Below are 144179 nucleotides of genomic sequence, written 5' to 3'. Positions count from 1 at the left end.
GAAGCAAGATCTGTGACATTTTTGGGGTCACATTTGCATAGGCTAAGATTTTTTACACATTCCAAGATATCTTTCATAGCTTTGGGGGGTTACTTTCACACTATTTTGGCTCAAATAATATCAAATGTGGCACTATGAAACACTTTAGAGACAAATGCAACAGGGGTAGTAATAGTCCATAAGCCCAATATCACAAAAGCTCAACTCAACTAAAGTAAGAATGTCTCAATACATGTGGAGTACAAGGTGAAAGGAATTCAATCACATTTAGTTCAGGGTAGACACACAATGAATGACTTCAAGGTCAGACAAAAATGTTAATGATGACTTTTAATTATGGTGCTTCCCACCACATATTGGTTGTGTCTAGGGACAGTAAATCAGATGTCAGTCAGTGGCAAGCAATTAACTCACTAAGCCATCTTATAGATCATTGACATTTTGAATGTATTGTATATGTACTGTGTAGCAAATGCTGTAAGCAAAGTTAGGTTCCACTAAACAAGATAATACATAGGTACACATTACATAAAGCTCAATTATTAACAAAGTAAACATCAATAGAGCCTCAATGTTGCAAATCATTCACCTGACAGAGTTCATAGAGAAAGTCATAACCAGTTCTATGCCTTAAAGGCCTAATGGTCTATAGCTTTAATATATGGTTATACAGTGCATAAGTCAGGCACACTGCCTTTATTGTACCTTTTCATAATAAACTGATCATAGCTATGACAGTTGGCTTAACGCTTCCCGATTCACCAATCAGACCTATAGCCTTAATCAATGACTGTTCACTATAACCAGCTCAGGCCTACTGTGTTGAGTATAAGCTTGCCACAAGGCAAAACATGCACTCTTTTTCGGTGGAAGCATACACCCTCTGCCCATTCAAAAGAATGCATTGTAAAAGATCATCATGTGGGTGTAGTCTTTTTCTCAGCGCTGCTTTTTTAAGCTTTTCTTCTTATCTTTTATGGATACTTGCATCTATTATGGATGCAGTTCATAGATTGGAATCCTGGCGTGGCAACCAGCCTTCCAACCCTATATGGCTGGTACGCTGAGTAACATTAAACATGGCTTACAATAACACCTGCTAGTCACAGCCCTGACAGACAACAAACTGCGTTATGAAGCTCTTTATTATAATTATCAGGCAAATCTCAGTGGGAGGGTTGAAGATGTTCCATGGGTTTGGTGCAGTGTTTCAAAGGAATGTTTAAAGAAAGCAGAACACTCGTTACCAAGTGTTCTGGACATCTGCTAACTTGGCCAGGTTCACTCTGTCCCCATTGACGCACTTTGGAATTGCATAGAAAGTAAAGGCAACCTTAAACATGTTTGCTATGCACTGTCTCCAAGACTCCAACTCATACTGTAAAAACACATTAACCTTGATTTTAACAGGGCATGACTTGGATTATGCGCTGCCCCTGCAGTCAGAATCACCCAGCGTGTACATTCCAATATACTTGTTGGATGTGGCTCAGACCCCTAAGAAGTATGAAACACCTAGCACATATCTGGGAAAAGCTGGGTGATTAACTGTGTAGGCTGCTATCACCTTCTTCCCCTTAGATTACCAGTATGATTAACACATAATACCGCTAGCCAGCATCATCCACTTTCACCACATCACTGTCCTCTCCTAAGCTGATGACAAACAAGTCATTCTCTCCCTCACAGACAAGACGGCCAGTATACTAATCAAGTTCAATGCCTACAAATTCATGAAACAAAGATTACAGGGCTGTTATAGTTAGGAAATAGGATTAAAAATTCTTAGATATTCACGGAAAGAACCAAAGGTTACAGGGATGTTATAGTTAGGCTGACATTTCACTCATACAAAACCAGAGAAATTCAGCAGTTAGTTAGCTGAGCTAACTATAACTTGTGCCTCTGCAAGTGAGTGTTGATGATGTCAGCATTTTAGGGGCGTAAATTATAGTTATAAGTTATAGTTAGCTGAGCTAACTATAACTTAATGTCAATGAATGCTATGTACATGTTCAGAAAAGTGAGATCTTGAAAGCCAATCATGACTATATTGATAAGTTAAATGACTGAAGAGACAATGGTTGAATAGAATGAGAGTAATACAAATTTTTAGTTTGCAAACATCCCAAGATTCTGATCCTGTACCTATTTCCCAAAATCCACAAAAGTGTGACCAATCCCCGGGGGACCCATTTTGCCCTCTGTGGGGAGCCTTTTCACTAGTATTGACAATGATGCAGGGAAGCTGGCCTGTAGAAACACTCTAAATCCCAATCTATCTGATTCTTCTTTCATACTGAGATGATCTTGGAAATGATTGGAATATGTCTCAGGAAAGACTATTTTGAATTTAACAACACATACTTCAACAAAAGCAAGGCACCACCATGAGTACTTGTTTTGCCCTGAGTTTTGCTAATCTGTTTTAGGATGGTGGGAAAAAAAGATAGTTGGCTTCCTTGACATGTTCAACTCTGATGTGGTCTTGTGGTCTTGTGGATCAGGTTAGTCAATGACATCTTCATGATATGCAAGGGTGGAATCAATGAAGCTGAGGACTTCATTAGCTAACTTAACATCAGTGACCTCAATCTCAAGTTCTCAGGTGAAATGAGCAGAATATCTATTGGCGTTCTGAACATTAATGTCAGTTGTTTTATACAACATAGCAACTAGTCTACACAGGAGGGCCACCGCAGGAAACACATTATTGCACACACAGAGTAGTCATCCCAAACCTTTCATCCACAGCATTCTCTATGCTGAGTTGTTGGGAGCCCGGCGCAATTGCAGCACTGAGGAAGGCTTCATACACGAAAGTAAGATCATGTTGAGAAGATTCAGGACAAGGGCATATTCTGATTCTGTACTACAAGTAGCAGTATAAAAAGCCAGTAAGACTACCAGACAGGAATAATTAATCCCCAAAATGCCCCATGACAGTGACATGAGAGGTGGGAAAATAAGATTTATCATGACATAGAACAACAAGTCAAAGAATGTATGACAAATCTTGGTAAAGCATTGGCAGATCCTACAGAGTGAGTAATGTATCAATGAGGTAACCACTGACTGCGCAATAATTACATACAGGGGGGTAAGCCTGAAGGACAGATTTAGTACCAGCAGCATCCAGAGTAACACATCATGGATTTCTACGCATTGGAAGGGCTTCTATGCAATAAGTGCAAGGCCTACAAGAACAGCCAAGATATCAGTAAGTTCCATTTACCCCTTTTAGGTCAAGATCACAACATCGAGAAATACCTCACTTCCAATTCTGATTTCAATCTATATTTTCTCACCTAATCTTGTCAGAAATGGTATCTAGGAAGTACTATCCATCCAGTCAAGAAGAGAGTTTTGGAACAGCTGAGAGTCATCACACATCGGCACAGATACTACCTCATAGCTAGACACTTCACCCAATTCCACAATAGTGATACCAAACTTCTGAGCTTCTTTTCTATAGACAGGATCATCCTACAGCTTGGGGTGGGGATGGCAGAGTACTGGCTCTGGGGAAACTACAGTCTAAATACATCTTGGAACTAAAAGTTATGATACCTGAGGATCTCAACACAGATGAGGAGATGAATGTACATCTGGGTTAATGAGTGGCACCCTATAATGTACATATGATTTTGCTTTATTAATGATTTTATTATCACCTGAAACTGCGTGAATGTTAACCGTTTTAATACAGACATATACCTTGAACATTTCTTTTTTGTTTTCTTCTCACTATCCGTTTCCCTCTTTTGTTCTTTTCACACTTTTCTTCACTGTTTGCTGCATGGCATTTGAAATGGGGCTACGAGATATGAGCTGCAGCACTAAGGCGCACTCATCTCATGAAGGGTTGTACTCATGGGGTACTCATTGTAGGACCAGGTTGTAGTTGTGGGGTCTTATGTGTAATGGACTGTTGGAAACGGGTAGCGTGGTGCAGAGCGGGTGGGCAAAACTCTGGAGGAAATGTGCAAAGCATTCACGCAGTACACACAGGCGACACACAAGGCACACTACAAAAAGAGACACTACACCAGTTTAGGTAAAAATAACTTTTGTATTGTCAGAACACAGTATATTTGGTAATCTCTACACTGCGCCAACTGGCGCTCGGTTAACATTTACAGGGGGGGAATTATATACAGGGCAGGGCCAATCGGGCCCCTGCCGGAATCATTGCGACATAGAAGACAATAAAAATAAGTCCATCAGCCTCAGACCTGCAAGGAAATCATCATGGCATAACATTAAGCAATAGTCCGGAACACCTGTAATAAAAACATCATGGCATTCCCCTATGCATCACCAATATGAGTGACCCCTGAGCCTGAGGCAGAAATTAGGGTAGGCAGTTCATTGACACATCAAACTCTGGCATCGCAACACAGCGCTGCACATAGCAAGTTACTAGCACTTCAAGTAGAGCCTTTTAACATAGCACTGCACATAGCAAATTATTAGCGCTTCACATATGGCATTCTAACATAGCGCTGCACATAGCAAGGCAATAGCGCTTTAAAACAGGCATATAAACATAGCGCTGCACATAGCAAGGCAAAAGCGCTTTAAAATATGGCATATAAACATAGCGCTGCACATAGCAACTCAATAGCCCTCAGAACCTGGCATATAAACATAGCGCTGCACGTAGCAATGCATTAGCGCTTCAAAGCATAGCCTTTAACATAGCAGTTGACACAGCGCTGCATATAGCAAATCCTTAACGCTCCCAATAGAGCATGTCAACCTAACGCTGCACGTTACCAATCATGAGCGCTTCAATTATGGCAGTTCAACATAGCGCTTTAGAACATGGCATCTGCACCTAGCGCTGTACCTGGGGGATCAATAGCGCATAGCCACTCAATAGGGCCTCGACATATGGCCTCTGAGCAAAGCGCTACCCCCTTTCAAGTATACTAGGCCTTAGACAGGGCACTCAGTCTGGGGCGAGGTCCCACACTCTGGGGCTCCAAAGTCAGGCCGGCCCCTTCGTTGCAGCTGCCGCTGTCAGGTGGGGCAGCTGTGCAGGGAACCAATGCAGCACTCCTGATACTGGGGGCGGGCACCGGCAATGTGCCCCGACAAACCCCCACCAAGCAAGCCCAGGCCCTACTCACCAGGGCTCCTCCGGTGGCCGGCACTGAACTTCACCCGGGCCCCCTCCTGGGACCCGGGACTTCGAGAAGGCTCCCGCTTCCCCACGGGCTTCGGCCTGGCAGCGGGGGCGCTCTCTGCACTTCCTGCGTGCTTCACCGGCCAGAGCCTCACTCACCGGGACTCTCCTGACATGCGGCCGTCTCCGCTTCACCCGGTCCCCCTTCCCAGGACCGGGACTTTGGCTGGGGACCCGCGAGGCTCCTCTCGACTTCGGCTGCACTCGGGTCTTCACCCGGGCCCCCTCCTGGGACCCGGGACTCTTAGGCACCACCGCGGGGCTCTCCCAGACTCCCCTGGGAGCCCCGCTCGATCACGCGTCCACTTCCTGCTTCAGCTCCGCCCACGCCAGGCAGTCTTCAACCCTTCCGGGTCGCCACAGGCAGCGCGGCGGCTCTCAACGGCACCTCGGGTCACGGCGGTGATTTGGCACAATCTTCTCCTTGCGGGGCCAATACGGGGTAGGCTCCCGTGGAATCAGCATCATAACCATGGGGTGGGCTCCCGCTGGGATAAATAAAAAAACACAGCGTGGCAGCACACACACAGGGTGGGCTCCCGATGTTGTAAATATGCGGCGGCGCCACAAATGCGGGGTGGGCACCCGCTTTGACTAAGGCAGTTCTCCCCGCCTCCCAGCGCTACGGGGGCCGGGGATATAGCACTTCCCAGGCGCTAGGTAGCAGGCAGCTGGGATTCCCACGCTCTCCTTCCACAGGCAGCTTGTAAATAGCGCTCTCTTTCCACAGGCAGCTTGTAAATAGCGCTCTCTCTCTGCAGGGACTGCAGTCCGGGTCCCACGAGGCGCTTGCTGGTTCCTGCCCCTTGGTTAAGGGTTTCTTGAGGGGGGGAAGTTGTGTTGGTGGCTGACGGTAGACTAACTAGTCTCTGCCGGTCGCCCCTGGGTTCTCCTCTCGCCGGGCCAGATCAGTGGGTTAGTTCAGGATCCCTCACTCACTTAAAAGGCAGCACCTAAGCCCTGTCACTTTCAGAGGCATAGGTCCCTGACTAAACCCTACCGTCTAAAACTCCTGCGTAGGCTTCTCCAGGTCTGCGTTGCCCCAACTATAGCTTTCCCTCACCCTGGGGACAGTAGAGGGGGGTAGGTAGGCTCAGGGCCCAGCACACAGGCTCATGTGGCGGTAACCCCTGGCAGCAGGTCCCCTCTCTCTCAGGTCCACCCTCTGACTGAGCACATGGCAGCCCAGCTCCGCCCTTTATACGCCCCTCACCCCACCTTCCAGACAGTGCCAGAAGCTTCTAGAAGCGTCTGGGGAGACTGGCTTTAACTGGCCTAGGGGGAGGGGTAGAGCACCCTGGGTGCCAGGCTTCCCTCCAAAAGCTGGGGTTGCTGGGAAATAATAACTAGAATGTTAACCCAGCTCAGTCAATTGGCACAACCACACAGCCATGGCATCCATTTTAAAAGTTATATGTTTAAAATGGGGAAACTCAGTCTGCGTACTTTATCGCACAGCATTCAATCTTCGCATTTACACATCATGCGATTTCCCAGAAAAGCGAAAAAATGTAGGGAAAAAGGGCCAAGTCCAACATGGACACATCCATGAACCATGTCATTGGGACTGGTGAGAGAAAGCTTAACTTCACAGCAGTTGGCTGTATACAGCGTACAAGTCCATGCCCAATTAGGTGCTAGTCATTACCATTAACACTTGTGGTTTGGGCACATTCATAGTGGACTGCCCACTTGTCAGAGAATTATTATAAATGTTCTTATTGAATTCTTATTTTGAGTTCTGTCCTTATTTGGCAATTTACACCATTGGGTGGATAGAATTATACAGGCAATTGAACCCATTCCGCAGCGCAGCTGTGGTGGGTGAAACCCTTGCTAGCAAGGGTATGCCCACTGGGGCTTTTTTTTCAGCCTGCTTTAGAATGATATTTCCTGCAAACTATTATGAGTATGTTCTTTTATATGTAATGTGTAGACCACTTCCTCCCTTTTACATGACATGTGCATGTTGGATTTATTATCAGGGTTGAGTCAGTAGTTTTCTGCATATCAGTGCCTTGGAAGCAATTGCTTGATATCTCCAGAAGACAGAATGGTGTTGTACTCAATCGCATATGCTTCTTTTGCCATGCCTATTATTTTGCAGTTGACACGTATATACTGACAGGCCCACTAAGTCTTCATCCAGTCAATATTGTACTGTTTTCAGTAAGTCAAGTGACTATACATATACACACAATGTGCAGGTAATCTCTACCTTTATTATGACCTTTCAACATGGCTGCTCCTTTATGGCTACATTTACTAAGACCTCTTCTGCCACATATGTTTCTTGTTCAGTCTTTTTCGGCACTAAGAAATTGAGATGTTTGAATTTGTGTTCATAACACTTTTTATTTTGAATTTATGTGGACACAGTACCTCTTATTTTAACATGCACCGTGGGCTCAATTAGTTGATGTCTGAATTGCACCAAATCTTGGCATTAACTGTGTATTTTATACGCTATGCTATGTGGTTGAATATAGTAACATATGAATGCTTTGAACCATGTTAAAAATAGCTGCATTATTATGTTTATTAAAAGGCCTCTTTTTAAGTCCATTTTTGATTTCTACATACAGCTGCAATCTATGATTGTCACGAGTCTTTAAAACCACGTAAGTAGGCCGCAACTACCCACCTGTGACAAAGGTGATCAGTTCGCCAAAACGTGTTAGGGTTGTCTGCACTTCATGTGCACTTTTCCATGGTGTTTATCAGGAAATAAACTGTTGGTGAGCATCTTGGAGTGTGAGTCTTTCTTTGCCAGATGGAATTTTTGATGTTTTTGCATATGGGACCTCATGCCAATAGCGCACACTGCAAATATATATATATATATATATCTATATATATCCAATATACCAAAAGTTCAGTGCGCTCTCAGGCAAGTAAACAGCACATCCAACGAGTGATGGTGACCAGGTTTATTTCATGACGCGTTTCGACTGCATCCGCAGCCTTGCTCACATGAAAACCGTGCATCAAAGCACACATTGCGACTATATACAACAGGTACGTCACTAAAGAAAATTCAAAATAGAAACAGGACTGTGTAACGGAAAGTGGCCGCCATCTTGCAAAGGTCATAGAATGAAAACGTATTGCAAATAACAGAATCGAGTGATAAATATGACCCAAGAGAAAATACACGCTCAGACCAGCATATTGTTACCGCTAAGATCATTACATATATATATATTCACTGAAAAAAAACAAAATATTTGCATGGGCGTTATAGCTAGGAAATAACATTTTAAATACATTAGAAATTAACTGTAAAAAACTGTTACAGGGATGTTATAGTTAGGAAATAGAATTAAAAGAACCATAGCAATTGACTGCAAAAACCAAGGGTTACATGGATGTTATAGTTTTGCTCAGATCTAACTCATACAAAACCATAGAAATTCCGCGGTTATATTTACCTGAGCTAACTATAACGTAGCCCCCGCAATGCACTGCTTATTACCTTCAATATATTATATCGCTCATGACATGGTCAGTGATATCACTGATGACATCTCAAATGACATAACTAATGACATCATCCACAGAACCATGCACATACCTACTCACACCCCCATACAGCCTCTCATACACCTACTCACATACCCACACAACCGCTCATCTACCCATTCACAGACACATATAGTACTCACACAACCACTCACTCATTCATAGAACCACTTACATACTTACCCACTCACACAGCTACTCACACAATCAATCACACACTCATACTGCCACTCACCCACTTATGCACCCACACAGCAACTTACACGGCCACTCACTCATCCCTACAGATACCCAACACAGCTACTCACTCACCCATACAACCACTCACATACCCACACAACCACCTGCATACCCATTCAGGTGACGTGCGGCCCACTCCCAACTTGAGCCTGATTCACAAAGGTAAACTGAGATGAAAGTGCACCTTTACGACTTTTGATATTCACTAAGGGCATTTACAAGTAATAAAGTTAGACTTTAACCTCAGTTTAACTTAATTTTTGGTCTTAAGTTTAACTGAGACTAGACTTTTGGTCTTAGTTACACTTAAGACCAAAACTTGAGTTAAACTGAGACAAAGGTCTATATTTACTACTCATAAATGCCCTTTGTGAATACCGAATTTCCTAAAGTTAGACCTTCGTCTCAGTTTACCTTTGTTAATTGGGCCCATAGCCCCCAGGAGGCTAATCTTTAAACAAGCGTGAGAGACCGCGCTTGTTTTTGTAAAACTTTTTGCAATGGATTTGCAGTTCCTCCCATGATTTCACACCAAAATGTTTTACAAAAATGCTTTTTTGCCCTGGAAGAATCACTGGGAGACCCGAGCACCAGGGCTTGGCAGTCAGAGTATTTCTACCCTTCCCTCGTCTATTCTTGTTTACATTTTTCTTTGGTACTCGGCTGAGTCCGTATTCCAAGATGGCTGCCATTACTTCCTGGTTGAAGTTTTGGCAGCCAATCGTATCTCTGCGCAAAATCGTTAGAGTTCACATAGGGTCTGGATCCCTTGATATACAAATTTATGTTTCCTTTAATTACTTAAAAACTACTGAATGGATATATTCCAAATCAAAAGAACTAGCTAACTGCCAAATCTGGGGTAATTATGCCAAGATGTTCGGGCTGTAGTTATGTTCAAATTCCCTAGAGAAAATGCATGGGTAAAATATGTTTTCAGACCTTCTTTTTCACGGTCCCCGTTCTTCAAATCACCCTGAAACATTCAAGACAGTGGCTGAAGTGAGGTGTGTACTAATTTTGAAAGTTTTGTGAAGATTCATCAAACTCCACTTAAGTTTTTGCAAAACAAAACTGCTTTTCCTATGGAAACTAGGTCCTAACAATGACTACCTACTGAGGATCGCCAGTAGGTAATTATAGTTAGGACCCTGTTTCTATTCTAAAGTGTTTTTTTTTTTTGCCAATATCTTTGGCGCCGTTTGATGAATCTTCGCAAAATTTTCAAAACTAATGACCAGGTCAGGTCAGCTCCTGTCTTGAAAGTTTGGGGGTGGTTTGTCAAGCGGGGGAAGAGGAAAAAGGGGGGTTTGAAAATGCATTTTCCCCATGTAAATTTTAATAAGAATTTTGGAACAGGCTACAGCCAGAACTGCTAAATGGAATTACACCAAATTTGACAAAAAGGTAACTCTTGGTTCAGAAAGCACTCTTTATTTTAAATGGTGTAAATCCGTTCAGAAGTTCCTGAGAAATTCAAAAAATAACAATATCGATATCTGAGCAACGAGGAGGAGTCGTGACTCCCCCCGAGTATGAGCTTCATTGTGATTGCCTACCAACACTGCAAACCAGGAAATGTTGGCAGCCATCTTGGAAAAAAGGTGAAACAGAAGATGAAAAACAAGAAAAGGGGGCAGGATAAAAACACCCTGACCTCCTAGGCCTGCTCAGGGGGTACCACATGGACCCAAAGGGCCAAAAAAGGCATTTTTTATAAAAACATCACCCAATACACACTGGGTGCGTGAATCCAGCCAAGAAAATAAAAAACAAATGAAGCGCGGTCTCCCGTGCTTTGTTTTCTACAAGGCCCCGGGTGGGCCAGATCCGGGGGCAATATGCAATTATGTAGCGGGGGTCCCACGGACTGCCACCTCCCTGGGACTTAGTTAATTGTATGCAGGGGACATGTGGTTCCACCTGCAGGCCCGGGGATCGCCACCTCCCCGGGGCTTGAATAAAAAATGCGTTGGGGGCTCCTACACCCCCATGCTGCCCCGGGGACAGCCACCTCCCAGGGGCTTTTTAATTAATGGGGGGGCCGAGGCCCCCATGCCCCAGGTACCACCACCTCCCCAGGGCTTTCTTCTTTAATGAGGGGGGACTCAGAGGCACCCCAAGCTCCCCAATCCCCGGGGACCACCACCTTCCTGGGACTTTGTACTGATAGGGAGGTGGCCCGCATGCCCCCCTGGAGCCCTCGATGGCCCTGGGGACCGCCACCACCCAGGACCGGATCCAGCAACGTCCCGGGGTGCCCACCCCGGGACATTGCAGTTTGAAAAGACAGGGCGGGAGCAGTGCGGCTCCCGATCTTTCATTGCAAACACTGCTTTGCTTGTTGGAAGCAAGAGCAAGAAACCTACTCTCGCTTCCAACAAGCAAAGCAGAATTGCTTTTGGACAAGGGGAGCTGTATGTCATCCGCTCCCCATGTCCAAAAGCAATGCCAGCTCCCGCAGGAGGCGGAGAGCTGGCAGGGACTGCTGGGGCATTGGGGCTCCCCCTGTGATTCCCAAAGTGAGGGCCAGCCCCAGGGAATGGGATAATTGGGGCCAGAAGTGGCCCGGGAGGGGGGCCACTCAGCAAGCCTCCCGTTTGATATTTAAAAATAAAAATAAGGCAGGGCCCCTGGGGATGGGGTCCCTGGGGCTATAACTGGCCTCAGGAAGGGGGCCACATGGCCCCCCTCTTCTCCCAAAAAAAGAGGCTGGCTAGGCCCCGGGGGTGGGTACCCCGGGGCCAGAAGTGGCCCAGGGGAGGGGGACCATGTATCCCCCATCCCTTGAAATTTTTTAAAAACAAGGCCAGGCCCTGGAGGATGGGGTCCCTGGGGCCAGAAATGGCCCAGGGGAGGGAAGCCACGCGGCCCCCTCCCAGGATTAAAATAAATATAAATATATTTATATATCTATCTATATATATATATTATCTACTGGCGGTCGCCAGTAGATAGTTATAGTTAGGACCATGTTTCCATAGGAAATCCGCAACATTCTATTTGGAATAACTTTGGCACCGGTTGACGAATCCTCGCAAAATTTTCAAAACTAATGGGGCGCTACGCTCCGCTCCTACCCTGAAAGTCTCGGGGAGATTCGTCAAGCGGGGGCTGAGAAAAAAGGGGGGTCCCAAAACGCGTTTTCCCCATGCATTTTTCCATAGGACCTTTAGACACAGCTACAGCCCGAACGGCTGAACAGAGTTACTTGAAATTTGGCAGAGAGGTAGTCTACAGGTCAAGGATGTGCCTTTTGTAGGTTTGGAGTAAATCTGTTCAGTATTTCCTAAGAAAATAGCATTTAAATGAATATATATATCTGTAAGCGCGGTCCGAGCGCGCACCGTAAGCTTACCGTACGCGTACGGTGCCGTGCGCGAGCGCGAATCTGATTGGCTGTTAGATCTTAATAAACATTCGAATCGGTCGAAACCAGGAAGTGTCGGCCGCCATTTTCTCTCTCGCACTCTGAGGGGGGGTGGAAAAACAAAGTTGGATAACATGAAAAGGGGCAGGCTAGACAGCTCCTGACCCCCTAGCCTTGGTCATGGTGTCCCTGAAGGCCCCCCCAGGCCAAAAAAGACATTTTTTTTTTTTTTTTTAAATCGCCGAAAGCGCTTACCGTACGCGTACGGCAATAAATGAACTCCAAAAAAAAAAAACTCCACACATTCCCCCCCCCCGTGTGCAAAAGGTGCCCGCAGGGCACCTTTTTTTTGCATGGCATATCAGACGTGAGCATTTATTAGAAAATCTTTCACAACGATGCGCACAATATGTCCTCCGTGTGCGGACGGTGCGCGAAGCGCATCGTGCGTACATGGCCCATCCAGCATAACGTGGGCACGCGGTGCGCGTAGCGCACCGCGTGCCCACCGTGCGTGGACGGCACTAACTGCGTGAAGTGGGCGCGCGGTGCGCATAGCGCACCGCGTGCCCACCGTGCGTGCACGGCACTAACTGCGTAAAGTGGGCGCGCGGTGCGCGAAGCGCACCGCGTGCTCACTGTGCGTGCACAGTGTACGAAGCGCACCGTGCGCGCACGGAACGAACCGCGTGAAGTGGGCGCGCACGGCACGAACGGCGTAAAGTAACTTAGCATTTAAAAAACCGTACAAATTCACTGAAAAAAACATAGGTTTCACACACGTTATAGTTAGGAATTAGCATTTAAAAAACCTTGCAAATTCACTGAAAAAACCATAGGTTTCACACAAGTTATAGATAGCTGTACATTTCACTCGTAAAAAACCAATGAAATTCCACGTTATAGTTAGTGCAGGCAAATATAACTCACGCGACCGGAATCCTCTGCTGATGACATATGTGTCTTTATGAAAAAAAAATATTTGTAATATATGTATAGCTAAAATTTAATGGAAGAAGACATGGGCAAATAAGTGTCTAAATACAGTATTAGCATCAGCAGAGGATTGCGGTCGCGTGAGTTATAGTTGCCTGCACTAACTATAACGTGGAATTTCATTGGTTTTTTATGAGTGAAATGTACAGCTAACTATAACTTGTGTGAAACCTATGGTTTTTTCAGTGAATTTGCAAGGTTTTTTAAATGCTAATTCCTAACTATAACGTGTGTGAAACCTATGGTTTTTTCAGTGAATTATATATATATATATACATATATAAAAACAAGGCCAGGCCCAGGGTTATGGGGTCCCTAGGGCCAATAGTTGCCAAGGGAAGGGGGCCCACGTGGCCCCTTCCTGTTTTTTTTTAATAAGTAGAAGAAAAATGCTCAGGCCATGGGGGATGGGGTCCCAAGAAATACTAAAAAAAGGGGGGCCACAGTCCCGCTTCTTAAAATATTTGTTTTAAAGAAAAGCCGGCATCTCACCTCCTGGCACAGTAAGTCCGCTTTACTCCTAAGGTAGTTTGGGGGCCAAGAAGCCCTCCCGGTACCTCCTGTAAGTCTTACGCAGTGCAATTCCTGAGCGCTAGTTGGAGGCCCAGCCCCCTTTCTCCACCACTCTGCAAACGCGACTACTAGTTAAAGAAGCATTTGTAATGTAATATGTCTCGTACTTGCAAGAGTTAGCGCTATTGGCGTTGTAAATCGAAAAGTTTTTTACTAATGTTTTTGGGAGGGGAGTGGATGTACTTTGTATGTAGTGGAATTATGTGGTATGTTGTGCAGTGAAATTATGTGGATAGAAAGTATGTGGTATTTAGTGTATAGGGATTATGTAGAGTGGGATTATATGTTATGGAGAGTAATGGTAATAGTAGTCTGTGTTGTGGAGTGGTAACCTCAGGTTTAGACTTCCTCATTTCCATAGAAGCTAAATTATGAACTCTAAGAGACAAAAAAAAGAAGGAATCACTGAGGAGCACTTCTGGACCTTGTCAGAGGTATGAGCAGGGCCACTGGAATTTTGCGACTGTTTGGCTGCACCGACTTTTGCACAATTATACATTTTCTGCATTAGCACATCATCTATCATCTCCTGCCTAATCTGCAGATTTGAACAAAGAAAGCCTTGTTTCTAGCTCAAATGGCTCAAACGTTACCAAAAATGCAGCAACAAGTGTTACAGCATGGTGGAAGGCCCTTTGCAAACCTAGAATGGTCACCTGTTACATATTGCTAAATGTGAGTGTTAAATTGGTACTAATGGTGCTTCTTTCTGTGCCTCTCTTGCCACTTTCTGCATTTCTGACCCTTCTTTCTGCAGCTTTCTTTTTTCTGCACTTGTTTTGCCTCTTTCTGCTCATCTCTTCCACTTTCTGCACCTCTCTTGCCTCTTTCCGTACCTTTTTTGCCTCTTTCTGCAACTCTGTTGCCTCTTTCTCCACCTCACTTGTTTCTTCCTGTACCCTCTCTTGCCTCTTTCTGCACCCCTGTTCCCTCTTTATGTACCTCTCCTGTCTGTCTCTGCATCTCGCTTGCCTCTTTCTACTCTTCTCTTGCCTCTTTCCTCACCTCTGTTGTTTCTTTCTACACTTCTCTTGCTCTTTCTGCCCCCCTTGTGCCTCTTTCTGCACCTCTTTTGCTTCTTTCTGCACTTCTCTTTCTTGTTTCTGCACCTCTGTTGCCTCTTTCTGTACCCCTCTTGCCTCTTTGTGAACCTCTCCTAACCATTTCTGCACCCTGCATTCCTCTTTTTGCACCTCTGTTGGTACTTTCTGTACCACTTTTGCTTCGTTCTGCACTTCACTTGCCTCTTTCTGCACCTCTCTTGCCTCTTTCTGCACCTCTGATGGTTCTTTCTGCACTGCTCTTGCTTCTTTCTGTACCTCTGTTCCAAATATCTGCATCCCTCTCGCCTTTTTCTTCACCCCTCTTCCCTCTTTCTGCAACCCTTTTCCCTCTTTCTGCACCGATTTTGCATGATTCTGCATCTCTGCCACCAAAGGACACCCCCTTCAGTCTTAAATGCATGCTCCTAAACTGCAGATCAGCTGTTAAACACACTGCGGATATTGCCCATCTCATTCTGGTCCAGGATCTTGACCTTGTAATGCTGACGTAAACGTGACTCACAAAGTCATCCACTTCAAGACGCCGTTGTACCTTGCGCAGAAACTGGAGATCTCCAGTGATTCTAGAGCCTCCAGAAGCGCCAGCTCTCTTTTGCTTAAACCGCAAAAATTCAACAAAAAAAGACCTATAATTAAGCCTTCCCAGGGATTGCTCTGAGGATCTGGAACTCCCTTCCCTCTGAAGTCAAGGTGAACCCGTCTACTGTCTTCTTAAAAAAATAAGTCAAAGGGCTACTGATGAAGACATTTTTGCCTTAGCCTGGCACCTTCCTTTGATTCTGGGTTCATTTCCGTTGTCTGTTACCCAGCCACCCTGTTCATGAGTCGGGCGGACAATTCTAGACTGCGACCTTTTTGCTCCCTCTGTTTTTTATGATGTGTTTTGCTGTGCCTCACGAAATTGCTGGATAATTTTGACTTTGAATTTTGTCTTTTTGTCTATTCTGTCTGTATGCCTTTTTACCTTATGATGCATAATCTGTAAAGCGCTCTGATACCCTCAGTGGTCAAGTTCACACTATATAAAACTTTCAAAATAAATAAATAAATAAATCTCTCTTGCCTCTTTCTGCAGTTCTCTTGCCTGCTGGTTCTTTTGCATTGCTCTTGCTTTTTTTCTGCACCTCTCTTACAAATGTCTGCACCCCTCTTACATGTTTCTGCACCTCTCAAGCCTCTTCACCCCTGTTCACTCTTTCTATTACTGGACCTCTTTTGCCTGTTTCTGCAACTCTCTTGCCTCTTTCTGCCACTCTCTTGCCTCCTTCTACAACTCTGTCGCTTCTTTCTGAACTTATCTTGTTTCTTTCTGCACCCATGTTGGTTCATTCTGCACTTCCCATGCTTCTTTCTGCACCTGTCTTGCTTCTTTCAGGACCCCTGTTATCTATTTCTGCACTCTTGCCTCTTTCTGCATCTCAATTGCCTCTTTCTGCACTTCTCTTGCCTCCTGCACCTTTGGTGCTTCTGTTTTGCACTTCTCTTCCTCTTTTTGCACCTCTCTTGCCTGTTTCTGTAACTCTCTTGCCTCTTTCTACAATTCTCTTGTCTCTTTCAGCACCTCTTTTGCTTCTTTCTGCACTTCTCTTGCCTCTTTCTCCACCCCTCTTGCCTCTTTCTGCACCTCTCCTGGATGTCTCTGTACTGCTCTTGTTTCTTTCTGCACCTGTCTTGCAAATTTCTGCACCTCTTGTGCTTCTTTCTTCACCCCTCTTCCCCCTTTCTGCACCTCGCTTGCCTCTGTCTGCACCCCTCTTGTGTCTTTTCACACCTCTGTTCCTTCGTTCTGCACTTCTCTTGCTTCTCTCTGCACCCCTTTTGTCTCTTTCAGTACCTCTGTTGCATCTTTCTGCACTTCTCTTGCTTCTTTCTGCACCTCTCTTGTACATTGCTGCATCCCTCATGCCTCTGTGTACACCTCTCTTGCCTCTTTCTGCTCCTCTATTGCCTCTTTCTGAACCCTCTTGCCTCTTTCTGTCCCTGTTTTTTATTTTTCTGCACTTCCCTTGCCTCTTTCTGCACCCACTTTGTCTTTCTGCACCTCTGTTGGTTCTATCTGCACTGCTCTTGCTTTTATCTGCTACTCTCTTGCACATTTCTGTACCCCTCTTGCCTATGTCTACACCTCTGTTGGCTCTTTCTTTACCTCTCTTGCCTCTGTCTGCACCCCTGTTCCTTCTTTGTGCACCTCTTTTGCCTGTTTCTGCAACTCTCTTGCCTCTTTCTGCACTTTTCTTGCCTCTTTCTGCACCTTTGTTGCTTCCTTCTGTACTTCTCTTGCCTCTTACTGCACCCCTTTTGCCTCTTACTGCACCTCTGTTGCTTCTTTCTGCACTTCTCTTGTGTCTTTCTGCACGCTTCTTTCATTTTCCTGCACGTCTCTTGGTTCTTTTTGCACGTCTCTTTCTTCTTTCTGCATCCCTCTTGCCTATTTCTGTACCTCTTTTGCTTCTTTCTGCAGTTCTCTTTCCTCTTTTGTATCCCTCTTGTCTCTTTCTGAACCTCTGTTGGTTCTTTCTGCACTGCTCTTGCTTCTTTCTGCACCTCTGTTTTCTTTCTGCACCCCACATGCCTCTTTCTGCATCCTTCGTCCCTCTTTGTGCACCTATCTTCCCTCTTTGTGCACCTATCTTGCCTCTTTCTGGACCCCTCTAGCCTCTTTCCGCATCTCTTTTGCTTTTTTCTGCTCTTCTTTTGCCTCTTTCTGTACCCCTCTTGCCTCCTTATGCACCTCAATTGATTCTTACTGCACTGCTCTTGCTTCTTTCTGCACCTCTCTTGTAAATTTCTGCACCCCTCTTGCCTCTTTCAGCATCCCTCTTCTCTCTTTCTGCACGTCTTCTGCCTGCTTCTGCACCTCAGCTGCCTCTTTCTGAATTTCTATTGCCTCTCTCTGCACCTCTGTTGCTTCTTTCTGCACTTCTCTTGCATCTTTCTGCACCTCTCTTGCAAATTTCTGCACTGCTCTTGCTTCTTTCTGCACCTCTGTTCCAATGTTCTGCATCCCTCCTCCCTTTTTCTGCACCCCTCTTCCTTTTTTCTTCGACCCTTTTCCCTCTTTCTGCGCCTCTTTTACCTGTGTCTGCAACTCTCTTGACTCTTTCTGCAGTTCGCTTGCCTCCTTCTGTAACTCACTTGTCTCTTTTTGCACCTCTTTGTAGTTAGCCTCCACAAACCTTTCATCTTGTGTTGATTACAGGACTCAGGTGCCTGTAGGGCCACCTAGTGATATCGGTGAGCAGGGGAAGATACCTCCACAATACAGGGGAGTGATTCACACCCAGAAAACCCTTGGAGTGTGCTCACTTTTAGTCCCTCCATGTTTAACTGACTCCAATATGAGCTGCATGACCCATCGACCATTATAACATGAATGCAGCCTAGAGTGCTGCAAACTGCTAGACCTGCGGGACTCTCCCTTTAGCAATAACCAACCCTCTGTACATTTCAGCTTCACCATCGACAATTGTCTATATGCCACCAAAGAAAGTCTAAGCAAACAGGGTGTCTACTTCACCCCTCAGAATCAAGTGCACCCAGTACAGACTACTCCCCAGAGGCAACCATAGCTTTAACTAAGAGCTCCTCTCATCCCTACAAGAACTTAAAATGGAGCTTAGTGAAGAGTGAAAAGCGGACATTGCTGCTACCTTTGAATCTTTCAAAACCAATGTAAACTTACACCTAGTCCCTCTACAAGCTGTTATTGACTCTGTCAGAACACATACACTAGAGCTGGAAACAAAACACCAAGACCTAGCTCAACATTTCAACCACTTAGAGTGTACTATAGACCATGTTTAATCCCAATTGAAAACATCACTTCTTAAATGTGAAGATTTAGAAACCTTCTCCAGACAGGATAATATGAGAGTGAAAGGTCTGGAAGAGGGTGCTGAGGGCTCTGACTAAGAAGCTTTCATGATCGTCTTGTTCTCTGACTTACTGGGCATTGACCACCCAGAGGTCCGACTGGAAAAAGTGCACAGAGTGGACCCTCCTTCCTTGGGAGGAGGGGAGAGACCCAGAGATATCCCGGCTAAATTGAACTCCTTCAAAACCAAAGAACTGATTCTCCAGTCAGTTCGAAAGCACACCACTTTCTCCTTCCAAGGTGCAACATGTACTTTATACCAAGACATTTCTCCCGCAACTCTGGCAAGACGGCTGCAATTTGACCCAGTAACGGAAGCTCTACACTGGTATCGTGTCAATTATTGCTGGACTTATCCATTTGGCATCACTTTTGATTTTCACAATAAACAACACCACTTCACAGAGCTTGAAGATGCAGTTTCTTTATTAGGTCTCACAGTATCCTCCCCAACTATACCGGAGGGACATGCAGAAGGGACGTTGCAGCATCTCATCGATAAGACTGAAACCAGAGCAAGGTTCTCGCAGAGGAAAGGAAGACGTGATGCCAAGAGATGACCTTTAGTTTGGGCTCCAGCATACTTGGCGCTACAATTGGCGACTGCACACCCTGAGATTTGTGAAATTACCTTAGTGATGCGTTTTGATTTCCCCTTCCTCTTAATATGCAACGCTTCGGAGTTTGTGAGTATGCATACTATGTAACTGCCTGTTGGGTATTGTCCCTCATGATAATTCCTTTTGCCTCCACCCTATCTAATATCACAGAAGATGGAAATCCTAAAACAAAGCGTCAGATACCACTTCATCATCTGGCGCAATCAGTGGGGTGTTCTGGCAGGGATGTGTCCAATATGCCTGTAAGATTTGAATTTCAGATAAAACCATAAGTTCAATGGGAGTGTGGACTCCCTAGGTTATTTTGTTCGTATTTTTTATTCCTTGTTTTTCTGCATGACTGGAACTGTGACTGCCGAATGAGGGGAAGGCGGGGAGAAGTGAAATTAATTGGGGAACGGGGGTATTTTGATTGGAGATGGGGGGGTCGGTGGATTCCCTCTTTTTTCTTGTGTGTGGAGACCCGTAGAACACACACTAAAAAACACCCTTGCATGGTACTTAACACCTTGACTTGGAACCTGAAGTTTTTTTTAATTTATGTTTTTATTCATATTCAAACATAAAGATCATGATTTAAGCACATACTCATGGAAAAATCAAATACAAGACGTGCAATTGTAGTCCATGTATAATACATGGACAACACAATGAAGAGGGTGTCATTTCAGCCAAAATATGTCATCCAGTTATATCAAGTCAACACACATAACATAAAAAAGGCCAGAAAAAAATGAATAATACATGACTCAATCATCAGTATATAAAAAGTAAGGTTCCTAGAGCTGCTTGGTCCGTAATCGTAAACGGAAAATATTATAACTCCCACATTCCCATGAGTGTTGTTCAATAGTGTGAAAGGAGCAGTAGGGGAGGAGGCGTAATCTGGACAAGGGTAATAGAAGGAGGAGGATCAAGAAGTCAGAGGGAATCTGCTTTCCCATATGTCAAAGATAAGGGAAATACCTGAGGTAGCTATAAGTGTGGGGGAACATATAGGGGAACCCAGATTGTTTGTGTATTACCTAGGGAATCATGGAGGGCATGGAGGTTTGTCCTGAGGCATGTGAGAAAGAGTCACAAGACTGATTTGTAAGTGTCAATATAGAGGCACGTAATGGTTGACAAATGTCTTTCATTCTAAGGTCGTGGTTGAAGAGATGTGTATAGCTCACTGGTTGTGTCGCATTAGGTGATACTAGTGAGCCAGTAGGAAGCGGTAGGGGGTAGCCATGTACCCCAGTGAATTTCAACTTCTTGTTTGGCCAATCGAAGGGGAATTGATGAGAAGCGCCTAATGGTTTTTTGGAGATCCAATACATATCCCAGTAGAGCCCACAAAGGGTCTGGAGCTAGATCTGTTCCCATTATTCGGGGTAACTTACCAAACATCTCATTGTAGTGTTCTACACTGCTGCAAGACCAGGCCATGTGGAGGACATTCCCGTCTGAAGTGTGACATTTCAGGCAGACAAAAGAGTGAGTCTGGTCATATCGCTGTTGATCAGTGGTCGTCACGTAGGCGCGCCACAAAAATTTAAATGCAGGAGTTTGTGGTGGTGGTTGGCTGATACCTGTCTGGTTTGGCCGCAACATGCAGCCCATATTTTATCTGTTATGGGACTTCCCAGGTCATGCTCCTAATGGGATCTGAGCTTCTCATCGTATGCAGGGAGCAGTATCATGCTAGCATGATATATTTTTGATACCAAGCGTATCCCATCTGTATCATTAAGGATATGTGAGAGGGGATAATTTATCCAGAGCAAGTGGTTAGGTAGATATGATGGAACTCAGTGCAGTGTGCATGCAGTGCATAATAAAACAGTTGATAAGTGGTGCCACTCTAAAACGTGGATCTGTTGAATGGGTGTTAGCATGTCCCTTGGGAAACAGATTGGCAAATGTATGGAGGTCATAGCATAATAACGTGCTCTTCACTAAAGATTTGCATGTGATTGGAAGCTAAAGGTTATCAGCCAGGACAGGACTAGGAAATATAGACGGGTACCTCCATAAATGCACTGGAGTTTCCTCCACACCCTGTGGGTAGTAGACAGGGTTTGATTGTCCATAGGGTCTAAGGGTATTCTCTTCAGAAGGAGAGATGCAAGAGGGTGGGGGAAGCGAGATCTACCTCTGGGTTCACATAGAGCAATCAGGCGTCAGAATGGTACCAGTGATGAGTGTACTGGCATTGTGCAGCCAAATAATAAGGCTGGAAATGGAGCACTCCAAACACCCTTTTTTCATAGGGGAGCACTAAAGTGTCCCAGCTGACATGAGGCCACCGACCTGCCCCAATTAGTTTATGGAGTACAATACGCATGGTGGAGAAAAATGTGTTGGTAGGAGGTGTAGGAATATTGAGAAACAGTTATAGGGAATGAGATAGTATCACCATCTTTATGTTCACAATTCTTCCGGCCATTGAGAGAGGCAACCGGATCCACTTATTGATTTGCGACGACTGTGTGTCAATGGCGGGACCATAGTAGAACCTGATAAACTGCTCTCTATATGGATGAATCACTACTCCAAAGTATTTAACTGGGCCATCACACCAGGTGAGGGGGTAGTCACATAGGAACCACCTTTTGGCTAGTGTTACCAGAAAAAGGTAAGATTTGGACCAGTTAATTTGAAGACAGGATAGATTCCCAAAATTCATCAGTTCAGTCACTATGGAGGTAAAGTTCTCCTCTGGGTGCCTGACAAATAGTAAGATGCCATCATAAAGGGAAATGAGTAATAGCCCAGGTTTAAATTGGAGGCTACAGTGTATGTGGCTCATATGAAGGTGTCTTACTGTAGGGTCCAGAACAAGAATGAATAATAAAGGTGCGAAAGGACACCCCTGACACGTGCCTCGAGTTATAGTGAATGGTGCAGTGAGTGAGCCATCCACTTTGGAATGAGCAGTTGATTTGTGTATGGCAGGTCAATCAAGGAGGAGAAACCAATGGGAACAGCCAATTTACAGATAACGCACGTAGAAGAGGCCACCCCAAGGAGTCGTACTCCTTCTCCGTGTCTATGAGTGCAATTGCAGCAGGTGTTTCCAGCAAGATTCTATGGAGAACTGAGAACACTGCCGTTATGTTTAAAGAGGTAGAGCGATGGGGGACAAAGCCCGACTGTGCGGGTAAGTTGATCTGGACCATTAGTAATGAAAGCCAATTAGAGAGAATTTTTGCCAAAATTATATTATCTAGATTGAGAAGTGACAACAATCTGTAAGTTCGGCTGTGTAAGGAGTCTTTACCGGGTTTGAGGAGGAGGGTTATGATGGCTTCCTGCATGGATGGGGCTAGAGCGCCCGTTATAAGTGACTCCTCATAGAACATGAGTAATCTCAGCACCAGGAGATGTTTATAACCATCTAGCCCGGTGAGGAAATTCGATTTTCGATCACGATCGCATTGACCCGCCATTTTGTAAACCGCCGCCATTTTGTGTTGCCCTCACTCAGGCAGCACAACAGACGAAGTCTTTTCTGCTTTTCCTGCAATATTGTGTCAAATAGCCTTCTGCCTCTGTTTACGAAGCTGGTGTTAGAGACTGGCCGATTACACTAATCCCTGTCTGGTTCTTCTAATCCCCGTCTCAACTATCTGTTGGTTCACACTATTCTCTCCTGACTTTATCTTATCTTCTGGCCTTCGCTGTCCTCTGCTCGTATTCTCTCGTTTCACAACTATCCTCCAAAACACACAAACGTATCTCGCCACCTGCGAGTCAGTTGTGGACACGTTAATACATTAACCCGTAAGGAGGGGTGGCAAACACAGTTGAAGGAGAGGCTTCTTCGAGTTACACGATACTTTGTTTTCCAATCTTCTCTATTGGCTCTGTCCTATCTAAAACTTCCCTTGTTGGCTCTCGTTGTGTGTAAGAGGTGTGTATTCTGGTTAATGTATATGTCTTCTACACCAATATAAGATTATACGCCACGGAGTGAAGTGGCAGTCTCCTGAGAACATAGCGTGTGTACTTCTAGAACAACTGTACTAGCTGCAGCTAATAAAATCTGATCTTTTACGCCGACAGAGTGTCCCCGTGTCTCTGTTAGCTGAAGCAGGAGAACCCAGAAGATTAAGGCGTACCCTGCGCCGCCGGACCCAAAAGGTTCTGGTTCTTCAACTGGCGCCCAATGTGGGGCAGTTTCAGAGGTAGTGGTTCTGCCTGAAGGTCGTGAGGAACCCCGCAAGAAAATTCTGGAGGAATCGCGAGCCACGTAAAGCGACCCCTGTATGTCGAAAGTGGTCCGAAGGACTTTTGCAGCACGGTTACTCCTTCCTGACGGCTACAGACGACTGCTGCCCCGACTACCACCCATCCTTGGCCCTCTTTCGATGATGTATGGTAAGGCGAGATGATTGACGGGGCCTCTGTTGGTGTAAGAAGACATCTTAGTTAAGTATTGGTAAGTCGCTCCCATATTTGGTTCTTTGGTCCTTTGGTTCTTTGGTTCTTTGCTCCATTGGTTCTTTGGTTCTTTGGTTCATTGGTTCTTTGGTTCTTTGGTGCTTAGGTTCTTAGGTTCTTTGATTCGGGTATTGCAATAACCGAAGCCGAGGGGTAAGTACATTTGTGCTGTGTTAATATTAATTTTGACCCCCTTGATGTTTGTGAACAGTCCAGTGAAATGACGATGCCTGGTCTGACTAAGTTTGAGAAACTTTGTTGCTTTGGTTGTAATAGGGATTCCCGGCTGGAGGACTCTTGTCCGATTCCTTCGGTTGGAACTCCCACTTATGAGCTCTATTCTAAACATGGTGTTGGCCCCATTGCCTTTAACGAGGCATGGATCCAATACACGAAGAATGATGGTGTTTTAAAATGGCCAGAAAATGGTAGCTTTGAGCCTGACATACTAAATAATTTGGAAGCTATTTTATTTAAAAGAAAAGCCCGGCCAGCAATGTTTGAATCTTTTCGCCTCTGGCGTAAGGAAGCCAAACAGAGAAAAATTAAGCAAGAAAAACGAGATAGGAAAACACAGGGTATGACAATTGTCTAGGCTGCTCAACAGTTTAAAGATGATGAAGTCGATAATGCGATGGAAATCTCAGAGAGACAGCATCATATGGCGATAGATAAATGCTATCCGATGTTGCCAGCTTCCCCCTCTAATAAAAGAAAGGATTCAGAGGAAGATCCCTTGATGTCTCACTTATTGAGATTGCCTCCGCCGTATGTACAAGGTGCTAATGCACCCCCGTTGTTACAGCCTGCTCAGCCGCCAGCTGCGCCTCCGCTTGCTCCGGCTCTTCCACATTTGCCCCCTCAAGTATTGCCGCCTCTGCCGGCTTTGCCTTCGACTCCTTTGCCTTCATCTTCTTTGCCTTCTGCTCCTCCGGTAATTACTGATTTCCCTTCCGTTAGTTCGCCTAATACTTTGTCCCCTATCCTTATGTCCAATTCTCCGTCTATGCGTAAACGACTTACAGAAACGGTTTCTGGTCTTTTATCACCTTTCTTAGAGGCATTAAATGTGTCTCCGGCTTTTTCTCGAAGACAGTCTCGTAGTCAGTTCCCAGCTTCTGAAAAACGGGAAATGTTGGACTCTCTCGCTCGTAAATGGATTGAAAAGGGTCCTCGATATAGTGTGCTCGACATTATGCCTACCTTCTGACAGTGGAATGCGCCTACACAAAGATATGTTTTCAATGCTATGTGTGATACTCTTATTAAAGGATGGGAGGATATGGACTTGGGTTCGGTTCCTCAGGGTCTGTTAGATATTCAGGCTGATTTTGATAAGGGTCTCATTGTGGGTTCTAAGGTTGAGGATGCTGTAAAGACACTTGTTTCCTTTAGAACCTTATTTACCTCACAGACTTTTCTAGATTCCGATCCTTCATTTAGGTTGACACTGAAAAATTATCCAATGACAGAGGTTCCTCCGGTATGTAGAGAAGAGGTTCCAGCAGCAGGTAACATTCCACTTATTCCTGCTCACTTCCAGCGTATATGGGTACATGTCCCCTGGAAAAGATCTGAGGTTTTGGCTCTTAAATAGTCTTTACCGGATCCTCGTAAGAATCCTGCAGGTTGTTATAAAGAATTGTCACAGACTGTTGATGCCTGTATCATGAATTTAGCAGACATTGATATGTTGATGGGGAATGTAGTCCCAAAAGCATTATGGGCTAAAATTCGTAAAGAGAATCATGCCCAAGAATTAGGTGGAAATTGGGATGCTATCACTGCCGCAGATAGAAACCAAGTGGGTGGTGCGAAGCCTGATGCTTTGATTTCAGAACTCCCTGGTAGGATTATTACATTAATGAAAACGATGATGCCTGCCTTGAGACTTAACTGGGATAAACTAGCCGCGTGCAAACAGAAGAAAGATGAGAGTGTCTCCGATTTCTTCACTCATTTCGAAGAGAAATTCATTGATCACAGTGGTCAGGATATGACTACAGAGGGTGGACAGCGACTATTTGTGGATAAGTTCGTATTTAATCTACTTCCCGAGCTGTCACATAAGTTGAAAGACTCCGAAAGTTCATGGGCTGTTTCTTCTTCAGCCCAGATATTGGCTACTGCTCAATATTATGAAAATAGAGATAAGGAAGAAAAAGATAAGCAAGAGAAAAAGACTAAAGATTTAAAAACTAAGGTTTTCTTGCAACAGGCTTATCCACCTTGTTATGCTCAGCCCCAGTTTCAACAGCTTCCACAGTTTCAGAGAGTGTATCAAAAGCCTGAGCCATATATTCCGCGACCTTTGTTAGGTCCTAATCAATGTGCCTATTGTAGAGAGGAAGGTCATTTTAAGAATAGTTGTCCGGTTTTATTGCAGCGTAATGGCACACCATCTGCTCCACGAGGTCGTGCTGGCCTCCAGTCAGCAAACAGAGGTAGAGGTCGAGGTATGTTGACTCAAGAACAGCGTTCCCTTCCTCCTCCCAATTCCGTGAACTACTTTGATCAGCAAAACGTTCGGTCTACACAGTACTACAATGAGGATTGTTATGTTGAAAGCGAGAATGAAAGTCTTCATGCTAACTAGGACAGCCATGGACAAAGTAAGGGAGTTGTGTCGATTCCAGTAGATCAGAGTGGACCTTATGTTAATGTCACTACAATGGGTGTTTCAGAGCCATTTCTTTTAGATACTGGTGCGATGAGAAGTTCTATCATTCATTCAAAACTCCCTGGGGCACCTATGTCTGGCTTAACAAATGTATCTGTAGGTTTTTCTGGCGCCCCAGTTCGTAATCCGGTTTCTTGCCCTTTGCCTATTTCAATTGGCCCTTATGATTTAGAAGCTCCGCTTCTTTTAACTAATGGTTGTGGTGAGAATCTATTGGGCTTGGATCTATTGAAAAGATTGCATGCAACAATATCTTGTTCTCCTTCTGGTGTATATCTTACTTTAGGACAGAAACTGACTTCTCCAATGTACTTGTCGAAAGATCAATTTCCTCCTGAATTGCTCTCTCTTCCTGTAACGCTTTGGGCTACGGGTTCAAATGATGTTGGTTGTCTTGAAATCCCACCGTATGTCGTTACTCTCAAGCCCAATGCTGAATTGCCACGTGTTCCTCAATATAGAATTTCCACTGAAGGTGAAAAAGCGCTTTTGGAAATCATTCATGATTTGATTCAGAAGGGAGTGGTTGAGGAAACGAGAGGAAATATATGTAATAGCCCTATGCTTCCCATTCTTAAACGCACTGATCCTTCTCAGCCTCCTGTTTATCTCTTTGTGATTGATCTTCCGGAGGTAAACAAAATTGTTGTACCACAGTTTCCAGTTGTCCCAGATATCACTGCACTGTTGACGATGATACCTTCCACAGCAGTTTGGTTTTCTGTTATCGATCTGAAAAATGCTTTCTTTAGTATTCCCATTGCCGAAGAAAGTAGAGATATTTTTGGCTTCTCTCTTGGAGGCCGAAGCTTCCGGTTTAAGCGCGCACCCCAAGGCTATTGTGAAAGTCCTTCTATTTATAGTCAAGCTTTGAAATGTCATCTTGATGCTTTTTCTTTGCCGTCTGGTGCTGCTCTTATTCAATACATGGATGACTTGTTGATCGCAGCTGATTCAGAGGACATATGCAAGAATATGACGGTCGCATTGTTGCGACACTTGTCCGACCTTAATCATCAGGTTTCACCTTCTAAGCTACAATATGTTTGTCGAGAGGTTACCTACTTGGGTCATATATTGTCAAAGGAGGGAAGACGGTTAACCCCAGAACGTATCCAAGCTATTGCGCAAATGTCTGTGCCATCCACACAAAGAGAAGTACGTGCCTTCCTGAGCATTACTTCCTATTGTAGGCAGTGGATCCCTAACTTCTCTCTGTTGGCCAAACCTTTGTTGGCACTTACTTTGAACGATACGCCTCAGCCCCTTCCGTGGACTGACGAGTGTCAGAGGAGTTTTACTGACTTACGTGCTGCTCTGTGTTCCGCTCCTGTGCTAGGAACTCCTGATTACAGTAAGCCTTTTACGCTCTACGTTCATGAAAGAGAAGGTTGTGCGTTGTCAGTTTTAACGCAGCGATTTGGAGACAAACAGCGGCCATGTGCCTATTTCTCGGCTACGTTAGTTCCAGTAGCTAAAGCATTACCTAGTTGTCTTAAAGCGACAGCAGCAGCAGCAATTTCTATTCGACAGTCTGCTGGAGTGGTGCTAGATAATACTCTTATTGTTATGGTGCCACATGCAGTAGATACTTTGCTTAACAGAACAAAAACGCAGCATCTTACAAGTGCTCATTTGACTGGATACGAGCTGACACTTTTGGCTAGTCACGTACACATCAAACGATGTAACACTTTAAATCCAGCTACTTTGTTGCCCCTTCCAGAAGAGAAAGGTGTTCAGGAACAACATGATTGTTTGGCCCGTACTGAGGAAGAGACAAAAGGTAGAATTGATCTGACAGATATGCCATTAGTGAATCCGGATGGAACGCTATGGGTAGATGGTTCCTGTTTTAAGCTTTCGAATGGAAAAGCAACTTCAGCCTATGCAGTTACTACCTTGCATACAGTCGTGGAAACAGCACGCATCAGACATAACTCAGCTCAGGCAGCTGAACTGATAGCCTTAACCAGAGCGTGTGTGTTATCCAAGGGAAAAAGCGTGAACGTGTACAGCGATAGCCAATATGCTTTTGGTGTAGCGTTCAATTTCGGACGTTTGTGGAAAGAAAGGGGATTCCTTACTTCCCACGGCACTAAGATACAACATGGTCAGTTGGTGACTGACCTTCTTGAGTCACTTGCTTTACCTACCCAGATAGCAATTGTGAAGTGTAGTGCGCACAAGAAAGTTACCGACGATATTGGTCGAGGAAATGCAGTTGCGGACGAGGTAGCGAAAAAGACAGCCAGAGATGCTACAAGTCGCATGTCTGTTGCGGGCTCTGCAAATTGGGTCAGAGAAAGAGGAATGTACGAAGATACAGTAGAAAGTGTGAGATCAATTCAAGAAGAGGCTACAGAGAAAGAATTGAGTAAGTGGAAAGAAAGTACAGGAATGTTAGATGAGATGGGTTGTTGGGTGGAATTGTCCGAGCACCAACGTTGGCTGTTACCAGACGCCTATGTACGACCTGTAGTTACTATGGCGCATGGTCCAGCCCACCTAAGTGCGAAAGGAATATGCAAGCTTTTTGCTCCAGTATGGCAGAATGAGGGAATACCGAAGTGTGCAAAAAATGTAGTAAAACATTGTATCATTTGCTTAATGTACAATCCGGGAAAGGGAACCCCAACTCCAGCAGGTCATTTTGCTCCTCTGACTTATCCATTTGAGGTGTTGCAAATCGATTACATTCACATGGAATGATGCAACAATCTCAAATATGTGCCTTTTCCAGATGGATAGAGGCATATCCCCTGAAAGACAATACTGCTCTATCCACAGCCAAAATACTTGTAAAGGAATTTTTTCCTAGATTCGGTTTGCCGCGCATTGTCTGGAGTGACAATGGAAGCGAATTTGTGGGCCAAGTCATGCAAAAGGTTTGTGCAGGTCTTGGTATAAGACAGAAGTTCCATGCGGCAAACCATCCACAATCAGCGGGTCTAGTGGAGTGCTATAATGGCACCCTTAAGCTCAAGCTGGCTAAAGTACAGGCCAGTACAGGCCTTAGTTGGCTCGATGCCCTACCTTTGGCTCTCTTATCCACCAGAACGGCTGTGCATTCTCGTTTGGGACTTAGCCCTTATGAGGTTGTTTTCGGACGCCCAGCTAATATATGGGGAGTCCCTCGCCCTAAAAAGTATTCAGACTTGCCATACCCAATGTTGATTGATTACTTGCATGACCTCACAACTAAATTGCATATTCTTCATCAACAGGTTCAGAGCGCTCTGCCAGAGACCTCCACAGACTCAGGTCATTCCATCCGACCAGGTGACTGGGTCTGCGTGAAGAATTTTCACAGGACGAAGAATTTGGAGCCTCGCTGGGGAAAACCTCGTCAGGTGCTCCTCACAACCCATACGGCAGTGAAGGTTGAAGGAAAGAAGAACTGGATCCACGGTGTACACTGCAAGAAGGTTCCTTTGCCTTTGCCCTTTGATCAGTGGGTCCGCAAGGGTATAAGAGACTCTGAAAGCGAGAAGGTCCCTCGTTTTGTACCCTTTAGTGATGCACGCTTGAATGGAACATTGTCGGAGAAAGAAAATGATGACATTCTCCAGGAAGCTGTACCAACGCATCTTCGCCTGAACACCACAGATCCACGAACATTGTTTCAGGATCAGACCCATTACGATTTAAGACCCAGACTGAAGAAGGAAACTTGAAATTCTCTCTTCTATGTAGTTTCTATCCCGCTTGCAGGGTCACGGTAGGAGTCTTGGTTGTGACCTGAGTAGTGGCAATAGGCCTGCAGGACTTGCAGTGTCATAGGACGGCAGATAATCGTAATCAAGTGATTGAGGAAGATTGCCGTGAGCATCCATTTAGAAGATGGAAACTACATTAGGCTAAAGAGAGAAAATGAATAAAATGAAGAACAATCCCTGTAAAATAATATACAGTCGTTGTGGTATATAACCTTATGTATTTTCATATTATTGTGTATTTTAATGGCGTGTATAGGTTGGATTGTTTATGCTATGCAGCAGAAAGGTGTCCCTTCTTCTATTACTGTACCTTCTTATTCTACTATCTCTCCGCATATCTTTCATACACTTCCTCAACATGAACTCGTAAGAAGAATCGAATATTACAATAACGCCTTTATCCAGTTATTACACCAACACCAATTAGTGATTAATACAACTGACTGTTGGGTGTGTGGACTAATGACTCATACCACAGAAAAAGGGATGCCATATTTAGTCCTTCCGTTCACTTATGAAGGTTCTGCTTGGGCTTATTTTGTAATTTTCTCCAACGCCTATCAAAGCCGATTCAAACGACCTGTCAGTTCCTATATTGGTGGACGAGATTTCAGTCATAGTTCATTGATAAAGGGAATGGTAGCTATGGCTAAAATCATGGAAAATAGTAAAATTTCTATTGATGAGAGAAAAGCATACACTAATTGGAACGTCACTCATTACATCACAAGTCTTAGTGATAAGGTCAAACAAGGCGAATCTCCACCAATTTGGACTGTACCTCATAAAGACAATTTCTGCTTACAAATCAATGGTCAGACTGCTATCCCCGAACAAAGTAAACGTTTTTGTTCCCATACTTACATTCACTCCTCTCAGAATTCGCCGCCGTTAGTGCCATCTCAGGGCACGCATTTCATCTGTCATGATAGAGCCTATATGTGGTTACCGACTGGTTTTTCTGGAACCTGCTATATAGCATTTCTTCTTCCCCCTACATACACTGCTTCTTCGAATTTTCATAAGAACAGATATGGCCGAGGAATTATTGATTCCAAAGACACAGCAGGACAAGAGGGAGGAGACTTCCTTAAGGGATTTCTTCCTTTTTGGGGTCCCATGGCAAACGGCAGGAATATGAGGCAACTGGTTCGTGTCGTAGAGACTACCATAGACATCACTGTAGGAGCTTTAAGTAATATTACAGCGGAACTACAGGCGAATCGTCTTATGACTTTGCAGAATCGAGTTGCCCTAGATGTTATTCTTGCCGATCGTGGTGGAGTCTGCAAATTGATCAAATCAAGTTGCTGTATTTATATATCTGATGACGCTCCGACAGTATACCAGGCCATCCCTAAATTACACATAATCTCCGATTTGATTCATCAGGACGAAGGAGATTGGTCGTTATTGGGATGGTTTTGGGGACTACTGTCCAAATGGGGTTGGAAAGTGCTAACATTCCTTGGTATGGTTTTAGCCATCGTATTCTCTTGTTGTCTTTGTATGCACTGTGGTCCCGCCATCTGCGACCTTTGTGCTACCATGTGCATCCCAAATCCCAAGGCACAAAGAGCAGAGAATATTAGAATGATGTTACAGCAACAGCTTGATGACCTCATGAACATTGACATCGACTCAGATTAACATGAGTCCATATACTATTGCCGGAGTTCTGGCAAAAGGAGGGTCTGAGGAAATTCGATTTTCGATCACGATCGCATTGACCCGCCATTTTGTAAACGCCGCCATTTTGTGTTGCCCTCACTCAGGCAGCACAATGGACGAAGTCTTTTCTGCTTTTCCTGCAATATTGTGTCAAATAGCCTTCTGCCTCTGTTTACGAAGCTGGTGTTAGAGACTGGCCGAGTACACTAATCCTTGTCTGGTTCTTCTAATCCCCGTCTCAACTATCTGTTGGTTCACACTATTCTCTCCTGACTTTATCTTATCTTCTGGCCTTCGCTGTCCTCTGCTCGTATTCTCTCATTTCACAACTATCCTCCAAAACACACAAACGTATCTCGCCACCTGCGAGTCAGTTGCGGACACGTTAATACATTAACCCGTAAGGAGGGGTGGCAAACACAGTTGAAGGAGAGGCTTCTTCGAGTTACACGATACTTTGTTTTCCAATCTTCTCTATTGGCTCTGTCCTATCTAAAACTTCCCTTATTGGTTCTCGTTGTGTGTAAGAGGTGTGTATTCTGGTTAATGTATATGTCTTCTACACCACTATAAGATTGTACACCACGGAGTGAAGTGGCAGTCTCCTGAGAACATACCGTGTGTACTTCTAGGACAACTGTACTAGCTGCAGCTAATAAAATCTGATCTTTTACGCCAACAGAGTGTCCCCGTGTCTCTGTTAGCTGAAGCAGGAGAACCCAGGAGATTAAGGCATACCCTGCGCCGCCGGACCCAAAAGGTTCTGGTTCTTCACCGGGAGCTTTGGAGCTGTCAAGGGAGTCCATGGCGTGTATTACTTCCTCATGGTTATAGTTTCACGGAGGAATTGTTGTTGGGGATTGGAGAACAAGACCATGTCAACGGCCTCTAACTACATTGTCTGATTAGGAATATCACCAGTAAGGCGGGAGGTGTAGAGTTGAATATAGTACTGAAGCAGGGTGTCGAGGGTACCCGAATTAGAGGTGATCCTTTGGCCCACGTCGGTACTAAGTTCAGTGCTCCCTTGGGCGGAGCAGGTGGGCTAATTCACACCCAGGACGCTCACCCTCTCCGTATCTTTGTGCCCGTGCATGTTTACCCAAATAAAGAACCACCCTATCAGCCAGGTCACGGCATTCCTTTTAGACAGTCGCCCTGACCTGGGCGTCAGGCGTCTTATTAACGCCTCGAGTTGTGTAAGATTCCCACGTAAGTCCATAAGGACTCCAGAATGCTTCGAGATACATATGCCTTGGGTAAAGGTTTTGAACGCTTCCCAGAGTGTGAAACGGGATGTTAGAGAACCTTTGTTAAGCTGGAAATATTCTCAAATCGCCATACGGAGGTCAGAATGGAACACCTCGTCCTGCAATGCTAGAGTTGAAAAATGCCACAGACATTCTCGCCCACCACCAATAGGGATATTAAAACCCACCAGAACTGGAGAATGGTGGGAAAGCGTGCCATTAAGATGTTGGGTGGAAATCAACCAAGGGCAAATGGTGGTGCAGAGAAGGCAATAGTCAATATGGGACCACGTGTTGTGTGGGACCAAGTAATGAGTGAATCCCAGATTTGAAATGCGTTTTAAGTGCCAGACATCATGCAATGAGTGCATAGCACACATATCTTGCAGTATGGGCATTGATCTAGGTTTTGTGATTGGTGAGGGTGCTGTGGTGTCAGTCACTGGGTTCATGAGGGGATTGAAATCATAAGCAACTTTCAAATTGTCAAAATCCATCCGATCAATGTGGGCAGAGAGACCCAGAAAGAACTCAGGCAAATCTATATTAAGGGCATAAATGTTGGCCAGCAAGACAGAATATCCCGCCAGCATTCCAGCCAATAAATTGGCCACGGTCATCTGTGAAGGTGGAAAGGTGCTTGAATGGGACATTTTTGTGAATGAGAGTACAGACTCCTCGAGAGTAGGAGCTATCATTGGTAAAGAAGCAGTGTGTATCCCAGTTAGTAGAATAAGAGGATGCCCTCCCAGGAGGAAGGTGAGTATCCTGAAGAAAAGCTACATGTGCACCGTGATGGGTCGAATACTGCAGAACTTGTTTGTCACCAGACATCCACTCCCACAATAGGGAAAGGCTTGGGCATTTTTATACCTTTTACAAACAACTATCTACAGCGTATCCTGCGGATGCTGGGAAACAGTTCTTTCCTGAGGTCTCCCCAGCTCTCAATGAAACATTAAGCTGCCCCATATTCAGAGAAGATGTACAGGCCGCCTTAGACTCCCTTAAGCTGCATAAGGCACCTGGCCCCAATGGCTTCAATGCCCACCTGTAAAAGACCTTTAGTGCTGATCTAGTTACTCATTTGATAGAGCTATTTAATCATTTTGCAGACTCTCAAGCTGTGACCCCCATCAATTGGAGAGTCCCTGATATCTATTATTCTAAAGCCTGGGAAAAGTCCTCAATTTTTTGCATCTTATCGTGCCATCACCCTCCTTAACCTTGATGTTAAATTGTATACCAAAAACCTAGCAAATAGATTGAAAGATATCATGCCGGAATTAATACACCCTGACCAATCTTGCATTTTAAAAGGATGACAAAGCCATGAAACCTTATGGCGAGTGGTCCACCTGGTTGTTAAAACTACTAAGAGGAGAATTTAAAGGAGAACTAGCCTCATATAAAAAAGCGCTGCTGCTTAGTAAGGCAGTCTTCTATGAAAACAGGATATTGTCTGCTCCCAAGAAACAAAAAGAAACGTTCAGAATCCTGAAGGAACTCAGTCAAAAACAATCAAAGACCACCGCGCCTAGCAAAGAACTATGTAACAATTTCCTCACATATTTCTCTAAAAAAATTCAGGATATTCTGATGGAGATTGGCAACTCTCCCTGCACACCTTTACCCAAAGCAGCGGATGCCTTGCAGGTTACTACGGCTGAATCCCTTTCCTCTTTCTCACCCCTTGGAATAGATACTCTCCGAGGCCTGGCCAAAAGGATAAAATCAGGCTCCCCAGCCGATCCCTGCCCGCCTAGTATTTTTAACCTTGCATTTCCAGAAATTGAGCACAACATCCTGGCACTTCTTAACGCCTCCCTAAGATTAGCAAATGTTCATAGCTGTTTCAAGGAAGCCAGAATTATCCCCCTCCTGAAAAAATCAGGTGCAGACATATCTAATATGAAGAACTACCGCCCCATCTCCCAACTTCCCTTCCTCGCTAAAATACTCGAACAGCACGTGTTTCAAAATCTCTCCAGGTTCCTTGAGGATCACCACCTCCTGGGGGACAGGCAAGCCAGCTTCCGTGCTCATCATAGCACGGAATTGGTGATGCTATCTGTCCTCGACGACATCAGATTGATTGCCGACAATAAGAAGCCTTGTGTGCTGGTCCTTCTTGACCTGTCGGCAGCGTTCGACACGGTCAACCACGCCATTCTCCTGGAAAGACTACATTCTAGAGGAATTGAGGGATCTGTCTTACAATGGGTCACCTCTTTTCTGACAGATCGCACCCAAAGAATTCAGATGGGTGAGTGGGTCTCGGAGAAAGGCCCGATTACCTGTGGAGTCCCGCAAGGATCCGCACTCTCACCCCTTCTGTTTAATATTTACCTCAGTCCTCTAATCAAGGCTCTATCGTCTATGGAATGCCAGATCTTCAATTATGCAGATGACACTCAGCTCATTCTCCATATTGAGAATCCTCCTCAAGCACAATCCAGGGCAAAAGAGATTCTACGCTTTACGGTCGACTGGATGTCGGCCAACTCACTTAAAATCAACCCTGACAAAACCGAAGTTTTGGCCATGTCAGATGACCACAATCCGTGGAACTCCCTGTACTGGCCCCAGGAGCTGGGTGATGCTCCAGTCCCGATCCCGGTGGTTAAAAGCCTGGGAATCAAAATAGATGACAAACTCACCATGGCCAACCAAGTCTCCACGGTCTTTGGCACCTGTGTGGGACTTCTCCGACTATTAAGGAGGCTATCCCCCATTCTCTCATTCTCTACCATGAGAACTATTGTGTCTGCCATCATCTTGGCTCGTCTTGACTACGCCAACTCCCTGTACATAGGACTCCCTGACTTCTTAGTCAGAAGACTTCAGATAGTCATGAACGATGCGGCCAGGCTCATTTTTAAACCACCAAGACACTCCCGAGCCTCGGCTCTTCTCCAACGCCTTCACTGGCTCCCTGTGAAACAAAGGGCTAAATTCAAGGGCCTGTGCTTCGCCCATAAAGCCATTTATGGCCAAGCCCCCCCTTACATCAAACAACGACTCACAAAATACGTGCCAAGGCGCTTACTCAGGTCCTCCACAGGGAGTCTGCTTTCCTGTCCTAGTTTTAATTACGTTTCCAAAGGAGGGAGGGCCTTCTCCTCCGTCATCCCTACTCTTTGGAACAAGCTACCTAGCCAACTCCGTGCAGAAAACCGCCTTCTTCCTTTCAGGAAGCAATTAAAAACCATCTTGTTTTTAGAAGCTTGGGCTTAATGATCAGTGCACTGCTAAGATTCTACGCTACTCTTCGACAGCGCTTAGAGACCTTTGGTATTAAGCGCTCAATAAATCTAAATTAACATAACATAAGAAAAACATCCAGGCAATTTTATTGGCGTTAGAGGCCAAGAAAGCCTTCAACTGGATGGACTGGACCTTTCTCTCCCATACACTATGTCGGTTTGGGTTCAGAGAATGCTTTATTACTATGAAATAAGCCAATTATACATGGGTTTGTCCTAGGGTGTTAGTAAATGGGACACCGTGTGCTTACTTTGAGTTAACTCGATGAAAGAAACAGGGATGCTCTCTACCCCCTCTGCTTTTTGAAACCCTAGAATCAAAGATACAAGCTACACCAACTATTTAGGGACTCTCTTTTAGTTAAGCTGAACACAAGATTTCCTTGTTTTCAGTTGATATTTTGCTATCCAGGACTTCTCCCCAGATATCGCTCCCAGCCCTACAGACTGAACTCCAACTCTATAAATTCGTAGCTGAGTTCAGAATTAACATTAATAAATTCTTTTTTCTCAATCTTACAGTTCCACCTTTAGAAATGGACGAGATAGTGACTGCCTCCTCCTTTCAATGGGTGAAATAAGAAATTACTTATTTAGGGATAAAAATTACCCTCAGGGTGCGAGATTTATATAAAGCAAACTACCCTCCCCTAATATGGAAATTAAAAATAGATATCAAATGATGGGCTTGGATGTATTAAGACAGTGAAAATTACTGCACTTCCTTCATTCTGTGCATTCTATATCTCTTCCAAGGGCTCCCCATACAAGTGGGAAAATACATTTTTACTACAACCCGACCAATGATAACAAAGTTTATTTGGAAAAAACTCAGAGTCCGACTGTTGTATAAACTATTTAAACTTTCTGGAGATGCCGGTGATTTGGCTTTACCAGACTTATCATCCTACTACAAAGCAGCTCAATTCTGAGTCATATCTTCCCTTAGGGAATCAGACAAACATTGACTCCGTATGTGTTGTGCTTAGCAATGCTTGATGTATATTATTTGTAGAACCTTTTGGGTTGCCTTGGTAGGCCTTGAGCTTGGGGTTCCATGGTTGACAGTTGGAAGGCTCTCCTCTGGTGTGAGAGCAATGGCGGCTCTGTGAACCCGAATGAAAAACACTTGGAAGTGTTTAATTACCGTCTCTTGTCATTTATATCAAGAGGGTTCAACACTACTTTGGCGACGAGGATGGGATCAGCAGACGCAGCCAAGAGATGTATTTATGATATTTATTAAGTTCTTAACATCCATAGTAACAGCCCCACCAGGAGCAGCCTGCTAGCTGCTCAGTCCATTTTTCAACTGTCTCCTTCACACCAGGCACCCAAGCATTCCACTCATGTCAACATTCCACACAGAACACTCACTCTGGCTGAGCAGCTAGGTACAAGGTAAAGGGGAATACTATAAACATAACATGAAGATACCACATTATCTTCTCCCTTTAAAATTGAAAATTAATTAAACCATACTAAAATGAAAGACAACTATACACAAAATATGCAAATGAAATCAATAGTCTAAAACCCAAGGGTAAATGGTAAAAACCACACCACAAGAGGGAACATAGACTACACAAAGGAAGAAAGAAGAGTGAAAAGATATACACAGACTATCATCCTCCTCCTCCTTTAATAAAAAAAAACAAGAAGAAAAAGCAAAGAAAGTTTAGATCACAGACAAAAAGTGAGAAAACACCACATGACCATACATGTGAAAAAAATGTGCAGAGAAACATGGTAGATAAAGACTATGAGAACTCAACACAGTGACGAGACACATGGGAGTGGAACACCCCCAGAACTCAAATACTATGGGTGGACCACACCCATGTACGTACAACTGAAATTAGAAACAGACACTATGGCTGGACCGCACCCAAGTATGTACTCCTTACTATAGTAACAAAAAACTATGGGTGGACCGCACCCATGTACGTACTTACTTAACTATGGGTGGACCACACCTATAGATGTACTCCTAACTATGGGTGGACCGCACCTATGTAGGTATTCCTATGTAAGAAACACTACCAAGAAAACATGCCAAAATGGGACTCCCATCCATAATGCAGACAGTAAATAGGACTGACACCCATTACAAATTACATAGGTGGGACTAACACCCCCTATAAACTGAGTAAAAGGGACTAACACCCATTACTAACTAAAGGAGAGACGAACCTTAAACCGCCCCTCAAGTAAGGGAAAAGTGGCTACAACGTGGAAGTGGAACTAGAAAGGAATACAGGCTTTGCAAAACAACAAGCCAAACACACAAGGAAAAACAAAATGACCCCTCTCCTGTAAGGAGAACCCACTCCAACATTCAAAATGTAAGGTGAACCATGTATGTGGGACTAACCCCCATGATAAAAACACCCACCAGTAAGACCCAACAGAGCACACAAAACGAAACACCATAGGCACGGCACGCAGGTGGAAAAAGTAATGCACATCAAAAGCATATTTCTATGCGGGGAGAAGAATTGAGTTGGAGGGATTCATTAAAGATGTACGTGAGTTTAGGGGGCGTCGAATTCTGGGTCAAATTTACGTTGTAGTTCGTGGTCTTAACATTCTTGGATGGTATCACCAGGGACTTTTTGGAATGGTTTTAAGACCTTGTGCCAGTGAACAAGTTCTGGTCATCAAAGATAACCCTGGTTCTATGTCCTTAGAACATGAGTTTTCACGAGTATTTTCAAACAATCTTGGTAAGATAGTTGATTTAAGCACAAAATTAAGTTTAAAAAAGAGGCAATCCCTGTGATGCACAAGGTTAGATCTGTACCGTTTAGCCTGAGGATGGATCTTAAGAAGGAGTTGGACAGGTTACATAGTTGTGGGGTTATTGAACCCATAGAATCAAGTCTTTGGTTAAGTCCTTTAGTGGTTGCTCGCAAACGGAATGGCGATTAACGCTTGTGCATTGACCTGAGAAGCTTGAATAAGGATTCATACCCTCTCCCCAAGATTGGTGATCTGTTTTTCAATGCACAATGCAGATGATTCTTAACGAGGTGAAAGGTGTAGTAATTTTTCAAGATGATGTTCTTATTTTTACAAAACATCTGGAGGAACACGAAAGTACGTAAACTGTACTTCGAGCTTTAAAAAAAAAACATTTTTATTAACTTTATTTACCATTTAGCACAGCATAGCAATACAGGCGTAGAAGTTCACTGTCAATTACTTTACAATGGAGAGCAGTAATATGGAGCATCAAACATCAAAACACTGATTGATATGGAGTAAATCTGTTAGATGACATAGATCAGCTAGGCATAGAAAAATAAATATTCAGCAGACCTGAAGGCCCATCCGCCAACGTACTTCAAACTTTTGATGAAAAAGGCGTTGTTGTCAAAAAAGAAAAGTGTGAGTTTTGGAAGAGAGAAATAGAGTTTTTAGGACACTTGGTCACTTCTAAAGGTGTTAGTCCTAGGCATAGTCTGGTGAAGGCCGTCGTTGAATGTCCGAGTCCCAAAATCAAAGATGAATTACATTCCTTTTTGGGGCTATGTGAGTTCTACTCAAGATTCATACCTGATTATGCAAGTAAGATGAAGGCACTTTCTAGTATGTTAAAAGCAAATGTTCCTTTTGAGTGGAATGAGAATTGTCAAGAGACTTTTGCTATGGTCAAGTCAGAGATGATCAATGCTAAAACCCTCTGTGCCTATGACCCGTGTGTGCCTTGCACTATTACAGTTGATGCCAGTAACAAAGGTTTGGGTGCTGTTTTTACTGAACATCTGGGGGAGAATGAAGATACCATTAGTTATGCGTCTAGTGTGTTTCGCGATCCAGAATTAAATTGCTATGTAATAGAAAAGGAGTTGTTGGTATGTTATTGGGGATGTGAGAAGTTCAGGACTTATGTTTGGGGCAGGAAATTTGTTATTCAAACTGACCATAAGCCACTTGTCTACATCTTGGGAGGTGACAGACTTAAGTATGCTACTCCACGCATTGCATGCCTCACCACTAAGTTGCTTCAATATGATTTTATGGTCAAACACATGCCAGGTAAAGAAAATGTCAGGGTGGATCTTTTGTCCAGACTTCCTATTAGTGATGATGATGTACCTGATGTGGAAGAGGACAAGGAAGATTGTTTTATTGCTGTTGTTGATGCATTGGAAGATAAAGCACGTAGTGAGAGTGAGTGGAACAAAGCTATGGGTGAGGACTGTGTACTGGGTAAAGCCAAAGAATTTATCGTGAATGGTTGGCCCAGAGAGAGGAGTGTATCTCCTAAAATTCAACCTTTTTGTAAAATTGCTGAGGAGTTGTCCATTGAAGAGGGACTTATTATGAGAGATGGAAGGTGTGTTCCCCCATGTGGTGTACGTGCTCAACTGGTTGATTGTGCCCATTGTGGAGAATGTAGCATGTTAAAATGCGTGCTTTTACCACATCATAGGTAACAACGCGGTTGTTACAACAACCACGTTGTTACCACGCATGGCATTAAATCACAAGTTGTTTGAACGACTTGTGCTAGGTGGCGCGCTGGATTTAGGAATAGTATAAATTACTATTCCTACTCTAGTTAGCGCAACAGCAGGGAAGGTGTTGGATTTAAATCCAACACATTCCCTGGTGTTGCACGCCACCTAGCGCAAGTCGTTGAAACATCTTGGGGTATAATACCACGCGTGGTAGCGACCGCGTTGTTACCTACCTGCGTGGTATTGACAGCGTTGTAAACGCTGTTTCCCAATAGTGGACATTTGGGTGCTACAATGACGAAGAGGTGTGTAAGATTGCACTATTGGTAGCCCTCAATGGATAATGATGTTGAGTCTATAGTTAAGGATTGCGTTATTTGTTCTGGAGCTGAGAAGGGTTACAAAATAGTCACACCACCTCTACATTCCATCTCTTTCTCGGTAAAGCCATGGCTTAAGGTGGGAATTGATTTGATGGGACCTTTTAATTTGCTTTCTCATCATCTACATTTTGCATTTGTTTTGATGGATTTTCACAGTAAATGGCCAGAAGTTCGATTTTGTGCTTCTCCCACAGCAAGTAGTGCCATTACTTTCTTGAAAGAGATTTCATGAGGGAAGGTTTCCCGAAGCTTTAGTGTCCGACAACGAAGTGCAGTTTGTGAACCAAGAGATTGATGTGTTTTTGTGTGAATCTGGAGTTAAGCATTTGAAAAGCTTAGTTGGACACCCACAAACGAATAGTTTGGTGGAAAGGATGAATAGGGTGAGACGTGTTCCCTGGAAACTAAGATAATTTGTTTACAATGTTAAATTTTATTCCATGCGTTGTTTCCTGTTTTTTTCTCTTTTGATTTCTCTTTTTTTTATTATTTTCTTTCTTTTCTCTTCATTCTTGGGTCCTACTCTCTGGGAAGTTGGGGATGTACTTTGATGTATTTTTATTATTATCCTAGTTTAGTCTATCTTGCGTTTAAAAAAAAGAGGTAATATGTTGTGCTTAGCAATGCTTGATGTATATTATTTGTAGAACCTTTTGGGTTGCCTTGGTAGCCCTTGAGCTTGGGGTTCCATGGTTGGCAGTTGTAAGGCTCTCCCCTGCTGTGAGAGCAGCGGTGGTACTGTGAACCCGAAATAAACACTTGGAAGTGTTTGATTAGCTTCTCCTGTCATTTATCTCAAGAGGGTACAACATTATGGTTTGAGCGGTGGTGGGTAAGACAATCTGGGATGTCCAGTGAAAACTCAAAAATGCCCAACTGCAAAATGGTTACTTAAGCACCCTGTTTGCCACCACGTTGAAGGTTCGGGACACTGTGACCCATACAAATGGCTTAGAGACATTTCGCTCTCCCTACACACCTATCCATTACAACACAGCTTTGAATTGGCACTTTTACTGGGTCCCTATGACTTATGGCGAGATGGAGGTTGTCTCACTGTTGTGGACGTCTTTAATGAATGCAACATATTGACATTTGAAAACTGTTGTCAGGATTTTAATTCACCAAATTCCAAAATGTACCACTATACTCAACTGAAGCACTGAGTATTACAACCAACTCTGCGATTAGCTATCACCAGAGACCTACTCCATATAGAACAATTTATATGCTATGCAGGGAATACCCATGGTTGTATCTGCTTTCTTTATACACTTCTGATGTCCACCTCCCACACTTTTTACTCCGTGAAACATCTCTTTCTGGGAACAAATATTGGGGACACCCATCAATGGTAAACACTAGCGCACACTTTGGAACAACATTTTTGAGATTCATCCATTTATTGGGCCTGCGGAAAGCACTATAAAGTACTTTATGAATGATATTTACATCTGGCCAAACTGCAGAAGATATTTCCGAACACATCAGATTGCTGCTGGAGAGGTTGTGGGCTATTAGGTGACATTCAACATATTTGGCGGGACTGTCCATTTATTCAACCCTATTGTTCCAAAACTCTAGCTCAGATAAAAGACATCCTAGGATATCCAGTTCCTAGCACCTCTGAGTTTGCTCTTTTAGGTCTTAGAGACCCATCCCTCAAACATCAAACACAGGTGGATAGCTCTGTCCTTTAACTCAGTTTGGGAGCAGCCAAGATGGCTATAGCCTTGGCATGGAAGAAACCCAAGGCTCCCTCTATGTTGCAGTGGCATGCTCGTCTATGGGGAGCACTTACAATGGAGCGTATGACTGATATCCTAGAAGGTACCAGAAAGAGTTTTGAATATATTTGGGGACCCGTAATACAATTTCTTTCAAGAGGTCTCCCACTTTTCTCCTGCCCTAATCGTACACAAGCACTCCTCCTCTTCCAGATGTAACATCTCTTAACCCGTTCGACGCTTGTGACGGAGCGGTTCCGTCACGTGCGTCGGTTGCGCTGTGCGCATGACGGAACCGCTCCGTCATGTCCCCGCCCGCGCACGGAATCTTCAGCGCGGCGCGGAAATCCGCGCCGCGCTGAAGGGGTTAATCCTACGACTTGTTTGACACATATGAGGGTGCTCTACGAGGGTATAAACCCTCCCTCTGAATCAGAACTCTCCCCGAAGCTACTCATTTTACATGATTCACTCATGCATGTTGCAATGTTTTTCTGTATATATTTTTTAGGTCTCACCTACGCAGCGCGCATGCGCTGCTTAGGAAAGAGACCTTTAGAAATCACTCCAGGCTTGCAGCCAAACACATGCACGCGTTCCATTGCCTTCAGTGGCAATCAGAAAGAGGGGCAGATCAAATTTGTCATCAGGGATTTCCTATAAAAGAATTACAGTGGAGAAATGACCTGATCGATACTATGGATTTTCACTGCAGGGGCTGATAGTCCAATTGCTCTGTAACACTCACACAGATAAAAGGACACGGCTGCCACTTTGTTACAGACTGCTGCCTCAGCACATAGTCTGTCAGATATTTATAGGCCAAAGTGATACGGAGCAATCAACCTGCAGCGCCCAGTGCCTGTTAGTTCGAAGCTCGCCTTTATGGGGCGGCTAAATGCAGGTGAAAGGAAAAATGATGGCTCGCAACTGTCAAAATACAGCAGAATGAAGTACTTAAATCTTATTTTGGCCATTAAATGGGTAACAGCCGCGTATGCATCACAGCGCAGACACTGTAATGATATTTAGGGGCCGGTGAGCCGGGAGTTATAAACAATGTATGTCCCCTTCAGAATGATTAGGGGGAGAACCGCGCGCCAATGCAGCGGAGCCGCTGTTATTCTCGGCAGCCATTTTATGACTTCATGTTAATACGTGAGCCAAAACAAATTGATCTTTCTGCAGTGAGCTGGGGATTTTTTAACAGCACGTCTCCTTCCTTCTTTCCAACATCATTTACTCCCAAAGAAATGCTGTCTTGCAAAATGAGTGCAATTACCTGAAGGGTTAGCATCCCTTCCCAGCATGATGAAAAGCCCACCCTTTACTGAGGAAGGAAGATGTAGAATGAAGAGGGGAGGTTCGTTGGTTTGTCATGGCGTCCCAAAAGAAACAAGCATTGGCATAGCCAATAGGTCTTGCCTTTGGGACCTTATAAGTGTTTAGTTATCCAAAACAATATCCTTGGTGCAACAACATCATGTGTTGCATGGCTAAATACTTATAAGAGCCCAAAGGCGAGACCTATTGGCTATGCCAATGCTTGTTTCCTACTGTTATTGTTGTTTAATTGTTTACAAACTGGGCACTATATTTGTCATATATACTCTATTTGCATGAAGATGATGTACCATTGTCTCTCATTCTTTTTGCCTTATGTATTGAAATGTGACAGTAAGTTCTTTTTTCTGGAAACTGAATTCTCATTAACTATCTGAACTAATTGATGGCCATGTGCAATAGTAACAATGTCTTGCTGTTTGTGTGCCTTTCAAAATGTAAGAATGACATTTTGACAAAAAAAGAAAAGAGTGTTAGTGAGAGTATTGTTAGTTGAGGGCACCCTTGCTGAAGTTTTGCTGTGCTGGAAATATTCATTAAACTATACTGTGTTCCATTTTCTAGGGCTATGTCATGGTGCCCAAACTGTCACTGAGACTTCTCAGGAGGGACTCGGTGTTCACAGTATTGAAGGTTGCCAAGAGGTACAGGTGTGTGAGGAGAATTGAGAATCTTTCATCTAGTATGTGCAAGACCTCAGCCACTATTTGCAGGATGATGATTTCTGTTTAATTATGTTTGTTTTGTGTCTCTGGAATCCCACTTGTTATTGGTTGCTTATATTGTGTTGCATTTTCAAACAGTTTCTTTGGTCGGTTTCCCTTCTTATAAAGGAGGATTTTGCTTCAATATTCATTTCTTGTATTTGTTTCTTTCTGCATGGAGGAATGATAGGATTTTGGGTGAAGAATTTAGGCAACAACTTTGTTTCATGGCTCAAAGGGTTTTTCTCTCTCCCGTTACTTCCTTTAAGTACCACAACGCAGATTTCTTTGTTTTTTTAAAATATCTTTTCAGGGGTTTCAGAGCTGTTTGTCAATGTCTCCTGCATTTCTCACACATTGCTTGGGTCTTACAGGCTCTCCTTAGGGTGCACATTTTAGCTCATTCAGCTTGAAAAGATGAGAGAGTGAACTGACCAACCGACTGATCTATTTTTTGCTTTCCTCTTAGGTGATGACAATATCTAGAACGGCCTCTTTACAAGGAGTGTTGACAGTGAAACCATGTGTACTGTTGGTATTGGTGTGGTGTGTGAGTCCATGGTCTCACTATTAAAAGTGGTGCCAAACTGAAACACAAAGGGAAATCTCCAATTGGATACCGAAATTGTTATATTGTGGGACCACAAATAAAAACATTACTACACATCTGAATGTAGCCAAGGTGTCGAGGCATATCACATGATTGTCCACCAATTTTGGGTTGTTTAGATCCCAGCTACTAAGTTTCAACATTTTCTTAGTAACCAAGGTTTCGAGAGGCCATCAGATGAGTTATCAAGCCTGTCGCTAGCACACAGAAGAATATTGATGGCATTGTGATATTGTAGTGTTTAGAATGCCCTTCAAAGAGCATGACAAATCCCTGTCCAAAGTATGTAAAGCGTTATAGGACACAAATCTGGTCCAAAAAAGCCAAAAAGTATAACTTCTGAAAGGAACAAATAACATTCTTTGGATACATCTTTTCTGACACAGCCTAGACCCTGACGAAAAAAGCACTCAAAAATACCTGAGCACCCACTCTGCAGAGTCTGGGACGACAAGCTACTGCTCATGGTATTTAAGAGTCATCAGCAAGAGAGCTGAGATCACCCCATTCAAGTAGTCGCACTTATGTGAACAAGAATGCCAGAATTGATCTGGCCCTCACTTTGGATGCCAGGCCAGTAGGTTTGAGACCAATCTTGAAAGGATATAATCTCCATCAAATTGTATTTTCTGCCTGAAGGACTTTATCAGATGCTGAGCAGTCCTACTCTTAAATGGAGAAGAAAAGTCTGTTTGTGATGTGGGTTGTGAACACTATCACTTCTTCTTCACTTCACCAAAAGAAGATATCATCAGGTACTAGTTACCATCTTCGGGAACCCAAGAGTCAAATGGTGGTTACCATTAAAAGAGGGTGACTTGGATTGTAAAAGTACATACACATCATAGTTCACAAGCTACAAAAGATAGCAACAATGTCCAGACATTTTCTGCCAACAAATACAATGAGAAACCCTTCTGAAGAGGAGTACATGCACATTACATGTCCAGACATCCTCTGCCAACAAATAAAATGAGAACGTCTTCAGAAAAGGAGTACATGAACATTCCTATGGTCCAAGCAACCCTGTAGTCCATACCTCTGCAAAGCATGCAAAGGCCACCAAAATAACCTGACCCTAATTAACATCACAAATAGAAACTGAAGAATTGTGAAACCTGTGATGCTAAGAAGTCAAGTCTTTGAAAAGTTGTTCGCCTAGCTCATGAAGGACTCGGATGTATTAGCAGTATGGGAGCATGTGTTGTTTCCCTTATTATCAGATAATGGAAGTGGCTCTCTGAACTTGCCAGCAGTGCCAAATCACCAGTCAAATGTCATAAACCTCTCCCACTACAAATGTCTCCTCTCCCAGATGGCATGTGGCACAATGCCAATTTGGCAAATAAATACTCATCATGATGGATAAATATTCCAAGTTCCTATTGGCCAGGCAATTGTCATCAGCATATTCACAGTCCTTTAAGACTTTTGCAACATGGGGATTTCCACAAATTGGGAAGACAAACATTGTACTCCATTCAACAGTCTCAACTTTAGAAACATTTGCAATGCATCTAAATTTCAGGCATACGAAGATTAAACCTTTATGGCCGAAGCCCATTGGATGGTTAAAGAGTTCATGGTAAATATAAAATATATCCCATCAAAAAGCCAAACTTAACAACACACCAACACAACAAACAATGAGCATCACACTCAGGGCCCAAAGTAACACTCCACACAGCACCTCAGGTCAGTGTGCACCAACACTTATCTTTGGTTATGAGGTTTGCATGTGAATATCGAGCTGGGAATTCCAGCTCACTTAGATGCTCATGTTGATGAGACTTGAAATCATGGTCAAAAGAGTTCAACAAACAAAGAAGAAGATGAAGCAATATAAGAGCCTTCAAAAGCGAGCATGGCCTTCTGACAAAGAGTGCTGGTAAAGACAGGATAGTCCAAAACACAGGCTCTAGATATGCTAATAAGTGTTGGCATGAATGCTTGTAGTGTTTAAACCAACATCAACTAAAGAGATCATTACCCTGCAATAGTGGATGATGGCTTGCACACCCTAGATGAAGGATATTCATGTCTCCTCATACACCTGGACCTTTTGGAACAGACGTGTGCCCCAAAAAGTGTTCCATTTCAAGCCATATCTTCAGCCCAGCTCGGGACACCTCTTTGATAGTTCTTATGACATGGAATCTGATGAAGATATCAGCTCAGGAGACTGACCCTACAAGACAAGATTAGCCAGAATCAGTGAATTCCTCAAGACTACGAGGAAATGTGAAGTCATCAGCTCACTCTGAGACAATCTGTAAATCTCATGAATCAGGAGGAAGACCATAACATTTTCTGTTTTATCTTAATTTCTTTCTCTTCTTTCTTTTCTCTGTTCCTTTCTCCACTGCCTTCTGTCTTTACTTTCTTGATTCTCTCTCATTTGTGCAGTGGAGCTGGAGGGAGATATAATTGTGGCATGACCTAGCAATGAAGAAACTCCCAGCCCAATCGGCAGGCTTGTTCGCACTGGTTGCCACTTCCTGGAAGACAGGAGTGAAGTATCTTGAATAAGAAACAGGATCAATGAGTAGATGGAAAGTAGAAGATTTATTGTAGTAAAGAAGATCCCATCCAACCGCCAGCAGACAGTCCTTAACTGGAGGTTTTCAGAACCTTGTTAAGCACCACAGTCCATGACATCAGCAAGTGATGTCATGAGAACACTAACACTCTAATATCCCACAACATGAGATGCCACACATCTCCCTTCCCCAAATGCAGAAAACAACATTATAAACAAGTTTAATGAATACAAAATGAAAAAGGTTAAATGAAATCTGCCAAATAACTTGGCTTCATAACCACCCTGGTGGATTTTCTAAGGCAGTTCAATTTCACACCCACTCCACTACTATTGTGTGAAGGAATGTTATCATTCACCTTTGAATCAGTATCCACACCACATTCCAACTTTCCCCTACACACGACAACCCTATTCAAGTTCCAAATGCGATGATCTTGAGTTTGGATTGCATTTTTAAATATTTTAATTACCTTGATAGGTTTCATGTACTTGGACATAGAGCTGCCTAGTACACCAGGACGTTTAATCATGACCCAATCTCCCACATGTTCCACAGTCCTCTTTACAGCATGTTTTCTATCAAAGTACTCCTTCCTTATTCTCCCTTTTTCTTCCTCAACTCTCACCATCTTCTCTCCATCACATTCCTTTTCTTTTCCTTTTAGCAATTCGTATTTATTGACCCAAAATGGTTCAACACATGTGCTAGGAAGTCTACCCCGAAACAGTAAGAAAGGAGTTTTCCCCGTAGTTGTGTGTGGAGCTAGTCTATATTCCTCAATTTTTGCAATGACCTCTTTTTTCCAATCTATTCCAACACTCTTCGCTAAGGCAATAGTCTCCTTAACAACTTTGTTAAATCTTTCTACCATCCCATTAGTCTCTGGGTGATAGAGAGCAGAGGTTTTGTGTACAATTCCCTTAGAAGACAAGAATTGTTCCATTTCTCTTGAAATTAACTGAACCCCATTATCCGATAAAATGGAAATGGGCAAACCTTCCCTGGCAAATAAAGACTTCAAACACTCAATAACATTGCCAGTGTTGACAGATGCCAAGAAGAATACTTCAGGCCACCTAGAATACATGTCTATGACCACTAGTAGATATGTTTGAGATTCTTTCCCATGAATGGGACCAACTATATCCAAAGCAATTTCTTGCCAAGGACCGTTTGGACGTTTCCTTAAGACCATAGGTTGTTCATGTGTACACTTGGATTTGTCACTGATGGCACACGACACACAATCTCTAATAACACGCTCAACCATTCTGTCCATACCTGGCCACCAATAAGACATGCGTAATCTTTCTTTGCACTTAGTTAGTCCTGAATGAGCCACATGCACTGAGTCTACCAATTCCTTTCTTAGAGTAGTGGGAGGAATCAGTCTTGTTCCCCTAAACAAGAGATCATTGTCCACTGACAATTCATTTCGTACACCCCAAAAACATTTCACATTCTCTGATACATTTTTGTTGGAGCACCACCCTGCCTTTAACAAGGACATAACTTCACACAAGGTTGAGTCCTTCTGTATTTCATCCAACCACCTATCTTCCGGAATGATGACCTGATCTACAACACAAACAATTTCATCATCCTCTTCGTACTCAGGACCATCCTCACGCAAACTGACAGAGGGCACCAAACGCGATAGAACATCCGCTACACCCTTTTCAATACCCGGAATATACTTGATCATGAAATTATACTCCTGTAAACCAATCACCCACTTGGTAATCCTACCAGATATTAAATCCAAACCTTTCTTACTGAAAATCTCAACTAAAGGCTTATGATCCTTATGGACCTCAAAGTCTACACCCCACAGAAACTTTTTGAGTTTTTTTACCGCCCAAAACACAGCTAACGCTTCCCTCTCAACAACTGAATACCTAGTCTCTGGATCTCTAAGACTTCTGGACAGAAACATAATAGTTTTCATGCCATTACTACCACTCTGCTTCAACACGGCTCCCAACCCCTTCTCACTCGCATCTGTCACCAAAATGGATTTACCAGAAGGATCAAAACTCTTCAAAGAAGGAGCTAGTCCCAGCTTTCCCTTTATGGCCACAAATTCATCCTCACATTTCTCAGTCCACAAGTACTCCTCACCCTTTCGTAGTAACTTTCTCATATTCACAGTTGCTAAAGCAAACCCTTTGATAAATTTGGCGTAATATTCAATCATCCCTAAAAATTTCATAAGGTCAGACTTATTGGTAGGAGAACACATTTTTGTGATGGTTTCAACCAACTCGGACTTGGGCTTTACACCTTCTCCTGAGATGCTATGACCAAGATAATTGATGGTGTTAGATCTAAATGTGCATTTTTCCACTTTAATCGCGAGGTTGTGCTTGCTCAAAGCCTTTAACACAGATCTCAATCTAATGTCGTGTTCCCTGTCGTCTTTTGCAAAAACCAATATAACGTCTTGGTAGACACACACTCCAGGAAGATCCTTTAATATTCTTTCCATTACTCTTTGGAATACAGACACCAAGCCAAAAGGCATTCTTCTAAATCTAAATGTACCATATGGAGTAATGAACGAGGTACAATCTCGAGACGACTCATCAAGTTCAATTTGATGAGACGCCGAGGTCAAATCTAACGTACTGAAAATTTTTGCTCCATCAATTAATGTTAACAATTCTGTAATATTAGGCAATGGGTATCTGTCCACCACAACACTCTTGTTCAGTTGTCTTAAGTCGATACACAAACGAAAATTACCATTTGGTTTGCGAGCTGCGACAACCGGAGCAAGCCATTCCGATCCTTCTACTTCCTCAATGATCCCACCACTGCTTAGTTTTTCTATTTCCCTTTTCATGTCATCTTTAACTGATAGTGGAACATTCCTCACCTTACATTGTATAGGAATCGCATCAGATTTTAATTGTATCTTGTGTCTATACCCCTCCAGACATCCCAAGGTATCCCTAAATACCTTAGGAAATTCAGATTTAAGTATATGAGCATACGTATCATTGGCATTCTTATCTACAGAATGAATCCTCTCACTCAATTGTATTGGAAAATCTGCATTTGGATCAAGAAACACTCCTAAGTCCCCTTGATGTAGCCAACTAATGATGCTGTCTCCACGCTTTGAAACATAGATTTTCCCATTAATCAACCGATCCTTATATTCTATTAGACCATTGAAATACCCATGTAACTTTATTGGTTCTCCCCCATAAGCCAACGGTATAATGTCTGGTTTGGTGAGAGTAACCTTTCCCTTGAGTTTGGATGCATAAAAATCATTCGATACTATGGTGATCTTCGCACCGGAATCAAATAGTACCTTGGTACTTTCTCCCTCCACCATAATTTCATCATATGGGCCTGTTTTTTTTTCCAGTTATTTCCTCGACTTGTACTACAATTTTTCCACAAATTAAGTTCTCAGAATTATCCCTTTGATAAATTTCTACCTCTTTGACCTTTGTCTTGAGTTTAGTTTTACAAAAAGCAGTGAAATGCCCCTTTAATTTACACTTTGAACATGTTTGACTGAGAGCCGGACATTTTCTATCATTAGCCAAATGATCCATTTTACCGCATCTATAACACTTCCTTTCTAACCCTACTTTGTCTGGTTGCGTTTTAGTATACTGGTCACCTTTTTCTGTTTTAATCTTTACCACCTCAACCTTGGCCCCTTTTTCAGCATCTTTCTTTATCACCGCAACACATTTCAAAGAGTGTTCAATGCGTTTTGCAACACTTAACACCTCATCTAGGGACGGTTCATCCCTCAACCATAACTCTTCTCTAACTTTTTCCATGTTGCACCCAAACATGAATTGATCTCTGATGCGTTCATCAGTTAAATTATTGAACTTGCAAGAAGAAGCAAGCTTCCTTAACTGAGTTATATAATCCTCAATTGACTCATCAGTGGATTGCATTCTCTTTGCAAACTGATACCTTTCCAGGATAGTGCTAACTTTGGGCAAATAATGATTATCCAGCTTCTTAATACAGATATCATAATCATTTAGACCTCTAGCTTCATCAGTAGAGAGATATGGCAAGTTATCAAACACATCTTGGCCTTCCGAACCTAAACAGTGAAGTAATAAGGCCGACCGTCTTTCAGCACTTAATGACGGACCACATACCCTGGCATATCTTTCAAATACAACCTTCCACTTTTTCCATTTGATTGGAGGGGCACCAGGACATGATAAGAAGAAAGGTGCTGCAGTAACATTCTGCATGGCTGTATAGCAAATGTGTTAAATATCAAATAATTAATTAAATTAATTTGCCTATTATACCTTAAAGAAGTTCTATGCCTATACCGCTCTCAACTTGCTTTACATCAATATTGACTCGCACCTAATGTAATGGCCATTGTTATAGTCGGTGAGACCCTACATGATACCATTCAACTTGGTTGATACATTTAGATGCTTCTTAATTTTCAAATCAAGTAATCACAAGTTTGTTCCCTCGCTTTTTAAATTGGCTCAAAACCTTTTTTTAAATGTATGCATGCACACCAACTATATAACTTGCTACGGACTTACTGTTGTAAGTCGCTGATATAATATAGCTAAACACAATACTCTCGGACACGAACGGATGCAATGTGAAAAAAAAATCTTATTTGCTAAGCAACCGTCAACAAAATGGCCACCACGCACGTCCAATGTAACGTGATGCGCGATGACGAACTACAGGATGCTTGTGAAGTCAATCTCCGAATCAGCTGCGCGATGACGTGCTCCAAAGTTCTTCGTGGAATCCCAGAATCAGCTGCAGGAGCCTGTGAAGTCAATCTCAGAATCGGCAGCGCGATGACGTGCTCAAAGGTTCTTCGTGGAATCCCAGGATCAGCTCCAGATGTTGTTTATCGAAACAAGAACTCCGACTTCAGAATAAAAGTTCTAGTTCCAGGTATGCCGCACCGTGTCCGTTAAAACGTAAATGTTTATCTTTGAATATTTCAGATCGAAGTTGATAACTCTTATAGTAATTATATCTTTGAGACCAGAACAACGATAAATCAGGTCAGGATACGAAGTCGATGAAAAGGTTGTATCATTTGTGTCCGCCACGCACAAAACCTTGCATCATTTGTGTCCGCCACGCACAAAACCACACACCGCACACCACCAGTTCCTCCTGAATGAAATTGCAGAGCCGATGTGTGTGGCGCTAAGAAAATGCCACGTCGAACAAAAGTCTTGCTGCTAGTGCGCCAGGCTTCACGTTATGACTGCAGACAGCTAGGAATTCAATACAGACTGACCGTATCTGTGACACACCAACTCCTCAAGACGGCAGACACATGAAATCGAATCTGGACTGACGATAATAATTACAATCCGGGTGCACTTGAAATCAAACCCATATCCAGTATAATCCAATATTCAAAATTGATGGTAGACTGATGTGGCTTCCTCTTAGTTTACTTCGCAATAATTCAGAGGAAAAGAGACTTTTTAATAGCTTGACTCTCGTGTTGAGATCTTCCCGTTCCAATGCCGACTACGCCAGTGAAGTATCATGAATAAGAAACAGGATCAATGAGTAGATGGAAAGTAGAAGATTTATTGTAGTAAAGAAGATCCCATCCAACCACCAGCAGACAGTCCTTAACTGGAGGTTTTCAGAACCTTGTTAAGCACCACAGTCCATGACATCAGCAAGTGATGTCATGAGAACACTAACACTCTAATATCCCACAACATGAGATGCCAGGCACTGGTTGCCACTTCCTGGAAGACAGGAGTCAAAGAGGAGAGAGTGTAAATGCCAAATGGAAACCTGGACAGAGAAGTGGAGGAGAGGAATGCACATGCCAGAGGATAGCACCTCAATAAGGAGGAGATCATTCTGTAAAGTAGTAAGAGCAAGCCAGAAAGAAAGGTAAACATTGTGACCTGCATTGGTGTTAGACCTGTCTGTCTGAAAGTGGACTTCCTCCAAAGGAATTGCCTTCCTCCTCCACTTTTTCTGATCTCGTATTTGCTGGTTCTAGGACTCTGTGCACTTTACCCCTGCTAATCAGTGCTAAGGTGCTTGTGGACACTCCTTATAACATGGTATCATTGGTGTATCCCCAACTGACATATTTAATTTACTTGTAAGTCCTTGGTAAAATGGTAATATATGTATCCAGGGTGGGTAAGTTAAATGCTACTAGTGGCCTGCAGCAGTTATTGTGCTACCCACTTAAGTAGCCCTTTAAACATGTCTCAGGTCTGCCATTCCAGCCAGTGTGTGCAGTTTTAAAGCGTCCTTTAAAAGGGACACTCATCTGTATGTGGTAGGGGACCCAGGGGTTTCTTTTGTGTTGTTGGTTTCAATTTTTAAACTGCCATGTCAACCTGATACTTCACCACTGCTAGCCAGTTTGGCTGGCCTAACTGAGTTGCTGTAGCTGACCTGCATCTGTTGAACCCAGGACTCCAAAGTGGCTCCTAGGGCTAGTTGGCTAGACTCCTGACTAGAGCACTAGGGACAGAAGGCTCCAACAACTTAGAAGCAAGCAACTGGACTCTGCTATCTGTGAGTTCTACCCTGTCAAGTATTGTCACCGCAGACCTGGTCCCTTGGAAGTGGGCTTAAAGGTGCTTTGCCATCCCGTCTCTGGAGCCAGCAAAACCAAAGAATCTCCTCTGCTCTGAGGGTTCTCCTGATGCAAGGTCTCCACATTGAACTTACAGCTTGCATCAGAACCCCTGCCTGCATGAAGCTTTCCTGACCCAGGCCCTCACATTACAAATCTCTTGTCGACTGCAGCATCGGTGATGATGCAGGTTCTTGCATTGAGCCACACAGCTCTTTTAAACTGATGCATCGCCCCCACTGCACAATGCATTCTCGACACCAGACTTCACATCACAAACCCTCATTGATGGGATACTCGACGGTGATGCGGGACCTTGCATTGCAGCTCTGCAGCACCTCAGAACCGATTTATCACTTCGGCTGCACAATACTTCCCCGGTGCGGGACCACGCAACACTCTGCAACTAACATCTAACGTAATCTCGATCGGCAGGCCTCACTGGGTCCCTGTAGTCAGTCCATGCTCCATTGCGGTCAGCCTGAAATTGGGATTTTTTTCTGGTCCGGCACAAGCAGATATCCACAGTTGGTGCTTTGTGCCTTTTGGCGCTATATTTACTTAAATCTTTAAACCTGCATATACCCAGTTCTACTGATTGGATTTTTGTCCTTTTGGTCCTGTTTCATTTATTAAACTGTACTCCATTGTTCTAACTTGATGTGGGATCTTTTTGTTGTGTGTTTTCATGACGTTATTGTTTGAAGTTTTGCAAAAATACTTTATGCATTGCCTCTGAGTGAAGCCTGATGACTCTGTGATAAGCTACCCAAATTTGCAACACAGAATAATTTCGGATTTGCTGGTGACATCATCCTGACAAGGATTGTGGCTGCTGCTTGAGAAGGATTTCACCCCCTCAACCAGTTATCTGATTTCTTACACTAGGAAACCTTTCCTTAACTGATTGGTCCCCTAGTACTTGTGTCACAGTGACCTTTTCCCTTATTTTCAGTCTTATGCTGTAATCTAACATTAATAATTTGGAATTGCCACCCAAGTTCCTGCCTTCTGAAGAGAGGCTGCCAGTAGATTGATTGTGCCAGATGGTATTGGCTAGTGTAGGTGCACCAATCATTACATCATCTACTGTTGCATTTCTTAAAGGACAATGCACGACAATTTACTTATTATACCTGGAATTCTGCAATCCCTGTATAAACGTCCATTTCTAATTCTTCAGTCATTGACTTCTGACGCACCCAGTCCTCATTTATAAAGAAAAGACATCAGAACTCAACCATAAAAAGTTATTCAAGCCTAATTCTAACATCAGAATGCCTGCTGCTGGAGCCAGCAGCCAAGGTGAATGTCAGGTCAGGTCATTTAGCAGCTGTTTAAAGCAACGGAAATGAAACATGTCTTTTCTTTCTTATGCTCTATTTTTCTAGCTTGCAGTGACAAGCAGTAAGAACATGTTTATTTTTGGCAGTCTTTAGATAATTATCCAAATGTTAGAATATTTCTGCATGTTTCTACACATTCTGAGCTAATGCAGCCTTTTTGGTAAGAAAATTGCCTTGTATTGAATTATCTTTAATATCTTTTTGCAATAAATATCTAACAGGTTTTTGATGCGTTTAATTTTGCACTGGAGGTTCTATTTTTATTTTTCATGTTTGCAAACATGATCTTTTTCTCATACTCTACTCACCAATATTTGAAGTGGTTTGTGGGAATTGTTATGGTGTGACCATGTATTGTATGGGATAAAGTAATCCCTGCCGCACATAAGTCACCTCAAATTCCCATCACCTAATCAAGGTATGATCATGGAACGCCACAGTGACTTGAAATATCCTTATAATATACAGCAGCTGCACTTTATCCCATATATAATATAAATTGAAATGTGAACCACAGAATAATAATTCATTTTTGCCATTAGGCTTGACGACAGATGTTGACCACAGGAAATCGGGTCTAAGCAGTCACCATTCTTTCTTCTCAGAGCTGGACTTGAACACCACGCATGGTCTGCGTCTCATTCTCAGAAAGCCACGCTGAGCACATGTTCTTGGTGGGTTACTTCTCAGGTCACATCCTAGTTTATCTACACAAACCCTTGGTTCTTGCCAGATCCTATGGAAATCAAGGTCCCTTCTAATATAGAAAAGGGCAAGGTGAGAAGTGCCCTGTCCTAAAGCCGAGCGTGCTGCTTCTTTCTGCTGACATAGTTGTAACATTTCATCGGGGACATGGTGTGGATGACAATGCATGATGCACACAGTGTGCAGGTCAGCATTAATATGAAAGAACGGGGAGTTCCATCTCGGGCGAGGGGGCGGAAGATCGGGGCACTGTGTGCCAGGGAAAGCATTTCTCGCTAACGTTGTGCAATATGTTGATCTTTCACCACATAAAACAGGACATAAATAGTTTGCTCCAGGAGGCTGTGCCAGGAGAACTTCAGCTCTGCAGCATAGTCGCCTCCTGCTTCACTTTCACCCTCTTGGTCGCCATGAGGGCACTCCTCGCCAGCCTCAGCGTCCTCCTGGCTTTCATAGCAACAGGTCAGTCGCCTCTGCTTTACTCCTATGCATTGATCTGATCTATAATAATAATAATCCACATTTGTGAAGCGCGAACAATCACCCGTAAGGGTCTCTAGGCGCTGGGGGCCATCAGGAAGATTAAGCAAGCTATTGCCCAGAGTCACACAGTGCTGGGCTAATCTGCAGCCGGCGCCGGGGATCGAACCTGGTTCCCAGATTCCGGAGTCAGTCGCACTGGCCGCAGCGCCACACCTCCTGATGTCTTCAGCAGAGGTTTCCTGAACTTTTCATTGGTCGGTGAGTCATTATGAGATCAGTCAACAGAGTGCGGGCTGCAGTAAGGTCTTCCCATCTGCAGCATCCTTCATCAGAGTGCTGGGGACTGGCTTGACACAGGATCCTGTGGACTCCATCAGATTTGATCTGATGTATCAGATGTTGGAGTCACTTCCAGGAAGACAGCATCACATGACACAAATGTGAGCAATGACACCATCCTGGATGAAAAGCTGCAGTTCCCTGTTCATATATCCATGGAATAAGCAATACAGTGGGCAGAAAAGGTCCAAGCACTCCATCCAGTCTGACAGCTTCTCTGCTTGCTCTCAGCTCCTTTCTAATTAATTAAGCTTTAAACATTTAAACAATTTACACCTAAAATAGTTTTAAGAGGCAATGTTGGTGGCCCTCTGCTGCACCTAAGCAGCAGAGGAGCAATGGGTGGAAATACTTGAAACAATGTGAGCCACTGTTAATATCTCTGACAGCATTTTATTCCATTTAATTGATCTGTTTTTTAAAAAAAAAATTATTGAAGGGGACAAACCATATGCACACCTCAAAATACACTGCCAAGTGTGTCCACAGTTATAAAGAAAAAGATGTTGGGCAGCATCAGGTGTTCCCATTTAGGGAGGTCATGGCCAAGCGGCTTGAGTGGGCTTGAGTGGGCGCTATATTTTTGTTGGTGGAGAGACAGATTTCCTTGTGGAGGATCCATGTTGATAGTTAACAATAGAAGCTAAAACAATGGAATGGAATGGGCCTAGAGTAATTACCAGTGGTTCAGAGTAAATCCATGGCTAAAATCTGCAGCCTTAACAGCTTATATATTTTACTTCCCCCTGTGACTCAGCAGCCCCCACAGACACAGAGGGTTCTCTTGGTGTGCATGTCTGTGGTGGGATTCAACAGCATACCCTAGCTTAGCATTGACCGAGTGCTGTACAGTGAGGGAGGCAGTTTGTGGAAGAGGAGGGTAACCTGTCGTTGTTCAGTTATCTTTGCTGTGCATTGGTATCACAAAGAGAAGCCTCATCTCCCCAGCACCCCATGAGCCCTCTAAACCCCAATCTAGGCTCTCCCAACCCCACCACTCCATCACAGAAGGACCACTGAGGAGTCTCTGGGTAACTTGAGAAGATCAGAAGGGCCAATCCATCCAGACAGACACTGCTAACCTCCCCTAAGAGGTGAATGGATTCTCCTGGGGCTGTTGACTTGTCATGGGTGACATCTGGGATCATGGGAGCCAGAAAAATACAGTGTTGACACTAGCTGGGATTGCACATCTGGTTTCAAGAGGATGCTCTTGATCCAAACTCTCTAGAGGTGAAAACCAACTCACTGAACAGGAACAGAGTCACCAACAACTTCCTGAAAGCTGCGCGGTGCCTTGAAAAACGCGTTTTACTGTAGTTGCAGGGGATAAGGACTGACACCACTTCACTGCATTATTGTGTTTGCTGGTGAAGATATGAGCTTAAGTCTGGCCATAATACCCAGAGGTCATTCATGTACGTCATTTTTTTCTGATTTTGTCATTTTATTCTGATGATGTCATCAGGGACTCAAACTACACTGTCATTTTCTCTGATCTGCATGTAAGGCCATGTGAGTGCTGTGATGTCATAATTGGGCCCAAGTGGTGTGATGTCATTTCGAATGAAGTCATAATTATATTAATTGGTGGATTTAAAACCTGAAAAATCCTATTTTTTCTTGGTCACTCAATATTGGTAAGCATTCAGATGGGAGGTCTGAGAGAAGAATTGGGCTAGTTTCACTCAGTTCTGCCACGAAGCCAGGCCCAGGACGGTGACTCCATGCGTCTTGATGCAGTAACTCCCTAGCCGCAAATGACGCAATTAATCCGCTCTTTGACTTGCAGGAGAGACCCTGAAGTGCGAAGTGTGCGTGAATCTGACTGGCACGACATGTTCTGGAGACAAGACCACCTGTGAAGCCAGCGTGACCCACTGCGACAGCACCTACATGGAGATCGAACACGGTGGGTGCAGACCGAGTGCCTGCCAGGGCTGGGGGGAACCAGATGCTTTTTGGGGAGCACTTGCTGTATTTTCACGTAGAGAAACTGCACAACATGCAATTGAGGTAAAAACACAATCTCTGCACGAAGTGAAAGTGCAGAAAACATGTACCTGGGTCATTTTCGAAAGGTGTCAACCGTTCCAAGGGCGCTCGGAGTCAATCTGCAGATGCATGCTGTGCGGGGCTTTCCACCCGCTGCCACCAACTGCATATAGACAACAACATATCTGAACGAATAGCTTGTGTTGTTCGATAATTGGGCATGCAGAATGAATATATTGTACCAACATACTGAAATATGTTAGATTGTGCCTTCTGTGTTATCTAACTAGCAGTGATTGCTGCAGGGTCTATCTCACCTGATGTTTAATGATCCCGCACATACCAGCGTATGGGGTCAAAACCCCAAAGACAGACCTTTGGTTAGTAACTGTTAGTTGTAGGGAAAGGCCTCCTACAGCATTGTGTGCCCATGTAGCCACACAGGAGGTCAGCCAGCTAACCCTTGATGCCCACCTCTTTGTCCTTGGTACAGAGTGGAGCAAGTCCAGTCCTTCAGAGCTCCTCACAGGTCACAGGTCACAGGTCGATTCCTATTCTGTTCTTCCTCAAGTCCAGAACGTTTTCTTATGGGGTGCCGTGGGTGCCACATTCATGCTGGGCACCGGCTATTGGGTGTGGCTGGCTCCTGGTCACTCCTTCACGGTTGTATGGTGAACCCTGCATGCATTTACCACGCATGCCTTTACATTGCAGTCTCTACCCTGACTGCGACGTTACCACACATTCCTTTTACCATGCAAGTCATTATAACTACTTGCCTTAAGGGGCACTGGACTTTGGAATAGTGTAATGTACTATTCCAACTCCAGTCTACTCAACAGTAGGGAAGGTGTTGGACTTAAAATCTCCTACACCAGTCCAACAACGTGCCACCTAAAGCAAATCGTTGTAATCAGTGGTGGCTCGCAGAGGTAAGAGCGGTGGGTGGGGCGGGGCAGGGCGGGTTGGGGTGGTGGAAGTCGACAGACGACGGGATAAGTGATATTAAATAAATAAGTAAAACCACTTACCTTGAGCTCGCCGCATCGCAAAGTCTTCCAACACCTGCCACCCTGCCCCACCTCCGCCCCACCGCTCTTGCCTGTGAGAGACACTACTGGTTGTAATAACTTGTGTGGGAAAGGAGCACGTGGTAACGTTGCAGCCGAGGTAGTGACTTCATTGTAAAGGCACATTGTGGTAGTGACTCGGTGTTAAAGGATGTTTTTCCTCCATCCAATGGGTTAAAAGTTTGAAGAGGCAACCCCAGCCACTTTCTCAGTAGTTCCTGTTTGCCTTTCAGTGAGGCATTTTCAAGATTCCAACTTGGGCACTGTGGGTGTGTACACTATGGTGATCACTGCCAGTGTCCTGCCACATCCATCACTGAACCCCTGTATGAAACAGGCCCTGTACCCACAACAAACTAGGAGACAGAATTCTGGTAGAAGAAAGGCGGGGTCCCAGAGCGCCCACACAGGAGTCCTGAACACATGCCCTGGTACCTGATTGACAATGTTCACCTGCCAAAGTCAAAACACCAGCAATCAATTAAGTAAACAAAGGGGATGTCCACTCAAAAAGGGGGAATTTCCCTAAATAAATAGGCAATGCCTTCCTCATGGTTGTGCGTAGACTAATAGTCTTATTGATGACTTCCTCATGTAAGTTCCTGCACACGTGCAGTCCCCCTTCTTCATCCATTGGTCTGTGCATGTGTCAGTCACACGTTGTTTCCTCTCGCCACAACATAAAGCATGGGGCAATGTATCAACCCACTTCAGTGATTGCTTCTGATTAACTGTGATTGACAGCATATTGCTTGCACATAGGAGCACAACTGACCAAAAAGTAGTCCACTGCAGTGTCAAAGCTGGAAGGAGAATGCCTGTTTTCATTTAATGTTTTTTTCTCTTCGGTTTTTCAGACGGGTCATATTTCCCTTTTTGTATTCAAATATATTCAGTCATCTTCAGATGGTGGCATTTTAACCGTTTATCATTTTGATTCACATTGCATATGTTTCCAAAAAAAGAAATAAATGTATGCATGTATGTATGTGGTATGTCTGAAGCAGAAAGTGAGCCAAAAAATTAACGGAGCGCTGTACATGGTCATGGACAATAAAAAATAAAGAAACATACATTTACAGGTTCCCCAAGGCCAGCCGCGGTCCGTGCAGGTAACAGCGGTGGGGCGGTGGGGCCGGATAGGGGGGGTTTCGAGGGACGATGCAGAGGGAAAATTAAATAAATAATTAATATTCCCGCTGCATCGTCCATCGAAATCCCCCTTTATCTGGCCCCACCGCTGTTACCTGCACGGACGGCGGCTGCCCAAGGCTAGTCGTCCTATTACCTCTGAGAATGACTGTTCTTCGTTTGTGTTTGGTGTATGTTTTACTGTGTAATGATCATTTTCATTTGTCAAAACACGAGCACGTGATTCAGCCACTACATTGTGACAAATGCACTAAAGTACATACTTTGAATGACCTCTTACCTTACCTCTTATGCGATGGTCCGATGTGTTGAAGGGTGTGTAGCGTTTTAAACGCTCTAAATTACATCGCTGCGCAATTGCGCTAACAGAGACACGGAGACGGTATTCTTTAGTTTAACACGCGGCTCCGACTAACGCGTCGAGGCCACGCCCCTTTATTTAAACACGCTAGCGTCTGACGTCACGCGTCAGCGCTAGCGCACCCCGGCAGCGCGGAAGGCTAGAACGCCTCGCGCGCGCAGGACACTACACTCCTTCCAACCTTTATAAACATTAAGCAAAACATAGGACCAGAAAAAATCAACGATGAGTCTGTTACCAGTCTGCCAGTCCTTACAGGTTACACCATATAGTCCGCCAGCTGGGATGACGGTGCCGGGTTCTTCCTCAGGTTGTAGCGGGATGGGCCGCCTCTGGAAAGGGCCACATCGGGGGTTCTGCGCCTTGTGGTGTTAGGCTCTGCCCGGGCTGGGGAGCCGCCAGGCGGGTTCCCTCCCGGGGTGGCTGGGATGGACTGGGAACAACCATCCTCACTCCGACCGTCCTCCCCCTCCTGATCTCCGCTCGGCTAGTCGGGGTCCGGCCCCTCTGGCTCGCCCCCGGGACGTGAAGGTGTTCCTGGGTGGACTTTTTTGAAGAACGACACATCTCGCGTGACCGTTTCAGCTCCTCTTTGAGCGGTCACCATCGTGCCTGTCCGTTGGGTGACAACCCATGGTTGTGGTTCAAAAGGAAGTCTGAACTTGCTGCCTGGGTAGCGGTCCTTCACGTACACTCGATCCTGCCGTTGTATCGTGGACTCCTTAGCTCCCCTTCGCTGGCTGGCGTGGTCATTCGAGCGCATCCGATTGGCTAGGGTCTTTTCATTTGAGGCTTGTGCCGGAACCCAAGTAGGATGGTGTGGGATTGTGTCACTTACGATTCTTCCCATGGTGGCGGTTCCTGGCGCTGCCTCGGTTGTGACATGGGGGGTCATCCGGTATTCTCGCAGGAAACTGTATATCGCTCTCTCCAATGGAGATCCATCAGCCATGGCGATGCGAATGGTTTTGTTGAATGTCCTCATAAACCTCTCCACCTCTCCATTGGCTTGGGGCCACCTTGGTGTTACTTTGCGGTGATGGATCCCCCAGCTCTTGAGGTACTCTGCAAACTCCTGCCCCTTGAAAGCCGGTCCATTGTCGGTCTTGACCACCCCGAATATGCCATGAGTGGCGATGGTTTTCTCGAATTTCGCTATTACTTCAGTGGCTGTCTGGCTCCCCACAATTTCGACCTCTGGGTACTTGGTGAAATCATCGATGATGACCAACGCATACCATCCATCGGGGAGGTGTCCGAAGTCAGCACTCACACACTCCCACGGTCTCAGGGGGTTATCTTCGGTCGCCACCGGGTGAGGGCGTTCCGGCTGTCCTGCGGCTTGGCACCACGTGCAGGTTCTCACCGTCTGCTCAACCATCGCATCCATGCCTGGGAACCATACTTTGGCTCGGAGCCTGCCCTTTGTCTTTACCATTCCTTGATGTCCCCTGTGGGCGAGGTCCACCGCCTGTTGAGCGAGGCTGGCCGGCATGACTAGCCTCGGGCCCTGCAGAAGACATCCTTGGGCGTCAACGGACAGCTCACTTTTCACTTTCAAGAATGATTCCAGTGTCAGCTTGGCTTGGGGCGTCCTTCTGTTGAGCGAGGCTTGGATTGTCCTCCAATCTCCCGACCTGACAGCCTCCGCCGCTGCTCTCACGCATTCATCACCTTCTGAGGCTTCTATGATCGTGGCCAGGCTCATTGGGAGGGGTCGTGACCGCTCTGTCACATACCGGACGTACTCCTCTGTATCCTCGGACTCCTCCTTCTCTTCTGTCGTGGCTTTCCGCGGGTGCCGTGACAGATAGTCCGCCGGGTTCGTGGCCCCTGGTTTGTACTCCACCCGGTAGTCGTACCCTTGTAGTTGGAGTATCCACTTTTCAATCTGGGGTGGCGGCTTCGAGGACGACCCTTGGAATAGAGGAATGAGATAAACAGCTTGTGCTAATACCACAAGGAATCTGTCAGTCTGAGAAACAAGGGCACAGTCGCTAGGAAGGTTTAGAATAAGCGAAGAGTTTGAAAAGGGAGCCTCAGAGTGCTGTAGGATTCATTAGGATTACCATCAAAAACCAGTGATTGGTGTATATCATCATCTGGATATCCACTCCTTCCCACCACTGTGATTCACTCCATCTTGGAGTTTCATTCGTGGTTAGTTAGTAACCGGAGCACATTTTTATGAGGCCCATGGAAAGGGAAGGAGAGAAGGACAGCCAAGCCACTAGTAAGGGCAAGATATGAAATATATACCAAAAAATGATATATAAGTGGTGCAGTGCAGTAAGGTGAGATGTTAAAAAAGGATAAGGAGGAAAAAAGAAAGTTTATTGAGAAATATTCCTGCCAATCCTTATCTAAAAATGGTGCAGAAACAGCTTCTAACAAATAGGCTGTTTGACAATAGGGTCGACATGTTTCAGCCTGCTTGCCTGGAGGGTCAAATGGCTTTCGTCAGGACCTTCATTTTATTATCGCTACTGCAGCAAAAGTGAGTGAAAAAATTATAAATTGTGAGACAGTGTTAAAAAATACAACCTTATTATGGTGTACAACTTCTTCGTATTGTCAGTGTGTTTATGAACATCTGTGGAAATACGAAAAGAGAATCACAAAAACAACACAGTGAGTGAAACCATCGGACAAATTCTCGCTTGAAACGCTGTGCCTTAATCTCAAGTGCTTACCTGATCAGCACGAGAAGTGAGCCTCACCTCACCCGGTAAAGACTCAGGTTAGAAGGAGGCCCCGCCCTACAAAATTGAATAAGATGTGGGGAAAATTCAGTACAATGAACCATGAGATACGATGGTTCAAAATCTATAATTTGAGACATTCTTCTGAATGTCCGTTATATGCTCAGCTTTGAACGCTGAAGTGACTTCACTCAAGAAAACAAAACCACACCTAAAATGATAGACTATGCAGACGCGCAAATACTAGGACACCGGTGGAACACGCAGTGCTCAATTGCGCCGCATCTGTTACAAAGATTAAGAGTTTCAAAGTTTTGAACTCTAGATCGCTCACCTCTCCGTCGGTACCTCGATGTGAAGTCTGAGCCGTTTGGGAGGTAACCGGCAGCGCAGGTGAGAGGTGTTAAAAAGTATGCCCTTTGGTTAAGCGACGACCTGATTCGTCAACGCTGGGCCAATGGGTTACTGTGTTTGATTTGTTATGGTCTCTGGTTGGGCCCTGGAAAGCCCGAGGTCACGCGGGATTTTCGCGGGATTTCGAGAAAAACTACAAGATGATGTCAGCGTGTCAGGAAGGTGTAGTTCCAATGGGGTCGAGGAAAACCCGAGGTCACGCGAGACTAGAGAATGACTACTGAATGACATCAGCGTGTAAGGAAGGTGTAGTTCCGTATATTTGACAAAGCTTTATCAATCAGTGTGACGCAAACATACTTTCATATGATGGATAGAATAGGTCTAGCAATTGGTGCATATCTAAATGAGGTAGTCCCAATCTTTGATCACTATCTCTGGATGAACCTAGATCAGTGGAGAGTTATAATGAGCTCCACGGAATATCATCGTTCAATCCTGTTTGAAAAGTACCAATTTTGAACACCCAGCGTTGTTCCTTTAAAAACAAGAAGCGAGATGTGTCACTTACATGTGATGGAATAAAGGGTTTCTCTAAGACTGTCCACCAAAAATCGTTGGCTTGGTGCTTCACTTCATGGAAGTGGCGTGTCAGTCTCGTATTAGTCTTGTTGCAGCGAAAGGTGCTCTTGTGTTCTAGCATTCGCTGTCTGACTTTCCGAGTGGTCATCCCTATATACCGGAGTTTACAGGGGCATTCAATCATATTGATTAGATTTTCACTGTTGCAGTTGGTAAAAGATCTTTGCTCCCATGGTTTGTTCGTGCCTATGTCTAATGTTGTAGAATGGCTAGTCTGCGGGCATATTGAACACGTCCCACATGGGTGGTGTCCTTGTACTGCAGGTAGATCCCATAGAGTCCCAATGGGACGTGGTCTTGCTTCACAAGGTCGTGTATGAACCACTTTGTCTCTAAGGTTGCTTCCTCGTTTGAGGGAGAACAAAGGCAGAGGTATTTTCTCTTTGCATGAGTTCAGAATGCGCCAATGCTTCTTCACACTCTTTTGAATTCCATTGGTGAGCGTGCTGAATGTGTGGACGAAGGTGAGCCGCTCCAGTGGTGGTTTTGCAATAGGTGGCTCTATTAGTGCTTCTCTGTTGTTATTGGAAGCGCGTTTGAACGCTTTCTTGATCAGAGATCTCGGATATTGTTTAACAATAAGTTGTTCAGTGAGATTCTTTGCATGCACCTGGTATTTTTCAGATGTGGAACAGTTGCGTCTTACACGCAAGAACTGTCCGTAAGGAAGATTATCTCTCAATGATTTTGGATGTTGACTATCATATCTCAAGAGAGAGTTACGGGACATTGGTTTCTTGTACAGTTCACTTTCAAGGCCGGTTATAGTGCTGAAGATAGAGAGATCAAGAAAGGCTAATCTCTCTTTGTGAGCTTCCACTGTGAACCTCAAAAAGTTGTTTCTGGTGTTCAACCAATCTAGGAAGGGTGATACTGATGACAAATCACCGCGCCAGATTACCAGGATGTCGTCAATATAGCGCTTCCATAGTCGGATCGAGTCACTGAAAGGGTTGTCCTCGTTGAGCACATGTGTTTGTTCGAATGAATGCACATAGAGATTGGCTAAGCTAGGAGCAAAAATGCTCCCCATGCTGGTCCCGGAGACCTGCAGGTAAATGGTGTCTTCAAATTTGAAAAAATTTTCTTTCATAGCCAAATGTGCAAGGGTCATGATGAAATGAACGGGAGTGATGGTATCCAGATCTGTATTGTTCAGGATGGAAAAGATGGTTTCAAGGGTCTCATCCTGAGGAATAGAGGTATATAATGATTCCACATCAAATGATACTAGAATGTCTCTATCGGGATCAAAGTCAACTGTGGGCAAAAGACGTAGAATGTCTTTCGTGTCCTGCAGGTAAGTAGGCATCTCTTTTACTAGAGGTCTTAAGAAGTGATCAACAAAGGTAGATAGAGGTTCTAGTAGTGATCCTTGTCCTGATATAATAGGTCTCCCTGGTGGGGGCCGTTGGACCTTATGGACTTTGGGAAGGGTGTAAAAGTAAGGCATCACAGGATGGGGGGTATTGAGAAACGATGCTTCCTGTGAAGTGATCCATCCATTAGATGATGCTTCCTCTACTGCTTCAGTGATAATTTTCTGAATCCTCTTGGTGGGATCTTGTTGAAGAGGTTTGTAAAATCTTCGATCCGCCAGTTGTCTGAGGCACTCTTGGCGATATTTTTCAATATCTTGGATGACCACTGCTCCGCCTTTGTCGGCTGGCTTTATTATGATGGTTCGGTCTTCCATAAGGGCTTTCAAGGCCAAGCGTTCTTTCTTAGGTAGATTGCAGTAGTGATCTGATCTTGTTTTGTTCTTACATAAGGTAGTGATTTCCTCGGTTACCGCTTGTTCAAAGGATAACACCTGCGGTGGTACCTCATGTAGAGGGGGATTAAAGGTGGATTTGTTTTTCAGGCCGGTGTTAAGTTCACTCGATGTACCTTGGGTCGTCTCTTTATTCTTAAAGAAATAGTGTAGCCTTATTTTGCGAAAAAATTTTGCCAGGTCACATCGTACTTCAAAATCATCTCCATGAGTGGTGGTCACAAAGCCAAGGCCTTTGTTGAGTATCGATGTCTCATCAGCTGTCAAAATCTTGTTACTCAGGTTCAGTACTAGATCGTCTCGGTACTCGTTCCTGGTTGTGGTTGTCCTCTCTTGGTTTGGCTGCGGGTGTTCATTTGTTGGGGCACTTGTGGGGGCAGGTTCCAATGCACCTGTGGTTGCTGACCTCTTCTTTTTGCCCTGGGCCTCCCTCGGCCCGACCCTAAAAAAGGCTGGAAATTAGGGTCCTGCTGGTGTATTGAGAATTGGTTTGGTTGGAAAGGCTGGAAAGCCTGGGGTGGTGGGGGGGGATATCCCCACGGTGTCGGAGGCCACCATTGTTGGAAATTCGGAGTATATTGTCCTCTCCAATTTCTTCTATTCCCTCGACCTCTGTATTGTGGTCTGTTGGGTTGTGGACCTCCATTCTCATTCTCGTAGTTGTCATCATCCGAACTGCTCCCTGAGTAATTGGACCCATATCTGCGCCCTTTGTTGTTGAACTCGGGTGCTACGTAGGAATCGCTGGTGTAAGGATATATCACCTCGTGTTTGAATTTAGCAAGGTCTTTTTTGAATTTTTCTATTTTGGAGACCAGTATAGCGTCTTTTAAATCTTTATTACTTTTATTGGCTTCATCCTGGTTCTTTTTGAAAATTGTAGCAGTGACGGTGACTTTGATTTGGGCTTCTAAAGTCTGTATCTCTAGGAGGATGGTGTCTGCAATGCGTTTAGATGTACTGATGATCAAAATGAGCCAATCACGCGTGCAGCGCCACGCTATGAGGGACCAATCTTTTAGAAATCTTTTATCTTGCAAAAATAAAAAAATAAACGAGGTGCGTTGGTAACTATTAGGCCTGTGGGGGCACAGTTGCCTCGTAAGTATTCAGCCATGATCGCACCGTGTATTGTTGTGCGTGTGTGTGATTTCTTTAATGTAATTATCTTACTCCAATCATCAATATTGGTGCCTGGTAAGGTAAATGTAGTGTCTAATATACTAGGTGTACTGTCCAATATAGATTGGAGAGTGGAGTCATCATAGGATAAACCACTAAATTCTGCCATCATGCAGAGAATGAGTTATATGTCTTGTTAAAAAGAGGAAGTCACCAGCAGAACAAACAGTGCAAGTACTTGTATGGTGGTGAACTGTCAGTTCAACAAACCATCAAGTATGGGTTAAAACAGGACCCGCAGCCATCAGCTGCACAGTAATAATAACAAAAAGGGGAGGGTCCGAGGGAAAATTTAAAGACCAAGACAGACTCAATCCCCCATCCAATATACTAATACCACAAGGAATCTGTCAGTCTGAGAAACAAGGGCACAGTCGCTAGGAAGGTTTAGAATAAGCGAAGAGTTTGAAAAGGGAGCCTCAGAGTGCTGTAGGATTCATTAGGATTACCATCAAAAACCAGTGATTGGTGTATATCATCATCTGGATATCCACTCCTTCCCACCACTGTGATTCACTCCATCTTGGAGTTTCATTCGTGGTTAGTTAGTAACCGGAGCACATTTTTATGAGGCCCATGGAAAGGGAAGGAGAGAAGGACAGCCAAGCCACTAGTAAGGGCAAGATATGAAATATATACCAAAAAATGATATATAAGTGGTGCAGTGCAGTAAGGTGAGATGTTAAAAAAGGATAAGGAGGAAAAAAGAAAGTTTATTGAGAAATATTCCTGCCAATCCTTATCTAAAAATGGTGCAGAAACAGCTTCTAACAAATAGGCTGTTTGACAATAGGGTCGACATGTTTCAGCCTGCTTGCCTGGAGGGTCAGATGGCTTTCGTCAGGACCTTCATTTTATTATCGCTACTGCAGCAAAAGTGAGTGAAAAAATTATAAATTGTGAGACAGTGTTAAAAAATACAACCTTATTATGGTGTACAACTTCTTCGTATTGTCAGTGTGTTTATGAACATCTGTGGAAATACGAAAAGAGAATCACAAAAACAACACAGTGAGTGAAACCATCGGACAAATTCTCGCTTGAAACGCTGTGCCTTAATCTCAAGTGCTTACCTGATCAGCACGAGAAGTGAGCCTCACCTCACCCGGTAAAGACTCAGGTTAGAAGGAGGCCCCGCCCTACAAAATTGAATAAGATGTGGGGAAAATTCAGTACAATGAACCATGAGATACGATGGTTCAAAATCTATAATTTGAGACATTCTTCTGAATGTCCGTTATATGCTCAGCTTTGAACGCTGAAGTGACTTCACTCAAGAAAACAAAACCACACCTAAAATGATAGACTATGCAGACGCGCAAATACTAGGACACCGGTGGAACACGCAGTGCTCAATTGCGCCGCATCTGTTACAAAGATTAAGAGTTTCAAAGTTTTGAACTCTAGATCGCTCACCTCTCCGTCGGTACCTCGATGTGAAGTCTGAGCCGTTTGGGAGGTAACCGGCAGCGCAGGTGAGAGGTGTTAAAAAGTATGCCCTTTGGTTAAGCGACGACCTGATTCGTCAACGCTGGGCCAATGGGTTACTGTGTTTGATTTGTTATGGTCTCTGGTTGGGCCCTGGAAAGCCCGAGGTCACGCGGGATTTTCGCGGGATTTCGAGAAAAACTACAAGATGATGTCAGCGTGTCAGGAAGGTGTAGTTCCAATGGGGTCGAGGAAAACCCGAGGTCACGCGAGACTAGAGAATGACTACTGAATGACATCAGCGTGTAAGGAAGGTGTAGTTCCGTATATTTGACAAAGCTTTATCAATCAGTGTGACGCAAACATACTTTCATATGATGGATAGAATAGGTCTAGCAATTGGTGCATATCTAAATGAGGTAGTCCCAATCTTTGATCACTATCTCTGGATGAACCTAGATCAGTGGAGAGTTATAATGAGCTCCACGGAATATCATCGTTCAATCCTGTTTGAAAAGTACCAATTTTGAACACCCAGCGTTGTTCCTTTAAAAACAAGAAGCGAGATGTGTCACTTACATGTGATGGAATAAAGGGTTTCTCTAAGACTGTCCACCAAAAATCGTTGGCTTGGTGCTTCACTTCATGGAAGTGGCGTGTCAGTCTCGTATTAGTCTTGTTGCAGCGAAAGGTGCTCTTGTGTTCTAGCATTCGCTGTCTGACTTTCCGAGTGGTCATCCCTATATACCGGAGTTTACAGGGGCATTCAATCATATAGATTAGATTTTCACTGTTGCAGTTGGTAAAAGATCTTTGCTCCCATGGTTTGTTCGTGCCTATGTCTAATGTTGTAGAATGGCTAGTCTGCGGGCATATTGAACACGTCCCACATGGGTGGTGTCCTTGTACTGCAGGTAGATCCCATAGAGTCCCAATGGGACGTGGTCTTGCTTCACGAGGTCGTGTATGAACCACTTTGTCTCTAAGGTTGCTTCCTCGTTTGAGGGAGAACAACTTTAGACTTTAGAAGCCCAAATCAAAGTCACCGTCACTGCTACAATTTTCAAAAAGAACCAGGATGAAGCCAATAAAAGTAATAAAGATTTAAAAGACGCTATACTGGTCTCCAAAATAGAAAAATTCAAAAAAGACCTTGCTAAATTCAAACACGAGGTGATATATCCTTACACCAGCGATTCCTACGTAGCACCCGAGTTCAACAACAAAGGGCGCAGATATGGGTCCAATTACTCAGGGAGCAGTTCGGATGATGACAACTACGAGAATGAGAATGGAGGTCCACAACCCAACAGACCACAATACAGAGGTCGAGGGAATAGAAGAAATTGGAGAGGACAATATACTCCGAATTTCCAACAATGGTGGCCTCCGACACCGTGGGGATATCCCCCCCCACCACCCCAGGCTTTCCAGCCTTTCCAACCAAACCAATTCTCAATACACCAGCAGGACCCTAATTTCCAGCCTTTTTTAGGGTCGGGCCGAGGGAGGCCCAGGGCAAAAAGAAGAGGTCAGCAACCACAGGTGCATTGGAACCTGCCCCCACAAGTGCCCCAACAAATGAACACCCGCAGCCAAACCAAGAGAGGACAACCACAACCAGGAACGAGTACCGAGACGATCTAGTACTGAACCTGAGTAACAAGATTTTGACAGCTGATGAGACATCGATACTCAACAAAGGCCTTGGCTTTGTGACCACCACTCATGGAGATGATTTTGAAGTACGATGTGACCTGGCAAAATTTTTTCGCAAAATAAGGCTACACTATTTCTTTAAGAATAAAGAGACGACCCAAGGTACATCGAGTGAACTTAACACCGGCCTGAAAAACAAATCCACCTTTAATCCCCCTCTACATGAGGTACCACCGCAGGTGTTATCCTTTGAACAAGCGGTAACCGAGGAAATCACTACCTTATGTAAGAACAAAACAAGATCAGATCACTACTGCAATCTACCTAAGAAAGAACGCTTGGCCTTGAAAGCCCTTATGGAAGACCGAACCATCATAATAAAGCCAGCCGACAAAGGCGGAGCAGTGGTCATCCAAGATATTGAAAAATATCGCCAAGAGTGCCTCAGACAACTGGCGGATCGAAGATTTTACAAACCTCTTCAACAAGATCCCACCAAGAGGATTCAGAAAATTATCACTGAAGCAGTAGAGGAAGCATCATCTAATGGATGGATCACTTCACAGGAAGCATCGTTTCTCAATACCCCCCATCCTGTGATGCCTTACTTTTACACCCTTCCCAAAGTCCATAAGGTCCAACGGCCCCCACCAGGGAGACCTATTATATCAGGACAAGGATCACTACTAGAACCTCTATCTACCTTTGTTGATCACTTCTTAAGACCTCTAGTAAAAGAGATGCCTACTTACCTGCAGGACACGAAAGACATTCTACGTCTTTTGCCCACAGTTGACTTTGATCCCGATAGAGACATTCTAGTATCATTTGATGTGGAATCATTATATACCTCTATTCCTCAGGATGAGACCCTTGAAACCATCTTTTCCATCCTGAACAATACAGATCTGGATACCATCACTCCCGTTCATTTCATCATGACCCTTGCACATTTGGCTATGAAAGAAAATTTTTTCAAATTTGAAGACACCATTTACCTGCAGGTCTCCGGGACCAGCATGGGGAGCATTTTTGCTCCTAGCTTAGCCAATCTCTATGTGCATTCATTCGAACAAACACATGTGCTCAACGAGGACAACCCTTTCAGTGACTCGATCCGACTATGGAAGCGCTATATTGACGACATCCTGGTAATCTGGCGCGGTGATTTGTCATCAGTATCACCCTTCCTAGATTGGTTGAACACCAGAAACAACTTTTTGAGGTTCACAGTGGAAGCTCACAAAGAGAGATTAGCCTTTCTTGATCTCTCTATCTTCAGCACTATAACCGGCCTTGAAAGTGAACTGTACAAGAAACCAATGTCCCGTAACTCTCTCTTGAGATATGATAGTCAACATCCAAAATCATTGAGAGATAATCTTCCTTACGGACAGTTCTTGCGTGTAAGACGCAACTGTTCCACATCTGAAAAATACCAGGTGCATGCAAAGAATCTCACTGAACAACTTATTGTTAAACAATATCCGAGATCTCTGATCAAGAAAGCGTTCAAACGCGCTTCCAATAACAACAGAGAAGCACTAATAGAGCCACCTATTGCAAAACCACCACTGGAGCGGCTCACCTTCGTCCACACATTCAGCACGCTCACCAATGGAATTCAAAAGAGTGTGAAGAAGCATTGGCGCATTCTGAACTCATGCAAAGAGAAAATACCTCTGCCTTTGTTCTCCCTCAAACGAGGAAGCAACCTTAGAGACAAAGTGGTTCATACACGACCTCGTGAAGCAAGACCACGTCCCATTGGGACTCTATGGGATCTACCTGCAGTACAAGGACACCACCCATGTGGGACGTGTTCAATATGCCCGCAGACTAGCCATTCTACAACATTAGACATAGGCACGAACAAACCATGGGAGCAAAGATCTTTTACCAACTGCAACAGTGAAAATCTAATCTATATGATTGAATGCCCCTGTAAACTCCGGTATATAGGGATGACCACTCGGAAAGTCAGACAGCGAATGCTAGAACACAAGAGCACCTTTCGCTGCAACAAGACTAATACGAGACTGACACGCCACTTCCATGAAGTGAAGCACCAAGCCAACGATTTTTGGTGGACAGTCTTAGAGAAACCCTTTATTCCATCACATGTAAGTGACACATCTCGCTTCTTGTTTTTAAAGGAACAACGCTGGGTGTTCAAAATTGGTACTTTTCAAACAGGATTGAACGATGATATTCCGTGGAGCTCATTATAACTCTCCACTGATCTAGGTTCATCCAGAGATAGTGATCAAAGATTGGGACTACCTCATTTAGATATGCACCAATTGCTAGACCTATTCTATCCATCATATGAAAGTATGTTTGTGTCACACTGATTGATAAAGCTTTGTCAAATATACGGAACTACACCTTCCTTACACGCTGATGTCATTCAGTAGTCATTCTCTAGTCTCGCGTGACCTCGGGTTTTCCTCGACCCCATTGGAACTACACCTTCCTGACACGCTGACATCATCTTGTAGTTTTTCTCGAAATCCCGCGAAAATCCCGCGTGACCTCGGGCTTTCCAGGGCCCAACCAGAGACCATAACAAATCAAACACAGTAACCCATTGGCCCAGCGTTGACGAATCAGGTCGTCGCTTAACCAAAGGGCATACTTTTTAACACCTCTCACCTGCGCTGCCGGTTACCTCCCAAACGGCTCAGACTTCACATCGAGGTACCGACGGAGAGGTGAGCGATCTAGAGTTCAAAACTTTGAAACTCTTAATCTTTGTAACAGATGCGGCGCAATTGAGCACTGCGTGTTCCACCGGTGTCCTAGTATTTGCGCGTCTGCATAGTCTATCATTTTAGGTGTGGTTTTGTTTTCTTGAGTGAAGTCACTTCAGCGTTCAAAGCTGAGCATATAACGGACATTCAGAAGAATGTCTCAAATTATAGATTTTGAACCATCGTATCTCATGGTTCATTGTACTGAATTTTCCCCACATCTTATTCAATTTTGTAGGGCGGGGCCTCCTTCTAACCTGAGTCTTTACCGGGTGAGGTGAGGCTCACTTCTCGTGCTGATCAGGTAAGCACTTGAGATTAAGGCACAGCGTTTCAAGCGAGAATTTGTCCGATGGTTTCACTCACTGTGTTGTTTTTGTGATTCTCTTTTCGTATTTCCACAGATGTTCATAAACACACTGACAATACGAAGAAGTTGTACACCATAATAAGGTTGTATTTTTTAACACTGTCTCACAATTTATAATTTTTTCACTCACTTTTGCTGCAGTAGCGATAATAAAATGAAGGTCCTGACGAAAGCCATTTGACCCTCCAGGCAAGCAGGCTGAAACATGTCGACCCTATTGTCAAACAGCCTATTTGTTAGAAGCTGTTTCTGCACCATTTTTAGATAAGGATTGGCAGGAATATTTCTCAATAAACTTTCTTTTTTCCTCCTTATCCTTTTTTAACATCTCACCTTACTGCACTGCACCACTTATATATCATTTTTTGGTATATATTTCATATCTTGCCCTTACTAGTGGCTTGGCTGTCCTTCTCTCCTTCCCTTTCCATGGGCCTCATAAAAATGTGCTCCGGTTACTAACTAACCACGAATGAAACTCCAAGATGGAGTGAATCACAGTGGTGGGAAGGAGTGGATATCCAGATGATGATATACACCAATCACTGGTTTTTGATGGTAATCCTAATGAATCCTACAGCACTCTGAGGCTCCCTTTTCAAACTCTTCGCTTATTCTAAACCTTCCTAGCGACTGTGCCCTTGTTTCTCAGACTGACAGATTCCTTGTGGTATTAGTATATTGGATGGGGGATTGAGTCTGTCTTGGTCTTTAAATTTTCCCTCGGACCCTCCCCTTTTTGTTATTATTACTGTGCAGCTGATGGCTGCGGGTCCTGTTTTAACCCATACTTGATGGTTTGTTAAACTGACAGTTCACCACCATACAAGTACTTGCACTGTTTGTTCTGCTGGTGACTTCCTCTTTTTAACAAGACATATAACTCATTCTCTGCATGATGGCAGAATTTAGTGGTTTATCCTATGATGACTCCACTCTCCAATCTATATTGGACAGTACACCTAGTATATTAGACACTACATTTACCTTACCAGGCACCAATATTGATGATTGGAGTAAGATAATTACATTAAAGAAATCACACACACGCACAACAATACACGGTGCGATCATGGCTGAATACTTACGAGGCAACTGTGCCCCCACAGGCCTAATAGTTACCAACGCACCTCGTTTATTTTTGCAAGATAAAAGATTTCTAAAAGATTGGTCCCTCATAGCGTGGCGCTGCACGCGTGATTGGCTCATTTTGATCATCAGTACATCTAAACGCATTGCAGACACCATCCTCCTAGAGATACAGACTTTAGAAGCCCAAATCAAAGTCACCGTCACTGCTACAATTTTCAAAAAGAACCAGGATGAAGCCAATAAAAGTAATAAAGATTTAAAAGACGCTATACTGGTCTCCAAAATAGAAAAATTCAAAAAAGACCTTGCTAAATTCAAACACGAGGTGATATATCCTTACACCAGCGATTCCTACGTAGCACCCGAGTTCAACAACAAAGGGCGCAGATATGGGTCCAATTACTCAGGGAGCAGTTCGGATGATGACAACTACGAGAATGAGAATGGAGGTCCACAACCCAACAGACCACAATACAGAGGTCGAGGGAATAGAAGAAATTGGAGAGGACAATATACTCCGAATTTCCAACAATGGTGGCCTCCGACACCGTGGGGATATCCCCCCCCACCACCCCAGGCTTTCCAGCCTTTCCAACCAAACCAATTCTCAATACACCAGCAGGACCCTAATTTCCAGCCTTTTTTAGGGTCGGGCCGAGGGAGGCCCAGGGCAAAAAGAAGAGGTCAGCAACCACAGGTGCATTGGAACCTGCCCCCACAAGTGCCCCAACAAATGAACACCCGCAGCCAAACCAAGAGAGGACAACCACAACCAGGAACGAGTACCGAGACGATCTAGTACTGAACCTGAGTAACAAGATTTTGACAGCTGATGAGACATCGATACTCAACAAAGGCCTTGGCTTTGTGACCACCACTCATGGAGATGATTTTGAAGTACGATGTGACCTGGCAAAAATTTTTCGCAAAATAAGGCTACACTATTTCTTTAAGAATAAAGAGACGACCCAAGGTACATCGAGTGAACTTAACACCGGCCTGAAAAACAAATCCACCTTTAATCCCCCTCTACATGAGGTACCACCGCAGGTGTTATCCTTTGAACAAGCGGTAACCGAGGAAATCACTACCTTATGTAAGAACAAAACAAGATCAGATCACTACTGCAATCTACCTAAGAAAGAACGCTTGGCCTTGAAAGCCCTTATGGAAGACCGAACCATCATAATAAAGCCAGCCGACAAAGGCGGAGCAGTGGTCATCCAAGATATTGAAAAATATCGCCAAGAGTGCCTCAGACAACTGGCGGATCGAAGATTTTACAAACCTCTTCAACAAGATCCCACCAAGAGGATTCAGAAAATTATCACTGAAGCAGTAGAGGAAGCATCATCTAATGGATGGATCACTTCACAGGAAGCATCGTTTCTCAATACCCCCCATCCTGTGATGCCTTACTTTTACACCCTTCCCAAAGTCCATAAGGTCCAACGGCCCCCACCAGGGAGACCTATTATATCAGGACAAGGATCACTACTAGAACCTCTATCTACCTTTGTTGATCACTTCTTAAGACCTCTAGTAAAAGAGATGCCTACTTACCTGCAGGACACGAAAGACATTCTACGTCTTTTGCCCACAGTTGACTTTGATCCCGATAGAGACATTCTAGTATCATTTGATGTGGAATCATTATATACCTCTATTCCTCAGGATGAGACCCTTGAAACCATCTTTTCCATCCTGAACAATACAGATCTGGATACCATCACTCCCGTTCATTTCATCATGACCCTTGCACATTTGGCTATGAAAGAAAATTTTTTCAAATTTGAAGACACCATTTACCTGCAGGTCTCCGGGACCAGCATGGGGAGCATTTTTGCTCCTAGCTTAGCCAATCTCTATGTGCATTCATTCGAACAAACACATGTGCTCAACGAGGACAACCCTTTCAGTGACTCGATCCGACTATGGAAGCGCTATATTGACGACATCCTGGTAATCTGGCGCGGTGATTTGTCATCAGTATCACCCTTCCTAGATTGGTTGAACACCAGAAACAACTTTTTGAGGTTCACAGTGGAAGCTCACAAAGAGAGATTAGCCTTTCTTGATCTCTCTATCTTCAGCACTATAACCGGCCTTGAAAGTGAACTGTACAAGAAACCAATGTCCCGTAACTCTCTCTTGAGATATGATAGTCAACATCCAAAATCATTGAGAGATAATCTTCCTTACGGACAGTTCTTGCGTGTAAGACGCAACTGTTCCACATCTGAAAAATACCAGGTGCATGCAAAGAATCTCACTGAACAACTTATTGTTAAACAATATCCGAGATCTCTGATCAAGAAAGCGTTCAAACGCGCTTCCAATAACAACAGAGAAGCACTAATAGAGCCACCTATTGCAAAACCACCACTGGAGCGGCTCACCTTCGTCCACACATTCAGCACGCTCACCAATGGAATTCAAAAGAGTGTGAAGAAGCATTGGCGCATTCTGAACTCATGCAAAGAGAAAATACCTCTGCCTTTGTTCTCCCTCAAACGAGGAAGCAACCTTAGAGACAAAGTGGTTCATACACGACCTCGTGAAGCAAGACCACGTCCCATTGGGACTCTATGGGATCTACCTGCAGTACAAGGACACCACCCATGTGGGACGTGTTCAATATGCCCGCAGACTAGCCATTCTACAACATTAGACATAGGCACGAACAAACCATGGGAGCAAAGATCTTTTACCAACTGCAACAGTGAAAATCTAATCTATATGATTGAATGCCCCTGTAAACTCCGGTATATAGGGATGACCACTCGGAAAGTCAGACAGCGAATGCTAGAACACAAGAGCACCTTTCGCTGCAACAAGACTAATACGAGACTGACACGCCACTTCCATGAAGTGAAGCACCAAGCCAACGATTTTTGGTGGACAGTCTTAGAGAAACCCTTTATTCCATCACATGTAAGTGACACATCTCGCTTCTTGTTTTTAAAGGAACAACGCTGGGTGTTCAAAATTGGTACTTTTCAAACAGGATTGAACGATGATATTCCGTGGAGCTCATTATAACTCTCCACTGATCTAGGTTCATCCAGAGATAGTGATCAAAGATTGGGACTACCTCATTTAGATATGCACCAATTGCTAGACCTATTCTATCCATCATATGAAAGTATGTTTGCGTCACACTGATTGATAAAGCTTTGTCAAATATACGGAACTACACCTTCCTTACACGCTGATGTCATTCAGTAGTCATTCTCTAGTCTCGCGTGACCTCGGGTTTTCCTCGACCCCATTGGAACTACACCTTCCTGACACGCTGACATCATCTTGTAGTTTTTCTCGAAATCCCGCGAAAATCCCGCGTGACCTCGGGCTTTCCAGGGCCCAACCAGAGACCATAACAAATCAAACACAGTAACCCATTGGCCCAGCGTTGACGAATCAGGTCGTCGCTTAACCAAAGGGCATACTTTTTAACACCTCTCACCTGCGCTGCCGGTTACCTCCCAAACGGCTCAGACTTCACATCGAGGTACCGACGGAGAGGTGAGCGATCTAGAGTTCAAAACTTTGAAACTCTTAATCTTTGTAACAGATGCGGCGCAATTGAGCACTGCGTGTTCCACCGGTGTCCTAGTATTTGCGCGTCTGCATAGTCTATCATTTTAGGTGTGGTTTTGTTTTCTTGAGTGAAGTCACTTCAGCGTTCAAAGCTGAGCATATAACGGACATTCAGAAGAATGTCTCAAATTATAGATTTTGAACCATCGTATCTCATGGTTCATTGTACTGAATTTTCCCCACATCTTATTCAATTTTGTAGGGCGGGGCCTCCTTCTAACCTGAGTCTTTACCGGGTGAGGTGAGGCTCACTTCTCGTGCTGATCAGGTAAGCACTTGAGATTAAGGCACAGCGTTTCAAGCGAGAATTTGTCCGATGGTTTCACTCACTGTGTTGTTTTTGTGATTCTCTTTTCGTATTTCCACAGATGTTCATAAACACACTGACAATACGAAGAAGTTGTACACCATAATAAGGTTGTATTTTTTAACACTGTCTCACAATTTATAATTTTTTCACTCACTTTTGCTGCAGTAGCGATAATAAAATGAAGGTCCTGACGAAAGCCATTTGACCCTCCAGGCAAGCAGGCTGAAACATGTCGACCCTATTGTCAAACAGCCTATTTGTTAGAAGCTGTTTCTGCACCATTTTTAGATAAGGATTGGCAGGAATATTTCTCAATAAACTTTCTTTTTTCCTCCTTATCCTTTTTTAACATCTCACCTTACTGCACTGCACCACTTATATATCATTTTTTGGTATATATTTCATATCTTGCCCTTACTAGTGGCTTGGCTGTCCTTCTCTCCTTCCCTTTCCATGGGCCTCATAAAAATGTGCTCCGGTTACTAACTAACCACGAATGAAACTCCAAGATGGAGTGAATCACAGTGGTGGGAAGGAGTGGATATCCAGATGATGATATACACCAATCACTGGTTTTTGATGGTAATCCTAATGAATCCTACAGCACTCTGAGGCTCCCTTTTCAAACTCTTCGCTTATTCTAAACCTTCCTAGCGACTGTGCCCTTGTTTCTCAGACTGACAGATTCCTTGTGGTATTAGTATATTGGATGGGGGATTGAGTCTGTCTTGGTCTTTAAATTTTCCCTCGGACCCTCCCCTTTTTGTTATTATAAACAGCTTGTGATCAGTTGTTACCGTGAAATGATGTCCATACACATACACGTGAAAATGCCGGCATGCCCAGTGGATGGCGATGGCTTCTCGCTCGATTTGCGAGTAGCGCTGCTCTGTTTCGGTCAGGGACCGGCTGGCATAGGCAATGGGGGCCCACTCCTCGTTGTTCTGGAGTTGTGTCAGGAACGCTCCCAACCCAAACGGGCTCACGTCGACCGCCACATTGGTGGGCTTTGCCGGGTCGAAGTACGAGAGGGTAGTGTCCGCGGACAGGGCCGCCTTCGTTGCTTGGAACGCCTGCTCCTGTTCCGGGCCCCACTGCCACGTGGTGGACGACTTGGTCAGCTCCCTGAGGGGTTTGGTGAGGTTGGAGAGGTCCGGAATGAAGCGGCCGCAGAAGTTGACCATGCCCAGGAAACTCCGGGCCTCCGAGATGTTCGTCGGAGCTGGGGCATCTTGGACATCCTTCACCTTGTCCGGGTCTGGGGCCACCCCTTGGTCCAAGAAGGTGTATCCGAAGAAACTGATCTTGTTCTGCAGGAACTGACACTTCTCCCGGTGCAGGGTCAAGCCTGACTCCTGAATCCTTTTGAGGACCCCTCTCAACTGCTGGTGGTGTTCCTCTATGGTTGACGCGTATATGAGCAGGTCCTCGCTCACATTGAGCACGCAGGGGAGCCCACTGAGCACTTCTCTGATGGTATTTTGGAATACCTCGGCGGCACTCGAGATGCCGTAGTTCAGGCACCGATACCGTCTGAGGCCCACATGTGTAGAAAATGTGGTGATGTACCTCGAGTCCGGATGAAGTGGTAGCTGGTGGTAGCCTGACCGTAGGTCCATCTTCGAAAACCACCTGGCCCCGTTCAGCTCTCCCAGGATGTCATCAATGGTGGGCGTCAGGTGTCGCTCTCTCTTGCCCGCGGCGTTAGGGAGGCGCCTGTCCACACAGATGCGGACCTGTCCTGGCTGCTTCGGCTTCCTGGCGATGACGATCGGGAATACCCACGGGGTTGGCCCACTGAACTTTTCGATGATGCCTTGTCTCTCCAGGGCCTCCAGCTCCTCCTCGACCTTTTGCCTCAGGTGGAAAGCGATTCGCCGGTGCCTCAGCGCCACTGGATGGACCGACGGGTCGATGTGTAAGGATACTTCCTTTCCGTTCAGGCACCCGATGCCGTTAAAAACTTCTCCAAACTCTTCCATGATGGTATCCAGTTCTTCCTCCGGGACTGCCATGGCAAACGAGATCAGTCTCAATTCTTCGGCCGATTGCCCGCTCAGCAGCATCCCGCTGCCCTCTTCCGTGACATAGACGGTGGTGTTGATGCTCCTCTCACCATGTTGTAGCTCTGTTTTGAAACACCCGATGAGGGGAATGGGCGTCTGGTGGCCGTATGCGAACACCCGAATCTTCGCCTCTCGCAGCGGGGGTTTGACCCGCAGTTGGTGGTAGACATTGGCGGCCATCAGCTCGATGGAGGCCCCAGTGTCAATTGTCGCCTTTACCTCTTGTTGTTGGACTAGGATGCGACATTTCGGAAGTCTGCGCTTATCTTCTGTGGCTGGTGGATCGCAAACACATAATGGACTGGGTACTCTGCGGTGTCGTCGTCCATGTCTTCACTGTCTGCCTCTTCCCGTACCGCATGGGCCGCCTCCTTCTCAACTCTGGTGGACCGGCACACCGCCGCGAAGTGGTTCATCCACCCACAGGCGCCGCACTATTTTCCCTCTGGCCGGGCAGTCTTGCATGCGGTGGGGTTGGCCGCCACAGTACCCACAGTCCTTCTTCTTTGCCTCCGGTTGCCGTTTCCCTCCGGTTTGCCTTCCTTTGGGCCGCACTACGTTTACCGCTTTCGCCACTTGCACTTGCTCCGTCTTCACAGGGCGATGTAGGGCTGCTTCCATATGCGAGGCCCTCACTTGCGATAGCTCCTTCGACTGTCCGAGAGTAAGGATGTCCGCCAGGGGCTTTCCTTCTTCCTGGAGGACCGTGACACGAAGCTTGGACGAGTAACACCCCTGTATGATCTGCCCTCGGATCTCTTCCTATTCGTCACGGAACCCACACGTGCTGGCTAACTCCTTCAGCCTGCCATGGAAAGCATCCAGGGACTCGTCCGCCTCTTGTTTGGCTTGAGGGAAGATGAACCTTTCATAGTCTCTGTTCGCCATGGGCTTGAAGTGGGCGTTGAGCGCGTTCAGCAGTGTGTGGTACGTTTTCGTTGTGGCTTCCACGAGAGTTTTGTATATACGGTGGATGTCTTTGCCTCCTAGGTGGAGCAGCAGCGCTCTGCGCCGTTCCCTCGCGATGCCAGCCCCTTCGAAGTAGATTTGTAGACGGTCTGTCCAATCCCTCCAGCGCGGGGCAAGGGACGACGGGGCACCGTCAATGGCAAACGGCTCAATGGCGGGAATCGACGCCATCTTGGCACGTGCGCAGCACGTGGTGGAAGCTGGCTCCCTCTCCTCTGCGTCGACGCCAACAGGCGTGCACCCCCTCTGGGTGTTGCGCATTGACTTCCCTCACGCTTCTACACCAACCGGTGGGCACGCCTACCTCCAGACGTCATCCGCGGGACTCCTCAGGCGCTCCTGGGCTTAGGCGATCTCACCCGGCGTAGGCCCGATCCGGTGGAGGGCGCAGTAGTCGTCAGGCACCTCGTGGAGCAGGCGCGGCACCGCCTGGGCGAGACATACCCCTTCCAGGCTGTAGAATGGAGCACCAGGGCGCACACAGAGTCACTGCCGATGGCTGGATAGGCCTCCAGGGCACTTGCAGTATCCCCCACCAGGCCTAGCAGCAGGCACAGCCGGGTCACTGTGAGGAGGGGCTGCACACTCCAGCTCAGGACACATGGGAGGCCAAGAAAATAGGCTGTGGGGCTCAAAAGCAGCACATCAGGGCTCTAGACACCCCTTGTCGCCAGTGTAGCGTTTTAAACGCTCTAAATTACATCGCTGCGCAATTGCGCTAACAGCGACACGGAGCCGGTATTCTTTAGTTTAACACGCGGCTCCGACTAACGCGTCGAGGCCACGCCCCTTTATTTAAACACGCTAGTGTCTGACGTCACACGTCAGCGCTAGCGCACCCCGGCAGCGCGCTCCGGACACTACAGGGTGCTCAGGGGCGTAACAAAGGCCCCCGCAGCCCCCGCGGTGCGGGGGGGGGGGGCCGAGGTCCAGGGGGCCCCCTGAGCACATTGCAAACTGGCTCTAAGTATGAGCTTCTACTAGGGTGCTGTGAGTAGCCTGCTGCTCCAGCCTACCAGATTGCCTGCAGCAGTCTAATGCACCATGCCAATCAGACACGTGTGTCCCTCCAAGCCACTGCGCTCTCTGTCCTCTTCCCACAGTTAAGGGAAACCAAAGTATGGATCCGATGGGGCAAGGTGGTGCCAGCCCACAGCACTGGGGGTCCCTCTGTAGCATTGGATCTTTCTGAGTCAGCTTCTTCACTGGGAACAAACCAAACAAACCCCTAATTTGCTCTGCGCGGGAGTCAAACCAAAACGAAGCAGTGCACTGTGTCTGCCTTATTGCAGAGAAATGTACACAGCAAAGCAACCCAGATATTCAGATCCCATAAACAGGATTTTGACATTCATTTAGTTAAGATTTGTTTTTGTATTCTGCTACTTATAAGCCAGGATTTTATTTACTGGACTACGAGTACCAGAATGCAAAGGAAAGATTTGGATAGCACAATATACCAATAGAATTCCAAAAGGTGGGAAATTCGAGGCAAGATTCCACGCTCTCCAGCACCTGCTCAGGAAAAAAATAATTCTAGGTATGTGCACGTATTACTTATAGAAAGTTTTGCAAATAAACTGGCATCGACTGTGTAATACCGTGCAAAAGTACAGAATTTTGACTAAAGAAATAGTGCTGCGATGCAAAATGCTTATCACCCTTTCATTCCTTTTGAAGCTTCAAAAGACCGCACTCCAGAAGAGAAAACATAGTGTGAACTGAACTGAACTGTGTGATGATAAATGAACTCAACAATGAGGCTGCGGGAAAAAGAAATAAGAAAAGAAAAAGAAATAAGAGCAGAGATAAGCCAGAGAAAGAAGGCAGAGTGAAAGTTAGGGTAGAGAGACTGCCCATGAGAGTGACTCGTCAGAAATGTTCAATGATAATATTAAATACCCACTTCCAGTAAGGCAGCATACTACACTCTACTTACTGGTGTGTGAAGATCCTATTAGAATGAAGCACCATTTATTTGAATGTAAATGAATACTTGTGAAATACCTAAACAGTGTTCGTTGTTCACTAATAAACAAATAATTCTGAAATTATCTATAAGGCTTTATTTTTTGTAACAGAAATGAAACCAAAACAGAGAAAGTAATAAGCAAGCCCTCCTCAAAAAACCAGGGCCAGTTTAATTTTGTGAGTGCCTTTGAAGTACACAGGAAGTCATCTTTAAAGCCTCCTCAAATCATCAGGAACCATCTCATCTTGAGAAGTCATCAACTGCTTATCCTCTGTTCATCAGGAACAGTCACATCTTGTGGCGCCATCAGATACTCATTTTCAAGTCATCCTCAAATCATCAGGCTCACTTTTCTAAGCTCTGCTGATGACTTCAAGAACTTGATGATGTCTGATGATGTGAAAATGACTTCTAGTGTAGTTGAATGATCATCCAATCAGTCTGGGATGGCTTCTAAAGTAATTCTGCTTGACCAGGGCTTTCAGCAATTTGTCATGAACCCTTTATCACTATCATCCCTCTGAATGTTGGTGAGGGTGAGGCACCTCCCACTAAATCAGCAACTACAGCAAATCATGTGGGGATACCAACCAGCACTCACTACATCCGGGTAACCTGTGGTGGCCATTTTGCTGCCTAGGCCGATGTCTTCTGCTGGGCTCTTGCCAACTTGGAAGGTGTTTGAGGCACCAAATCCGGCTCACCTTTGTTTCCTTGTATTTTTACAGAGGGTCAGACCACCTTAATGGCGTTCAAGAACTGCGGAGCGCCTCAGAACTGTAAGAGCTATGTCTTCAGCGAGACCATCGGAGACTTCCGGCTCCGGATGAAGAAGGACTTCTGTGATAAGGACAACTGCAATTCAAAGAAAATCACGTGTATGTGAACCTGATAATGTCACATGATGCTTACTTTGGCCATCAATGCACCAAGCACACTCTTTTTTAATTTGATGGGGTTCAGGAGCTCGTTTCGTAAAAGATGGATGAGGATTTATGTTCTGAATATCTATGGGCAATGGTTGTGGCTTTGTTGACCCAGCCCCGCTGGCTAGCTAGAAGGCCATTTTGAATATTCCAAAAGTCACTCTCTTTAATAGAATTTGTGGAATTAGTAGCCACATTGAAGCAGGGGCGTAGCTTCAGGGGTGGATGTTTGGGGTGTCACACCCCCTAATAAATGTTTTCTGCGATAAATAGTTGGGTCCAGGCGCTTCCAGTTGTTAAATGGTAATAAGTTACCCTTCTGGTGTGGTCACAAGGCACCAAAACACTGCTTATCTGAGAATAAGAACACATATGTGAAATGAAGAAATACAGTTGAAGTGACACTTTTATTCAGCAAGTCATTAACACAGCAAAAGAAATGCATATCATTTCATTATCTAAGCAAAGCCATCAAGAAACCTGACTTCACTCTGTCAGGGATAAACCACATGATCATTATAATGCTCAGAAGTCTAGAAACCTGGCTTGAATTAGGACCTGTAAAATGGCATAATTGAAATCAGTAAGAGATTCAAAAGACACAGAATACATTCTATGAAAATATAGCACCTAGATGCAAGCTTTTCTAAAGAGAACTAGCCATGTAAGATTAACATTTCAAGAGACCCTAAATGCAAGGAATTGGGTGTGGATGAAAAATACCGAGAATAATCAGAGATTAAAAAAGACAAAAAGGTTATCTAAATTGGGAGGTACCACCTGAGAGAGGCTTTGAAGTCCCAAATCAGATAAACGGCCGGCCGGAGAACCCACGCATGTGATGGACACAGTAGCAGAGTTCTGGCTTCTAATTGAGGTGTTGGATCTAATATACCTGAAAATGCAGAACTATGACACTGTTCTGATGCACTTTCTGATGCACTTTCTGGTGCAGGTGGCTTGACCGCATGTCTTAGGACACGGAAATGGTCAGGTGGTTGAAACGGGTGGATGGCCATTTTTAGAAATGGGGGTCTCTAGTTGGCACAGGTATGCACTTGCGACAAGCAGGGACTCTCATTTCTAAGTCAGGATAAGGGGATCACCCTCTCAAATAACCCCTGCTCACCCTTTAGGTAATGTGGCGCAAGCAGTCAAGACTATTCTCAGGGCGTCATAGGTTAAGCATTTGTGAACACATACAGTAATACAATGACACACCACAAATGGACACTAGTCAAGGTTATATCAAAAATAGTTCTCTTTATATAAGGCTTAGCACAGGACCAGAATAACGTTTAGAAATTACCACAGTATTATTTTAAAGTTCAATGTTCTTGCAAAAAGGCTTAAAATGCAAAAATAGGCTTCTTTTACTCAATTCTGCTTCTTTTCAGGCTTTGTACGGTTCGTACCTGGGTGTACAACTCGTCCACATTAAAAACAAAGAAAGTACGAGTCAAACAATCGGTGCTGACTCCGGGGTCCGGGACGTGCACACTGCGGTGCGAACAGGACAAAGTACCTTAAGTTCGTGGGGTCCGCGACGGACAGTGCGGGTCAAGTTGATGGGTCCGGGTCGTAGTTCGGCAGCGTACTCGGTCTGGTCCGGTCGCGGCGTCGGGACGCGGCGTTGGTACGGGACCTTCAGGGGTATGGGCGGATGATCCGGATCAGCTTGCAGAGTCCGTGGTGTCGGCGTTCGGGCCGTACCTTCGGTGCGGATCAGCGGCGACACTTCTCGGCGCCGTACAGCCTACGGGGAGGATCAGCGTACTGCGGCTTCTCGGCTCTGAGTACGGCACGGTGCAGTACGTTGGCAGCGTACAGACCGTACCTGTGGGACAGTGAAGCCTGAGTCCGGCGTACAGGGTTCGGCAGCCAGGAATGTACGTCTCGAATCGGTGTGGAAGGTTAGGTGCAATGCAGCCGGGAGGGATACGGTGCGTACTAACGCTTTTGGTTCAGCGCAGACACACGGTGCCGGGCGGCAAAGACACGGCTTCACGGCGGATGTAGTACGAGGCGTACTGGGGCCAAATCCAGCGGGAAACAAGCAAGAATCGTCCAGGCAACTCAGTTTTTGAAGGCAGATGAGTCCAATGGTCCTGGGACTCAGTTCAGGGGGCAAGCTCTTCTTCTAAGCCCTTGGAGATAGTTGAAAAACAAAGTGCAAAGTCTCTTTCAGTCTTTTCCTCTCCTTTCTCAGCAAGGCACCAACTGCAGTCCTATCCCCCAGGTCAGGGAAAGTTACTCCTCCTTCAGCTTCTTCCAGGTCCTTCTAGTCAGGCAGAGTTTCTTCGTGGTTCAATCAGGATCTGATTTCTTAGGAGCCAGGCTCCTACATTTATACCAAGTTTCTTTTGTCTTTACAGGCCCGGGGGGCCTTTGCATAATCCCAGTCCAGTTATTTTCAGTGAGGAGCACTTTGTTGTTGAGACTCTGGCTTCTTCTTTCAGCAGGCAGGGCAGAGACATCAGACGCTCCCCAGGGGGTGGAGCCAGCATTGTGGAGGCAGAGCACTGTCCTATTCAGAGTCAAGGTGCACTCCTCCCACCCATCCTGGTGTAATCTTTCTATTCACCACCTGGCAGCCCCAGCCTGTCTCCTGGAACATCCCAGCCCTGTCACTCAAGCTACACACAAAGAAGATAGCCCTCCCCTCCAGAGGCGGACTGAAATGGTTAAGCAAGCAAATGCTAACTTTCTAAAAGTAGCATTTGCAAACACAGGATATTAAAATAAACTTTACTAAAAGATGTATTTTATTATTCTGAGTTCAGGCATACTAAACACGAATTTCTACCATGCTTCCTGAGCCTGCTAGGATTATAGAGTGTTATAATCTAGCAGCCCATTCTGGCCTATGGAGAGCAGGTAGCCTTACAATAGTGAAAAACGAAAATGGCTGTAATTCACTATCAGGACATGCCACACACCTCAGGGCATGTCCTACTTTATCCTTACAATGCACCCTGCCCTAGGGCCTACCATAGGGGTGACTAATAGAGGTAAGGGAAGGTTTAGGGACTGGCAAGTGGGGACACTTGCCCAGTCAGCATGACAGTACCAGACTGCATGCAGGTTCTGCAATGGCAGACCTTAGACACATTTTACCCTGCTGCTTCTGTGGGTGGCACAACCAGTGCTGCAAGCCCACTAGCAGCATTTGGATATACAAGCCCTTGGCACCCCTGGTGCACTCTACTAGGGACTGATAGTAAACCAAATAAGCCAAACATGGAAGTCAATTCACATAATACATTTTACCATAGGGATCACTTGCACTGTGGCACTGGATGGCAGTGGCACAGTGCCCTGAGCAGCTAACACCAGCACAAAAATACATTGAGGCACAAACAAAAATGGAAGGGTGACCCACGCCAACGGTGCCAGGTCTAACAGCCATGCTTGACCGCAAAATATAAACAAAGAACATCTTGTCATGTACATATCTCTAGAAATATGTGAGAGAGGAACTTAAGACAGGTGCTCCTATCGCAAAGCTACGGCTGTGATTTCACTTGAACAAGTTATCTTTCAAAATAATAATGTAGCAAGATGTACCAACTTGTACCAGCTGGTCCTGTGTACGTGCATGTGTGGGTGTCTTGCAATTATGCGGTGAAAAGCTACTGTACTTTCATGGTTGCCCAAGCTACCTCATTGTGTCCAGCACAAACAGAAATGCACGTTTAAAAATCATTAGGGCCTAGTGGATTTTATTATCATGAGGCGGTGGCCTTTGGCCTTTGGCTCCGGCCTATATGCAGGGGGTTCAAGGGATCTCTGGGCCTTCACTTACTGATTGTGTATGGTGAAAAATGGTCACTTTAGCATATTTTCAGATTTTCTCTAGCAGGGCCATAAGAGACCTTCAATCTATCAAGGTCGATCAAAATGCTCTTTTTGGTAATCAGATGGTAGAACGTGATCCTCCATCATTTCCCTGCTCTTGTTCATTTATGAACACACTTTTAACAGAGTATTTCGGCGACCCCTCCACTAGTGGGGGAATCCATGGCATGTCGTTAACATAATACTTAAAGCTGCCCTGGGGTTGTTCTCTTGGCCTGGCAGTATCTCCATCTGGCTTAACAAGTATTTCGGCATAATCTGCACCTGATTTATTGAGCAGACATTCATATCGGACAGCTGTAGGGCCTTTGCTCAGGGTATCTCTACCTGGGGGGAGTGGAGGAACTGATGGTATGTCATAGTGAGTGCCAGGTGCTGCTAACTATCTCATTTCCAATTGCATCCCAGTCCCATCCTCAGGAACCCGATCCATGTCCTCGTATTTTGCTACCTGGTAGATCCCTGTGCTAGAGTAGTTCATCCCTACTACCTTGGTGCTAAACTTCTTGACGCAATGGATGCCTAGCTGAAAGACACAACACAGAAGCAACACAATCCCAACTATGGGTATCACTAATTTCAGGATGGCTGTCAGCCATGAGGGCATCCAGCCAAAATCGAACCAGTCCGTTTGAATAATGTCCGCAGGGGCACCTCCCTCCTTCGTCATTTCTTTTCCCAAGTTGGTCAACTCCTCAATGGCCCTTGCTATTGATCCGTTATCCTCGTCGTTTCCCGGTATGAAAGTGCAGCAGGATTTTTCGATCCGATTGCACAGACCATTGTCTTTAGCAGTTAGCATGTCGAGGAAGTAGCAATGCTCCAGAACCATCAGTCTTAAGGGGCGCAGTTCTTCCCTAATTGCATTTAGTCCATCCCTGGTGCTGTTGATGGCTTTCATGACCTCATAGCGGGTCACTTCGAGCCAGAGGGCATTTGCATTAGTTTGGAAGACTGGAACTACCCCTTCAAAGAAGAGCTGGGCCTCGTTGAAGAGGCGGAACTCCTGAGGAACATTACCAAGGGCCTATGTTGCGAAGTACTCAGCTGTTCGCCGGTGGCGGTGGAGGAATGTAACATCACCTGTCATTGGGTGAGACAGTATGTGGGAGGCGTTCAATGCCGGCACAACCAGGTGTACTTCATGCAGAGTCACAACGGAGTACAGTACGAGCCACTGAGGAGGTAGCTGGAGATAGAGGCGTTCTCTGCAAGCCCAGTAGTAGTCCATCAAAGTGGAAGTGCCGAACTGCATATCAAAATTGAAGATAGTTGTGTTGCAATCTGTGTTACGCCCAACAGGTACAGAGCCATTACCTATGAAACAAAGAGATGGGTTTTTTAGTTTAAATGCTCTTTTAAGTTCGGACATTCCTTCCCTACCCCAGGTATACCTGCCACTTTCCTGAGCCCATATCTGTTCTCAGTCCTCATCAACACCCCAGTCAATTTCTCCTTCATAATCTGTTTCTCCAGCCCAAGGGGGGCCTAAGGAATCTGCTCTACATATTAGGCCATCAAAAGGGATCCATCTGCCCTTTGTGTAAATCTGTGCTAATAACTTCATCACAGTTCTATTGCGGCATGGACATGTGTGGTCCTCATGCGGTAGGGAATCATCGCAATTGGCCACTGGCACCGACACTGAGATATATCCTCGTTCCAGGATAATTGGTCCACGAAGGTCCATATTCCCGTATCCCCTTTTACGCATGTTCCCTATCTCTTCTGTCAAAGCGGCTGTCTCGGTAAGAAATTTGTGTAGAATGGGGGTATAGTCCCATGTTGTGGTATTCACAAACACCGTATCCAATTCAACCGTGCTGACCTGGGTCTGTCCCTGCATGCGTCAAAGATACAAGTGCAGAAGGCACATGGCAATGTGTGGTGGGACTTCTTTAGGAAAAATTAGTCCGTCAGCTCCTACTGCATGGGGGATGTATGAACATACGTAGCAAGAATAATTCGTTATTGTTTTCCCTAGTGCTGTCATGTCCCTGTACCATGAGTTGTCTACCAGGGAGGAGTGGACCGAATGATCTCTTACTGACTGCTGTAGACCTAGTATGGGCCCTAAGCCCTTTTGTATCTCTACAAGATGTTGGAATGTCGTATACCCTGTCCTCTGGTTCGTAGGCTTGCGGGGGACAAGGGGCTTTGTTCTGTGTGGGGAAATAGCGAATCAGCGGGCTCTGTGGTGGCGAGAAGGGCGTTGGCGGGAAACTTGTTGTTCTGTGATCCTCCATCACAGTCGGGTATGGTGAGGTGGCTGTTGGATTTCATCAACACTTTATACACACGCGGACAAAAATGCACACACACACTCTCTCTGGAAAGACTTAAAAATTGTTGGTTAATTCACTAATAATGTGTTTTCACTCATTTAGTACCCCTACCAATCAGCATTCCTCTCCCTATCCACTGCCCCTTAAGCCCCTCTTGTGCATTCTGCTTGTCGTATACTTATTTTAACATTATATGCCAGATCAATTGTTGGGAAATCTGAAACTCAACCTCCCCCTCGCCCCCACCATCCTACTGACCAAGCTACGCCCCTGCATTCAAGACCTAATGGGCCAAGTACTCTCTGAAGGAAAACAAGCATGCACCTCTCTGCTGGCAGTCTTGCTATGGGTTTTACTGTACATGTTCTGCTCATCTTTTAAAAACAACTAGAGCTCCCCAAAGCGTGGGACTCCCCAGGCACTGCTGAGCAGCCCCACTGACATGCACCATGAAGGCAGGACTCTGCGGTGGCATGGCTGTCCCTACTCCATTTCCTGCACCAGGATGTTCCGCCCGCAGACACTGCACAGCAGAAAACGTGTGTTTTGCCACCCAATCATTGGGCACCACCCATACCTGAGATGTGTTCCATTTTTGCAATTGACATTTGCACAGCAGGTGCTTTGCACAGCCCATTACTGATAAAGGCACCACTCTCCAGAAGAACTCGCTGATCCGCGGTGCCAGCAGGTCCACCCATAGAGGCACTCACTCGCCTCCTGTGGGTAAATGGAACAGGAAAGGTCTCAAATGGGAAGATGACAATGAAACTGAAATCCAGAATCCCTCTCACGGCCACCTGCCCCACACTGTGTACATTGTCCTTCCATAGTGCCAATGTTCACCCCTTCTGCCCTCCTCTGTGGGTTGCTCCTACACCCTAGTGAAAACCGAGTGCCCGGAGAGTCAACACTAATGTTCTGGGCACAGTACTCCTTGGATCACCCAGACAGAGGATCAACCATTTTCATTTCAAAGTAAATCCGCCTCTTCCTTCCTCTGATATGTGTCCTTTAAACAATGAGTTTGTTTCAAAGTACCCCAGATGTAGAGGGCTCAGGTGACCGAGAGTCTGCCATAGGACTTTCCTTAAACATATAAAATGTAATATTTGCACACTTTATCTTGAAAAATACTTTGCAATTTGCTTTTAACCAAGCCTGTTGGTATTCAATTCTTCATTCTCAGGACCGTCGTCAGATTTCAAGATTGGCGCATTACATATCAAACAAGCATTGGCATAGCCAATAGGTCTCGCCTTTAGGACCTTATAGGTTTAGCCATGCAGCAGATTATCCCCTATTAGCATGCCCACAGTTTTTTCACCCCGCTTTTCGCAGTCACCACAGGTGAAATCCCGCCAAGCAACTGGTTTATGAAATAATGCGAGGGGAGCCCCTTAACGAGCTGAATGCCCCCAGCTGGAGGCAAATGTATGCAAATGAGATGCAAAAAAAAGAGACGCTGGGACAGAGACATATCTGCAATTCCAGCAAAATGATGCCTGCAGCTAGGAGATGAGCAGATTTGATAAAATGGTAGCAAAAGGCACCTTTTACCCGCCAGTTTGTTTCTCACTGCAACGGACCCCTTTCCGTGGGTCCCATCATAGCCTACAAGGGGGATTTTGTGTGATTTCGTTGCGTTATAACTTACATGAAACAGATGCTTTTTCCTCAGACTGCTTCTTATTTCCACTTGTTCTGCCACCGCATTCTGGTGTGTTTGCGTGCACCTGTCACATGCTGTGAGTTTTTCAAAGCCGAGTAATATGGACCCACCTGGGGGCATATTTAGAAGCCCCTTGCGTCACTTTTGCACCGTCGTTGCGTCACTTTGGTGACGCAGTGGCAGCGTAAAAGTTGTGGCCCATTTACAAGATGACGCATCTAGGGAGATGCGTCACGTTGTGAATCCCTGCACCACATTAAACCTGCATCAGGTTTAATGTAAGCAGGGTTGGCGTTCCGTCGCAGGAAGCCCCATAAAAGTGATGCAGTGAAATCTACAAGATTTCACTGAGTCACTTTTACGTCCATGCTGCACCAAAACCCTGCGCCTGCTTGAAGCAGGCGTAAGGAGTGATGCAGAATGTTAGGCATAGGGCGCCCGTGAGCATTGCTGGAGTTGCATCTGTCAATCCTTGCGCCATGGTGTTCCGTATTGTAAATACCGCGAATCCATGGTGACGCAAGGGTTTCGCATTTTGGCGCAGGGAAAGTGACGCATCTCTAAAGATGTGTCACTTTCTTGTAAATCTGCCCCCTGGCACCTTACATTGGGGAAACACACACTGGGGCAGATTTACAAGCCCCTTGCGCCACTTTCGCATCACTTTTAATATGGGAAAAGTGATGCAAAAGTGGCGCAAGGGGCTTGTAAATCTGCCCCGCTGTGTGCAATGAGCTTCGTTTGCTTGGGTTTCTGAAGAGGAGCCAAAAAATGTACCAGCCACACTCAGCTGTAAGGGCCACGAAGGGAACTAAAAACAGACAACACAAACGTAAACACGCCAGTATTGAAGCACACACGTCCCATCATAGCGTCTGCAACATGCTGTACAAAGTCAGCGTTGTAATTGAATTGTTTTGATTTGTGCACATTTCTATAACAAACATTGAGGGGCATATTTACAAGGGATGATGATATAATTATCGCCGCTTTAGCGTCCGTTTTCGGGTGAAAAGCGGCGATAATTATATCGCATTATTTGATAGGACATGCTAGCGCGTGTTCCCTTGATTCAGCCCCCGTATTGTTCACGCCTCGCTTTGCATCTCTAATGAGATGCAAAGGAGGCATACCTGACAAAACATCATGGGAAAATATTGCTACCCCAGCTTCGTGATATCATCAACAAGGGGTAGCGATATTTAAAATCCCGTTAAGTATGCCTTAACGCAGGAATTTAATGTCTGTTAAATTCCTGACTAGGGCATAGCTAACATGGGAGGTGGATTATGGTGATACGACCATGCTTCTTTCCGATCCAGGGAGGACCTGGCTTGGCATTTCGAGCTGGACTGTTCCCATGAGGCACAGGGTCAAGACTGATTTGCATATAGCCAGGTCTTAACTGGGGTGGCATGGTGAGCAAAAGAATGATGGATTTAACCCAGATCTCTTGACTGGGGGACAATGTTTTGATTTGTTCTGCATTCCGTCCATCAATTGTGTGTCTTTTGCTTTCTCGTCCTAAGTGCTCCGGGTATGCCTAGACGTAGATCCCGGGCTCACTGTGCCACTGGAATCAAGCTATCCTGGCTGAAGAGGGGTGAAACCCCGAAACCGGTCATAGGATGCTTGTTTCCTGTCCAGGGAGGACCTTGCTTGGCAGTTCGGGCTGAACTATTCCCATGAGTCACAGGGTCAAGACTGATTTGCATATGGCCAGGTCTAAACTGGGGTGGCATGGTGAGCAAAATAATTTTCGATTTAACCCAGATATCTTGACTGGGGGAGAATGTTTTGATTTGTTCTGCATTCCGTCCATCAATTGTGTGTCTTTTGCACACAAAACAACAAGCGCTGCATCTAAACCGAAAGTGACTGCGCTGTGTTTACTTAGTAACCTGATCTACGACGAGATGAGGAGGAATGCAGCTGCCACCCTACATGGCACTGCTCGCTCCCGAGAGCAAAACACCATGGGAGTGAACCTTTGGAGAAGAGGTGGGACATGCACCCACTTTTGGCCATTTACGTGCTTTCATTATTGAAAGACACACACAAAGGCCAATCCAATGTGTGGGAGGAGTCAGACCCACACAGAGAAGTTTGGAGTGCATTTGGAGTGCTCACAAGAAGCCTCCCATAGAACAGCGCATGCGCGCTGTGCTAGGTTCGACCTAAAAATGAGTGCCTTTTGGGGAAAAAAACATAGCATAACGTACTTTTGTATAGTGCATGTATCACCCGAAAGTCTCAAGGTGCTGAATAACAGATGTATATTGTTACCCAACTCAATGGTACTCATTTTATCGACCTCAGATGGATGAAAGACTGAGTTGAGCCACCGGGATTAGAATCTATGACCATGAGGTCGAACACAGGCCCCTACAGTGGATGCATTTGTCCACTGCGCCACCAGACCTGGCAGTGCGGGAAGTGCGGGTGAGATGGATCCCGCCTCCTCATGGTTATAGGGTTTGAAAGATACAAACCTGGACAGTCCTCACTCATTTCCAAAGCCAGAATCAGGAAGTCCACTTGATAGCAATAAGACAGCTGAAGAGCGACGTCTGGATGTTTTACATTCTCAAGGTTCTATGATAACTCTAGAAATTGGAGGGTACCACAAACTGGTGTTGTTGAAGGCATTGGAACCTTCATCCATTTTGTGCTATCATTCAGACACAGCTTATATCACCTTTTTAAATTAACATATTTCATGTTCCCCTTAAAACAACATAAAATAGGACTCTGGTGTGGGTCATGGTCCAGAAAGCCAATGACTGAAAAATCTAATGATTCACAATATAAGCATGTTTTTGCTTTAATTTGAAAACATTGGCAGCATTATCCGCCCATTCCGTGAAAGGTAAATCCACAAAACCCATGTCCCTATTTGAGAGCGTTTTCAAATCCACTGGAAAAGGTTGCTTTGGTTTTTCTTGCACAACCGACAAGGTGGGCCTGATTCACAAAGGGCCTGGCGGAGGCCCTGCAGTCGCGAGGGTGTCTCTGCACTCGTGGCGGAGGCCCTGCAGTTGTGAGGGTGTCTCTGCACTCGTGGCGGAGGCCCTGCAGTCGTGAGGGTGCCTCTGCACTTGGGGCGGAACCTCTGCAACGACAATTCTCTTTGCGGGGATTCCGTCCAAGTGTGGAGACGGCCCCATGACTGCAGGCCTCCACCAAGAGTGCAGAAACTCCCCTACGACTACAGGGCCTCTGCCAGGAGTGTGGAGACTCCCCCACCACTGTGGGGCCTTCGCCACAATTGCACAGACTTCCTCATGACTGCGGGCCTCCGCCACCAGTGCAGAGACTCCCCCACGACTGTAGGACCTTTGCCATGAGTGCAGAGACTCACCAACGACTGCAGTGCCTCCACCACCTGTGCACAGACTGCCCCACGACTGCGGGCTTCCTCCATGAGTGTGGAGACTGCTCCAGGACTGCGAGGCCTCTGCCATGAGTGTGGAGAGTGCCCCATGACTGTGAGGCCTCAGCCCCAAGTGCACAGACTGCCCCATGACTGTGGGGCCTCTGCCACGGTTGCACAGACTGCCTCATGACTACAGGGCCTCCGCCACAAGTGCACAGATTCCCCCACAACTACAGGGCCTCCACCACGATTGCACAGACTGCCTCATGACTGCGGGCCTCCGCCATGATTACACAGACTGCCTCATGACTGCGGGGCCTCTGCCACGAGTGCAGAGACTCCCCCACAACTTTGGGGCCTCCACCTTGATTGCACAGACTGCCTCATGGCTGAGGGCCTCCACCATGAGTAAACGGACTGCCTCATGACTGCGGGCCTCTGCTACTAGTGCACAGACTGACTCATGACTGCGGGGTTTCCACAGTGAGTGCGGAGACTGCCTCATGACTGCAGGGCATCTGCCACGAGTGTGGAGACTGCTCCACCACTGCAGGGCCTCCACCACGAGTGCGGAGACTGTCCCACGACTGTGGGGCCTCCGTCACAAGTGCAGGGGCCCTATGTGAAAAGGATAATGTTAGGAATAAGAATCTTAAATATGCCCTGCTGTTCAATTTTATGTGATCTGATTTCCAGATGCCCAGTGCCACCCTAATGCCAGCAGTTAAGGCTCTCTCTAGCTCATTGAACAAATAGCCAGGAATGCAAACATATGGGCCAATCTCCCTTAAATGTTATAGCTGAAAATTACAACTTCCATCAACCTGGCAAGTCACAGAAAAGTGTCCCTCTAACAGCACATACATGTCTTTCACCAATCTGTGGTCTCATGAACTGTCCAGGGATGTCGGGGAGAGCCCAAGGCATAGACGTGAACCAAACTGCACTTCCCCTACCTGTGGATATTCCAGCCTGAATGTGTGATCTTGTTCAATCACAGAAGTTAAGCAAGGTCTGGCCTAGTTAGTTCTTGGAGACCTCCTTGGAAGACCAGGTGCTGTAGGAAAGTTATACCTAGGACTTCTCCCCAAACTTAGCCTTGATAATGTCCCAGAAGTAACGAAGAAGTGTGTAACCGGTTTAAATCACAAGAAGCGCCGAGATACCCCGTTTGGGGTGATTCATGCACGTTACCAAGTTAAAGCATTCATTGAAGCCTAGGGCCTCTACGTTTCCCTCAGTTAATACAAGTGTTATGCAAACAATATTCAATTTGTTTGTTGCCTTTATAGAAAATAAATGATTGGGCCATGTAGAATAGTGATTTACTCTTTTTATTATTTATTTATTATTTATTTATTTGGAAATCTTGTATAGCGCACAGATACCCCAACGGGGTGTCCCGGCACTTGTGTGAAGGCAGAGGAAGTGCCAGAACTCAAATAGTATTAACAAAAGAGAAAGGTTTTCAAAGCTCTCCGGAAGGAAAGTTCCTCCCGGATGGTCCTAATGGACAAGGGTAAGTTGTTCCAGTGGGAGGAGGCACAGACTTGGAATGTTTTCCCTCCAGTTCGAGCTTTTTTGACTCTGGGGGTAGAAAGAAGATGTTTAGAGCTAGAGCGAAGACATCGAATGTTGCTGTAAGGACGAAGGCAAGAGGATAGATGAGCGGAACCTTTACCATTGATCGCACGATGAGCGAGGGTAAGCGCCTTAAATTCCTCCCTTTTATGAACTGGAAGCCAATGCAGCCTGAGACGATGGGGAGTGATATGTTCACGAAGTGGAAGACCACAAACCAGGCGGACAGCGGCATTTTGGACTGTTTGAAGACGACACTGAAGGCCCCAAGATAGACCTAAATACAATCCGTTAGCGTAATCAAGATGGGAGGTGATTAAAGCCTGCACAATAGTTTTCCTGGTTTGGCTAGGGAGAAAATTGATACATTTTTTCATCATCCTTATCTTAGAAAAACAGGCCGCAGATACCGACTGGATTTGCTTCTGAAAAGAGAGATTGCAATCCCAGATAACTCCTAGATTTTTGACTGAGTCTTTAGGCAAGGGAGGTGAGCTCAGATCAAGAGGCCACCACAGGTTAGGGTCCAATGGCGAAGGCTGATGGAAAAATATAACCTCGGTTTTGCCAACATTAAGCCGGAGGGAGTTGTTATCCATCCAGCTAGCGATGTTCCGGAGGCAGGTTTTCAACGGGTCAAAGGTAGACTGGGAGGGGGAATCAAATGAAAACAGAAGCTGTACATCATCCGCATAGGAAGTGGCCTGGATTGCAGATTGAGAAATGATCTCGGCCAGCGGGGAAAAATACACATTAAACAAAAGAGGGCTCAGTGAGGAACCCTGAGGGACGCCCCACCTGATGGGACGACTGACTGAGGTAAAAGGGGGAGTGAATACAGCCTGTGTCCGATTGGACCGAAAGGAGGCAAACCATTCCAAGGCCTTGCCCTGGATGCCCTTTGCCTGCAGACGGTCGAGGAGGACGGGATGGGAGACGGTGTCGAAGGCTGCCGACAAGTCAAGCAGCACCAACACCGCTCTAGAACCCTAGTCTAACTTCCATCTGATGGCGTCAGCCATCTCTATAAGGGCAGATTCGGTACTGTGCCCCGACCTGAAGCCGTGCTGGGAAATGTGGAAAGCGCCGCTCGTTTCCAAGAAACCAGCCAGTTGTCGTTGAACAAGTTTCTCCAGCACTTTAGCTGGGGCGGGGAGCAGGGAGGTGGGACGGTAGTTAGCTGGTTCAGAAGGATCTGCAGTTGCTTTTTTAATGATGGGAACCAATCTAGCTTGTTTCCAGGAGTCGGGGTAGATTCCTGTCTGAAGGGAGTCATTCCAAATTTTGTTTAAAAAAGGATTAAGCAGAAGAGCTAGGGATTTATACTGTTTTGCCAGCCAGGGGTCCAAAGGGGAACCAGATTTACATTTGAGTAATTCTGCCAGTGAATGTTCCGGGGTGATCACCACAAAGTTAGAAAAGGCCTTGTCAGGGTTGGAACTGACTGGACGTGATTTCAGATGCGAAGGGTTGATTTTGCAGGGAAAGGAACTCTGAATAGTAGCAATCTCATTTTCAAAATAACTGGAAAGATTGTCGCAGAGCGACTGAGATACCGATGGTTGACGCTTGAGGGCCAGGGGATCAGTAAAGGCTCTGACAGTGTCAAAAATGACTCTAGAAGATCCTTGTGCCCGGGTGATTTTCTCCTCAAGATGGGATCTTTTATGATCAATGATTTTCTTCCTATACTCCTTGAGGGAAGTTTTATATTTAGATTTGCTATCAGGAGAGTAAGCCCGTCTCCAATTTCTCTCAAGCCGTTTGCAAGCCGATTTGCAAATCCGGAGCTCAGCCGAGTACCATGGTGCAGAGGGAGTGGCACGGAGGGATTTGATAGGTCTAATAGGGGTTAGGAGATCCAAAGCCGAGGTGATCCAATGATTAAAACTGGCCACTCGAGAGTCCAAATCTTTAGCCTCCACGGGGACGGACATGGAGAGATGAGGGGCTAGACTCTAGGGAGAAATCACCCTCCAATTCCGACCCACAGAGTTGGACAGGGGTCTGGAACGGTCCAGAAGGCGGAAGGAAATGGAGAAAGGGATCACAAAATGATCAGACCAAATTACAGGGGAAGGATTACTTAGAATGGTATCTGTTAAATTAGTACAGATCAGATCCAAGGTGTGACCAGCCTTATGCGTAGAACCAAGAACAATTTGTTTTAGGCCGCCATCAGATAAGGTCGACAAAAAATTGGCAATGGTGGGTTCATTGATGTTATCAACATGAAGGTTGAAGTCCCCTAGGAGGGTAAAATTGGCATATCGGAAGGAGGCTTGTAGGGCGAAATCAAGAAGAGCCGGAAGATAAGAGATTTTAGATTTAGGGGGACGATAGACTAAAAGGCCTGAGTAAGTGAAGTTAGCAGCAAGTTTAATACAAAAAGGTAGTGCCTCGATGCACTCTATTTGAGAGTAGGGGAAGGAAGAGATGGACCAGATCTGTAAATAATGGCCACCCCTCCGCCGGGGTGGGAGTTCTGTCTGTTGGCGCACAAGATTTTATAGTCAGACGGGATAGCAAGGCAGAGGGCAGGGTTGGAGTCAGCTCCCAACCAAGTTTCGGTGAGAAAAAGGAGATCCCACTGATTGTCCTCAAGCGATTGAGCTATGTCTAAAGAGTGTTTCACAAGCGAACGACAGTTAATCAATCCAGATTTGATAGAGGTGTTCTTACGAGCCAAGGAATGATGGGGAAAGGACTGAAGGAAATGACATGTAGGGAGAGACGAGTTATCTCTGTGTAGTACACAGCAAGGTTTAAAAACACGAGACGTCGAGTCCGTGAACAGTCCATGTGTCCAAGAACAAGATTTCAAGTTGAGGCGCAGTAAAAATTCCCTGCTGTAGGAGATGGTACTGGAGGGCCCAGGCGAAGAAGAGATTAGGCTTGGCGCAGCCGCGTCCAAGTCGCAGACTGGCGCAGACGGGCAGGACTCTGGCACGACTCTGGCGCGAGTCAGGCGCGCCCGCTGAGCGCGTTCGCTGCGTGAAGCCATGACCTTCCCCTTTTATGCACTACTAGAGCGCTCAGAGTCCGATCCACCCCCAAGATGGCCGCCGCGCTTCTGTGCCCCGGGACCGGCTCCACAGCGTCGATACTCAGCTGGGAGTGGACCCCGGGCAGCGGGAAACAGTGAGGACAAGGAAGGTAAGGAGAGCTTCCTAATGCTTTGAAGTCAAGCCTTTTTACCAGCAGTAAATAAAGCGCCAAATCGGCAAATAGTGCAGATAGTACAGATTGTACAAGTTAGCAGCAATTAAAAATACACAGATAGTTCTTGAATATTGGTATCTGAAATTATACCAATCTCGTTGTAATATTCATAGATTTCAGTGATGCCCTAGTTTGGACTTGAATACTCCATCTAACCAGATCACCTGCACACACGCGGAGAGGGCTGGGAGCAGCTGATTAACACCTTTATGTGGGAGGGTGCTTGTTATGGGTATTCACCTAAATGCATTATTATACACAGCTCTACAACTGGGACCAGAGGGGTTCTAGCAGCCGGCCCCACAGCCTTCCCTGTAACAGTGCTGGACTTCATCTAGGCACTGAACTATTCCAACATCCCTGTGAACTATTATATTTAGTGATTATTCTATTGATGCTAATCAGGAGCTGTATGCCACTGCTGTGCGACTCAGCCTGTGGTGTGTTACTTGTTCTTTTTGTGCTTGGTGGTAACTAATTACCTCAAATCATGATGACAACTTTTAAATAAAAACAAATTGGCATTGGGATTAAATAAAACGCGAAATTGTTACCAAAGTTGTTGCATGAATGAACTTTTGTTTAATTTACTTCTACTGTAATTTACTGAAAAAATGCAATTAAAATTAATTAGAGGTTAAAGTTAGGGTGAAAGTTAGCATTGGCATTAAAACATTCAACTACAATTTGATTAAAAATACTTTAATTTAATAAAGTAATACATTTGTGCTAGCATTGGACTTAGAATAAGACACAGACAGTTATTTTAATAAAATGTCATTGAATTATAGCAGCGGTGAGATGAGGATTGAAGTTAGAATAAGATAACTTTTTTTTGTTTTTCTTACTTTTTTTTTATTACGAAAATTTGCATCTCTTAATATTCATACATCAAAATATTGAAATTCATACATCAAAATTCATCAATAACATCAGATTCACTGGAATAAAAAATTTGACATAAACACTTAATCAGAAATTCATCAAGTTAGTAAATCAAAAACATTTCAAGTCCAAACTCTTAAAATGCCTATTACCATAAAATGTCATCCATTGGCCCGTAGTCCCATCAAATTTAAACATATTCTCAGATCTTCCATTCTTACAGCATAAACCTTCTAAGGGGAATGTAGTGCTATTACCTTTTCCTAAGAATCCACCAAATCTGTTGAATTAAGCATTCCCATTAAAAAACTCTGCCCATAACTTGTTAAACTTTTTCAGCCCAACCGTTCGTAAGGCATATGCTCGTTCGCTTCATTTGACCTGTTCCATTTTCCAGATTCATTCATATTTTGAAGGTACTAGATCTGATCACCACCTTTGAAGTAGAAGTGACCTGGCAACTGCCACTCCGATATAAAGAAGTTTGATCGTTTTATCAGGTAGGCTGAGATCTGGGTCAGAACCAAGGACAGTCAACAAGGCATTGGGATCACTTGTTAATATACATTTTGCTGCTAAATAATCCAAAATGTCTATCCAAAATTTCTGGATCAGGGGACACTGTGAGATTATATGCGTCCAATTGGCAAAGGGATGATTGTGGCACCGAAAACACTGCCCTGAGTGATTTGGATAGGCCTTAGCTATAAAGCTAGGAGTTCTATACAATAGCCACTTGCTAAAAAATAGCATCCTATGCCAGTTGGCCCCCCTCAAGTGCTGAAATTTAATTTATTTAATGTAGACCAGACGTTTGCATTAATTTCCAACTCTTCATATTTTTCCAATTTAATTATAGCCTTAGCTTCCAGATCTATCCCCTTGATTGGGGCAAGACGTTCTTTCTAAACCCCCGTTTTTTTTAAAGCCGTATCTTCCAATAGGTCATAAACTAAGATTTTCTGATTAATAATCTGGACCAAGTCCAGATTACTAAAAAACTTCCTAAGAGCGTTATATGACCCAATGAGAAGGAAATTACTGGGGATTAAACAAGTCATTTCATCCATATTCAACCATCTATCACTCTGCAGGAAATGTGAAAGTTTACAAAACCCGGCCTTAATCCAATATTGAATAGTAGATTAATTTTTAATTCCTGCAGAGGAAATAAAACCTGCTGTAGGAGTTGAACTGTTTATAGCTGGGATAGAATATCTCTTATAAAAAGCCTGCCATTTATGATAAAACCAATGTAAACAATTGTACCGTACTAACTTAGGGGATCTAAAAATTGATAGAGGGCAATGGATCTGATTATCTTTACAAATTAAATTCATAATTTTTTTTACAAAGAAGCCCGAATGTAATTCCTGCTTAAATCTAGACATATATTGTGCAAAGTATGCGTAATAGTATTCCTTCAAGTTAGTGAGAGCTAGCCCACCATTTACCCGCTCATATAAAGTGCTCAGTGCAATTCAGGAGACCTTTTTACCCCAGAGAAATGATGTAAACATAGACTCTAGTTTCATAAAAAGGAATTAACTAAAACACAGGGAATTTCTGAAAAGAGAAAGTTAAACAGTGGAGGCACAGACATTTTAATCAGTGCCCCCTAACTAGAATAGATAATGGAAGAGGATGCCATCGGGTAAGCAGATCCTGAGCTTTTCGTAGTAATGGAACAAAGTTTAAGTCATATAATTCCGAAATCACTGGTGAGAAATAAACCCCTAAGTATCTCTTCGGATTTGCGTTTAAGGATGAGAAAATGTCGGGTTGCAAATTCCTGGATGCCCCACGGCCACAAAGTAAAACTTCCGTTTTTTAAAATTAATTTGATACCCTCCAAAGGCCTCATACCGTTCGAAAATCTGGAAGGCCGTTGCCTGCACTACCTTCTCTGGTTTTAAAATGAGCATAATGTCATCCGCATACAATTTAATTTTATCCAGATTCAGAAGCGGGGGCAGATTTTCCTGTTGTTCCTAATGGCTATCGCAAGAGGTTCAATGAAAAAAGCAAATAGGAGCGGGGATAGCGGACATCCCTGTCTAGTTCCTCTTTTGACTTTTACTTGGCCGGCATTAGCTGCATTAAAAATAATATTGGCTTCAGCATTCAGATATAGCTTTTCAATCAACCCGGCAGTTTTAGAGGGAATGCCAAATTTGCCCATGATACAAAATAAAGATTCCCAGATAACCAAATCAAATGCCTTTTAGGTGTCTAAAAACAGCACCAAGGCTGGTATTTTCTGGTTATCAAAATAGTCTAGTGCCTCCACCAAAAAGTGCGTGTTCGTGCCAAGTTGCCTTCCAGCAATAAAACCCTTTGGATCCTGATGAATTAAACATGAAGCAATTGCATTAAAACGATTAGCTAAAAGTTTAGTAATTATTTTGTAGTCAGAGTTTAAGAGCGTAATGGGACGATATGAATATGGGTCTTCGCTATTTTTACTTTTTTTTTTTTTAAACTGACGACACTTCCTTCTCTGAATGACAGAGGGATAGGCCCACCCTCAAAAATTGAATTCATGACTAATAAAAAAAGTCCCCAATTACACCTAAGAATGTTTTTAAAAATTCCGCTGCAGACCATCTGGGCCGCAGGCTTTACCATTTGGAAGATTTTTAATAACCTCCCCTAACTCATCTTTTGCACATGGGTTCGTCATATGCCCTTCATCCTCCTCAGATAGCCCAGGTACTTCATATTCCTGCAAAAAATCTTCCAATGATGAGATATCAATTGGTGATTGATGGCCATAAATCTTCCTGTAATGCTGGACCATTATCTCTCCAATTTCCCCGAATCCTCCGTACGGGAACCAGAGGTTGGGCAGAATAAGACAACTTGATTGGTTAATTTAATTCTATTTATGAGATAGGGCCAGATTAACAAAGGTGACCTTACACTTGTATGTATATTTACCATTTTTGGAATTCACAGAGGAATTTTGCGATTAGTATCTTTACGAGTGCGTAGACTCCGAAAATAAAAAGTCATAAAGATACTACCGGTAAAAAATTTTTGTGAATTGCGAAAAATTGTACATTTACACTAAAGCGTAAGTTTATCTTTGATAATCAGGCCCTTACATTGGTTCAATTAAATAAATTAATAACATAATTAAAGAAATGCTTAGAATTATGGTTAAATTCAGGGTTGGGTTGAGAAGGAATGAAATGAAGGGGAAAAAGTACATTCCATTTTAGTTTTCGGGATGGTGGAAGAAATAAATCTAGTATGAAAGTGGGAACTTTCAAGCGGCCTGGGATTTCGGGTTCGACCATGTCAGTTTTATTTTGCTTTCCTTTCCTTCCCTGATTTCCTTACATATTCAACCCAGAATCACAAAAGGCATGCCTGTAAGTAATTTACACAAGCCTCAAGTTTTTTATATTTCAAAGCAGTTTTAGTTGAGGAATTAATGATCCGGGAATACTAGATTAAAAACGGAGGTAAAAAATCTAATATCTGAGGTATGGTTTTGGGGGGCGCCCCATCACTTTCAAAGGAGCAACACTCCTCTCCTCTAATTTTACTGGTAGTGGCTGCATATTTGATATATACATTAAACAGACACATGCTTGTGTGCACTCACATAGAGATGCACACATGCACACTCCCAGATGGACACGCTTATAAACACAGTGCTTCAGACACACTCAATCAATCAATCAATCAATCAATCAATCACAGCATTTATATAGCGCACTACTCACCCAGAGGGTCTCAAGGCGCTAGGGGAGGGGGGTCTGCTACTGCTCGAACAGCCAGGTCTTGAGTTGTTTCCTGAAGGCGAGGTGGTCCTGGGTCAGGCGGAGGTGGGTCGGGAGGGAGTTCCATGTCTTGGCGGCGAGGTAGGGGAAGGACCGTCCCCCTGTGGTGGCCCTTCGGATGCGGGGGACGGTGGCGAGGGCGTGGCCGGTCGATCGAAGCTGGCGTTTGGGAGCGTAGAAGTTGAGGCGGCTGTTGAGGTATCCTGGGCCTTGGTTGTGTAGGGCTCTGTGTGCGTGGGTGAGGAGACGGAAGGTGATTCTCTTGTTGACCGGGAGCCAGTGCAGGTCTCTCAGGTGTCCGGAGATGTGGCTGTGACGGGGGATGTCCAGGATGAGTCGTGCTGAGGCGTTCTGGATCCGCTGGAGTCTCTTCTGGAGTTTGGCGGTGGTTCCGGGGTAAAGGGAGTTGCCGTAGTCCAGACGGCTGGCGACGAGGGCCTGGGTGACCGTCTTCCTGGTCTCGGTGGGGATCCACCGGAAGATCTTACGTAGCATGCGCAGGATGTTGAAGCACGACGAGGAGACGGCGTTGACTTGTCTGGTCATGGAGAGGGAGGAGTCCAGGATGAAGCCCAGGTTGCGTGCGTGGTCTGTTGGTTGGGGTGCGCTGCTTAGGGCGGGGGGCCACCAGGAGTCGTCCCAGGCGGAGGGTGAGGATCCCAGGATGAGGACTTCCTTCTTGTCCGAGTTCAGTTTCAGGCGACTGTTCTTCATCCATTCGGCTACCTCTTTCTTCCCTTCGTGAAGGTTGGCTCTGGTGGTGGCGGGGTCGTTGGTGAGGGAGAGGATCAGCTGGGTATCGTCGGCGTAGGAGATGATGTTGAGGTTGTGCTGGCGTGCGATGTCTGCGAGGGGGCTCATGTAGACGTTGAAGAGGGTTGGACTGAGCGAGGACCCTTGAGGAACGCCGCAGATGACTTCGGTGGCTTCAGATCTGAACGGGGGGAGGCGGACTCTCTGTGTCTTTCCGGCGAGGAAGGAGATGATCCATTCCAGTGCCTTCTCCTGGATTCCGACGTTGCTGAGTCGCTGCACTAGTGTACGGTGGCAGACAGTGTCGAAGGCCGCGGAGAGGTCTAGGAGGATGAGGGCTGCTGTTTCTCCGTTGTCAAGCAGTGCTCGGATGTCATCGGTGGCTGTGATCAGGGCGGTCTCGGTGCTGTGGTTGGCTCGGAAGCCAGACTGCGAGAGGTCGAGGGATCCGTTTGTCTCGAGGAAGGTGGCCAGCTGCTTGTTGACGGTCTTCTCGATGACTTTTGCAGGGAACGGGAGCAGCGAGATGGGGCGGTAGTTCTTGAGGTCGGTGGGGTCGGCTGATGGCTTCTTTAGTAGAGCGCTGAGTTCGGCGTGCTTCCAGCTCTCCGGGAAGGTCGCGGTGTCGAAGGAGGTGTTGATGATGTCCCGCAGGTGGGGTGCGATGACAGCGTCGGCCTTGTTGAAGACGTGGTGAGGGCAGGGGTCGGTCGGAGATCCGGAGTGGATGGAGTTCATCGTGCGGACGGTATCTTCGGCGCTGATCGGGGTCCAGGCGCGGAGGGTGGTGGTGGGGGGCGGTGGTTCGGTCGTGGCGTGCGTCTGTTGAGTGCTGAAGCTGTTGTGTATGTCCGCAATCTTGTTGTGGAAGTAGGAGGCGAGGGAGTTGCAGAGGTCTTGCGAAGGGGTGATGTCGTTGTTTCCGGCGTTGGGGTTGGAGAGCTCTTTGACGATGTTGAAGAGTTCCTTGCTGTTGTGTGCGTTCTTGTCCAGTCGTTCCTTGAATGCAGTTTTCTTGGTTGCGTGGATGAGTTGGTGGTGTTTTCGGGTGGCGAGCTTGAGGGCAGTCATGTTGTCCGGTGTTGGGTCTCTGCGCCAGGTTCTCTCGAGGGCTCGGCAGTCCTTCTTGGAGCTCTTGAGTTCGTCGGTGAACCATGGGGCTTTCTTGCTGCCGGGTCTGCTAGGCGGGGTCCTCAGGGGGGCGAGGTCGTCTGCGCAGTCGCTGATCCATTTCGTGAGGTTGGTGGCCGCTTGGCTGAGGTTCGTTGCGCTGGTGGGTGGGTTCTTGCTCAGGGAAGTCGCGAGCTGGTCGGCTGTGATCTTGTTCCAGCTTCTGCGTGCAACCTGTTGCTGTTGGTAGTGGATCGTGGTCCTTTTGAAGCTGAAGTGGACGCAGCTGTGGTCCGTCCAGTGGAGTCCGGTGGCGTGGCTGAAGGCGATGTTCTTGCTGGATGAGAAGACTGGGTCGAGTGTGTGTCCGGCGTAGTGGGTGGGGGTGGTCACCAGCTGCTTGAGTCCGAGGTTTGCGAGGTTGTCCAGCAGGGTAGTGGTGGTGCGGTCGTTGTTGTTCTCCAGATGGAAGTTGAGGTCCCCGAGGAGGATGTAGTCAGCGGAGGGGAGGGCGTGCGGGCTGATGAAGTCGGCGATGTCTTCGCTGAATTGTGTGCGTGGTCCCGGGGGTCTGTAGATGAGGGTGCCTCTGAGGGTGGTCTTGGGGTTGATGTGGACCTGGAAGTGCAGGTGCTCGGCGGGTGCGAGGGTGTCGACGGTGTTGGTCGTGATGCGGATGGTGTTCCTGTGGATGATGGCGATGCCTCCTCCGGTCTGGTTGATGCGGTCCCTTCGGATGATCTTATAGCCGTCTGGGATGGCGATGGCGATGTCGGGCGCTGAAGAGGCGTTCATCCAGGTTTCCGTGAGGAAGGCGACGTCTGGTGAAGTAGTGTCGAGCAGGTTCCAGAGCTCGATGGCGTGTCTGTGGACGGAGCGGGTGTTGAGTAGGATGCACTTTAGGTGGCTGCTGCTGTTGCTCATCTTGGTCTTGGTCGGTGCAGGAGTAGTGCAGGTCCGGATGCAGGTGAACTTGCAGGAGTGGCAGCAGAAGGGTCCGTGGGTGCGTCTCGGGGTGGCTCGGTAGCAACCCGGGGTTCGGCCGGTGTTGAGTGCGTAGAGTTCGGTGGCGTTAAAGGTCCGGCGGGAGGGCTGGAGTCTGCGGGGGCCAGGGGTCCTGGCACTGGGCGCGGTCCAGGCGCGGACGGGTGCAGACGGGCTTACCTTTGGCGCACCTTCGGCGCTCAGTCGGTGCTCCCGCTGCGCGCGTCCGCTGCGCGCGTCCGCTGCGCGGTCGCTGAGGGGGCGTCATAAGAAGGGAGCCGGGAGGGCGGGTCAGCTGGGAGGCGGGATCGTGGTAGCCAATCGTCTGGCGTGGGGGCGGGGCCGCAGGCAGGCAGCGGCGGGAAAAAACGGGTGCAGGCTAAGCGGGCGGCCCAGCGGCGGCTGGGGCGTTGCAATCGGCGTCGGCTCGCAGCGGCGATGTGCTCAGGCAGCAGGAGGCTCAGGAGCAGGAGAGGTGAGGAGCGTGCACTGAAGTTGGTTCTACCCATTTTTTATGGTCTAATTTCTTACTGTGTTGCGTTTGCAGGTGGGTTGATTGTATGGAGTGATGTTGGTTGTTGCAGGGATGTGAAATGAAGCAGAGGTTGTGATGTGCACACACACATACACACAGACACACACATTCACCAACACACGCATCCATGCACTGGTTCCACCTGTTCCCCATGATATTGCTTCTGCTCAAGCCTTGTGTGTGATTGTGCTGGTTTCATGGTTGATGCACAGAAAGGTCTCAATGGCTTAGTGCACCAGGCAGACTGAAGATTGGTTTGCATGAACTGAGGCTTGTTCCCCTTTCTTTTGGCTTGACAGTACCACCCAGGAACCTCACATTGAACGGAGTGCGATGCCCCCTGTGTTATGCTGAAAACACCACAACCTGCAAGTCTAACAATGTATACCAGAAGTGCACCGGCATGGAGACAAAGTGCTTGGACTTTGGAGGAAAGATACGTAGATTTGGTAAGTCACCTCACTCTGCTGCCAGGATGTGCCCAGGAGTGTTACTCAAGAGGAAAAGGCGACTAACAGGGGTCTGGGATTCGCTTTGTGTGGTGGCATGTGTATGCCTTCCATGTAGACGAGATGGAGGCCATATCTTACACCAGTGAAATGCAGCCTTCATGTCTCCTGATCACCTATAAGTACAAACATGTGACAGTTGTTGACCCATGAAATACATACAGAGTGCACAAGTCTGGCCTGGCACGTCTTTGGGCTAAAGAGGGGCACAGCACAGACACCAAAAACAGGCTTGTTAAGTGTGAAAAAGTCTGCTTTATTGAAGTCAGCTGCACCTTAAAACAAATATCCTTGGCCTGTGCTGTACAAAACTAAACCTCACTAAATATTTTCTTCCTGCCTTACCTTCCGACCCCCACCCCTAAAGTTTCCCCCTTTGCAACCATTTATAAACCCCCAACTCAGTCATCCCTGCTGACCCCTTAAACTTGTAACCTCTTACCACTTCCTAAGATAACTATCTAAGTAAACTTTGCTATGCTACTTCCCCTTCCTGCCTGCTCCCGTAGTGACTTTCCCAACCAATTAAATTAAACTGTAAACAATCTAACAACTATTAGCACGAAAAAACGCCAAAGTAAGCTCCTCCCAGGAAAAACACCAGCACCTGCTTCAAGCGACAACCATATTTACATCATTCCCCAGTGCCCCTGACCCCAACAAAACAAACCAGGATAAAGAACAAAGACAAAATGCAACCCCCCCTTTAACTCTGGCCCCTCCCTAACTTGTAGGCAACAAAAATTTGGGAGGGAGGGCCGGACAAAATCTTCCTGCCCTGTCCCATGTCCCTGTCGTGTCACCCACCGAAAATGGTGTCTGGTGACCTAACTGTAGCCCAACCAGCCCAATTGGGCTCTGGGCTGCACCGAATGGCCCAAAATCCCGCGGGGGGGTCAAGCCTCCCGATGGTCGGGCACCCCCCCAAAGCCCTATTCACACAGACACAACTTCTACCTTTATAACTTGTGTGAGATATAATTTTTTTACGTCATCCAGAGAGATGGCTCTCACAGGTCCAACCACAGTAGGGAAAACACTTTCATGATCAGAACATTATTCACAGAGGTCCTTCACCAGCATGGAATAACTCTTCAGACACCGTGGTAGACTCTATATGCAGTGCCTATAGCTATGGGTGCTGAACGTTCTGATGTTTTGCCCTACAAGCTTCATGTAATGTTTCTCAAATCGCTGCACCCTTCTAAAAAGTTCAAAGGAAAAAATATTTCAAACGTGAGCTTTGTGGACAAATAACAGTCTCTGCGTGATGAATTTTCTTTCTAAAACGTTTTTGCGTGAAAATTCTTTTCCAAATGTAATTTTTTTGCATAGACTTTAACCTGCAGGTGACCTTTCCAAGTTTCCAACTTTTGCAAAGTGCAAAGCTGTAAACTTTGCAAAAGTTCACGGTTGACTTTTTAAAACATGAATAGTTGCATATTTATGAACTAATTCCAAATAATCCATTGAAGAAAAGAGAAAGAGACCTGGATTCAACTTGAGCACCATCATTGACTGTGTCTAAGGCAGCTGGTAACTCAAGAGGCAGAGAACGTTTGGGGATGCCAGAATCTTTAGGTTTTTAGGTATTGCTTAGAACTATGTTTTGAGAAGGAGCTGTTCCGCACGACACTGAACAGAAGCCAGGAGCTCTCCGTTGGAGGTCGCCCGACACAGTTGTCTTCCACCCCTCACACCATGCCTTTCTGAAGGGTGCGATGTGAGGGCTGAGAGTGGGTGTACAGTGACGTCTCCACCAGTGTGTCTCTGCTATGTCTCTCCATGTCTGGGATGTCTCTGTCCTCTCAGCTCCTGCCTAACTAGCCTGATCTGAGTCTTAGGGATGTGCCATTTCCAAGGGCTGCTTCTGCTGACAATGAGGTGAGGTACTGGGAATATAGTCATGTGTCAATAAACATACAAGTGGTCAAGATGTGTTTCGCATTCCAGGGATACCTGCCACTTCCCAACACATTCCTTTCAGCGGCGGCCAGCACAGGTAACCGCAGAGGGGCAGGGTAGGGGGGAAATGGACAGATGACGGAATAGGTATTATTTATTTAATTATACCTATTCTGTCGTCTGTCAACTTACCCCCTCCTACCCTGCCCTGCCTCACCACCCCGCCACGCTTACCTGTGCCAGCCGCCGCTGATTCCTTTATCAGTGCCCCAGAAATGGCCTGGAGCCCATTATTTTGACCCACAGACAAAGCAGCCCAAGCGGTGATCCACAATCAAACCTTAAAGAAGCTAAGAAGGCCAAGGGAGAGTGGGCTAACTCTCGACTTCCAGCACGAGTGCCAGGAGGTCTCGTCTTCTGGTGTGTGTAGCTCCCACAGTCACTGAGAACAGGTAGAAAATGTACTTTTTTTCACAACAGAAGGGAGCCAGGAGCAGACCTGGTGACCCCAGTAGTGCACACAACCCCCCTTGACTTGCTGGCTCCTTAGCATGGATCTGGTTGGTGCTGACATTGAAAGATATGTTTTATGCAATATCCATCTATTATCGGGCCTTTAAAAAAATCTGAAAAATTTCTCAGCAAACATAAAGGTACAGTCAATTTCATAAGAAAATTGGGGATGCACCTACCTAATGATCCCGATCAGGGGGAGGGGTGCTGCTTGAATGAGGGAGTAGTGGACTAGTTCCTGACCTTCTCACCTTTGGTCAGGTCCTTCCTATCAGGCTAAAAGCTATGAACCTTCAGGGTCCCACCCTCAAGGAATGATGTTGACTCTCTTTACACGCAACATTACTGGACTTGAATGACCTTGAGCTATCCTTGAGCAGGCATAACCCACCCCAGACAGGCTACCTGGTCCTACCATGCCTTTGACTGTCCCTTCCCTTCCCCACTCTTCTTTCAATGAGAGTCAGAGACCCTGGGAAGAAGTAAAAGATCGCAGTTTTATTAATAAATCATGATGTGGTCATAAATCGCTATGACAATAATACGTCTTATATCATGCAAGAATGTCGGCATAAATTCATTCTACAGTCATAAATCAGTGGTCCCCAGCCTTAAGTCAGTTTGGCAACACCAAAAATTATCTTTGACTGCACCATCCTACACAGGATCCTGTGCATTCGCTGGGCATGAAGGCCCCTTGGGTTGCATGCCGAATCTTCTAGGCTTCCCTCTTTTAGGTTTCCGGGTGCAGGGAAGTCACACCCTCCTCCCAGTATCAGTTCCTTTAAAAGGACGCCAGAAAAGTCCTCAGTGTGGGCTTTCCTGCTTCAAGGTAGGGGTAACTGCCGAAGGGGAGGCAGCGGGATGCATATGCTCTCTGCTTCCACTCCCCAAAAGCAGTACGTGCTTCTTGGAGCCCTCCAATGTGATAGCCATGGTCCCCTGATGGTCCGGCTTCACCTCAGCGGCTCTCTCGCTTTTTATTTTTTAACAGAGTTTTATTCAGCGCGAACTTGACCCGAAGGTATCGGGTATCAGAGCGCTTTACACGAGCACCAGTTGCATTACATGAGGACACATTCATAAGGTCGAGCCTCGACCTGTTGTATCTCCTCTGTGAGCTTTTGGCAAATGCACGTATTGCCATTGGTTGCTATCTGTGACATTAATAAATGCTGGCTTGTTATTGGTGCTTTTGTGCAAATGTCCCTCCTTTGTGTGCAGAGTGCCCTCCCTGGTGATTTCACTCTGAGAACATTTTGGTTGGCCGTTACACTGTCCAGCGTGTGATGGCCCCTGCTCCTCCCTCCCGTGTGGGCATTGCAGCCGCATACACAGCTTGTTTAACCTTCAGCTCCATTTGTCCCACCCCCTCCCTGTCCTCTCTCCCATCCTGCTTTCAGGTGCTCCCACTCCCCACAAACCGGCGCTGCCGCCAGTGTGGCTGACGGAAACTAAATTAATAGCGTAGCTGCACCACCTCAAGCAGAGCATGGAGGGCTGGGGGGTCATCTCCAGGGCTTCCCTACAAGAATGAGCCGCAGGTCGGGATGACAAGTCGCCTCTCTGTTTCTTCACTGCCAGAGTGGATTCTGGAGTAAAAACAGAGCAATTGCGCCGTCCCAAGTGCAGTGATTACTTACGCCAGTGGGCACAAATATGGCGCAGATTAGCGCATGCATGTGGCCTCTCTGCTTTTGGTAACAGACACCGAGGGGCTTATTTTACAGAGGGAAAGCTTTTTAGTTAACAACAACAGTAAGTGCCTCACTGGCGCACCACTCTGCAGCTCTTCAAAGCTTTTCATCTGGTTTTATGTTTATCTGGCTCGCAGAGGCTGAGCTAAGCATTCAGCTGAGTTGTGTGCGCCCTGCTGCTAACCTTTCCCCCGGCGCCACTCTCTGGGACTAGGGTTGGTGTGTACCACATAAGACTATGTCATCGTATTCCATCTGCTAGAAATAGTGTCTCTCCGATACAAGGACATTGATTAAAACAAATGCACTTCGCTTGAGGTTACCAGGGGCAGTTGATGTTGTGGGTTTGAATGGACGGGCTTTGCAACCATCACATACTTTAAAACACTTTCTATTTTTGATTGTGGACACTCCCTCTGCCCCTCGTTAGTCCATTTTCAGCCTCTATCACCCCGCACATCAGGCACCATCTACATCGTAAATCAAAAACACCTGGATCCGACAGTAACTTTTTCCTGTGAACCGTACTAATCACCAGGGTTGGATTGGGATTAGAAATCGGCTCGGGTACGCTAAAAAAAGTGGCCCACATCTGCATATTGCCTCTCCTCAAAACACTGCTTCAGGGAAGTTTTATAAACACCTGAAAATAAGTGAGGCCACCTCTGCTCAGGCCCTCTGCCCCACTCAGTATGCACACATTAATGAGCCGACCAGCGGGAGAAAGGGAGTGACACCTCTGCTCAGGCCCTCTGCCCCACTCAGTATGCTCACATTAATGAGCCGGCCCAGCGGGAGAAAGGGAGGGACACCTCTGCCCGTTGATAAAAGGGAGGTAATTGTTGTGCCCTTACACGCAAATTGACACAGGTAGCCATGTAGAGTTTGAAAACTTCTTTATTGGTTCCAGGTAATATGTACATCCGTCCATTCCAGCTCTATTTCCAGCTCTTACACCAGCCCCACCAGGAGCAGCCTCCCTGCTGCTCAGCCCATCTCCAACTGTCACCACTCATCCACACAGGCACCCAGGCATTCCACGCTTCACAGTCACACCAACATTCCGTTACCATCTTTCACTCGGGCTGAGCAGCAGGAGACAGCTAGGCCGGATTACATTCAAAGACACTTAAGAGGATATAACATTATCCCCTTCCTTTTAAAAGAAAAATAACAGTGTGCAAAAACATGGGAATAACTGTAAACATGAAAAATATACAAAAGAAGTAAAAGTTCTCACCCAGAGAGACAACGTTAAAAACGACTCCACAAAAGAATACTAGAAGGAAAAGGAAAACAAAGGCAGGAAAGATAATACATTGTCAAACTATATACCCATTCTTCCCTATAAACACATTTAAAATGTAGAGAAGGGTGGACCACACCCCAGGACAAACACCCTAGGACAAAACATGCAACAAGGGTGAAACCAACACGACAAATACACTTGTACCACAAAGTGAACAACACAGAGGATACACACAGTGAGGCGCAGGGCGACTTACACAAGACACAAAACGCCAGGCGTAGGATGACTTACACACAACATGACAGGGCGTGCAGAATAACGTGACTTACAAACACATCAGACCCATAGAGGAGACTAAACTTACAGCGCAAGACGACAAACACAAAGTGAAAATGGGGCTATCACCCATAAACACATGCCCTATGTAGGGATGTACCATTGTACTGCACAACATGTAAATGGGGCAAAAACTCATAACCCAACCCTGTCTAAGGGTTAACATCAAAACAGTGTAAATGGGAACTCACCCATAAACCTACCCCCATGTAGAGGTTACTAACTGTAAAATGGGAAAATGGGACTGTTACCCCACCCATCTCTCATGTGGAGGATAAAAGTGTGACCGCCACCCACTAAAACACATGGACCACCCATCCATAGAAAAGCGGAATACTGTGGCATCTCAAAGCACGAAAATGTTGCATAAATCATGCAAAAACCCTATCAATATTAGTACAATAATAAACTGTAATCCACGATGGTGAGCGACCTCTCACCCGAGTACTACAATATGCAATAGAACATCACCTTTTTTTAGTCAACAGTATGTTCTGTTAAACTACAATAAAACAGATCAAAGAGAAACAAAGCACAAACCACTCATAAATCTGGAGAACAAATAAACAAATCTCAAAAAGGTTGCAGGTGAGAAACATATGCATGGCACTCTCCGTGAAGCATATGTGCTGTTTATGGATTTCCAAGTCGATGTGGAAGCAGACTGTTTCTCAAAAAATGGAGAATGTTGTGAACACTTCACTCTCAGATGCAAAGAACAGTAGAGTGTATGGCCAATTTGAAGCTGCCAATATTATCAACTTTATTTCGGCCACTAGGGCCATAAAAGAATAAAACAATACAGAAATGCAGTAAAAAACACAATACTCATAGCATGTTAAAATACAGTAGTTAAAAGTTACTATTTAGCAGTAAGGAACCTATTCAAGCTCAGTGTTTGATTTTATACAGCGATTACGACTGATCCACATAGCTGTTAGGAATTTCGCAACTGCAAACACTGTGGGTGCAGATAAGTCAGTTTTTTAAATTCTGTAAGCTGGAATATGGTGCTTAAAACCCAGATTTTTTAAAAGTGGAAGGAGCCAATATTTTCTTGATCTATGGTATGCTCGACAAAAGAATATTATGTGCAAGTCAGACTCAGAAGGATGGCCACATGCTGGACAATGTGTTACTAACTGAGAGTGTGACCATCTGGCAGTGTGAGCTCCTAGAGGCAGAGTGCCATAGCGCCATTGCAAATAGAGTTTCCTGGTTAGCATTGGTTCAATGGCATCTAGGACTACTTCTCGCTTATACATATCTTTGAATCCCAGGAATTGCTCCGTTAACGACCCAGGCCTAGCCTTCAAAGATAGAATGCGTAAGTTGTGCTCATAGTAGGCCAATGAGATGGTTTTACGAGAGGTCCTACAGCATGCGTTGGCTGGGTCAGACCACAGATCGGGTCTACCTATTGACTCGCAAGATTGTTTGACGTACAGTAGCCATGGTACTCGGTCAGATCTTACAAGACGCAAGATCTCTTGCAACTCCGTTCTGTAGTTCACGAGCTCTGGGGTACACCATAATTTGCGCCAGAAAATTAGTGGTTTAAGGCCAAGCTCGACCTCAAAGGGTCTTAAACCCATATCTAATCTTAGAGGTAATAGTGGAGTGCTAGTCGGAAGAGCTGTCAACTGCCTCAAGAAATTGTTTTCAGTGATCTGCAGTTTCTGATTTGATATATGTCCCCAGATTTCGCCCCCATATAACCCAGCCGCCCTAGCCTGAGTTTTATAAATATGGAGACGTGGGCCTAATGGTTTGTAATTCAGCCCACTCATCATCCTGGAGATGGCGCCTGTCATCTGTAACAACTTCAGATGTACTTTTGTCTGATGTGAGTCCCACTTCATAGATTGGTTAAAAATGACCCCCAAGTATTCAAAAGTGTATACCCTCGCTAGGCTGGAAGTCCCTATCCGCGGGTTCGATCGGGTTGAGGCGGGCGGGTTGAAGATCATGTATTTAGTTTTTGTGGTATTTATCTCCAGCCCATGAGACTTACAAAAGTCAACAAATCCATCGAGGACCCTTTGTATGCCCATAGGAGATTTGGAGAGCAGCAGGGTATCATCCGCAAACATAATTGCTGGTACCCTGGTGCCCGCCAACCTAGGGGCATCGATATTAGTTAACCCGTTTAAATGGCTAAAAACCCCATTGACAAAGAGACAGAAAAGGGTAGGTGCCAGCACGCAGCCCTGTCTAACCCATCTGTCAACGGGAAAGGGTTCCGAAAGGGTTCCTCCTCTGCCACACCTTACCCTTGCATAATTGCCCTGATGTAATTTTTTCAAGATAATAAGTAAATCAGCGGGGCCCCCCAGGGCTGTCAACACAGCCCAGAGTTTGTCCCTAGGGACTAAGTCGGATGCCGCTCGCAAGTCTACAAATATTGTGTATAGACTACCCCCCTCGATTGTTACCGACTTCCAATAGAGGAGGTTCAAACGGAAGATTTGATCCACCGTTGAAACACCCCTCCTAAAGCCTGCTTGGAACGGATTCAGAATGTTGTGTTCGTCCATCCAGACCTGAAGTCTGTTCAAAATCAGTCTGCCAAAAAATTTTTGAGGGACGTCTATGAGACTAATCGGTCTGTAGTTGGCTGGGAGCAGAGGAGAGCCCTTTTTATATATGGGGACGATCTCTGCGCCCAGCCAAGAAGGGACTTCCATGCCACCCAAAATGCAAAGCTGACAATATTAATACACTGTACTTTAAATCAAACGATGTCTACTGCGCGAGCCCAAAGGCGAGTCCACAAGTCTCTTCAACTTCAATAATACAATGTACAAGCGTACCCTTACCCAAGCAGACATGGTTTGCACCCCGACACAGGTGCTTTAACAAATTGATCCACTTCTTGAGCAGAGAAGACGAGCACCGAGAACTAGACGTGCCCAGTCTTCATGTTCTGGTACACTCATGGAAGTTGACGTCCAAACATGAGAAGATAGCTTGACGCTGTGCTGTATGGGCAAGACCAGGTAGACGAAACTCTGTAGAATGAGTGCAGACCCCAATCACAACATGGTGGCGCCTGTTATGACCGTGCAGGGTGGCTTGCTTTTGCAACGTGCTGTTAACCTATGGATTGCAGCACTGGATGTCACGTAGATGGAAAGACGTCACAGAAGACCCATGAGGAGCCTTGCGCGACTCTACCAATGGTGAGTAGCTTGTGGATTTAAACTTTTAAACCACTGGGTAGTGGTTAAAATAGCCAACGTTGAATCGCATGTTTTAATGCAGTACGTAAATATTTCAATTAAAAAAACACCAAAAACGTCCACTTTGGCCATTAACCCCTTCGCTGCTGCGGACATTCCGCAGCAGCGCTGGGGGGGGCAGGGGGGCAGCGCGGTGGGCCTGTGCTCATGACGGAGCCGCTCCGTCATGAGCCACAGTTGAGCTGTGCTCATGACGGAACGGTTCCGTCATGACTCCGCCCACTTGCGTTGTCCCCCCGCACAGGCGGGGAAACAGCGCCGCGCAGGCGGAGCGGCCGCCAACAGGATTGTCATGACGGAACCGTTCCGTCATGAGCACACGGCAACCGTGGCTCATGACGGAACGGTTCCGTCATGAGCGGGGAAGGGGTTAAGAAAACTCCTAACCTCCTCCAGGACAAAAACCAACTGGACAACGTGACACACATAACCAAAAAGCTACTCCCTTGAAGTCTGCGATATACACCGCATAACAGAAATGTCAAAAGGCACAGTGAGATAAATCATGAAACCAAAGTGACACACACTATACCATTCAAACTGGTGACAAGAAAGTTGATCAATAGATCGGACGCTGTCCCTGACAATGTGAAGTAAAAACGAGCTCCGATGTAGGTATCTACAAATGAAATCCGACACAGTTGGCACTCCATGTACCTCCAAATACCAAAATGAGTAGGGCCACATCGCTACTGTGTGGGGCTTGTGAAAACCATTCACTGGGACTTACTGAACAACTTTTTTAACCGCACCGTTCCTGTGTGGTACCTGTGAGGTCCATTCACTGATTCAGTCCATAAATCACATCTGTGCAGCCACTCCTAGGATACTTAAGAGACTTCTTGATCCAGGTCAGTGGCAATAACAACGAAAGAACACTTCCAAAGTTAACATACAAATTCTTTGGGAAACTTGAGCTGTCAGTCATCCACTCTTTGTGAATCTCACTAATCGATGTGGCTTATTCACCCACATGTCTAGTCGTGTGCGTTACACCACATGCACACAGACATCAAATACCTTTTTGTAAGAAGAATGAAGCATGTCCAGGCTGGGCAAAGGTGGTTGGGGCCATCCGTTCACAAGGACACTGATGGGGCTGGCTTGCCTGTGGCTCCAAACTTGCGTCTAGTAGTTACTTTAGTTTCTCATGGTTACTGTAGACTCTTGTAGTTTCTCTTGGTATCTGTACCAACCTTAAAGACGCTTAAGTCCACGTCTGATCATCGCCAAAATAATGTTGTGCCCTTAAACACAAGTTGACCCAGGTAGCCATGTAGAGTTTGAAGACTTCTTTATTAGTTCCAGGTAATATGTACATCAGTCCATTCCAGCCCTATTTCCAGCTCTTATACCAGCCCCACCAGGAGCAGCCTCCCTGCTGCTCAGCCCATGTCCAACTGTCACCACTCATCCGCACCGGCACCCAGGCATTCCAAGCATCACCGACACACCAACATTCCGTTACCATCTCGCAGGAGACAGCTAGGCTGGATTACATTCAAAGACACTTAAAAGGATATAACAGTAATGGACGCCCATCTGCCTCCAGAAAGGCCACTCAGTGCCCCAGTGGGCAGCTAGTGATATCTGAACACGCCAGACACAGCCCAAATCGGCCCCCAGGCTGCCAAAAAAGCAGCCCATAGCTGGAACTTCGATACTGCCATTGCGCGAGTGCCCGCTTTACCAGTCCGACCCTGCTAATCACGGTGAACACGGGTGTGGCAGTTGGATTGACGGGCATTTTAGTGGTGAGTCATGCCGTTTTTTTAACCTTGTATACTGGGCGTGTGTGCAGAGATCCATGTTCTCACGGCTGTTTACTCCTTCTTCTGGTTCGCTTATGAAGCGGTCGCCTGATCAGTGGTTCAGGTATTTACTCTCGCTTATGTAGCTCTGAGGGCGCTCATATTTTCATTTTAAATGGCACATCGTTTTCTGTTGCAGCTTTCAAGTACTATTGTTTGTTTGAGTTCTCTCATCTGAATATACCGAGTCCAGTCCACTTCTCTCACACAATGACACCGAGCCTGGCATATCGTTCCCATTTCTTTCTAAGAGCCAGTTTAATACACAATATATTTCACAATCCCACCTCCTGCTCTGCGACTTCCTGCATTCCTTTATACCACAACGAAACTAATGATGGGCTGTAAGGAATCCATTTACTACCTGGGGCTTCACTTGCAGCTCAAATAGTTCAAAGGAGCCGCATTCTGCGCGGAGTTGTCCCGTGCCCTCTATGAAACACGGGCACTTGTGCCACCCAGACTTGATTTGTGTACTGTGTAACACAAGGAACCGGGCACTTGAGCCACCCAGACTTGATTTGTGTACTGTGTAACACAAGGAACCGCCACTCTGCCCAATATGTCCTTCAGTTCCATCTTGTATTTTACGCCACCCCTGGGCCCTTGTGCTGCTTGAGACGGTCGTGGATCCCATATTACACCAATCACCTGTAGGCGGCACATATGTTCCTTACATTCAGACAGCGCACAGAAGCTGATATTACCAGTGCTTTTCCTGCAGCCCGTGCTAGGCAAGGGACCTGAGAGCTGGTTCGGGGCTTTACCTGCATTCTGTGCATCACCATAGAACCAAGTCCTTCCACAGCTTTTGTGCCCCGTGTACCACGAGGGCCTCATACTTCGGCTCGTCCGATGCATTTCATGGTAGTGATACACATGAATGTAGTCTGGGGCCCCTCCTTCACTCCTTACTATGAAGGGGCACCCGATGCACTCCTTATGGTACTGAGAACCTACAGACTGCATTTGGTTTCCTTTCATTGTAGGTAACACAGCGAACCTACTTCCGGCCCAAGGCACTGCATGCTTTACACGTGACGCAGGGGACCTGCTTCTTACCCAAGGCTTCCATGCATTAAGAGTAACTGCTGTCTGGGACTTCCGTGCATACCATGTAACACAGGGGGTCTACACACTGCCCAAGGATTCCCAAACACATAAAGCAGATGCCAGCAAAAGGTGTTTCATCACTCTGCCATCTTGGCATGTCTCCTTCTGGCATTTGCAATTGCAAGGCATTGTTTTAGGATTTGCGGGTTTTCACATTATGGCAGGTTGCTGTTGCTTGTGACATTTACAAAAGCAGAACATCTCTGCACAGTGGTGCCTATAACATCTAACTGCAGTACACTGGTTGTACATGTGACATATCAGAATGCAGTCCACAATGACACCTGTAACACCTCTAACTGCAGTGCAGTGGTGGTACATGTAAGATCTCAAAGTTGAAGTACTGGGTATTTTAAGCCCAGCGGTGCAGGGGAACACACCCTATGACTTCGGGGTTCTTCCTGTTTCAGACCTACAGAAACACAGAGTCTTCTGGGTGAAGTCAAAGATCAGTTTATTGGCTGCAGACCAATTACAGGCGTCCTAGAAGTACAACAGCGTGTATGTTCTCAGGAGACTGCTAAAAATCACAGAAACGGGCTTCTCCTTAAATACAGAATTTCCTGCCTCAGGCATACATTCTTTAGTTTATGATATGGCCATTACATGTATACATTTCAAACGAAAAGGCAGAGTCACGATGACCATCCCACATTCCAGTTAAGCCAGCCCGCAATTATTTACACAGCAAAGCTCAGATCCCACATCAGATATCGATAGGCCCCAATAAACATGAGCATCTCCTGTTTTGGGAAACAAGCCATAAAGCAGGAACAGTCAGGTGTGAAAGAGATTAGCTGGAGGCTTGTGTAGGATGAAAAGACTTTATGGTGTGTCAAGCCCTGATGCTAATCACAGGTGGCCAGAGGACGGGGAACTCGTGAGGCCAGTTTGACCTGGGGCAGCGGAGCCAAGCTGCCCAGGTCACAGAAAAGTCAAAGAAAGCCACATGTGCTCTGAAAGGCCCGTTTTCGCTTCATGCTATATAGCCTATGTGAGGGCAACCATAAGATGGCCACCGATACAAAATGGAACCCACGCAGTGATGTAAAATAGCATATACACAGTGCATTCATAGCTAAAACGTTACACAAAGCACTTGTACATACCGCATTAAGCATTCGCGGTTCACTATTACCGAGATAGACAGGGGTAGGGCCCTGCCTCCTACGCGGTCCCAAATTCTAAATTACGACAGACCCTCCTTTTGCCCTTACATAGGCAATAACTATACTCATTTCAATCCGAGTCTAGGTCAATATTCACAAAGTCATGGAGATGTTGCTGTAGCATCATCCTATTACTCAGCTCGTCCCTCGATACAGGTTTCCTTACACATAATGTAGCACAGAGGCCACATATCGCGGGAGCACACTGTACGCACAGACAGAACAGGAAAAGGATGGCTAAGATCATTCCAATGACCATCAGAACTTTTCAACCCCAGGCAGATATCAGTTCCCAGAACCACCCCACCAGTGACCAATCTCCTTTATCCATGTGTATGGACTCAGATATTTTATGCAATTTGGAGATGGCTTGATAAACTGTTGGAGCGTTGTCTGGTATGAAAATGCACCAACTGGATTGGATAACCTTACATACCCCACCACGGTCTGCAAGTATGACGTCTAGAACCATGCGGTTCTGCAAAGTCATGAGGCGATCCGCTTGGAGCTCAGCTGTCAAATTACCAAGGGCACCAGCCGTAACATTAACAGTGGATTCAACCACACGAGTCAGTTGTCTCAGGTTCCTACTATTAACCATAGGTCCCCAAAATGGCAGGAAACCCAAAAAGAAATCTCCCGCTTCCTGACCGGCAGTATCCTCCTTACTAATCACGCCTCTCACAACTCTGGTCTTGTGATAGTCAGAGGCGGCAGTAAATGTTGGCGGTAGCAGATTTGCAATATAACATGTGCCCGAGAAGTCAGGGGGCAACCATGTATATGCTCGGTCATTGCAGATAAAATATGTACCCTTGGCAGCCAAAACGCAGGGGAAAACTGTGACGGAAAGGTGTACGTTTCAGTACAGTCACTTCTCCCCAGTTGAGCCCTAGGATTCTGACCATTACCTTGCAAACAGAACCGACCTATGTGGGGTACGACCCAGATTGGGGATGAGATTTTCCGCTGTCTTTCACCTAGACTAATACTATACCCCGTCGCGTTCCACCCTACATAAGCTCTCAGCTCCTCTTTGGGAATGGATGAGTATGCATCGATATCTCTACTCATATCGGCAACTCCTTTCATTAAAGCTTTATTATTGGTGCTAGGTCTGATGGAACGTGGTTGTCGCGGGGAGTATACTTCTAGTGCATAGAGAAACATAGTCTGGAATGCCCATGACGATCCATTGTAACTATACTGCAGCACCAGATAGGGAATACCCTTATTAATGGTATGTGGCATTAAACCACACACCCAGCAATTGGTTGTATTCATGACTAGCTGGTGCTGGTGCAGGAGCTGAATAAACGAGTTATTCACAAACTCTGATCGTCTAACTTGTTCATGTTCAGGCAGAGGGTGAAAAGAGTGTGAGGAGACAGTAGGAGGAGGTATAGGCTGTACAGTGGGGGCAATGGGCTCTTGAGAGGAGAAGAATACAAATCCTACAGTAAACATGATCATACTACATAATACAAACAGGCATAAAAACACAAAACGTTTGCTCTTCATTATTTTACACATTCTTGCTTTAAAGTTCATTTCCTCAGTGAGTCTCTCCATCTTAAAAAACTCCATCCTCTAATCGTGCCGCTCGCGGCGGGTGAGTTTCTTCTGCTAAGGAGTACGCCTGTTATTCCAGGGAACGCCCTAGACCAACCAGAACCGTTGACCTAACGTCTCCGGCCTGTACCCCAAAGTCTTGGCACCGCGACCCTGCGGCTGAACCCGGATGGTGGTTCGAAAAACAAAAATAAAGAAAGTCCTTCAGATGGGAGAGCTATGGTATCAAAAACAAAAAGGTGAGGAAAAGAATATTTATTTGTCCATAGGCCTTGGTCTCAGATTGTAGTGGAGACGGCCAGGTACTGTTTGATCTTGAAACAAGAGTTCAGGCTCGGTAGTGTCCAATCGAATTGACGGTGGCACAGCTTCTTGCAAAATATCGTCACTTTCCTGCGCTGAAGTTGTGCCTCTTCATGCGTGCATCACTGAACGGCACAAAACGAGGTACAGTGTCTGTTTCAGAGTCAGCGATACCCTCCTGGACCCACTGGTCATACGGCAGAGGCAAAGGGATCCTCTTCACGTGGGCGCCGTGGATCCAGTTTTTCTTCCCCTTCTCTCGAACAGCTGATCTTGTAGACAGTAGTACGAGGTGAGGGCCAATCCAGCGGGGCTCATCGTTGGCTTTCCGCTGGAAGTTTTTCACAAGGATCCACGTGCCTGGTTCGATAGGGTGTCCAGGAGCTTCAGAAGCCGGGGGAAGAGTATCGTGCACCTGTTGATGTAAAACACGCAGTTTAGCTGTCAATTCGTGCAAGTAATCAAACAGTACTGGATGCTCGATTTCACTGAATTTCGTCGGCCTTGGCACACCCCATACATTGGCCGGGCGGCCAAAAACAACCTCGTACGGACTAAGTCCCACTCGTGAGTGTACGGTCATTCTGGTGGACAGGAGTGCTAGAGGCAGAGCGTCAGGCCATTTAAGACCTGAGCTAGCTTGGATTTTGGCCAGTTTAAGTTTTATTGCGCCGTTGTAGCGCTCTACTAATCCAGCTGATTGGGGGTGATTTGCAGCGTGGAATTTCTGCCTTATACCTAGTCCCTCACATACATTCTTCATCACTTGGCCCACAAACTCACTTCCATTATCACTCCACACCATTCTTGGCATTCCAAACCTAGGGAAAAATTCTTTCACAAGGGCTTTGGCTGTGGACAGAGCAGTGTTATCCTTTAGAGGATAGGCCTCAATCCATTTTGAAAAAGCGCAAACAACCACCAATACGTATTTCAGGTTGTTGCACCTTTCCATGTGGATAAAATCTAGCTGCAAAACATCAAATGGATATGATGGAGGCGCAAAATGACCAGCTGGAGTTGGGTTTCCCCTACCAGGGTTGTACTTCAAGCATACCATACAATTCTTGACCACGTTCTCTGCACACTTAGGAATTCCAGCATTCTGCCATACTGGAGCTAACAACTTACGGATTCCTTTCGTACTGATGTGTGCCATTCCATGTGCCATAGTAACCACTGGAAGCACATATGCATCAGGTAACAACCATCGCCTATGTTCTGACAGATCAATCCAACAACCATTCTCATCCAACTTACCCATACTTTCTCTCCACTTGCTCAACTCTTTCTCTGTGGCTTCAGCTTGAAGGGACTTTACACTTTCTATTGTGTTTTCACACATTCCAACATCACCAACCCATCTTGCAGGGCCTGTAACATACATTCAAGTCTTTACATCTTTTGCTGTTTCTTTCGCGACTTCATCAGCAAACGCATTACCACGACCAACATCATCAGTGATTTTCTTGTGCGCACTGCAGTTCATAATCACAACTTGCAACGGTAGGGTCAGTGACTCAAGGAGATCATTCACCAACTTGCCATTCTGAGTCTTAGCTCCATGCAAAGTCAGGAACCCACGTTCTTTCCACATTCGCCCAAAATTATGAGCCACGCCAAAGGCGTACTGGCTGTCTGTGTATATGTTCACTTTCATTCCTTCAGACAACACGCATGCTCTCGTAAGGGCAATCAATTCTGCTGCTTGAGCTGAATTCTGTGGCACACGCGCAGTTTCAACAATCGTGTGCAAAGTCGTGATAGCATATGCAGCAGTCGTATCACCATTCGGAAGCTTGAAACACAAACCATCCACCCATAAAGTACCATCACACTCAGTCAGAGGAGTATCTTTGAGATCCACTCTCCCTTTCGTCTCTTCTTCTGTTCTGAACAGACAATCATGTTGCTCAATCTCATCTAGATCTGCTGGAATTGGCAATAATGTAGCTGGATTCAACGTGTTGCATCTCTTTATGTGTATGTGATTTGCTAACAGTGTCAGCTCATATCCAGATAATCGCGCACTAGTTAAGTGCTGCGTCTTGGTCCTGTTTAACAATGTGTCCACAGCATGTGGAACCGTAACAATCAATGTATTATCCATTACTAGTCCAGCAGATTGTTGAATAGACATAGCTGTGGCAGCTGTGGCTCTCAGACAACTTGGCAATGCCCTCGCTACAGGGTCCAAGGTTGATGAAAAATATGCGCATGGATGCGGTCTGTTGCCAAAAGGCTGTGTTAACACTGATAACGCGCAACCATCTTTCTCGTGAACATACAATGTAAAAGGCTTGCTGTAGTCAGGGGTACCCAACACAGGAGCTGAACATAATGCATTACGCAATTCCAAAAAACCTTTCTGACACTCTTCAGACCATGGGATAGGATTCGGTGTGTCTTTGCATGTTAATGCTAACAAAGGTTTTGCCAACAAGGAAAAATTAGGAATCCAATGCCTACAGTATGAAGTAATGCCCAAGAAAGCACGCACTTCTCTCTGTGTTCTTGGCACACTCAACTGTGCAATGGCTTGAATTCTTTCTGGGGTCAGTTTCCTTCCCTCCTTCGATAAGAGATGACCTAAGTAGGTCACTTCTTGTCGACAATATTGCAATTTTGAGAGAGACACTTTGTGATGGGAGGCAGACAAATGACACAACAATGACAAGGTAGCGTTTTTGCAAACCTTTTCAGTATCCGCGGCGATTAATAAATCGTCGACGTACTGAATGAGGATAGCGCCACTGGGTAAAACCAGTGCATCAAGCTGCGCTTTTAAAGCTTGGCTGTATATTGATGGACTTTCACAGTAGCCCTGGGGAGCGCGTTTAAAGCGGAAGCTTCGACCTCCTAAACTAAAGCCAAAAATGTCTCTGCTCTCTTCTGCAATTGGGATGCTAAAGAAAGCATTCTTTAGATCGATCACTGAGAACCATGCAGCGGAGGCTGGAATCATGGTTAACAAGGCAGTTATATCAGGGACAACTGGAAACTGTGGCACAACAATCTTATTAACCTCTCTAAGATCAATCACAAATCTGTAAACAGGTGGCTGTGAAGGGTCCGTTCGTTTTAAGACAGGTAAAACAGGACTATTGCAAACGTTGCCTCTTGTCTCTACAATCACACCCTTTTTAATCAAATCGCTGACAATTTCTAACAACGCTTTCTGACCTTCATTAGAGATCTTATACTGGGGAATGCGCGGCAATCTGACATTGGCTTTTAAAGTTACCACATATGGCGGTATTTCCAAAAGACTCACATCATTGGGACCAGTAGCCCAAAGGACATCCGGAAGGGATGACAATTCAGGTGGCATTGCATTTTTAGACAAATACATTGGGGAAATCACTTTCTTACCTAATGTAAGTTGTACTCCTGAGGGAGAACAATATAGTGTTGCATGCAATCTTTTTAGCAAATCTAAGCCTAGCAAATTTTCACCACAACCTGTCGTTAGAATGAGGGGTGCTTTTAGCTCACAAGGTCCCACAGAAAGAGACATAGGACTAGAAATCGGGTTCCTAACTGGGGCGCCAGAAAAACCTACTGAGACATTCATTTCGCCAGACAAAGGCACGCCAGGGAGTTTTGAATGCATGATTGAACTCTTTGCAGCACCAGTATCCAGCAGAAAGGGCTCCGTTACATTTGCTGTAGTCACTTTAACATAAGGTCCGCTCTGATCCACTGGCACTGAAACAACTCCCTCTCTCTGTCTACGGCTGTCCTAGTAATCATTATCTTCTACATTGTCGTCTTCTGCATAATAATCATTATTGTAGTACTGAGCTGTATTACCAGTCGCGTTGGCTTGCTGATCAAAGCGATTTATGGTATTTTGAGGAGGAAGAGGACGCGCGTTCTGGGGAGCATTTCCACGCCCTCTACCCCTAGGAGCTTGCTGACCACCTCTACCTCTTGCGCCATACGCATTACTGTTACGCTGCATTAATTTAGGGCAACTATATTTAAAATGACCTTCCTCTTTGCAATATGAACATTGGTTGGGACCTACTGGGATTCGTGGTTGATAATACCCATTCATTTGCTGACTATTCTGAAACTGTTGGGGCTGCTGATAGATACCTTGTGTTTGCCTATAATTACTCTGTCCTCCACTTGGCGGATAGGCCTGCTGTAAAAGGACCTTTGTCTTTAGTTCTTTCGTTTTCTTATCTGTTCTATACTTCTCATCTTTGTCTCAATTCTCATAATACTGTGCAGTAGCCAGTATTTGCACTGAAGAGGAAACAGCCCAAGAACTTTCTGAGTCTTTTAATTTCTTACACAACTCGGGAAGTAGATTCTGCACAAATTTATCAACGAATAACCGTTGGCCACCTTCAGTGCTTATGTCTTGGCCACTGTGGTCAATAAACGTTTCTTCAAACCTGGTGAAGAAATCAGACACTGTCTCATCTTTCTTCTGCTTGCATGTGGATAGTTTGTCCCAATTTACGCGCATCGCAGGCATTATAGTTTTCATATAAGTAATAATTCTACCAGGGAGCTCTGCTACCAAAGGCTCAGGTTTTGCACCACCAACTTGTCTAGCGTCTGCAGCAACGATATTAGCCCATGTGTCACCCAATTCTACAGCGTGATCTATATTACGAATGGATCCCCATAAAGGCTGTGGAACCACATTCCCAAACAGCATATCTATGTCGGCCAAATTCATTACACAAGATTCTGAAGTTTGGGACAACTCCTTATAGTATCCTGCAGGGTTTTTACGGGGATTAGGTAATGTCTGCTTAAGCGCTAACACCTCAGATCGCTTCCATGGAACATGTACCCAAACACGCTGAAAATGTGCTGGCATAGCAGCAATACCATGAGCGGCATCAGCCGCAACAGCTTCCTTCCATACCGGAGGGACTTCTCTCATAGGGTATTGTCGCGCTTTTCCCTTTCTCCCCACAGGGAAATCTTGGTCAAACAATGATTGCTGACAATCGCCATTTCTGAGGGACAGTAAAGTCGCGACTGCTTTATCTACCTTGGGGCCCACAATTACACCTGTTTCGAAATCAAATCGCACTCGACACAATTCCTGTGGGTTTGGGTTTGCACCCTTATCCTCCAATTCCTCACAGAGGAATTCACACATTTTATCAAAGACATACCTCTGTTTTGGGGCATCCCATTGGTGAAAAACGTTAACAACTGATTCCACATCATAGAGTGAAGGGAAACCAATCCACCTACGCGCCAGATGATCTAACACCTCTTTCTCGTCAGAACCAGGCAGCTGACTGCGCAATTGCTTACGCTGTAAGGCGGGAGTCGCACTAGATGATCCAAAGAGAGGCGACATTAGACTAGTAACTACATTAGCTAGTCGATGTCGTGCTGAAGGAGAAGTTGAGGCGAAAACAGGGGGATAGACAGAGGGAAGAAAAACAGATTCAGATACAGGTACCGGGGTAGTGCAGGAAGGAGCGCCAGAGGAGACCGCTGGCGTGCTAGGCAAAGTCGCAGAAAGCGCGGGGGTAACAGGTAGCAAAACTGGCGGTCCTTGAGAGGGCTGCACTGCAGGGATAGGAGCCAGCTGAAGAGGAGCTGGCAGCTGCAGGAAGGCTTGCGGCATATTTACTAGAGGCTGCGCATTTACAAGCTGTGGAGGCGCGGTTGCATTTTGCGCATACGGGGGTGTCGAACTTAGCAAATGGGACATTAGGGAATCTTTCTCATTCTCTTTTGTCTCATCTTGCACAAGGGGTGACAAAACAGGGTAACATTTATCAATCCCTAGTTTGCACTGTCTATGTAACTGTTCCTTCATTTGTTCCTCCTCATTATCTTTAAATTGCACAGCTGCTTGCATCACTGACATACCTCTCTCTCTCTTATCTCTTTTCGCTAGCTTAATTTCCTTCTGTTTGGCTTCCTTTCGCCATAGGCGGAAAGAATCAAACATCGCCGGCCGGGCTTTCTTTTTAAACAATTTCACTTCCAAATTATCTAAGATATCTGTATCGAAACTACCATTTTGGGGCCATTTTAAAACACCGTCCTTTCTGGTGTATCGGATCCATATTTCATTATATGCAATGGGGCCCACGCCATGTTTTACATAAAGCTCATAAGTTGGAGTTCCAATTGGAGGAACCGGACATGAATCCTCTAACTGGAAATCCCTTCCACAACCCAAACAAAACAATCTACAAAATACACTAGAACCAGGCATCTTCGCTCACTAGTCTAGTTTCAACCGTCAAAGGATTATCGAATACGATAGTCTCGTGAATACACAAGTCCTCTGGCTTTGGGACTTGCAAGCACCAAATCGAAATGATCCCGAAGGATACCAAATTCAAACTGGGAGACGCTCCACTTATACTTAACTGAATATTGATGATCGATGGCGTCACCAGAAGACTCTCTCAATTGTTTCGCTCTACCAAAATCGTCAAGGGTCCAAAACAGGGCGATTAATCAGGGCAGCAGTCCTTCGTAGCCGTCGGGACGCGGAGAACCTCGCAGAAAAGACCTTCGGACCACGTCGACATGCAGGGGTCGATGAAGTGGCGGCCTTCCACCAGAATTTCCACACGAAGCTCCTCACGAACCTCTGGCTTGGACCGGTACCCCTGAAATCGCCCCACGTTGGGCGCAACTGAAGTACTGGGTATTTTAAGCCCAGCGGTGCAGGGGAACACACCCTATGACTTCGGGGTTCTTCCTGTTTCAGACCTACAGAAACACAGAGTCTTCTGGGTGAAGTCAAAGATCAGTTTATTGGCTGCAGACCAATTACAGGCGTCCTAGAAGTACAACAGCGTGTATGTTCTCAGGAGACTGCTAAAAATCACAGAAACGGGCTTCTCCTTAAATACAGAATTTCCTGCCTCAGGCATACATTCTTTAGTTTATGATATGGCCATTACATGTATACATTTCAAACGAAAAGGCAGAGTCATGATGACCATCCCACATTCCAGTTAAGCCAGCCCGCAATTATTTACACAGCAAAGCTCAGATCCCACATCAGATATCGATAGGCCCCAATAAACATGAGCATCTCCTGTTTTGGGAAACAAGCCATAAAGCAGGAACAGTCAGGTGTGAAAGAGATTAGCTGGAGGCTTGTGTAGGATGAAAAGACTTTATGGTGTGTCAAGCCCTGATGCAAATCACAGGTGGCCAGAGGACGGGGAACTCGTGAGACCAGTTTGACCTGGGGCAGCAGAGCCAAGCTGCCCAGGTCACAGAAAAGTCAAAGAAAGCCACATGTGCTCTGAAAGGCCCGTTTTCGCTTCATGCTATATAGCCTATGTGAGGGCAACCATAAGATGGCCACCGATACAAAATGAAACCCACGCAGTGATGTAAAATAGCGTATACACAGTGCATTCATAGCTAAAACATTACACAAAGCACTTGTACATACCGCATTAACCATTCGCGGTTCACTATTACCGAGATAGACAGGGGTAAGGCCCTGCCTCCTACGCGGTCCCAAATTCTAAAGTATGACAAAGTGCAGTGCATTGGAGCTGAGTATGGCATTTAAAAAACCTTGTGTTTTTAAGTGCTGAGCTGCTATAGTGAACTTTCCTTTCAGCGTCGCTACGTGACTCACTAAGTAATGTGCATGCTCTACAAGGTTCTACAAAAAGAAACGCACAGCAGTTCTTTGGTTTACTAAGGGTGGGGAGGGCATATCCTTACCGAGTGCATTCATGTTTGGCTGTTTACATCGTGTATTATGTCATTTAGTATAAATATCATTTATCGGTGTTTGTGTGCCATGGAAGGCAGCCCACAACGGCACACCACATCATTAAATTTCACTATATACCACAACACAAAATACTATTCCACACAATTACACTCCAAAACACACAATCCAACTCCACATAATTCCAATACATTCAATACCACAAAATTACTATCCATAATTCCACAACACACCATGCCACATAATTCCAATACATAAATCCACTCCACACCACACAATTGCACTCCACACAATTACACAACTAACTAATTCAATCCAACCCACATAATTCCACAACACACCACATACACACACTACACATGAGTACAAGCATTTACAATGCAATAGACCTCACATTTGCAAGAGTTTGAGCTATTGGCACTGTAAATGACAATGCCTTTTATTTATGTGTTTTGAAAACCTGCAAGCAGTGCTAGAGAAGCAAGGCTGGCAGTAAAAGAGGTGCAGGTACTGCCAGCCTTGCTTCTCGTAAGCAAGGACTATAAGTACAAAGGGGCAGATTTATGAGCCCCTTGCGCCACTTTTGCGTCACTTTTCCCATGTTAAAAGTGACGCAAAAGAGGCGCAAGGGGCTCATAAATCTGCCCCAAAGTGTGTGTTTACCCACCACTTGCAGGTTTTCAAAACACATAAATAGAAGGCATTGTCACTTACTGCATTGCAATTGCTTGTTTATTTTGGAGTGGAGCAGATGTATGTGTTTTGGAGTAGAATTGTGGGAATTGGATTGGAATTGCTATGGAATTGAGTGGAGTGCAATTGTGTGGTGCAGTGTGGATTTGTGTAGTGGAATCATGTGGCATGGTAGATAGATAGGGGTGAAAGCTGCACATAATAGATAGACAGGAAGACAGAGAAGGCTAGGTAGTTTTTTGCACGAAGTGCAGAATGAATTACAGAGGAGCAGAAAGTGTGTGAGAAAGAGAGAGTGAGTTGGTATGAGAGGAGAGCAATAGACTAGAAAGAATGGTACTCAAAAGAGAGAAATGGGTGACAAAGCAAGCCAAACAAGAGTGAGAGAAAGAGCAAGGAATTGAGTGTGTGTGTATATGTGCTTGAAAGAAAGAGACTGAAGAAGCTAGAGAGAGAATGACTGAAACTATGAGAAGGGGAACAGATAGTGCGTGTTGGGATGAGAGGAACAACAGGAGACATTTAAAAAAATAGAGGATTAGTGCCTGCATGAATGTTAGACAAAGAAAGAGAGAAGGCAGAAGAATAGAAAAAAGAGCAGCAGAGAGGAAAAGAAAAAGCAGAGAGGGAAAATGGTGAGAGAAAGAATTAAAAGAGATAAATAGAGGCACGAAAGAGGAAGAATAGAAAAGGCGACAGAGAACGAGCAAAACTGAGAGAAGTTAATATATGGGAAAGGTGACATTTCAGGAAAATACATGGAAACCAGGGTGAAAAAGCAAAGGAGTAAAGGAGAGAAAGTGAAAACAGACCGAGATACAAAATGCGAACTGATGTTAGCCGAAGAAACAAAGGGAACGCTTGAGAACTAAAAGGTTATGTAATGTTAGAAATAAAAAGTAGAAAGACAAGAGAAAAAAGATGGAAGATATGAAAGAGGTAAAGTTAAGGGGGCACAGATGTTAGGAATATTAAAGAAATCTATGAAAGAGTGAGCATACTGAGGGCAAGAAAGAGAGGGGTGAAAATAAACAAGAGCATTATTATAGAGAGGCAGAAAGAGAGACAGAGAGATGAAATAAGAGGGCGAGGAAGATGATAGGAAAAAGAGAAAAAAGAAGAGTGTGCACCAGAGAGAATAAGATGGAGAGAAACATAACAAGAAGGAGAGAGGGATTGAGGAAAACGAAAGAGAAGGAAGAAGAAGGACAGAGTTTGTTAGGAAGAACGAAAGAGGAAAGAGTAGACGAGGAAGAGAAAGATGGATAGGAATTCGAGAGAGGGAGCAGAAGAAATCCTGCAGGCAACAAAGAAACTTATAGCAGAAAAACATCATTAAACGTTCTTCTGGTAACCCTTGCTTAACCAATTTGAGAGAGTTAAATGTTAGTGTTTTCCACAAACAAATTCAAAATAGTCGTGTCTTTAAAATAGATATGTAATTCTTTCCTCGGAGTACAACTCCAACTCTGTACTGGTTTTTTGTTGGTGAAGTTCCAAAACGGTAAACCCCAAAAAATGTACATGCCACATAAATAACAGGTGAAAACGTCCACTTTCTTTTTTTCACACTGTCGATAATGTGTGTCTTCATCTGAGAATGTCTTCTGTTTCTCAAATGCATGTGTGTGGGTGCGTATTGTTGCGAACATACAGAAATAATTAAAACAAGGTAAAGATGCCAACTACATACCATAATTGACAGACACAGACATTTGAAATCCAGCTGGATAGGTGTGAATAGATTTATTGGCCAAATAAGTAAATGGTGTTTAGGGAGCAAGAACCTTAAAATACAGTTATGAAATGTCATGAGGAAGGTGCATGTGTTTGTTATCCCAATGAAGCACAGGGTAACAAAAACGACCTTCCTGTGAGGGTTTATTGTGCATGTTTAGTGCTGATAATGTATGAGAATAGAAGCTGGAGATGCCTTATTCTTTCCTGTCATTTCAGGTTACCGCCTAGTGTTCTGGTGCACTAAAGGCTCCCTTCATTCACATTTCATCCATGCCCACCTGCCTCACACTGCTAACGAGGAATTCGACAGTGGCAGAGTACACAATTTTGCATAAATCATCAACTGACAACAAAACCGTTAGATCATCCCTGTGCATTTGACCATTGCAGGGTGTTATCACATGCATCGAGATAGCACTTATTGGGCCATATTCTCACGGAGCTATCGCCGGGTTAACGGCACTATAGCTCAGCCAAACTCGCGATAAATTTTTCACCCCATTCACAAGCTGGTGCTAACTGCCCATAGCACCTATTTACCTGCGATAGCAGCCTCAAAAAACATCGCCACAGTTGACCCCGGCAACTATCGCTAATGAGATGCAGAGTAGGCGTTCCCATTTGACGCGTTATCTGGTGACTATTGTATGGTACCGCCGTGTTGTGAATACTTGGTTAGCACGGCGTAAATTTACCGCGATGGACTGCGATGTTCATTTGATTGCCCACTCTAAATGGGTTGGGCCATTGAACGGACAAACCCCCATCAGCCCTTTTTCTGCCGGAGTAGTCTTTATTGCAGACATACTTAAGGTCCATCTGTCTGTAAATCAAGTGGCACGCTGTAAACCAGTCCCTTAGTCTTTTTTCTACGAACCTCAAAATCCTCCAGCAGGGCAAGCCTGAATCTGTATCCGCAGAAGTTGCATTGAAATCGGGCACCTTTGCTGCAAGGTTCCTCTGATGGCACTAGAGGTCTTGGAAGTCCAAAAATGTTTGAAGTCCCAACTTTTCAGAGACTGTTGGAGAAGTACAGCTAGACACAACCAAGAGTCCCAGACATCAAGTTTAACGCTTAGGCCCCAATTACGAGTCAGGGGACTCCCAACTGCACTATTCTGATATGGGTGTTGGGACCGTCATAAAAATGGTGGCAGAGAGGAAACAAAGCGGGCCCTACAGGGCCCCCTGGTGTTTTATGCCCTGTGGATGAACACAGGGAGACACAACGTGTGCCCCCCACGTGCATGCACACCAGGTTATGCACAGTATGGAGTATTCAGTCCATGCCATGCAGAAATTGTTTTTGGCTTTTCCATTTAGGTGCCCATTTTCAGGGCCCGCTGTGGGAATGCCAAAAACAAAGCCCGCCAGACAGGAGGAAACTCCTAATCTGGTTGGTGGTCTGAGCACGGCTTTGGCTGTGCAGCGGCGGGGCGGACCCGGCACCACACTGCCAAAGTCATAATCTGGCCCTTAGGGACCAGAATTCACACCAGCAGAGGAAACCATCAGGTCCAGTATAGGGTCAGTTGCATCTGATCAGGTGGACACTTCAGGAAAAGGCCTCCTGTAACTTGTTGTGTCCCTGGAGTCACAAGGGAGGTTATCTAACTGAACTTTAGAGTCCACTTCTTAGTATGGAGTACAAGTTGGAGCAGGTCCAGCCCTTCAGATCTCCTCCCAGGTCTCAAACAGCAGGTGCAGACCTTCTTTTGTTCTTCCACAAATCCAGAAAGTACTCTGAGGAGCTGGTGAAGAGGTCCATATTTATACAGTTCAATAGCCAGAGGATGGAGAAGAATCCTGGACACTCCACAACCAATTGGGAAAAGGTTCATGAGCATAATCCTACCCACATTTGCAGCACATTGTGTTTGCTGTGGTGCAAACTCTCCTAGCTGGCACTATTCAAAATGAATTCAAGATAGCACAGTCCTTCTGCACTTGGAAGGAGCTTGCATGTGAGTCACTTGTGTGTTTGGGGAAAAGAGCAGCCTCCTCTTCCTAAGCTACCCCAAAGTGGATCTGGGACCAGCTCCTCCTCCCACTGGGCTGGTGTCCCTCTGGACCTTGGGCCTAAAGAACATAAATTGCACAGTCAGTTCCTTCCTTAGGTCTCCTTTTACATTAAACTATGAATGGGTAGGCTTTGCCTATGTTCTTTTCAATTTAATAAAGTCCTGGAACTCCCCAGCTGCCCTGCCTGAGCTGATTTATATCACACTTTCTACCTCCAGTCTATCCTGTCACTTCTGTCTCTGCTCTGAGATCAGTTTTCGCACCTCGTTAATGTCAGGCAGAGCAGCTGCTGTCAGGCTATCTTTGCTAAATATTTATTACAAATCTGACTTTACCATTAGATTGGATTTTGTAAAATATCTCTTTATTCAGTTTTCACAGAGAAAAGCAAACAGTATAACATACCATCCAAACTATCGAGGACATGTGATTAGAACATACAGCAACCATTGCATATGCCTTCCAGAGGCCTGGGTCGGAGCACGATGCCAGTGTAACAGACAAAGTCTTTTCCCTTTCATTGGTCACAGCAGTATCGAAACCCAATAGTTTTACTTGTGGTTCAAGCGTGATCCATTAGCAATGAATCTCCAGCGTTTCCTCACTCCCCCTTTTCCCTCACTTCCCTCCAGGAAGCCTGGATTTTCTCAAATTTGCGTGGGCAACCTCTATCCAGGTACATCAGTTTCTCTGCCCCCATACACCAATCTGTGCCTTCCTCTCACTCCCGTATGGTTGGCAGACATGGCTCCACCCAGTATTTCAGTAGATCTCTATGTGCCATCATCAGGGCCAGGTTGCCGAATAGTAGGTCCTAGCAGTCCAGGGTTTGTTCGCCCCACATACCTAATGACACCAATTGGGGTGTGAGCATCACCTCGTAGACCAGGACTTCTGATATTCAATCAACCACCCGTTTCCAGTTGGCCACAATTTTCGGATTTTCCCACAATGTATGCATCAGGGTGCCCTTCATCCGACAGCCCCAAAGGCATTATTTGTCTGTTGCCCAACCTATACGGTACAGGCGGGTTTGTGTGTAGTATACCCTCTGGTCACTTTTTAATTGGATAAACCGGAATCCCGCCTAAACCGCGACCTCTCTGGGATACCCACAAGCCTGCCACCAGTTATCATCCCGAGTCTTCTCAGATACCTTTTCCATCTCCCTCAAAGGTTCAAGTGATGGAAGGCTGTTAATCAAGAGCTAAGAATAGAGTCAGGTCACTGCATGCTCTGTTAGGGGGCCCCCAGCATCCTGTATTCAAGTGGAGACTCCTTCCACCACCCCCATGGAGGGACTCACACTTACCCCATATAAATTGCATCTATTGGTATCTCAGATACTGACACCCTGACGGTCCATATTCAGCTTGTAAATCAGTAAACAAGATCTCTGTACCTTCCTTCCACATGCAAACCAGTTTGGCTATCCCCAATAGATCCTATTTTTTATGTCCCGCGCAGACCACGGAGGAGATCCGAGCCCCAAAGTGGGGTCTCCATTGTCAGTCTGCCTCGCCACCCTGATCTGCTAGTCGCCCTCTTCAATATGTTGGCCACCGTTTCCATGGGAAAGGGGAGGAGGGGAACTAGATTGAATTTTTAATAAATATTAAACATAGTGGATGTATAATTTGTCTCTAGCTGGTACTAAATCTGAGAAAGCTAAATTAATTTTAATCTATACTCTAGCTTTACTCATAGGACAGTCTCTCCAAAAAGTACAATGAAACTAGCTTTTGGGGGTTTGTTACTGTAGGGACATGGGACATTATATTTCTACATGTCCCATCTTTAAATTCTTGTGGGCTACAAGGCCTACATTGGGATGATTTACTAATATTTAAAAGGAGGGTTCTTTCCCAAGGTTCATTAGGCAGTTGGGGCTGCAGGTTAAATTGCAGTAGTTAGGGAGGCCTGAAGCCATGTTTTCCCTTTCATACAAGTACAGGGCACACTAAATGCTGCAGTTCACAGGTGACATTTATTTTCCCATGCCATAGCTTCTAGACCACATGCTATGACCTTACAGGTGCAGTTAAACAGGCCTCTCAGGGATTAGCCTGGTTCTACATGTTTTAGTGGTCGAGGCACATACACTAGGCACTGGAATGCAGAGCCACAGTGTGCAGAGTCTAAAAATCAGCACTAACATTCAGACTAAAGAAAGGGACATTTTCTCATACACCCAAATAAAACTCAGATCCTAACCTTGACCTTTACTTGGAGAAGCCTATTAACGAGTTCTGTTTTTTGCCCCATCCCTATTCTTTTCACATTGTGTGCTATATATTCATGGAAGGGCATTTCACACAGGTTCACTTTCTTCAAAGCATAAATTAGTTCATATCTTACTCAAAGTCTAAAATAAACCTCCTGAAATTTCTTCTGCTACTGAAATCTTTAAAAACAAATGATCAGCCAACATAGTCAGGGAGTGGAGATCTGACCCAAGCCTTGTGGTTCTATTCGCACTTTTAGAAAGGGCTAAACCATTCAAACTTTCATGCACTTCAACTAAGATAGGCTCAAGTGCAGTTGGTGTAACTCTAGCTGAGTAAACCTCCTAGGAGGCGCAAGCGACAGTCCCCTTGAACCTGCATTGAAATATCTGAGGTCCATTATCAGGATCCTAGCAAGTTTACAAAGCTGCTTCACTTAAGATATTCATTACACTGTGAGAGTAAACCACATCAACGGATATACGTATTCCTGTCCAACGTGGTCTTTTTTACCTGCCAAATGCAAGCTCTTCATACACATCTGGCTTTCAAAAACAATTATTGTATTTTATTTGTGTTGTCTCTACAATGTCCATCTATATCAACCGATTGTATCTGTAGCTCTATTGAAGCAGGACACAGAATGAGGTTGTTGTCTGCACAGGGCAACACATGAACTATCTTTGTGTCTGGCCTGAGCAGGGCGATGCTCCCCATGGTAACATAAAGTCTGCTTAATGTTATCACTACATGAGCACCCCCAGCCAGAACAGTAACAGTGCAGAGCTTTGGCAAGTTATACTCTTGAAATTAGCGCATCAGCACCATCATATGATGGAATGTGCCATGAAAAGGGTATACTTCCTCTCTTACTATTCAGTGAATATTCTGTGGCATTGTATGTGAAATGTAAAGTTCTGTGCTTGTGGTATTTTGCTTAGGCTCTGTGGATCTAATGTTAAGATCACACTGTGTAAACTGCACTTTCGATACATGCTTTGACCCACCTGTATTTCGCTTTGCAGACAAGATTGTGACAGCCGCATCTAAGAATTGTGTCAACAAACAACCATGTGAGGAGCCAACGGTGAATTGTCAAGGTGGCCCTATGGTAGAAGTTGAGCACTTCCGCTGCTCAGATGGCCTCGACCATTCCTAATAAAGGGCACAGCAACCTCTCCATGGTTGTGTAGATGGCATTGCATCAACCCTCCCTTTCCATAGCTCATGCTTTCCTTCTAGGACTGATGTCTATACTGTTTGCAAACTAGCTAGAAATATTTCCTCATGGCCAATCAACAAGCTATCAGATCTCTTGTGTGTCAAGTCATTTAGAGTAATGTGGGTTGTTTGTTTTCCAGCATTCATTCTAAACTACACTGTAACTAGGCGCCCTGGTGGAGCATTATCCAAAGCATGAGTAATGATCGATTGTCCTTTGTATCACTCTGTGTCTAGTAAGTACCTTTCCAGAGATGCACAAGAAAAATAATGGCACTATATGTTAGGCCATTGATATGCTGCCTTGATAAAGAGGAGACGGCAGCATAGGTTTGAAGAGTATTTGCTGCGGGTGAGAAGGCGCATGATGCCGGTGTAGATAAGAAGGGGATCTGCTTTTCAGTACACATGAATGTCCTTTCTCATTCAAGTTGCGCGGGTCCGCGTCTTTTATTCTGCTGAGTAGCTGTGCGCATTATAAGTCTAATGTCATCATCATCGAAGACAACATGGCCATTCAGAACAGATGGGCAAATGTTCCACCATTCCAGCTCCTGCAGGCTCTTGAACCAGGTACACTTAGGTTACAGAGTAAGACTGAGTATTCCATCAAATCTTGGTTTTGGAGGCATATTTGAAGGGTTAATGTGCTTGTGATTGCACATATGCTACCCACAACCTGTTTATCTGAAGCTCCTAGCAGCATTCTAACAGATAGGGTACATGGATGGTCTGGGAGTCAATCAATGAATCAATCAACATAAACTTTAAGTAATACAGACCATAACATACACATCAAATATAAATCATCCTCTGTATAGTCAATTTAAAAATACATTGAAAGATAAATATACAGTAAAGAATCCTAAAAAAAATCTAAAAAGATGGCAACTATCCTGCACACAAAAGCGGTTTAATCACAGCTGTTTCTAAGCCTGAAGGCAATTTTTAAAAAGCGAAGAACATTAAGAATGATATTTGGGAGTCAAATGCGTTGAATGCTATTTCTTAGAGTATTTGTAAGTTACAAATTCCTTGCAGTGCTCCCAGTGAGTATTTACATAATGTCTTCTAAATCCTATTGATGGAATGCCCTTGGTCATATTGCACCTGAACTGACATTGCTCAAGGATGCTCAAGATTATCAGCAAACCTTTAAGTCTGGCCAGACTAAAATGTTTCATTCAGCTACACACACCTTGACTGGACTAGCAAATGCACAGGAAGATGTCACCAATGTGTAGACATGTTCATATCCAGGCCACGCAAGTCTTGCAGCATCCGGTCTGGATGAGTGGTGTGACAAAAGTGCTCATGATTATTAAAGAATGAATCATGAATGTGACATTGAAATCTTGCCCACCCTACAGGATAAGAAGCCTGCAGCAATGACCCAGACCCCATTTACAACTGAAAGGGGAGTGAAAAGTATTTTTGTCAACTTTAATTTAAAAAAAACATAGGTTGGTATTCTGAGAATATATTTGAACACTAAGTATGAAGTTCCTATCAGAAGATAAAAATGACATGTGCTAACTGTATGGTTGAACCCAATGAAATATAGGAGAGTGATCTCCTTATTGGAAAAAGACCCTCACACACCTGACAAGTAGGTGTCTTGCTTCATCATCGGGTCTGCTCCTACTCGGGCCGGCGCTGCAATGCCCGATCAGGCACCCGTTATGGGGCCTACTTCTCGGAGATCTTTATTCCAGAGCCGACAGGTGAAGTGCGAGTAAGGGTCCTAGTGTAGGTGCAAGTGAAGTGTTAAGTGTGTTGAAATAGAGAAAAATAGTCCAATCAAAAAATATTTTAATGTGTTTGGCTACTTCCCTAATTAAAATAAATACGTCGCGTATCGTCACCTAATGTTGTGCTTTGATACGCTTAAGAGGTCGACATGTTTCTTGCCTAGTTATCGAGTTTGATGGCAATTCCTCAGGACCTAGTGTTGTACTACCTACACATTTTTTGGTGGTGGTCACCCAACACAAACAGTGGAAAGCGGCCACCTTTACAGCACCCTAACCGGTCGATCCGCTGGGGTAGGGTTAACGCTCTGATTCATCCTGTAAATCGACACTAGATCTCAGTGTCGGCGGCGACCGGTACCATTATGGCCCGGCACGGACTGAATGAGGGTTAAGACTTATTAACCTTTGATTGACACCAAGGTACCCCCACATTTTTTCGGGTGCTGTAAAGGTGGCCGCTTTCCACTGTTTGTGTTGGGTGACCACCACCAAAAAATGTGTAGGTAGTACAACACTAGGTCCTGAGGAATTGCCATCAAACTCGATAACTAGGCAAGAAACATGTCGACCTCTTTTTAAGCGTATCAAAGCACAACATTAGGTGACGATACGCGACGTATTTATTTTAATTAGGGAAGTAGCCAAACACATTAAAATATTTTTTGTTTGGACTATTTTTCTCTATTTTAACACACTTAACACTTCACTTGCACCTACACTAGGACCCTTACTCGCACTTCACCTGTCGGCTCTGGAATAAAGATCTCCGAGAAGTAGGCCACATAACGGGTGCCTGATCGGGCATTGCAGCGCCGGCCCGAGTAGGAGCAGACCCGATGATGAAGCAAGACACCTACTTGTCAGGTGTGTGAGTGTCTTTTTCCAATAAGGAGATCACTCTCCTATATTTCATTGGGTTCAACCATACAGTTAGCACATGTCATTTTTATCTTCTGATAGGAACTTCATACTTAGTGTTCAAATATAGTCTTCTGGGCATGTATGCTGGACCTTATTATAAAAGCCCATACCTTTACTTCCCCTCCCTTTTGACTTAATGGTATTCTGAGAATCCAAAGTAAAGCTTGGCAGCTTCCGGTGATTTCTGCCAGTTAAAAAATACACAAATGTATATGTTTTCATCCATTTCCTAAGTAAAGTGCATTACTATAACCAGGTTCTAGCCCATTATAGGATGTCTCACATGGACGGCAAACTAAAAAAGGTGATTTTACACCTATTTAGCCCTTCAGGTGTGT

At 45.3% G+C, this 144179-nt stretch overlaps 1 protein-coding gene across 1 annotated transcript; it reads left to right on the top strand.

Annotated features, from left to right (window-relative positions):
• Window positions 1–57288: 57288 nt before the first annotated feature.
• On the top strand, window positions 57289–141963 carry LOC146808868 (phospholipase A2 inhibitor and Ly6/PLAUR domain-containing protein-like). Its single transcript, XM_085614247.1, has 5 exons — window positions 57289–57355; window positions 59508–59627; window positions 85895–86044; window positions 110444–110593; window positions 140971–141963. The coding sequence occupies exons 1-5, from the start codon at window positions 57304–57306 to the stop codon at window positions 141102–141104; spliced, it is 606 nt and encodes a 201-aa protein (XP_085470373.1). The 5' UTR covers window positions 57289–57303; the 3' UTR covers window positions 141105–141963.
• Window positions 141964–144179: the final 2216 nt, after the last annotated feature.

The sequence above is a fragment of the Triturus cristatus genome, chromosome 7 (genome assembly GCF_964204655.1).
Source record: "Triturus cristatus chromosome 7, aTriCri1.1, whole genome shotgun sequence".
Lineage (NCBI taxonomy): Eukaryota > Metazoa > Chordata > Amphibia > Caudata > Salamandridae > Triturus > Triturus cristatus.
The sequence above is the reverse complement of the archived record's forward strand: the minus strand, read 5'-3'. Positions and strand labels throughout refer to the sequence as shown.

Coding starts and splice junctions, on each gene's coding strand:
- LOC146808868 (XM_085614247.1), top strand. CDS start 57,304: ATGAGGGCACTCCTCGCCAGCCTCAGCGTCCTCCTGGCTTTCATAGCA. Junction 57,356..59,507: donor CCTGGCTTTCATAGCAACAG/GTCAGTCGCCTC, acceptor TTTGACTTGCAG/GAGAGACCCTGAAGTGCGAA. Junction 59,628..85,894: donor CTACATGGAGATCGAACACG/GTGGGTGCAGAC, acceptor GTATTTTTACAG/AGGGTCAGACCACCTTAATG.